This window comes from Puma concolor, chromosome A2 (genome assembly GCF_028749965.1).
Source record: "Puma concolor isolate L17-30 chromosome A2, mPumCon1.1.hap2, whole genome shotgun sequence".
NCBI classification, from domain to species: domain Eukaryota; kingdom Metazoa; phylum Chordata; class Mammalia; order Carnivora; family Felidae; genus Puma; species Puma concolor.
In genome coordinates, this window is record NC_141668.1 from 167,265,045 (window position 1) to 167,392,182 (window position 127,138).

Consider the following 127,138-nt stretch of genomic DNA (forward strand, 5'->3'; position numbering starts at 1 on the left):
TCATGTCCACTGCCCCTCTGCACCTTGCCTCCCTGTGACCAACTTCCAACATCCCCCAACTCCGGATGTTGGGTATGCAGTTTCACCTCTGTATCCTAACATGTCAAATGAGGTTCCCATGAGGCCACTGAGTATCACACATGTGATAATGGTGTGAGTGGCTCAGCACAGCCTAACCTTTCGTGGGCTGCCCTGAACCTTGAAGAGGGCACTGCACCTGTGCACCCACATGGGCAGCTCCAGAGATGTCATTGTCTCCCCTGTCCCAAACCCCCTTTCAGCCAGAGTGCCTACAGCCCCTTTTGGAGCTCAGCAGACAGTTCTCAGTGGGGGCCACACCCCACCCCACAGGCATGGGATGACAGGTAGAGAATCAGGCAGGGGTCAAGGCTTCCTGCAAACAGAAACAAGTATAACGGGGCCCAGATGAATAAATGGCCCAGCCAGACAAGGAAGTGAGGAGGCATTGCAGACTGAGCAAGTTATATGAGCACGCGGAGAAGCCCAGAATAGCCTGCCAGTCCCCCTGCAGGGCTGGCTGATGCCGAGAGGGGGGGGCAGGGAGGGTGGGGGAGCAGCTGGCAGAAGCCTCAAGACAACAGTTGGACTTCGTGCTAATGCCTGTGGGAGCCAAGAAGGTTACAGCAGGGAAGGACGTGACCATCAAAGTCGGTGCTTTACTCCATGTGCGTGCAGGGGTGCGCAGAATCAAGGCTCCCAAAGAAGTCCCCGTCCTGATCCCCAGAACCTGCGAGGATGTCACATGAAGCGGCAAAGGGCACTTTGCAGATGTGACTGAGATGGGAGGTGATCCTGGATGACCCAGTGTCATCACCAGGGTCCTTATGAGAGGGAGGCATCAGGGTCCCAGTCAGACAAGGAGAGCCACGAGGAAACACGTATAAGGGATGTGCTGTGAGGTTCAGCTGGCCCCCTGAGCCAAGGGGTGCAATGGGCTCTAGAAGCCCAAAAGGGCAGGAAGTGGATTCCCAGTTCCCCCAGTTGGAGCCCCCCTAAGGAACACAGCCCTGCCCACACCTTGACTTCAGACTTCAGCCCTCCAGCCCTGCAAGATAATACATAGGTATTATTTTAAGCCACCAAGTGTGTGGTCATTTGTTACAACAGCAGTCAGAGACTCCTACAGCTTAGGAGCCTGAAGTCTGGACCCCGGCTGCCTGGGTTCAAATCCCAGCTCCTCCCACCTAGAGGATCTGGGCAAGTGTTCAAAGCCCTCAGTCTCTTGGTCTGCAAACCAGGGATGCAGAAGAAACAAGTTTCATGAAATAAAGTGCTGTGTCTGAGTCTCATGGAGACCAACTCACTAGCGTGCATTCACGTATTCCACACCATAATTTTGCAGGGTCACAAAGCTGTGTTTTTACACCAAGTCCCCCGTTGCTGTAGAGTAGATGAGCTGAAAGGAGTGATTCTGCAGCAGGGAGGCCACAGACCACAGGGGTGCAGACAACAGACAGATGGACTGGGACAGTGAGTGCAGGGGAGAGGGAGGACGATGGGGGACGGCTTGGAGGATGGGCAGGGCTGTCAACGAAACAAAGTGAGGAAGAGAAGCAGGTGTTGGAAATAATAAACATACAGTCCACGTGCAATGGGGTCTCACCACGTGCGGGGCACCAGGCTGAGCCTCTGCCTGCCCCATGCCACTGGCTTGTCACCCAATGCTCAGAGGGACATTCATGGCTGTGAATGTCCAGCCTGCCCCTGCACCCTCCAGGGTGGGGGTCCCTGATGCTCAGGCCCCTCCTGAGCTTGAGTCAGGGGTGCGGGGGAGCGGGGGAAGCAGCCATGGGGCAGATCAGATCCAGCCGGACCAAGTTTACCTTCCAGTTAATGAGTAATGAGTAGGGGGAGAAGGGGAGGCCTGGGCTGCATGGTGGGGGAGGTGCCCTGGCCGTGGGTCATGGGGGGAAAATCTCAGAAAGCAGTGTAGCAAGGACCCCATCCTGGAAGTGGGGGGCCAGGAGGGGAGGGGCAGTCCCCGCTGTTCCCAGGCCTGGCACCGACTCAAGGGTGAGGGTGGGGGTGCAGCAGGGAAATCACTGCACTCAAGGGGGTGGGGGGGAGAGGGGTGCCCGGACTCCCCCCGCCCAGAAATCCTCCCCCTTCCTTCCCCTTCCTCTCCTTCCTCCAGCTGGGGTGCCAGACGAAACTCAGGACACCAGTTCAACTGGAATCGGGGACACACAGCCAATACTGTGTTGGGGTTAAGTGCCTTCCAGAGACCCCACTTAGCCTCAACCCAGGCAGCCTGGCCCTCCGGCTGTCCAACCTGGAATGTTGGGCAGGGCACGCCAGCTAACGGGAATCCCATCAGCCAGGCCTCCTCCTCTCTCTCCCCTGCTGGCTTATCTTGCCTGCCATCCCTCTCCCACACTTCCGGGCACAAATGCACATTCCCCAGGATGAAGCTTCCAAGAATCCCCTCCTTCTCCCAGGCCCACCTCTGCTTCTGCCTTCACCCCTCTGGTCACTTCCTGGAGGTCGGGGCAAGGACCCTCCGCAGACCTCCACCACCATAGGCGTGAACCTTCCCTCCAAGCCCAGCGCTCTGAAGCATCTCAGCACCTTTGTCGAAACAGCAGGAACTATCATCAATCCCATTGTTCAGATGGATTAACTGAGGCTCTGAGAAAGCCAGAACCAAGCCTTGCTGGGAGGCACAGGCCAGCAGGAATGCCTTCCCAAGACCGTCAAAGCAGAAACCCTGACTGTTTAGGGCTATAATGCAACCAGGAAATGGGGTGGGGGAGGGAAATGGGAGTAATTGAGGTTTGGGGGATCCTAGGAGGTACCCCAACCTCTGTTTCAGAAGTTGAATCTCAGTTCTGGACAGTAAGCAGGTGCTTGCACCCTCCCTCTCCCAAAGAAGGGGTGACGCAATCAAGCAGACAGGGTCCAGGTTTGTTCTGTGTCTGCACACCTCCCCCAACTCCAGGCATGCAGCCTGGGCCAGGAAAGGCACATGGATTACAGGAAATCAGAGCTGGGTTCCCCATTAACCCCTTCCTTGGGACTTTGGAAACCAGGCCTTCAGAGATCAGGATCCCCCACCCACATACCTGTTGCCTCCCGTGCCCTGGACTTCACACACCCCTTCCCCCAGATGCACAACCTTGCTGGGAATCCAACAGGCACACATCAAATGACACCGAGGCAAAAACGCAAAGCTTCGCCAACATGCTGTCGTGGTGAGACAGTGGGGAAATCCAGCAATTTCCTGCAAGGCCAGCAAGGATGTAAATCAATACAATCATGGAGGGAAATACAGCCATATCTTGCAGGATTATTAATGCAAGTAGCTCTTGGTCCAGGGTCATGTCCTTTCATGGCAATGACAACTGTGACGTGAGTGCTATTACAACCTCATCTGACGGGGGAAACTGAGGCTCAGCGTGGCTATTAATCAAGCGCCAAAGTATACCTCTAAGTGTCAGAGCTGGAAAGCGATGCAGGTCAAGACCACTCACTGTATCCAGGGAAGTCTGTCCACGCGGAAGAGGCTGGTCGCTTTCACACAATGTAAAAGGAGGCAGTTGCCTCTAACACCAAGGAAGCTCTCTGGGCACTGATATTAAACGATCTCTGAGGGATACTGTTTACGAAGAAGGCAAGGCGTAACCCAGGGAGACCAGGAAGAATAGCAGGCAGAGAAGACTGGGAATTTGTTTTTAAAACTTGCCAGCATTCAAAATGCATATCTCTGGAAGGAAACAAGGGATTTGGTTTCACTGTGGCATCTGAGACCTGGATGGTTGGGAACGGGAACAGGAGGCAAATTGCCTTTTCCCTGTACATCTACGTGGGCCCTTTAGGTGTTGAACCATATGAAGATATTAGCTATTCATAAAGAATTAAATACAGATGGAATAATAATAATTTTAATAATATTAACGATAATATTGTAACATTAAGACAGAAAAAAAAGCTAGCAATGGGAAATTGCCTCACTGATGAGGAAAGTTTTTCTTTTTAACCATTATAGTCTCTCAGGCATCCTGACAAGGGTACATGAAGGGAGCTCCAGGTTCCACTTATATTAAAATATATGCTCACTGAGAGAGTGAACTTCTACACATACAGCAAAGCCCAGCTGAAATGTCCCCTCCTCTGAGAATTTTTACCTGACCTTCTACAAAGCAGGGTTCTTCTCCACTGGGAAGACACACCATGGGGCCGGGAGTGTCTGTGCTGGACCTCATCCCTCAGTCTGACCCCAGCATAGAAGAGGGACTCCAGCCACCAGCATAGAGATAGACCCATACGAAGGCATTGGTTAACAAACGCATGGCCAAAAGAAGACAGGGCGCCAGGCCCAGATACCTGGGGTGGGGAGCTCTCTGGCCCTCAGTGTTCCTCCACCACTAAGTAGGTGCAACAGGGAAAGGACCCTGTTTGCCAACTGACCTTGACCCTGAGGGAGACCTTGGCAGGGGGAAGGTGTGTCTATGTTGCTGGAGGACATGCCCTTGGGTTAGTTACCCCAGGACACACTGGCCCCAGGGATTGAAAAACTTAGGAAACGGTATTGAGCAATCTGGGGCAGCTCCAGGAAGGGGGAAGCCACGGGAGCTGCGGGCTGGGCTGAGGTTGCAGGGGGAGGCGGGAGCCAGATAAAAGGCAGCCTCCAGCAGCCTCTGCTCATTCCCTCCCAGTCCGCTTCCTCCGTCCCTCTGTCCCTCCAGCGTCCCTGCACCATGGGGCCTGCCTCGGGCCCCAGCCTGCTGCTGCTGCTGCTGCTTCCCATCCTGCCCCTGGCACCGGGGGACCCCATGTGAGTGGTCATGACCCTTCTCCAAACCGGGCTACTTGTGAGGTGGGGGTGGGGTTCAGGTCCTAGTAGAGTCCAGGGCGCACGTGGGTGTCTGTGGAGGCAGGGGTCAGCGGGTTGGGATGTGAATGGACTTGGGCTGCCTGGGAGCTCATGATTTCATGAGCTGGGGGTTCATGGCACTCGGGTTACAATGGGAGGCGGATGTTTCTAGAAGCAGGGGTCTGCGGGTTTGGGTGCCTGTGGTGTGTTCAGTGATTCTGTGGCTGCAGAATCACTTGGAGGCCTCGAGATCTGACTTCACAGGATTTGGGGGCTTCGTGATATGTCGGTGAGGGTTGGAACCGTGGTCCCTAGAACGGCAGCTCCATCCCGTGTTCCACCTGACCTGCAGGTTCTCCATGATCACCCCCAACATCCTGCGGCTGGGAAACGAGGAGAAGGTGCTGCTTGAGGCCCATGACTATGGAGGGAACCTTGCAGTCACAGTCAACGTCTACGATTTCCCAGCGAAGAAGCAAAGGATGTTCAGCGAGACCATTGCTCTGATCAGGGAGACCGACCACATGGGCACAGTCAACATCAATGTGTGTGCACCTGCTGGAGCCCCTCCCACCTGTCTGAGTCTCCGCCCTGTTTTGAGCAGTTCCCACTTTGGAGCCCCTCCCCTCTCTGAGAATTCTCCTTCAATTAGCTTCTTCTATCCTGAGCCCTTAGCTTTGATCCCCTCTCCTAAGTGACGTCCTCTGAGCCCCTTGTCTGATTCCCCCTACTCATCCCCCTTTCTGATCCCTACCCATCTTAGACCCTTGCTCCCCACCCCCACTACCCCTCCGCTCCCAGCCTGGGCACACCAGGGAGACCCGGAGTGGTGGACAGGTGCTATTGGCAGGAAGGGCAGACAGGTGTGGACCCCTCTGAAAGCCTGGAGCTGAATGCGGGCAAGGGGCCGGGAGGCAGCATCTCAATGATTCTCTGGCTATGCCTAGATCCCAGCCAACCAGGAATTAATATCCGGGAAGGAGAAAAAATTCGTGACTATCCAGGCGGACTTTGGGAGCACCGTAGTGGAGAAGGTGGTGCTGGTCAGCTTTCAGAGCGGGTACATCTTCATCCAGACGGACAAGCCCATCTACACCCCAGGCTCCACGGGTAAGGGGCTGGGCAGCAGCTGAGGACCCAGGGGCCAGATTGTGGGGAGGGGCGTGGCCTCACTTACCACCTCCTTTCTTTCCCACCATCTTCCAGTCCTCTATCGGATCTTCACGGTCAACAATGACCTACTGCCTGTGGGCCGGGCCGTTGTCATCAGCATCCAGGTACCAGCCAGCTGGGGACCAAGACACACCCCAGGCAAGACTCAGGGAGAGAGAAAGAGATTGAGACAGAGAAAGAGACTCTGGAAAGGGCAAGACTGCAGAGGCTGAAAGGCAAAGAAATGTGTAGAGCCTTGAACACAGAAAGAGTCCTGGACACAGGGCAGAGATCCGGGGATACCAGGCACAGTGATGCTTCTGCCCGTGGATTCCGTCTCCAGACAAATCTCTGGGGACCGTGTCACTCGGGACAGGTCACTTCACCCTCCTGGGCCTTGGTTTTCTCAGCTGAAGATTGAGATGACAGATAAAAACTCTCTGTAGCCCAATCCGCCTCCTGCTGCCAGGGGGCAGCCTCGAGCATCCAACTCCTGTCCCACCCTCCTCCACCCAGAGCCCTCCAGGAGCTCCCACCTCCTTGGGGCAAAAGCCTAAGTCCTCCCAGCACTCCCCAAGGCCCTGCAAGACTTGCCCTGTCCCCTACCTGTCCTCCTCTCCTCCTCTCCTCCCCCTCTTCCCCTCACTCACTCTGCTCCAGCCACATGGGCCTTATTGCTGTCCCTCCAACTGCCATAAAGAGCCAGCCCTAGGACCTTTGCACAGGCTGTTCCCCCACTACTCACAAAACGCTCTCCCTCCAAATACCCACATAGCTTGCCCCATCACGTCATTCAAGTCTCTGCTCAAATGTCACCGATGGCACAATTTTACAGAGAAGCCTGAGGACCTGTAAAATTGCAGACACCCTCTCCCAACTCATACACCCACGCACACCCACGCACACACACACACACACACACACACACACACACTCCACTGGTCTCCCTTCCTGTCATCTCCTTTAGGCACCCTATAAATTGAATGTATTCATTTGCTAATTGCCCATTCCCTAGACCTCCACAGAACCTAAATTCCAGACAGGATGGGTGCTTGGCATACAGTAATTTCATTACAATTTACTGGGCTAAGGCAGGAAAGGGGTGGGGGGGAGGGGGAATGGAAGGAGGAAGTGAAGGACAGAGGGAAGAGGTAGGTCGTTCTCAGAGGATCATCATGAGTACTTCTTGCAATCATGCAAAGTTAACAGGGACCAGGTCCTGACAGCCACAAGCTGACTGTGGGGATCGGTGGGATTTGTGGGGAACGGAGAACACACACCTCTAACGGTAGAGCCTCTGCCCAGTTCCAGTCAAATGTCGCCATGTGCCAACAGGAACCCGTATCCACGGTTATACCAATTTCCAAGAGAAGCCAGAAAGCCAGATTTTTACATGATGTCTCCTGGTGTTTAGTTATTTGCAACGAATGACATACTGTGTGTTAGGTTGAACCACACGACTTTGTATTCTTGTAGGTCAAAGAGTCGAAGGTAGGCAATGCTGTGTGACTTAGCGCCCATAGGATGCTTACCACAGGGTCCCGCACAAAGTAGGTGATAAATGCTAGTTACTATCAGTGTTCAGACAGCCTCCGACGAGAGTGAGCTCCAGCTTACATGAATCATGTGCCAAGCCAGTGAGGGAGGGGCTATGTTCCTCTCCTTTTTCTAGCTGGGCACATTGAGCACAGAGACATCAAGTAATTTGCCCAAGGTGACACAGCGCGTAAGTGGGAGAGTGGGCATTTGAACCCAGGCTGACTGACTCAAGTCCATGTTCATAACCACTGCCCCAGTAGTCATGACACACAGAGAGTGTCCAGACACAGAGAGGAGGAAGAGAGCCTAGGGGCTAAGCCAGGTCTCTGAAGAGACACGCCCTCCCTGTCTCCACAGACCCCCGACAATATTCTCATCAAGAAGGACTCCCTATCTTCTCAGAACCAGGTTGGCATCTTGTCCCTGTCTTGGAACATCCCGGAGCTGGTCAAGTATGTCAGGCCCTCCTAGAGGGGGTTCCCTATGCCAAGGGAGGGCGTCTGGCTGGCTCACTCACCTGCCTTCCCCACAGTACAGGGCAGTGGAAGATAGAAGCCCACTATGAAGATGCCCCACAGCAGGTATTCTCTGCTGAGTTCGAGGTGAAGGAGTACGGTAAGAGGAGGAAGGAGTCAGGGTGGGGGCCCCAAGTGCCAGGCCCAGTGCTGACAGCCTACTGGTGCCGTCTCGACCCCAGTGCTGCCCAGTTTTGAGGTCCAAGTGGAGCCTACAGAGAAATTCTACTACATTGATGACCCACAGGGCCTGGAGGTCACCATCACGGCCAGGTGAGGGGCTAGGAATGGGGCCAGGCGGGAGGGGAGGGGATGGGGGCCAGGTGAGGGCTAGATGACAGGCCAGGTTGGCAGCTAGGGGTGGAGCCAGGTAGGGGCCGGGTAAGGGAACCCGGGTGCAGTGTGGCCAGGTGTGGGACCAGGTGGGCGCTGAGTGAAGAACCAGATACTGGCCAGGTAAGCACCAGGCGCGGGACCAGGGGTCCGTGGAAGTTTGCAGGCAGCCTCACCCTTCAGGAGAGGAGCATCTGAGACCCTCTTGCCTCTCAGGTTCTTGTATGGGAAGAATGTGGATGGAATAGCCTTCGTCATCTTTGGGGTCCAGGATGGTGAACAGAGGATTTCGCTGCCCCAGTCCCTCACCCGTGTTCAGGTGCTCTGCCCCTCTGAGCCTCCTCCACTTTGGACTTCCCCCTCCCTCACCTGCGCCCCTCCCCCTCTCTGAGCCTTCCTTCCTCCCCCAGATCGATGATGGCAGTGGGGAGGCCAGGCTGGAACGAAAGGTCCTGCTGAGCGGGGTGGAACCCTCCGGAGCAGATGCCCTGGTGGGGAAGTCGTTGTACGTGTCTGTCACCGTTATCCTGCACTCAGGTGAGGCCTGGTCTGAGGAAAGGGACCCAAATGAGGGGGGAGGCCCAGTGTGAGGGCAGAGGCCCAGAATGGATGTGGAATGCAGTGTGACAGGGGAGAACCAGTCTGAGGGCAAAGGCCAAGTGTAAGAGAGGATATCCAGAGGAAAGTGATACCCAGTGAGACAAAGGAGGCCCATTCTGAGGGTGGGGGGAGCCCCAGAATGAAAGTGGGATCCAGTCTGATAGAGGTGGCCCATTTTGAGTGGGGGAGGTCCAGAATGAAAGTAAGATCCAGTCTGTAGAGGAGGCCCAGTCTGAGGGGGGAGGCCCAGTATGATTGTGGGATCCAGTCTGATAGCAGAGGCCCAATCTGATGGGGGGAGGCCAGAATGAAGGTGGGATCCAGTCTGATAGAGAAGCCCAGTCTGATGGGGGAGGCCAGTATGAAGGTGGGATCCAGTCTGATAGTGAAGCCTAGTCTGATGGGGGAGGCCAGTATGAAGGTGGGATGCAGTCAGACAGAGGAGGCCCAGTGAGGGGGGAACCCAGAATAAAGGTGGGATCCAGTCTGATACAGGAGGCCCAATCTGAGGTGGGGAGGCCCAGAATGAATGTGGGATCCAGTCTGATAGAGGTGGCCCATTCTGAGGCAGGGAGGTCCAGAATGAAAGTGAGGTCCAGTCTGTAGAGGAGGCCCAGTCTGAGGGGGAGGCCAGAATGAAGGTGGGATCCAGTCTGATAGAGGAGGCCCAGTCTGAGGGGGGAGGCCCACTATGAAGGTGGGATCCAGTCTGTAGACGAGGCCCAGTCTGATGGGGGAGACCCAGTATGAAAGTGGGATCCAATCTGATAGAGGAGGCCCAGTCTGAGAGGGGAGGCCCAGTATGAAGGTGGGAAGCTGTCTGACAGAGGAGACCCAGTCTGATGGGGGAGGAACAGAATGAAGGTTCCAGCCAGTCTGATGGAGAAGGCCCAGTCTGAGGGAGGCCCAGTGTAAGGTGTGGTCCAACCTGGAGGGGTGGCCCAGGAACCTGCCCTCACAGCTGGCCCCCTCAGGCAGCGACATGGTGGAGGCGGAGCGTAGCGGGATCCCCATCGTGACCTCCCCCTACCAGATCCACTTCACCAAGACGTCCAAGTTCTTCAAACCAGGCATGCCCTTTGACCTCATGGTGAGACCCGGGGTGGGGCTGCCTCCCCCACCCTTCCCCTGAGCATCAGCCACGCCTCTGGGTCGACCTGAACGCCCTCCACCTGCCCCTGCGCTGCACCCGCAGGTGTTTGTGACGAACCCCGACGGCTCCCCAGCACGCAACGTCCCCGTGGTGACCCAGTACTCCAAATCACGCTCCTTCACCCAGGAAGACGGCATGGCCAAGCTGATCATCAACACACACAAAACCTTTAGGTCCCTGCCCATCACCGTGAGTCCTCACCCTCCTCTAGCCCCACTTCTGGGAAATAGGGGACTGTATTTGCAGGGAGGAACTCTGTCCTCTGCCACGGTCATCCTGCCACGTGAGGAGTGGGGTCCTTTTATTGTATCAGGGCATCCTGCCATTCACATAGAGGGTTTTCATCTGCATAGAGGGGATCTTATCTGCACCAGCAGTCTGGCCATCTGCATAGGTATATTATAAGGATCCGGTGATTACATTTGACCCACCTGGATAATCCAAAACAGACTCCCCATCCTCAGACCCTTAACTTAATCTCATTTGTAAAGTCCCTCTGGCCAGGGAAGGTACCGTATTCCCAGGTCCCAGGGATTAGGATGTGGACATCTTTGGGGGGCCAGAATTCATCCCCCTTTCCTCACCCAGGTAAGCACTAGGAAGGATGGTATCCCAGAGTCACGACAGACCAACAGGACTATGAACGCCCAACCCTACAGCACCATGAGTAATAACTACCTGCACATCTCTGTGCCTCGCGTGGAGCTCAAGCCAGGGGAAGATCTCAACGTCAACTTCCACCTGCGAATTGACCCCACCACCACCCAGGAGAACAACATCCGCTACTTCACCTACCTGGTCCGTGCCCTCCTAGGATCCCAGACCCCTCCTCCTTACTTCTGCAGCACCCCCAGTCCAGGGCCACCCCCCTCCACCTTGCTGATTCTTCCTTATGCCAACCTGTCTCCCCCAGATCATGAACAAAGGGAAGCTGTTGAAGGCGGAGCGTCAGACGCGGGAGCCCGGCCAGGACATGTACGCGATGCCCCTGACCATCACTGAGGACTTCATTCCTTCCTTCCGCCTGGTGGCTTATTACACCTTCATTAACAACAATGGCCAGAGGGAGGTGGTGGCCGATTCCGTGTGGGTGGATGTCAAGGACTCCTGTGTGGGCAAGGTAAGCTTCCGGAGCCTTCCTCTGCACCCATCTTGGCACTCCCCGCCTGGCCAGTGCTCGCTCCGTCTCTGCCTCTCTCCAGCCTTCTGGGTGGGTTCCCCAACCGAGACCCATCTTCTCCTTTTCCAGCTCCTTCTCTCCCCACCTCTGTTTCAGCCTCAGTATCTCCCTCCCTGCTGGCCTTTCCACCTTCAGTCTGTCTGTCTCCACCGTTGCCCCTTCCTGACCAGCACAGCACGGACACTGCCCTGGGCTGACTGCTGATGGAGACCCAGCCTGGCAGGGCTGACCCCTCACTCCTACCTCTGTGCACAGCCCCCCCCCCCAACAGCTGGTGGTGAAAGGTGGCAGGAAGGAAGAGAGGGTTTACCTACCTGGCCAGCAGATGACCCTCAAGATCGAGGGGGACCACGGGGCCCGAGTGGGGCTCGTGGTGGTGGACAAGGGCGTGTTCGTGCTGAACAAGAAGAATAAGTTAACTCAAAGCAAGGTGCGCCCCGTACCGCTGGGGTGTGGCGGAAGCAAAGGGGTGGCGTGGGGCTGAGGCGCGGGTGGCGCTCAGAAGGGAACCGGAAGTGGGGTTAGGCGTGGGCGGGACGGAGGCTGGGACGGACACAGACGTGGCACGGAAGTGAAGGCCGCGGGTGGGAACGTAGATGGAGGAGTCCGCGCTGGGGGTGGTTGGCGGGGGCTGTGCACGCAGCTCTGAGAGGGGTCTGGGACCAGAACGCAGGGGCGGTCGGACATGTCAGCCTGGTGACCCCTGCCCTCCCGCAGATCTGGAACGTGGTAGAGAAGGCTGACATCGGCTGCACCGCAGGCAGCGGGAAGGATTATGCCGGCGTCTTCACGGACGCAGGGCTGGCATTCCAGACCAACACAAACCTGCAGACCCCGGATAGGACAGGTGAGGGCCCGGGAGGTGTGGGGCCTCCACCCCAGATGCTGAGAGCAGGTGGAGGGCACTGTTCTGAGGTCCTCAGATGCTGAGAACAGGTGGGGGCCCTGGGTTCAAGTCCTGCCCCAGCCCCCACCTAGTGAATCATTGCCTACTGAGCCTCAGTTTCCTCATCTGTCAAATGGGAACAACAACTCATGGCTCCCTCACGGCTACTGAGAGGAGTACATCGGGGACCCTCCGTTGACGCTTAACCCATCTTGTTCGCGTGTGCCCTCCCCTCAGATCCCCAGTGCCCCAAACCAGCTACCCGGCGCCGCCGCTCGGTGATGCTCATGGAGAAGAGGATGGACAAAGGTGGGGGCCCCCCACCTCCCCCCAAACCCTGTCCCTCCGGGATCCAGCCCAGGAGGGAGCAGGGCAGGGCCCGGCCCTGGGGACGTCCTACCCTTGGTCCGCCCTGAGCTCCTCCTGCTTTGAGGTCCCGGCTGAGGCCCTGACCGGTGTCATGTCCCCACAGTGGGTCAGTACCCAAGGCAGCTGCGCAAGTGCTGTGAACATGGCATGCGGGAGAACCCCATGAAGTTCTCGTGCCAGCGCAGGGCCCGGTTCATCCAGCACGAGGCCTCGTGCGTGAAGGCCTTCCTGGACTGTTGCAACTACATCACCCAGCTGAGGCTCAACCATACCCGTAGTGCCCACCTGGGATTGGCCCGGAGTGAGTCCACTTGCCTGTGGCTGGCCAGAGCGGGGAGGGCCTGGACTGAAGGGAGTAGGCTCGGTCAGAGGGGGGCAGGCCTGGTTTGAAGGAGGAGGCCAGCCAGAGTGGGGAAGCTCTGTGAGAGTGGGGATGGCCTGGTCTGAGGGAAGAGGCCCAGGCCAGAGTGGGAAAGCTTGATCAGAGGGGGTAGGGCCTGATCTGAGGGAGGAGGGCAGCCAGAGTGGGGAGACTGGGTGAGAGCAGCCAGGACCTGTCTGAGTGAGAAGAACCTATCTGAATGGGGGAAGGTGCCTGTTTGGGTGGAAGGATGCCTGTGTCTGAGGGGGGAGGAGGGCCTGTCTGAAGGGGGAGGATGCTTCTGTCTGAGATGCGTTTTTAGCCTGCCTTTACCAAAGAAAACTCATTTATGTTGCTTTCCAAAGAGGTGCCTAACTCAATGCCTAACAACATCTGTTGATTTGTTTTCATTCATTCATTCCCTCCCTCCCTCATTCATTCACTCACTCATTCATTCATTCACTCATTCATTCACTCATTCATTCATTCAGTTCTGGATAAGACAAAGCATGTGCACACTTGAAACTTTACATCTCAGGCCAAATAAATCTTAAGCCAAGAGAAATTTCTCTTCCAAGAAGCCCATTGAAAGCAGAACCAGAGTGGTCCCCACCACAAGGCGGCCCTGACAGAACTGGTGGGAATCCTACCTGCCATTTGCTCAGAGCCTTTGAGCCCAGTGAGGCCTGATGTCTGCTTTTTAAAAATGCTTTTTGATGTGTCTTATGCAGAGAAAGGCCTTTCTGCTAGGATGGGTGCAGTGGAAACCAAGCCCACAGAGAGCCCCCCCCGCACCACGGGCAGCATGGCCCCTGTCGTGAGGGTCCCCCTGGCAGATTCCCTCTCGGCCCGCCCTGTCCAGATTGCTCTTTTTAACCCCTGTGGGCAGAGTGGTGCTTGCTGCACTGACCCTTCTCACTGGCCCTTTGAACACTTCTTTTGCACATCCCATCGTTTTCATGGGGGACCAGAAATTGTGTTGTCCAAATTGGGTTCTGAGAACAAAGGCCAGTGTGAGCAGCTCTTAAAACCGAGGGAAGTTACCTTATCGACCACAGGATGAAAAGTCACGAAACAGAACCCCTTTGCTTAAAAACTAAGGAAGATGGGGAAACGCCATAAGTGGCAGTCTGCCCGATCCAAGCAAACATAATCATTTTTTTAAAAAATCTTTAGACTCAAGCAGAAAAAGGAGAAATGGGCATAAAAACCTTTTATCCCTCTGAATCATTTGAGGCCACACCATTGAGGCCCCTAATTAGCTCCGTGTGGAATTTCTAGAAGCAAAGATATTCTCCCACAAAACCACAGCACAGGCATCAATATTAGGACATTAATGTTGACTTGTTACCACCACCAAAACCTCCAGCCCCGTTCAGGCTGGCCAGTGGTTTCCCTTTGGTTTGGTCTGGTCTGGTTTGGCTTGGATCCTTTATAGGAAAAGGATCTGTGCAGGAACAGACGTCGTGTTTACTGGTGGGGTCTCCTTAGTGTCCTTGGATCTGCTCAACCCCTGGCAGCACAGCCGTCTTGAGTGACTTTCACGTCCGGCTATTTGGGGGGCTGTCCCACGGTTTGGGTTGGCTCCATGCTTCCTCGTAATGACATCCAGGTTTTGCATTTGGGGGCAGCACTGTCACAGGAGAGACACTATGGATTCTCAGTGCATCATGTCGGGAGCCCAAAGACATCGATTTGTCCCATTGTTGGTGCTGTGAGTCTTGATCACGTGATTAAGGCGCTGTCTGCTGGGTCTCTCCACTGTAAAGTTCCTCCTTAGTCCTGGATAGTCCATTTCTAAACCTCTTTCTGCTATCAGATCAGGGCAAAATTTAAGCCAAGGGAAAATTTCCTCCAAATCAATTTTTATGTAGCCTTTATGACAGCAGGTATGGATCCTTATATGGTAACACATACTTTTCATGTACACTCATATTTTTATTTTTTATTTTATTTATTTATTTATTTATTTATTTAATTTATTTATTTTTGCTTAGAAATGTGCAGTCACCTCCTAAAGGCAGACATTGCCAAAGGCGACGCATATTTCTGAATTCTTTTAGCTGGAAGGCTAGCACGCCCTCCACCATCACCCCCCAAAAAACACACAAAGATTCCCAACACACATGAGCCAAGGGCTGAATCTTCAGTCTGTGCAAATTATTCTAATCTAGGCTTGGTGCCTTCTGCTCCAGCGACCTACAGACTTTCTTTCTCAAAGAGGAAAATTAGACAAAATATCTGATCTACTGGGATATGGCTTACACACACTCAGGTGTTTTCTCCCCCAGCCTTGTGTAATTTCTTTCTTTCTTTTTTTTTTTTTTTAAATTTATTGCCAATGCGTGTAGTCTTGGCTTCAGGAGCGCATTCCTATGATTCATCACTTACATACAACCCCAGTGCTCATCCCAAGTGTCCTCCTCAATGCCCATCATCCATTTTCCCCACTCCCCCATATCCTATTCCCATCAACCCTCAGTCTGTTCTCTATGTTTAAGAGTCTCTTATGGTTTGTCTCCCTCTCTCTTCGTATCTAATTTTTCCTTCCCTCCCACTATGGTCTTCTGTTAAGTTTCTCAAATTCCACATATGAGTGACATCATATGATATCTGCTTTTCTCTGACTGACTTATTTCACTTAGCATAATACCCTCCAGATCCATCCACGTTGTTGCAAATGGTCAACTTTCCTTCTTTTCATCACCAAGTAGTACTCCATTCTCTGTATATATATAGCCATTCATCAGTTGATGGACATTTGAGCTCTTTCCATGATTTGGCTATTGTTGAAATGCTACTATAACCACTGGAGTACATGTGCCCCTACGAATCAGCACCCGTGTGCCCTTTAGGATAAATTTCTAGTAGTGCTATTGCTGGGCCATAGGGTAAATCTAATTTTGATTTTTTGAGGGACCTCCACACTGTTTTCCAGAGTGGCTACACCAGTTTGTATCCCACCGACAGTGCAAGAGGGTTCCCCTTTCTCCACATCCTCACCAACATCTGTTGTTTCCTGAGTTGTTACTTTTAGCCACTCTGACCAGTGTGAGGGGGTATCTCAATGTGTTTTTGGTTTGTATTTCCCTGATGATGAGCGATGTTGAGCATCTTGTCATGTGTCTGTTTACCATCTGGATGTCTTCTTTGGAAAAGTGTCTATGCATGTTTTCTGCCCATTTCTTCACTGGATTATTTGTTTTCTGGGTGTTGAGTTTGGTAAGTTGTTTATAGATTTTGTATACTAACTAACCCTTTATCCATTATGTCATTTGCAAATATCTTCTCCCAGTCCATCAGTTGCCTTTTAGTTTTGTCGATTGTTTCCTATGCTATGCAGGAGCTTTTTATCCTGATGAGGTCCCAAACAGTTCATTTTTCCTTTATTTCCCTTGCCTTTGGAGACATGTTAAGTAAGAAGTTCCTGCAGGTGAAGACAAAGAGGTTGTTGCCTGTTTTCTCCTGTAGGATCTTGATGGTTTCCTGTCTCACACTTAGGTCTTTCATCCATTTTCAATTTATTTTTGTGTATGGTGTAAGAAAGTGGTCCAGGTTCATTCTTCTGCATGTTGCTGTCCAGTTTTTCCCAGCATCACTTGCTGAAAGGACTGTCTTTTTTCCATTGCATACTCTTTCCTGCTTTATTGAAGATTAGTTGGCCATACATTTGTGGGTCCATTTTTGGGTTCTTTATTCTGTTCCATTGGTCTATGTGTCTGTTTTTGTGCCAATACCATACTGTCTTGATGATTACAGCTTTGTAATACAGACTAAAGTCCGGGATTGTGATGCCTCCAGCTTTGGTTTTCTTTTCAACATTACTTTGGCTATCTGGGGTCTTTTGTGGTTTCATAAAAATCTTAAGATCGTTTGTTCTAGCTCTGTGAAGAATGCTGGTGCTGTTTTCATTGGGATTGCAGTGAATGTGTAGATCACTTTGGGTAGTATCGACATTTTAACAATACTTATTCTTCCAATCCATGAGCATGGAATGTTTTTCCATTTCTTTGTGTCTTCTTCTGTTTCTTTCATAAACTTTCTATAGTTTTCAATGTACAGATCTTTTACCTCCTTGGTTAGGTTTATTCCTAGGTATTTGGTGGTTCTTTGTGCAATTGTAAATGGGATTGATTACTTGATATAGTTTTCTGTTTCTTCATTATTTGTGTCTAGAAATGCAACCGACTTCTGTACAATGATTTTGTATCCTGCGACCTTGCTGAATTCATGGATCAGTTCCAGCAGTTTTTGGTGGAGTCTTTTGGGTTTCCAAGTAGAGTATCCTTTCATCTGTGAAGAGTGAAAGTTTGACACTTCTCTCAATTTTGGTGCCTTTTATTTTGTTTTGTTGTCTGATTGCTGAGGTTAGTACTTCCAGTGACACCAGTGGTAAAAGGGGACAACCCTGTCGTGTTCCTGATCTCAGTGGCAAAGCTCTCGGTTTTTCCCCATTGATGATGACATTAGTTGTGGCCTTTCATATATGGCTTTGATGATGTTAAGGCATGTCCCTTCTATCCTGACTTTCTTGAGGGTTTTTTAAAGAAAGGATGCTGTTTTTGTCAAATGCTTTTTTTTCTGCATCTATTGACAGGATCCTATGGTTTTTATCCGTTCTTCTATTAATGTGATGTATCATGTTGATTGATTTGCAAATGTTGAACCAGCCCTGCAGTCCAGGAATGAATCCCACTTGATCATGTTGAGGAATTCTTTTAATATACTGTTGAATTCGATTTGCTAATATCTTGTTGAGAATTTTTACATCCATTTTCATCAGGTATATTGGCCTGTAATTCTCCTTTTTAGTGGGGTCTTTGGTTTGTGATCAAGGTAATGCTGGCGTCAAAGAATGAGTGTGTGGGGCGCCTGGCTGGCTCAGTCGGTTAAGCGTCCAACTTCAACTCAGGTCACGATCTCACGGTCTGTGAGTTCGAGCCCTGCGTCGGGCTCTGGGCTGATGGCTCAGAGCCTCGAGCCTGCTTCGGATTCTGTGTCTCCCTCTCTCTCTGACCCTCCCCCGTTCATGCTCTGTCTCTCTCTGTGTCAAAAATAAATAAACGTTAAAAAAAATTTAAAAAAAAAAAGAGTGAGCGTGGAAGCTTTCCTTCCATTTCTATCTTTTTGGAGCAGCTTGTGAATGATAGGTATTAACTCTGCTTTAAATGTCTGGTAGAATTCTCCTGGGAAGTCATCTGGCCCAGGACTCTTATTTGTTGGGAGATTTTTGATAACTGATTCAATTTCTTCACTGGTTATGGGTCTGTTCAAATTTTCTATTTCTTCCCTTTGGAGTTTATGTAGTGCGTGGGTGTCTAGGAATTTGTCCATTTCTTACAGGTTGTCCAGTTTGTTGGCATATAATTTTTCATTGTATTCTCAAATAATTTTTGTATTTCAGCGGTGTTTGCTGTGATCGCTCCTCTTTTCTTTGTGATTTTATTTGTTCCCAACCAGATTTTCTCTTTGAGAAATCTGGCTAGGAGGTTATCAGTTTTGTTTATTCTTTCAAAATACCAGCTCTTAGATTCATTTATCTGTTCTGTTTTTTGGATTCTATATTGTTTATTTCTGCTCTAATCTTTATTAATTCTCTTCTTCTGGCTTTGGGCTTGTTGTTTGTTTTTTTTTTTTTTTCTCTTTTTCTTTTTGCTGCTGTCTTTCTAGTTCCTTTGGTTGTGAGGGTAGATTCTGTATTTGGAATCTTTCTTGCTTCTTGAGAAAGGCCTGAAATCCAATGTATTGTCCTCTTAGAACTACCTTTGCTGCACCTCAGAGGGTTTTGACTTTCATGTTTTCATTTTCATTCCCTTCCATACATTTTTATATTCCTCCTTTAATTTCCTGAATTACCCATTCATTCTTTACTAGGGTTTTATTTAACCTCCATGTATTTGGGGGCTTTCCGAATTTTTCTTGTGGTTGATTTCAAGTTTCATAGCATTGTGATCTGAAAATATGCATGGTATGATTTCAGTCTCTTCATACTTGTTGAGGGCTGATTTGTGTCCCAGTAAGTGATCTCTTCTGGAGAAAGTTCCATGTGCCCTCAAGAAGAATGTGTATTCTGCTACTTTTGGATGAAAAGTTCTGAATACATCTGTTAAGTCCATCTGTCATTCAGAGCCATTGTTTCCTTATTGATTTTCTGATTATATGATCTGTCCATTGCGGTAAATGGAGTATTAAAGTACCCTATAATCACAGTATTATTGTGTATACATTCATTTATGTTTGTGATTGATTTATATATTTGGGTGCTACACACTGGGGGCTTAAACATTTATAATTATTAACTCTTCTTGATGGATACGCCTCTCAATTATGATATAATGCCCTTCTTCATCTCTTGTTATAGACTTTGTTTTAAAATCTAGTTTGTCTGGTATAAATATGGCTACTCCAGCTATCTTTTGATGTCCAATAGCATGATAGATGGTTCTCCATCCCCTCACTCTCAATCTGCAGGTGTTCTCAGGTCTAAAATGAGTTTCTTGTAGGCAACATATAGATGGATCTTATTTTTTTTTTTATCCATTCTGATACCCTGTGTCTTTTGATTGGGGCATTTAGTCCATTTATATTGAGAGTGATTATTGAAAGGTATGGATTTACTGCCATTGTGTTATCTGCAGGTTTTGTGCTTATGGTGATGTCTCTGGTCCCTTGTAGTCATTGCTGCCTTCCACTCACAGAGTCCCCCTTACGCTCTCCTGCAGGGCTGGTTTAGTGGTCACAAACTCCTTCAGTTTTTGTTTGTCTGGGAAAGCCTTTATCTCTCCTTCTATTCTGAATGGCAGCCTTCCTGGATGAAGGATTCTTGGCTGCCTAGTTTTGCTCTTCAGCACGTTGAATGTTTCCTGCCACTCGCTTCTGGCCTGCCAAGTTTCAGTGGACAGGTCTGCTACTACCCTTATGTGTCTACCCTTGTAGGTTAAGGCCCGTTTTCCCCTAGCTGCTTTCATAATTCTCTCTTTATCTTTGTATTTTGCAGTTTCACTATGATATGTCATTTTTTGTTGATTTTGAAGGGAGTTCTCTGTGCCTCTAGCATTTGGATGCCTGTTTCCTTCCCCAGATGAGGGAAGTTCTCAGCTATAATTTGTTCACATAAACCTTCTGCCCCTTTCCTTCTCTCTTCTTCTTCCAGAACTCCTATGATACAGTTATTATTTCATTTCACAGAATCACTTAGGTCTCTAAATCTCCCCTTATGGTCTAGTAATTTCCTTGCCCTCCTTTTTTCAGCTTCATCGTTTTCCATAATTTTGTCTTCTATTTCACTTATTCTCTCTTCGACTTCTTCCATCCTTGCTGTCACTGCAGCTGGGTTATTTTGCATCTCATTTACAACATTTCTTAATTCTTCTTGATTATTTCATAGGTCTTTGATCTCTTCAGCAATAGATTCTTTGCTGTCTTCTATACTTTTTTCAAGCCCAGCTATCAGTCTTATGATGGTTTTTCTAAATTATTGTTCAGATATATTGTTTAGATCTGTTTTGAGAAGTTCTCTGGCTGTCATTTCATCCTGGAATTTCTTTTGAGGAGAATTCTTCCATTTCATCATTTTGGCTAGGTTTCTGATTTTTACACATTTTAATAGCTTGTTATGTGTCCTGCACCTGTGAGTCCTACTATATTAAGAATAGGTCATACACTGCCCAGGTCCTGGGACTTCCAGAAGTGTTTCTGGAGTGTGATCATGCACTCTGTTGCATATTTGGCTGTTCTATCCAACTGCTCATAGTGGTGATGGTTTGGACCTTCCACCAAGTATGTTTTCATTTGTTCATTGAAGGAACCTTGGAAAAAGGAAAGGTGAGAGGAGCCTGATTCCCATACAAAGAGAAAAATGAAAGGGGCATTTAAAAAAGGTCAGGAAGAAAATCAAATAAACTACAAAGTTTATTAACTATAAAGTTAATCCAGAGATGTGTAGAGATACGTATCTCTGGGAACAGTGGAGAAATGGGTCTGTTCTCAACCCAGATTTGTCTCCTCCTCACCCGTGCCTCCCAGGTGACTTGGATGAGGATATAATCCCGGAAGAGGAAATCATTTCCCGAAGCCAGTTCCCTGAGAGCTGGCTGTGGCGCATAGAGGAACTCAGTGAACCTGAGAAAGATGGGTAAGGCTGAGACACCCCCTCACCTTAACCCCCCACCCCCAGGCCAGCTGCTATAGCGGCCCCATCTGGACCACTTCGTTTGCATGCACCCCATGCCTCTCTTTTCTGGAATCACTGGGCAACCCCACAACCCAGCCTAGAAAAAAAATCAAGAGTCAGGCTCCCTCCGTGTGCCCAGCCCCCACTCCTCCCTCCAACCTGCCCCTTGGGGCCCCTCCACACCAGCTCTCCCCCCAGGCCCCTGACACCTGCCTCTTTTTAATACCCCCACGTCTCCTCCATCCAGAATCTCCACAAAGATCATGAATATATTTTTGAAAGACTCCATCACCACCTGGGAGATTCTGGCGGTGAGCTTGTCGAACAAGAAAGGTGAGAGAAGGTGGTGGCCCCATGCTCACGAGTCAGGGATCCCAGGGCCATTGGGCATTTTCTCATCCCATCCAGAGATCCCCTGTTTCTTGGTGGCTGACACACTGCTCCCAGGTGACAAGTGGGGGTGTCAGATCCTGCTCTGTGGGTGACGAGTCAGCGCCTTTTGTAAATAGATTTTCTTTCGAGAGCAGTTTTAGGTTGACAGCAAAATTGAGGGGAAGGTACAGAGAGTTCCCACATACATCCAGTCTACCCACCCCCGACGCACACAGTCTCCCTCGCGCAGACATGCACTATCAGCATCCCTCACCAGCATGGCGTATTCGTGACACTGACACGCCTATCGTCACCCCAAGTTCATCATTGACATGAGCGTTCACTCTCAGTGTTGTACGATCTACAGGTTTGGACACAGATATAAGGACATATGTCTACCATTGTACTATCATACAGAATAATTTGCAACAACAAACACGCTTAAGGGGTGGTGTTGACAGGGTGATGGGTAAAGCGATTAAGAAAATATAAAAGAGGAAGCAGGATGAAATGTATGATTGGAACATCGGTGGTCAGATTGTGAAACCTGGCAAAAAAAAGAAAAAAGAAAAAAAGAAAGGTAACCAGGAGGCTGGGGACCTGACACAGGGAGCTGGGAGGCCCTGGCCTAATAGGGGTGGTCTCGGGCAGGCCTGGGAGCAGAGTGAGGAGAGGGAGGCAATAACTTTAAGCCCAGATGAATAATATGTTCTTGCAATCATTTTGAAAACAAAATGTGAATGCAAAAAAATATATATATAATAATCCATGATGAACAAAATGTCTCCATTGTAAATAGAAGCCACTGGGGCGCCTGGGTGGCTTACATGGGTTAAGTGTCTGACTTCGGCTCAGGTCATGATCTTGCAGTTTGTGAATTTAAGCCCCGCATCGGGCTCTCTGCTGACAGCTCAGAGCCTGGAGCGTGCTTCAGAGTCTGTGTCTTCCTCTCACTCTGCTCCTCCCCTGTTCGCGCTTGGTCTCTCTCTCTCTCTCTCTCTCAAAAATAAATAATCATTAAAACAAAAATTAATACCATAAGGTAAAAATACAAAGGAGGTATGTTAAAACTCACGAAGGGAAGTATGAATATCTCTTTCATGCCACACCAACGTGTTTAATAATTTTGTTTTGTTACTATTTATAATACATTACACATTATTATCACTTCCCTTTCCTGGCTTCGAAATGTTCAAAACCTGCGTCTTTGCTTGTCTTTTTTAACTGAGGGAACTGAAACGGGCAGTTTCTCCTGACCGAGGGAGGGTGGTGCATGCATTCATGGGGCGCATACTTTTCCTTTCGTCTGGAGCTCCAGTAACAGCTCAGCACACTTCTGGTCGGTGGCCCCCGCCCGCGTTTCAGATCAGAGCATCTTCCTATCTCCTCGTTGTCCCTGTTCGCATATGGAGGGCCTGCGTGAGGTTTCCTTGAAATAAGAAAGGTTCTTGCAGCTTGAAAAGAGAAACTTGAAAGGCACAGTTTAGATCCCTGAATCACTAGCCTGCTCCCTGAATCACTAGCAATCTGGCAAAGGTGCTTTCCCTGGGGGTTTGTAGAAATTCAGAATCTTGGGGCGCCTGGGTGGTGCAGTCGGTTAAGCATCCGACTTCAGCCAGGTCACGATCTCACGGTCCGTGAGTTCGAGCCCCGCGTTGGGCTCTGGGCTGATGGCTCAGAGCCTGGAGCCTGTTTCCGATTCTGTGTCTCCCTCTCTCTCTGCCCCTCCCCCGTTCATGCTCTGTCTCTCTCTGTCCCAAAAATAAATAAACGTTGAAACAAAAAATTTTTTAGAAATTCAGAATCTTGGACCCCACTCCTGACCTGCTGAATCAGAACCTGCATTTAACATGACCCACGGGGCGGGGAGTGGGGGGTTGTGTGTGTCTGGAGGTTGGGGAAGGCCTGTCCTGCACCAGGGTCTCTGCACCTCATCACTGATGTTGTTCAGGGCTGGGTGGTTCTCTGTGGAAGGTTCTCTGTGCAATATCGGATGTTGAGCAGCATTCGCGGCCTCTACCTAAAGACTCCAGGAGCACCCCCACCCCCAGTTGTAACATATCCCCAAAATATCCCCAGAAGTTGCCCAATGCCCCCTGGGAGTGATGGGGTCAGCATCTTAAAGGGCCCTATGGTTTTTCTATTCTGCTCTCTGTACCCTTGTGACATCTTCTCAATACTGTTGTCTTACCAGGTACGATTATATTTTTAAGCTTATTTATTTATTTTGAGAGAGAGAGAGGCAGTATGTTTGAGGGAGGGGAAGATAGAGGCAGAGAGAGAGAATCCCAAGCAGGCTGTGCACTGTCGGCTGTACAGGGCCCAATGCAGGGCTCGAACTCATGAACCATGAGATCATGACCTTGAGCTGAGAACAAGAGTCAGATGTGTAACCGACTGAACCACTCAGGTGCCCTGGTTGATATTTTTTTAATTAATGGGTTTTCTTAATTTTTTTAAATATTTATTTGTTTTTGAGACAGAGACAGAGACAGAGTGCGAGCGGGGGTGGCGCGGGGCAGAGAGAAGGAGACACAGAACCTGAAGCAGGCTCCAGGCTCTAAGCTGTCAGCACAGAGCCCGACATGGGGCTCAAACCCACAAACTGTGAGATCGTGACCTGAGCCGAAGTTGGACGCCCAACCAACTGAGCCACCCAGGGGCCCCTAATTTATGGGTTTTCTTAAACAATTTAGGTTTACAGAAACAACTGAGAATTACCACTCACTTCTCAATTCCCCCCAATTCCCATCTCTAACCCTTTTTTGCATTAGGTGGTACCTTTGCCAAAATCCCTGGGACAACACTGATACATTATCATCAGGTGCAGTCAAAAGCTCGGGTCCCCTTTCAGTGATGTACCTTCCATGGGTTTGGACCAACATGCGGTGACATGTAGCTGTCCTTCCAGGGTCACGGAGAGTAGGCATTTCTCTGCCTCAAACATAACACGGATGGTGTGTCAGAAGTCATTCCATGTGTGGTTCTCTCTCGCTCCTTCCAGCTTGTTCAAGGGAAAAGCGAAGTCTGGTGCAAGGATGTCCTCATCTCCTCTGTAGGTCTTGACTGAGTTGGATTAGCAAGGAGAGAGCAGGTCTGCGTTCTGCAGGCACAATGTGAGCTGGCCAGTATTTAACAAAACAAAACTGTTTTGTTTCCCTGGAGGTAGCCTCCTGTTTGTGGTGCAAAAGCTGATTTTTCACCCACCAGAGTAAATTAAATCTGGCTTTAAGAATGTGAAAACAGAGGGGCGCCTGGGTGGCGCAGTCGGTTAAAAATCCGACTTCAGCCAGGTCACGATCTCGCGGTCTGGGAGTTCGAGCCCCGCGTCAGGCTCTGGGCTGATGGCTCGGAGCCTGGAGCCTGTTTCCGATTCTGTGTCTCCCTCTCTCTCTGCCCCTCCCCCGTTCATGCTCTGTCTCTCTCTGTCCCAAAAATAAATAAAAACGTTGAAAAAAAAAAAAAAAAAAAGAATGTGAAAACAGGGGCTGCTGGCTGGCTCAGTTGGAAAAGCCTGTGACTCCTGATCTTGGGATTGTGAGTTCAAGCCCCACATTGGGTGTAGAGATGACCAAAGATAAATAATAAAAATGTAAAAACGAGGGGCACCTGGGTGGTTCAGTCGGTTAAATGTCCGACTTTGGCTCAAGTCATGATCTTGTGGTTCATGAGTTCAGGCTCTGCATCGGGCTCTGTGCCGACAACTCAGAGCCTGGAAGCTGCTTCAGATTCTGTGTCTCCCCCTCTCTCTGCCCCTCCCCCGCTTGCACTCTGTCTCTGTCTCTCAAAAATAAACTTTAAAAAAATGTAAAAACGAATAGTAGATAAGAAATGGTAAATAGCTCCCATGAGTATAACAGATCCCCCGAGGATGGGGGGTTAAGGATGATTAATAACGACCCAAGGTTAGGAAATAATGATTTTGTTCAAGCCTCTATTCTTCCTCACTTCTGAAAAATAACCAAAAAATATATATATTAAATATTAAGATTTCTTTTTTTAATTAACTCTGTTCAATTGTTTACTTATTTTAGAGAAAGAGAGAGTGAGAGAGAGAGGGAGAAAGAGAATCCCAAGCACACTCCCTGCCATCAGCTCAGAGCCTGACACCAGGCTCAAATTCAGGAACGGAGAGATTATGACCCAAGCAGATATCAAGCATCAGACAATTAACTGACTGAGACACACAGTTCCCCAGATTTTAATCATTTCTTGGTGTAACATTATTTTTATTTATTTCTTTAGTGTAACACTTTTAATATGATAATGCTTTTGCAAATTCTGTTTGCATCAACCCTTTGCTTGAATATAACCTAGTAGCTGTTGAATCACAAATTTACCATCGCTTTTGCAGTCATTTTTACTCTTGTAGATCAGCACTGTCCACCAGAAATACGATGCATGTCATTTTAAATCTTTTGGTAGCCCCATTGGAGGTGAAATCAATTTTATCATACATTTTTCTGTAACCAAATATCTCCACAATGTTATTCTTGCAACTTGTGGTAAATACGTTGAAAAAATATGCTGAAAAATATGTTAAAAAAACCCACCATCATGCTAATGATAATGTTATAATAATCATCTATTGATATTTAAGAGTAACCTATTAATATCTCGAAATTGTGAAAGATGCATTTTGCTTTTGTTTGTACTAAGCCTTTGAAATCTCGTACATATTTATGTCTGCAGAGCATCTCAAGGAGGGTGCTCATCTTTTTTTTTTAAAGATGTTAATTTTATTTGTAAGTCATCTCCACACCCCACGTGAGCTTGAACTCATGGCCCCAGATCAAGCATCACACCCACCACTGACTGAGCCAGTCAGTGGAAAGGCGCCCCTAGCCTTTCATTGGAAATACTTTGATCTGTATTGTAGGATTTGCAAAATGTACAGCTGAAAAGGTAGGTTGGCATATGCAAATTGTTCCAAACATGTGTTAAAGAGTTTTCTGAGCTAGCCACATTCCAAGTGACCAGGGACCAGAGAGGGCTCAGGCTACCATTTTGGAGGGCCCAGGTATGGACCCTTCGGGTGTGCTCGAGCCCTTCCCCCTGCACACCTACCTATGAGTAAAACTACAAGAAGAAAATGGAAACCGTACATGACAGTGACTCCCAGCTGCCACCACTATCGCTAATGTGTCACCTGTGCAATTGTTTAGCCCCTGGGCTTGCACAAACACAGGCTGAGCCTGACACAGCTCCCGCAGTGAGGGGTAAGCACTGAGAGCCTGTCCACCTCCTTCCCTTGACACTCCACTCCTGGGCAGGGATCTGCGTGGCTGACCCCTATGAGGTCACGGTGATGCAAGACTTCTTCATCGACCTGCGGCTACCCTACTCTGTCGTGCGCAACGAGCAAGTGGAGATCCGAGCCGTGCTCTACAATTACCAGGATGTTGGGGAGCTCAAGGTGGGTTCCCGGGGGGGTGGGGGCAGAGGTATGATGGAGAGCTTGGATGGTTGGGGGAGGTGGCCGTGGCACCTGCCCCCCTGACTGATACTCTCTCTCTGGCAGGTGCGGGTGGAATTGATCTACAACCCAGCCTTCTGCAGCCTGGCCACCGCCAAGAAGCGCTACCAGCAGATTCTGAATATCCCAGCCAAGTCCTCAATGGCTGTGCCTTTTGTTGTCGTGCCTCTGAAGGTCGGTCTACATGAGGTGGAGGTCAAGGCTGCGGTCTACAATCGTTTCATCATGGATGGTGTCAAGAAGCCCTTGAAGGTCGTGGTGAGTCCTTGGGGTACCTGCAGTCCCTTGTCCTTTGGGAGAGGCTCCTGTCTCCCCATGCTGTCAACCCAGGTTGGAGACACTGACTCTGAGACACCAAGAGTGTCCAGTGTCCAGCTTAGGATGCTTGGGAGTCCTGCAAGTTCGGAAGCAAGGCCAGGATTAGGGTGAGTAAGTGCGAAACACTTACATTTTCACTCTTTCCTAGTGATGAACATTCTCAAATATGATAGGAGATCAAGTCTTCAATAAAAAGAAAGCCTCATATCATCTTTCCTTAATATTTTCAAGCAAAATGTGAGATCATAAGAGCAACAGTGTTTTAATGCAATATTGTAAGGAATCAAAATTAATGCCAAAAAATCCATGATACACAAAAGATCAAAATTTTTTTTTGAACTTTTTTTTTTTTAATATATGAAATTTATTGTCAAATTGGTTTCCATACAACACCCAGTGCTCATCCCAAAAGGTGCCCTCCTCAATACCCATCACCCACCCTCTCCTCCCTCCCACCCCCCATCAACCCTCAGTTTGTTCTCAGTTTTGTTTTTTGTTTTTTTTTAATTTTCTTTTTTTTTTGAACGTTTATTTATTTTTGGGACAGAGAGAGACAGAGCATGAACGGGGGAGGGGCAGAGAGAGAGGGAGACACAGAATCAGAAACAGGCTCCAGGCTCTGAGCCATCAGCCCAGAGCCCGACGCGGGGCTCGAACTCACGGACCGCGAGATTGTGACCTGGCTGAAGTCGGACGCTTAACCGACTGCGCCACCCAGGCGCCCCTGTTCTCAGTTTTTAACAGTCTCTTATGCTTTGGCTCTCTCCCACTCTAACCTCTTTTTTTTTTTTTTCCCTTCCCCTCCCCCATGGGTTCCCGTTAAGTTTCTCAGGATCCACATAAGAGTGAAACCATATGGTATCTGTCTTTCTCTGTATGGCTTATTTCACTTAGCGTCACACTCTCCAGTTCCATCCACGTTGCTACAAAAGGCCATATTTCATTCTTTCTCATTGCCACGTAGTATTCCATTGTGTACATAAACCACAATTTCTTTATCCATTCATCAGTTGATGGACATTTAGGCTCTTTCCATAATTTGGCTATTGTTGAGAGTGCTGCTATGAACATTGGGGTACAAGTGCCCCTATGCATCAGTACTCCTGTATCCCTTGGATAAATTCCTAGCAGTGCTATTGCTGGGTCATAGGATAGGTCTATTTTTAATTTTCTGAGGAACCTCCACACTGCTTTCCAGAGCGGCTGCACCAATTTGCATTCCCACCAACAGTGCAAGAGGGTTCCCGTTTCTCCACATCCTCTCCAGCATCTATAGTCTCCTGATTTGTTCATTTTGGCCACTCTGACTGGCGTGAGGTGATACCTGAGTGTGGTTTTGATTTGTATTTCCCTGATAAGGAGCGTCGCTGAACATCTTTTCATGTGCCTGTTGGAAGATCAAAATTTTAAATAGAGACAGTGCCAAGTCAAACCACAATAGGAGCCTGAAGCTAAAGGACAAATGAAGGCCCCCATCTACATGTCTTTTTTAATGGTTGAAATTGTTTAGTGGTTAATTTTCCCCCAAAATGTTAAAGTCATTGAAAAAATATTGAAATGCTGAAAAGCAAATGCTTTAAAACTGACGTTGTTATTTTACAGTGACACGTCTTATTTATACCCAAGCCAGAATTTATTATATTTTTCTTTCCTGACTTTAATGGAACCAAACTCATATTTTTTAGAGTCTATTTTCTTAAAAAAATTTGTTTATGCGTATTTATTTTTGAGAAAGACAGAGCATGAGCAGGAGAGGGGGAGAAAGAGAAGGAGACAAAGGATCTGAAGCCAGATCCAGGCTCTAAGCTCTGAGCTGTCACCACTGAGCCCGATGCAAGGCTCAGACTCACCAACCATGAAATCATGATCTTAAGGCAGAGACTTAACCAACTAAGCCACCCAGGCGACCCAAGATTTTATTTTTAAGTAATCCGATGTGGGACTTGAACTTACAACCCCAAGATCAAGAGTCCCATGCTTTTCCACCGAGCCGCACAGGCACCCCCAGGAGCACAATCTTAATTATCCCTTTAACAGGGGTCCCAGTGTGGCAACATGGGAAGAAACCCAAGAGGGCGCTGGAGCCTGCACAAGGCTCCCCAGAGCCAGTGTGTCCACAACTCCCAACTCTGCACCCTCTGATGCTGGTAGCTTGAAATCTACCGTGGCAGGGATGTTCGCAGGATGGAAACTGCCAGTGCCACAAATCAGGATCTTTTCTTCCTGGAGAGATGGCTAACAAATGTTTACCAGCATGCCATGGAGGAGACTGGGTCTCCAAAGGAAAATGTGTGCATTAGTACCAGCTTCAAGGAGAATGTGTGATGGAAGGGCACAAACAGCAGCAGTCCAGCATGGAAGGAGAGCTTCACTTGGGACATTGATAATAAGATAGCCCCTAGTTTAACTGAGCGCTTACTAAGTGCCAGGCATTGTACTCAGCACTTTATGCACATTCTTTTATTTTAAGGACATTTGAGAGGCAGTGGGGTAAACTGACTCCCAGTCACAGAACTAGGATGGGTGATGCCATCGTGCCCATGCCCTGCTGATCAGCTGTGTCTGTTCTTTCATTCACCTGACTTCCCCCTCCCCCATCCCATCCCAACACTGTTCAGCCTGAAGGGATCAGAGTCGACAAAACTGTGGCCGTTCACACACTGGATCCAGAAAACCGGGGCCAAAGTGAGTCAGCCACAGCAGAAGGGTTGAGACCTGGGGGTGGGGGGTAGGGGGTGAGGCAGGGCCTTGTGGGAGAGGGTGACGCCACGGGTCCCTCCCACTCCACTGGCAGACGGAGTGCAGCGAGAGGAGGTCCACGCCGCAGACCTCAGTGACCAGGTACCAGACACAGATTCAGAGACCAGGATCCTCCTGCAAGGTGAGCTGCCACTGACCCTCGCCCAGGAAGGCACAGCTCTGGAGAAGGGGGCCTAATTTCTCCGAATTCTGGGTGTATATGCTACCGTGCATCCCCTGCCTCCACTACAGCTAGAACAGCAGGCCACCTCCCTGATCTGTTTTATAGAGGGTTCCAGGCAGTATTTAGTTCAGCAAATAGCCTTTGATGATAGAGAAGCTTAAATGAGCAACAGTATAGTTCAAGAGCAGGAAATTCTGGAACTAATTGCCTGAGTTGGACGACTGGAGCCAGAAGGGAAAAGAAGTTCCTGGGAAAGCACCTTGTAACCTGTAAGCTGTAAGGTTTTGGGGAGAGACCCTTGGTTTTCTCATCTGTGATGGGGTGAATAATAGTACCTATATCAAAGGCTTGTTGAGAGGATTAAATGAGATACTGTATGATGTTTCTCTAGAACAGCGCCTGGCAACAGCATGAAGCATGATCTAAGTATTGGTGACGATTGCTCTGGAATTAATTTGCCACTTGTAACAAGAGGCTCAGGGAGCAGATTTCTGTGAAGCATAAGACCCCCTTCCCTACAAATGTAGACGCCCTCCCCACTCCCCTACCCCCGCCTCCTACCTCCTACCATCACGTCCCCTCAGCCCCCAACTGCCCCTGACCTCTTTGGCACTGGCTGCCTGGAGCCTGGGATCGCTGGGGACAGCCCTGACCCTTCTCACCCCACCCCATGGTGGGTGAGTTGCTTGAGCCCTGTCCTCCCGCCCGGTTGCAGGGACCCCGGTGGCTCAGTTGACTGAGGATGCCATTGATGCGGAGCGACTGAAGCACCTCATCGTGACCCCCTCGGGCTGTGGGGAGCAGAACATGATAGGAATGACACCCACAGTCATCGCAGTCCATTACCTGGACCAAACGGAGCAGTGGGAGAAGTTCGGCCTGGAAAAGAGGCAGGATTCCTTGCAGCTCATCGAAAAGGGTGGGTCTGCCTGGGAGACCCTCTCTGCTCTAGCCACCTCCAGAGCAGGGACACGCCCTTCCTCTAAGTTCCTCCCCTTTCAGGATCCCTTCTTTTCAAAGACCTCCCTTGACCTTTGCCCTCTGAGACCCTGGGTCCCTCTGAGCCCTCTAGAACTCCCTCTCTCCCTGAGGCCCCCTTGCCTCTCTGAACCCCTCTCCTCTGAGAACTCCTTCCCCTTTTAGAAGCCCCTTCCGCTCTTCTAGCAGACTTCCCTGCTCAGCCCTGAGGCCCCTCATTCTTCACTGATCCCCTGTCTCGCTCCTCAGAGAATCCTTGTCCCCTGAGCCCCTCCACTCAGCCCCTGCTCCTCTGGAGACACTTCTGGCTTTCCTGCAGGGTACTCCCAGCAGCTGGCCTTCAGACAAGACAACTCGGCTTTTGCGGCCTTCCAGAACCGGAAAGCCAGCACCTGGTGAGTGGTCTGGCACCCCACTGAGCAAGGCTGCCTTGGGTGGTCCTACCAGGTCTCGCCCGAAAGGGCCCTATGCTATGGACCCTCAGCCCACACAGATGAACCGCCCACCTTGAGCTGCCACGTGGCCTGCGAACATTAAGTGCCCCCTGTGGCTAGGCTGGTGCCTAACTTGGGTGGGGAAGCTGGGCCAGCCTCTAGGCCCCTAGGCCCCGCCCCTCTCTGCTCATTGGTTTTCTGGAATGGCAGTCTCTGGATCCCGGAGGCGATTGGCTGACGCTTTGTGCCGCCCACAGGCTGACAGCCTACGTGGTCAAGGTCTTCTCTCTGGCAGCCAATCTCATCGCCATCAACTCCCAGGTCCTCTGCGGGGCTGTCAAATGGCTGATCCTGGAGAAGCAGAAGCCTGACGGGGTCTTCCAGGAAGATGGGCCCGTAATTCATCAAGAAATGACTGTAAGAAGCAGGACTTATGGGCATGCTGGGGGAAGGGCGCCTGGAGTAACAGGATAGACATGAAAGGCTACCCCTTCAGCTGAGAGTGTCACTTTCCCATTGCGAAGACCAGAGACCTTCAGAGGCTAGTGCAACACCAACCCCCCCCCCCCCCCCGCTTTGCTCTGAAAATATAGAACCCTTCCCAGCTGTGGTTCTCCAAATGTGGTCCCCAGGCCAGTAGCTGCATAATCACCTTCAAACTTGTTATAAAAGTATGTTCTCAATCTAGACTTGAGATGCAGGAATCAGAAAATTCAGGAGGAGGGCCTAGGATTCACAGTTGCTACAACCTCCGCTTCCCCTGCCATGAGTTGCCTATGCATGCATAAGGTGGAGAATCACTGCCTTAGCCTGACTTTTCAGACTTCCAGTCTCACACCGTCCCCCTATCCCCATCCACATGCCATTGGCACTGAAAGGAGCCTTGCTCTACCCAGCCACAGGGCCTTTGCACATGCTGTTCTCACTGTCTGGCATGCCAACCCTGGTCATCCTGTAAGGAAATCTTTCCTGATCTCCCCAACTGAGTCACACTCCCACTTTCCAATCTCACTGCCACATCCACTTCTCCTCCTGCACTGCACTCACCAATTTGTTACGATATGTCTACTGGTGAGCCAATTGGTTCATGTCTGTCTCCCCTACTAGATGGGGAGTACTGTGGGGGTGGGACTGGTGTTGGGTTCTTACCTACCATCTTTTCCACAGCATGAGCAACAATTGCTGAATGAGTGAATATTGAAGAGTGTGGCCCACCTAGGGAGACACTGAGGAGAGACTCACCCGTGCCTTGACATGCTCACCCTACAAGGAGATTGGTCAGCATGTGGGGACATACTAGTGACCCTATCCTTATTTCCCGCTTCCCATTCTAGGGTGGCTTCCGGGAGAACGAGGAGAAGGATGTGGCCCTCACAGCTTTTGTTCTCATTGCGCTGCAAGAGGCTAAAGAGTTTTGCAATGATCAGGTCAACGTAAGTGTCCGCCCACCCTCTCCTCCTCTCACCTACCCAGGGCACATCACCTTGGTGGGTGGGCTGTTGCATTCAGGTGATTCCCAGTCCTCCCAGTGCAATAGCAGCCACCACAGCAGCCATAATACCCATAAAACCATAATAATTCCCAGCATTTTTGAGCAGCTAACTAAGATGCTCATCTAAGTGCTGCACATGCTAAGTCCTGTAATCCTTCTGAGAGTCCGAGACGTAGGCTACTCTTCTTATCCCCAGGTTACAGAGGAGAAAACTAAGACAGAAAGAGATCAAAGAATGGGTCCTTTCTGCCTGCTTTACCCTGTCCAGAGAGTGTCAGTCAATTTCAACAAAAGCCCCCTCAGCCTGCTTTCCCCATCCCTGCTACATGATCAGTGCAGCATACCTTGCTGCTTCCCTGAAGAAAAGGCACAACCCAGACCCAAGCACACATCAAGGCTACTCTCTTAGTTCAGGAGATCTTTTAGGAAATTTTCCAAGGGGCCCATGACCCCAAAAAGGAAGTGATTACAAATATTGGCTCACGGCTGTCTCTTTTTCCTCTGGTTTTGGTTCTGAAGCATAGAAGCTTAGAAAGGTGGACTCCCGAGAGTCTCTGCAATTACTCCCTCTGCTTTGTCCTGGGGTTTGAGAGTGGTTTGTTTGACCTTAGCTTGCCAAGGTGGAGAGCCCAGGATTTTACCTCAGGCAGCTGCCCCTCCCTTCATCGGACTCAAGATAGAGGGGACAGGGCTGTTGACTTGAGGGGCTCAGAGGGACCCAGGCCGTTCTGGGCCCAATAATTCCTCTCTCCCTGCCACCCAGCCTGCCCGGCAGAACTTGGCTGCCTTCCTTGGGGAAATAGCCAGACCAAACCTAGAGCTTTCAGATTCCCAAAGGGGAAATTCTGATTGGCCCACCCGGGGTCAGGTGGTCATACCTGGACCAATCAGCTGAGGCCAGGAAGTAGGTCTTACTGAGCAAATATGGCTGCTTCCACTGTGGCCGAGTGAATGAAAGACCGAAGTTTCTGCAAAAGTCAAGAGTAGATGGAGGACAGGCAGCTGGCAGGGAAAGGATTAGTTTCTGCTGCAAGGCACCAACATTTTCTTCTACAAAATGGCAACACTATGCCTGAGTATAGCATAGGCTGTAGACCCAGATTACTGGGATGCAGATGAAGAGTGTGCTGGGATCAGTCTGTGAAAGCCAACTGTTAAACTTCCAGGACTTTCACAAGCTAGTTGTTAAACACAATCATTCTTTTCAAGCAAATTATGTAAACTGACTTTAGACTAAACACTAAGCATTAAAAGCAAAGGTAAGAAACACTCAAAACTCATCACTTCCTGATTGTTTTATTACTTTCCCTCATTATCTATGACAAATCTATCCATCTCGAGGTTATGTACCTATAAGGTGGAAATGCTATCTAATTCTGTGCTACTGCCCCCCTCCCCCCAACTCTGCATTCACTGACTCCACATAGTTTGAAATTGGCCACGGTAATATTTACACCAAGAAAGTTCACGAACGCTGCACATCATGTCTTCCTCCTTCCATCATCTCTCTGGGTCTCAATCTTGTCATTCGTGCAGTAGAGATGATGATGAAAATAATGCCAACCCCATAGGATCCTGAAGTTCAGCGATTGCCTGTGTGACTGCCATATAGTAAGTGTTAGCTGTGAAGCTGATGATTAGAGAAGAGGTTTCCCAGTGGGGTGCTGAAGCTGGGTCATGCTAGGTCATGAGTGTCTATCTGCGACACATATTCTCCCCTTTATGTTCAGGGCCATTACGTTGGTAGCTTGAAATTGCCCACAGTGGGAGCATTTACACCACAGTAATTGGCAAGCGATAAAACAGACCCCTGGCCCCCATACACACTCCGGAGAGCTGGTGCTTAAACTGTTACCAGTACACCACTGGGTATATAAACTCTCCCAGGCACATCAAGTTCACGGTGACTAAAATGTCTGGAAAATCCAAAAAAGAAAAAAGAAATAAAAGATCCAAAACAAATATGTCCCAAGGACAGAAACCATCCTGGTACCCAGGAAGTGGCACTTGTGTGATCCTTACCAGCTCTTTGTGGCAGCAATATGCACCTTACCAGAGAACCCAATCCTCTTTTTCACAGAGCCTGGAGCGCAGCATCACTAAGGCTGGAGATTATATTGAATTCCACTATAGGAACCTGCGGAGACCATATTCTGTGGCCATTGCAGGCTACGCCCTGGCCCAGTCAGGCAGGCTGGAGAAAGACCTCCTTGAAAAATTTCTGAGCACAGCCAAAGGTGAGTGGCAGCCTGGTGAGGTAAAGAGGCATGCATGGCCAGGGTTTGGGGGTGGTCATCTTGAGCTGGCATGTGTGGCTCTAAGCTATGCTACGATGGGCAGCTTCAAGTTGAGCTGGAGTGGATGGTGCTAAGTCCTGCTTGGTGAATGGCTCTGAGGTGTGAGAAATCCTTACTGTAAGCTACACAAGAACGTGGCATCATTCATTCAACAAGTGTGTGTTGAGCACTTGCTATGACACAGGAGAAAAGATGTGGGCTCCGACATCAGACAGACCCGAATTCAAATCCCCCTCTGCCACATTCTCACTGTGAGACTCTGTAAAAGTCACTGACCCTCCCTGGACCTCATCTGAAGAAGATAACTTACATCATAGGTGGTTGACAAGATTGAAGGAGTAATGTAGGTAGAAGGTCTAGCATACAGTGAGAGCTCTATTCCGATGTTGTTGTCGTCATTATCTCAAGGGTAATTAGGATTAGATAAGATAATGCCATAGGGAATTTAGCACAGTGCCCAGCACACAGTGAGCACTTAATCATTGGTCAGGTAATATACTGCATCAGGTTTGCACTCACTGATGTAACATATGTCAGTACATATACTGAGGTGGTTTAGCACAATGGAAGCTTGTTGTTGGTGGACAGCTCTCTTCCAGACAGTCATGTGGAGATCTGGGCCTCTATCTTTTCATGACTTTGCCACCACGGGGTGCTTGGGATCCACTCCATCTAAGCATAAGGGGAAATGGTCAGGTGGATTGTTTAAGGGAGGTAGACCAGGCATGGAAGGGGCCCCTAACATTGCCAGTGTCCATTCCATCATACAGAGCTCGGTCGTGTGTCCATACCTGCCTACAAAGACTTTTGGGAGATGTAGTCCAACTGTCTGCCCAGGAAATGAGGGAACAGGTTTTTTTTTTAATGTTCATTTATTTTTGAACAAGAGAGTGCAAGCATGGGAGGGGCAGAGAGAGAAGGAGACAGAGCGCGCAAAGCTGGCTCTGTGCTGACAGCAGACAGCCTGATGAGGCACTCAAACTCATGAACCTTGAGATTGTGACCTGAGCCAAAGTTGGACACTCAACCAACTGAGCCATCCAGGCACCCCACAGGAGTGAATGCTTCTTACTGACAATCTCTGCCACAAGTGCTTTCTTGGGCACTTGGGACATCACAGTGAATACAGCACAGCTCCTGCCATCATGGCTCGCACTCCAGTTGAGGAAAGAAATGAGTTAATAGATGGATATAGAACATCATAGTTCTGGGACAGGACAGCACAGGATGTTTTGAGAGACAGAAGGGAGGACCTCACCTACTCTTGGGGTGCCATTGAAGCTGAATTGTGCAGGATGGGATTAAGCAGGAATGGGTGGAGAAAAGGTGCTCCAATAGAGGGTACAGAATACGAAAAGGCCCAGGAAGTAAGAATGAGCATGGAAAATTTAGGGAATCTGTAAATCAGTGGGGCTGCAGATGAGAATTTCAACGGAGGAGTGAAGGTTAATGAAGGAAAAGAGTAGGCAGGAGCCAGCTAGTGAGTGCCTTGGGTGTCAGTCAGGACATGTGAACAAGAAGTTCTAGTGTGAGTCTAGCGTGAGTCTTTTCCGACTTTTCTCTGAGCCATCTCCTTGCTGGACAGTGCAATCAGCATGGGGGTGGGGCTTCTCTCTACAGAGAGGACAAGGTGGGAGGAGCCTGGCAAGAAGCTCTACAGTGTGGAGGCCACATCCTATGCCCTCTTGGCCCTGCTGGTGCTCAAAGACTTTGACTTTGTACGCCCCGTCGCATCCTGGCTCAATGAGCAGAGATACTACGGAGGGGGCTACGGCTCCACCCAGGCAAGTGACCCCATATCCCCCAGGCACCTACATGCCTACCTCCTCTGGCTTCCCACTGGCCTCCCAGAGAAGATGTTAAGACTCAGAGGGGCAGCCCTTCTGTCCACAAGCCAGAGTGGCTGGAGTGGATTTTTAGCTGTGAATGCACTGGTGGAGTCTACACTACATGCTGAATGCCCAAACTGTGTTCCGAACCTCCTAAGATCTAGACCGTGTTCTCAGTTCCGCCAGGTTCCCAGTGTTAGCTCATATCTTCCTGTGAGCTCTAGACCATGTTTCAGTTCTACTAGGCTCCCAGTGTTAGTTCATCTTACTGTGGGTTCCAGACCATGTTCTCGGCTATTCTAGGACATCATCCAAGCCTCTCTGACCCTGGTTGGTGGGATCTAGAACATGGATTTTCATAACCTCAGGCTCCAGTTTGACCCCCTTTCTTTATGGTGAGCTGTCAGTCACATTCTCAGTGTCCCTTTTGGATTCTAGGTCATATGGTCAGTATCTCCAGACTCAACTTCATTTTTTTTTTTTTTTTTTTACAACTAAGTTCTAAACACATTCTCAGTGACTCCAAACCCTTGTCTTAGACTCTCCTGTGGATGAGGCTAGGCCATATTCTCAGTGTTGCTAGAGTTTCACTTTGATGCCTGCAATTTCTGGTGAGTTCTAGACCCCTTCTCAGTCTGCCAAGCTCTTGTCTAAGTCTCTGTCTCTTGGAGAATCTAGGACATGTCTTCAGTGTATAATAACCCCTAATCTTATCCTCACTTTCTCTAGGGCAGGGGTTCCTAGGCTAAAGTGTCAGTATCCCCCACCCTCTGACATGACTCTCTTCCTTCTCCAGTGGGTTTTAACCCCTTTCTCAGTCTCCTGGCTCACCCTCATTCTTTCTCATGGGCTCTAGGCCACCTTCATGGTGTTCCAAGCCTTGGCCCAATACCAGAAGGATGCCCCTGACCACAAGGACCTGAACCTGGAAGTATCCATTGAACTGCCCAGCCGCAACTCTCTCATCAAGCACACCATCCTCTGGGAATCTGCTAGCCTCCTGCGGTCAGAAGAGGTACAGCTGCTTAGCCAAACCCTTGCTGTCCCCCTCCATACCAGCCAGGGTTTGCCAGAGGCAAGAGATAGGGCAGTTGCAGCTAGGGGAAGGCTTGGTACCAACACCCTCTCTCCTCTCTCCTTTCTCCCTGCAGACCAAGAAAAATGAGGATTTCGTAGTAACAGCTAAAGGGAAGGGACAAGGCACCTTGTCGGTAAGGAACAGGAACACACACCAGCTTGGCCCGCCTTCTCTCAGCCCCTCTGGCCCCAAGGGACCCTCTTCTCAACTCAAGTGGGCTGACACTGCATTGCCCTGTGATCTCACCAGGTGGTGACAATGTACCATGCCAAGCTCAAAAGCAAACACACCTGCAAGAAGTTTGACCTCAGGGTTGATATACGACGAGCTCCTGAAGATGGTAAAAGAGTTAAGACCCTACCTGTTACCCTTCCCCCGCCCTCATTCTAATGTCTGCCTCCTTCCTGAGTTGGGACCCAGGGACACCGCCCTCCCATTTTTCTGTCTGTGTTTCTAGTCAAGAGGCCTCAGGAAGCCCTGAACACCATGATCCTTGACATCTGTACCAAGTAAGTGATGGGTCACTGGGGGTCATCTTGGCCATTCCTCTGTCTATAGCAAGACTTCTCCTTTCCATGACCTAATCCTTTCTAAGAGCATATTGTGCATCTGGTATTGTCTGAAGTACCTGCCAGGAGGTGGGTACCCCAGGCAGTCCTCACCTTGCATTGGCAGTCCAACACGAGCGATGGCCCCATAACCTGAAATTATTCAAGCAGTGTCAACAAATCAGTGGGGGAAGTTGCCATTGTTGCATGACCTTTAAAGCATTTTATCACAGCTTCAGAACTCTCAAACTGCCAGTTAGGAAGGTACAGAGAAATGGAAATTACAGTAACATGAGAATTTGTTTAGCATGCTGTAAACTACAACATTAGAACATGGAGATAACAAGCAATTCTTGTTCTCCTTTGTAAAACACTTACCAAAAGTGCTGTGGGTCTTCCTTCTGTTGTGTCACTTGGGGTAGGGATTGAGCAGGCATCTTTCCTATGACATAGTGAATTGTCACGCTCCCTTCTAAGTTAGGTCAGCTTCCAACTCTAATCTTTTGAGCAGCCGATGTCACAAGACAGCTGGTCGGTCCCTCCAATGGCAGCAAGGGTGATATTCGCACAGTCTGCTGTTCCTTCTCTAACTCCGTTTCTGTGCTTTCAAATTTTACCTCCAGTGTCTTCATTTCTCTGCTGCCTTTCATCTTGGCTGGCAGATCCCTCTGCCAGTTGACCAGTTTTGTGAAACGTCATGCGGTTTATCCCTGGGAGATAAGGAAGTACCACAACCACAGGCCTTGCTGTCTGTGCATGAACTGCTCAGTGACCCATCACAGACAGACTTCGAAAGGAATGACGTGATTGGTCACTGACCGTGATGCGTGTCTGTGATTTGCACAATGATTGGTGGACTCGAGATCCAGAGACAAGATTTGTATTCGTACTTTATGCAATTACGACTACTGTACCCTGGTGCTGGGGGCCTGGCGTTATTGAGCTAGGCCATGGTAACATTTTCTCGTCTGCATTTTCTGGACGAATTGAGGCATGGAGAGGTCAAGTGACTCATCAAATGTCATATGGAGCTGGGATTTGAACCCGTGCAAAGGGGCTCCAGAGCCTGAGCTTTTAGTCACCTTGACCATGACACTGCCTTTCCTTTATTCCATTTGGGGAGTGTTTCCCACAATCTAATATCCTTCTGTGCTGCTGTGTGGGAACCAGTAACCCCAGTCTCTGACCAGACCCCCTTGTGCAGACACTGTGCCCCAGGGCTGACCCTACCCTGGGACCCAAGTGCCCTCTCCCTGCCCTATTCAGGTACCTGGGAGACCAGGATGCTACCATGTCGATCCTGGATATATCCATGATGACTGGCTTTTCTCCTGACACTGGTGACCTTGACCTGGTATGAAGGGCTTGGGCTTGGGGGCTGGCATCAGTGGACAAAGGCTTGAGGGCAGTTTTCACAAGTCTTACCCTTCCGCAGCTGAGCAACGGCGTTGACAGATACATCTCTAAGTATGAGCTTAACAAGGCCTTCTCCAATAAGAACACCCTCATCATCTACCTGGACAAGGTAAGGCTTCCGATGGGGATCTGACCTCCAACAGACTGGCCTGCATCTGGGTCACATGAGGCCCAAGCAGGGGCCCAAGCACAGACTGCTGCTGCTAGGTGGTGGAGGGAAGGGGCATATAAAGTAAGGTGGACAACCCAGGTCATCTCATCTTTTCTAAGCAGGTTAACTTCTGACCAGTCTCATTCCAACCTCATTTTACACTTGCTTCCTCCAACTTCTTCTCATCATAGTCCTAAACAACTTTTGAAGGGAGCCACTTGGGTTTAAAAAATAAATTGCTCAGTGCTAAAAAGCATTCCCCTTGCTCCGCTCCCCCTGGGTTTTCTCTCTCCGTGTTTGCTCTCCATTGGACTTTCTGTCACTGCCTTCCTATCTAACATTGACTTGAACTTCCTCCTCTCCCCTACTTACATCTTCCCGTTTCCCTATCTTCACATGCCCCCTGCTAACTTCCAAAATTCCCAAAGTCCCCTCACCCCATATTAGTCAGCATAAGTAACACTAGCTGCTGTCATAAGCCTCTCAAGAATATGAGGGTCCCAACACAAGAGTCTTGTGCCTCCCACTCAGGTAAAGTCCAGTTGTGAGGCTAAGGGAAGGGTTTTCTGCTCCACACACTAAGTCAGGGATCTGCTCACATTCCTTCTTGGGGCTCTGCAATCCCTAGGATCTTAGAGTCCTCTGCTGGACCCCTCCTCCCTGGAAGAAAAGAGGATTGTGCATGAGCTAGTGGTTGACGTTTTCTTGTACTGGAGTTTTTGTGCACTTAAATTTTTATAGGATTCCAAACTTACAGGGAAATTGCACAGCAGTAAACACAGTTCCATATACACTGTATGCAAATTCACTAACTGTTAGCCTGTTCCTCCAAATACACCTGTCACATATACGTACCTATGCATATCTATTTCTGTTTCTGTCTCTCTCTCTGTCTTTATTTTTTCAGCTTGAATGAGAGGTCACTGACATATAAAATTGTGTAAGTTTAAAGTGCATAACATAATGATTTGATGTATGTGTATATTGGGAAATGATCACCACCATAAGTTTACTTAACACATCTATTACTTCACATAGTTTTAATGCGTGTGTGTGTGTGTGTGTGTGTGTGTGTGATGAGAACTTTTAAGATCTACCCTCTCAATAAGTTTTTCTTTTCAGTTTTCTAATGTTTATTTATTTTGAGAGAGACAGAGAGAGAACACAAGCAGGGGAAGGGCAGAGAGAAGTAAAGACAGAATCCCAAGAAGGCTCTGTGCTGTCAGAGCAGAGCCCAATGTGGGGCTCAAAGTCAAACCCATGAGATCATGACCTGACCTGAGATAAAGAGTCGGATATTTAACCGACTATGCCCTCCTGGTGCCATCCCATAACAACTTTTAAATATAGCATTCAGTACCATTAACCATGGATGTTTTCATGGGCAGAGACAGCAGTCCAGTGGCCAGAACGGATCAATCACATGGCCACACTGAACTAGGAAAGGAAGCTGGCAGGGATAATGTAGCCTCAAGCCTTGGATAAGTGGAAAATGGCTGTGTTGAAGTGCTCCTCAGTCTTTTGGTGGAGACTCCTGCTCCCTCACTTTCTCCACCACTGTCTCAACCCCCAGGACCCTATGCTGGGCTCCGTTCCGTGTGGCCCCACTGACCAGCCTCCTCCTTCCCCCCAGATCTCACACGACCTGTCGCCCCACTGACCAGCCTCCTCCTTCCCCCCAGATCTTACATGACCTCTCGCCCTACTGACCAGCCTCCTCCTCCCCCCCAGATCTCACACGACCTGTCGCCCCACTGACCAGCCTCCTCCTTGCCCCCCAGATCTCACATGACCTGTCGCCCCACTGACCAGCCTCCTTCTTCCCCCCAGATCTCACATGACCAGGAGGACTGTCTGACCTTCAAGGTGCACCAGTACTTCAACGTGGGGCTTATCCAGCCTGGGTCGGTCAAGGTGTATTCCTATTACAACCTGGGTGAGCAGCCCACCTAGGGTCTGGGGGGCTGGGAGGCCTGAGGGTCCAAGGGATCCGTGCGAGGTGGGGGCCTGAGGGTCCCAGGGTTGGGGACCTGGCCTCTCCAGGTCTGAGGGACTGGAGTTGGGAATCCAAGCCCCTGGGTCTCTGGGCTGGAGGCCCTAGCCCTCTGACACCTCCCTGCCACTCTGCCCACAGATGAGAATTGCATCCGGTTTTACCACCCAGACAAAGAAGATGGGTTGCTGAGCAAGCTCTGTCACAAAGACATGTGCCGCTGTGCTGAGGGTGGGTGCAGAGAAGCATGGAAGGGTGGACACACACCCCCGGATCCTCCTTCCATGGGGGTGGCCCAAGGGGGCTCTGAAAGCCCACACCCAGTGGACACCCACACGGACCCAGGGGCGGGGGGCCCTGGACAACGCGTGTAATACAACCATGTCCCCCACTCATCCATCACACAGAGAACTGCTTCATGCACCCGATGGATGAAAAGATCACCCTGGATGAGCGTCTGGACAAGGCCTGTGAACCAGGAGTAGACTACGGTGAGTGGGCACGTGCATGTGGGTGCCTGGGTGCGCGACACTGTGTGGCCATGGCTGTGTGTGTGACTGGCTGTGAGTGCCCCTGGCTGCATATGGCTATACGTCAGCCTGTGGTTGCAGCCGATGTGTGTGTGGGTGTAAATGTGTTATGAGGGGCCATGAGTGCATGGGGAGCCACGCTAATGAGTCGGCCGGGTGTGCAGCCAGTGTGAGAGCGGATATGGTCGTCTGCCCGTTGTGTGTGTGACATTGTAGTCGTGCCAAGCCATGGAGATGAGAGACAGTGCTTGTGGGGGATAGTGGATGGGAGGTTATGCATAGGACTCCACTGTGGTGAGTGTAATTGTGCACATGGCCGTGTGTGGCTGTGTGACGTGGTGGTTGTGGGAACACATGTGGCAGGTGTGTTACTGGGGGGCAGGGACTGTTGCACGTGTGGCTGTGACCTTGCATGTGTCTGCTTGGGGACGCCATATGCCCAGGTGCACCTGCAGCTGAGGGTCCCCGCAGCCCCCCTTGCCCGTGACCCCACCGTCCTTCCCCTCCTCCCCCATCAGTGTACAAGACCAGGCTTCTCAAGAAGGAGCTGTCAGAAGACTTTGATGATTACGTAATGGTCGTCGAGCAGATCATCAAATCAGGTCAGCCCTGCAGTCTGTGCTCTGTCTTTCCACTTCCTTCTTGCTGGTTCCCTGCCCTCCCCCACTCAGCGTCCCTGTCCGTCCCTTCCAGGCTCTGATGAGGTGCAGGTTGGACAGGAGCGCAGGTTCATCAGCCACATCAAGTGCAGAGAAGCCCTGAAGCTGCAGGAGGGGAAACACTACCTCATGTGGGGCATGTCCGCCGACCTGTGGGGAGAGAAACCCAAGTGAGTGTCAGCCCTGTGCATGCCCCACACCCCGCAGTGAGTCACCCCTTCCCATGCTTTCCCTGCCCTGATCCTGACCTGCCGTCCTCCCCGCAGCATCAGCTACATCATCGGGAAGGACACCTGGCTGGAAGGGTGGCCAGAGGCTGATGAATGCCAGGATGAGGAGAATGAGAAGCTGTGTCAAGACCTGGCCAACTTCACTGAGAACATGGTTGTCTTTGGCTGTCCCAACTGACCCCTGCCCACAGTCCCCACAATAAAGCTTCTCTGAGAGTTCATGTGTCTCCCAAAGTCGGAAGGTCTCGGAGAGGGAGGAAGAGGCAGCTGTGATCCCCTGCTTCCTCCCCTGCAACTCCTTCCTCCCTGTGGATCACCTGCACGTTTGCTTCCTCCCCCGGGGAGCCCGTGCCCACATGCACCTGCACTGCACCTGCACGTAGTCTGAAGTGAGCCTGCGTTTGCGCCAAGTGCTCACCTACTTGCTTTCTTTCCACCTGCATCGTGACCTGTGTGTCCTCTGCCTCCTCCTCTGGGTCCTCACCAGTATCTTCACCTACATCCTTCTCTCATCCACTGTGTGGGTACCGGTATCCTCACCTGCTTTACCCCAGCCCTCACGAGCATCATTATGCACGAGGGCTCCACAGTCCTCTGCCTCCTCACTTTCCTCCCACCTGGATCCTCCGCCTCCTCATCGTCCTGCCCACCTGGATCCTCCACCTCCTCACCTTCCTCCCACCTGGATCCTCTGCCTCCTCACCATCCTCCCACCTGGAACCTCCCCCTCCTCATCATCCTCCCCACCTGGATCCTCCCCCACCTCACCTTCCTCCCCACCTGGGTCCTCCACCTCCTCACCTTCTTCCCACCTGGATCCTCTGCCTCCTCACTTTCCTCCCACCTGGATCCTCCCCCTCCTCATCATCCTCCCCACCTGGATCCTCCCCCCTCCTCACCATCTTCCCACCTGGATCCTCCCCCTCTTCACCTTCCTCCCATCTGGATCCTTCCCCTCCTCCCCCTCCTCCCACCTGGATGCTCTGCCTCCTCACCTTCCTCCTACCTGGAACCTCCCCCTCCTCATCATCCTCCCCACCTGCATCCTCCCCCACCTCACCTTCCTCCCCACCTGGGTCCTCCACCTCCTCACCTTCCTACCACCTGGATCCTCTGCCTCTTTATCTTCCTCCCACTTGGATCCTCCCCTCCTCTTCTTCCTCCCACCTGGATCCTCCCCTCCTCACCTTCCTCTCACTAGGATCCTCCACCTCCTCAGCGTCCTCCCCACCTGTAATCTCACCCTCCTCACCTTCTTCCCCACCTGTATCCTCACCCTCCTCTTCTTCCTCCCACCTGGATCCTCCCCCTCCTCACCTTCTTCCCACCTGGATCCTCCGCCTCCTCACCTTCCTCCCCCCTGGATCCTCCGCCTCCTCACTATCCTCCCCACCTGGATCCTCCCCCTATTCACCGTCCTCCCACCTGCATCCTCCACCTCCTCACCTTCCTCGCACCTGGATCCTCCCCCCCTCACCTTCTTCCAACCTGGATCCTCCACCTCCTCACCTTCCTCCTACCTGGATCCTCCACCTCCTCACCTTCCTCCCACCTGGATGCTCCGCCTCCTCACCATCCTTCGCACCTGGATCCTCCCCTCCTCAACTTCCTCCAACCTGGATCCTCCCCTCCTCAACTTCCTCCCACCTGGACCCTCCGCCTCCTCACCTTCCTTCCCACCGGGATCCTCCTGCTCCTCTCCTTCTTCCCACCTGGATTCTCTGCCTCCTCACCTTCCTCCCCACCCAGATCCTCCACCTCCTCACCTTCTTCCCCACCTGTTCTCACCTTCTTTCCATTTGCCCATCATCTCTAGGGTGTGTGCAACTCCATTCACTACTTTGCCTGCATTCCTCCTGGCTGTTCCCAGGCGGCGGCAATAAGGGGCAGGGCTGGCAAGGTTCACCGGATATTTGAGTGACCCAGGGAGGGGAAGGCATGAGTCCATTTTCAAGAGCAGACTGCAGGGGTGGGGGGGAGGTGGGCATTGTAGTCAAAGCATCACCTGAGCTGCGCGGGGGGCAGCAGTCACAGGCAAATCATTTCACTGGCTGTTGTTGGAACCTGGGCCCCTGGATGCCTCTTCTGATTAATAACACCACTAGTAAGTCTTGGTCTATGGATGGTGGGATCCAGTTCCTGGCTGTAGATGAGGTCATCATGAGAAAAGTCCTGAGACTGGCAGTTACCCATTTCCCCTAAGACCTCGAGTGCCTGTAAGCCCCACCACCCAATTCCAGGAATATGGGAGAAATATATTCGCAGTCACCCTGCTACTTCCATTCTTGGTTGTCAGGCACCCCTGTCAAGGGGAGACTCAAAAATTCTCACCACTCACTAGGTGTCCCAGCCTCACTAGGTGACATCTGACCAGACGTCTGCCCACCCGCCTTTATGTCCTTCTTGTCATGTTTTTCATGCCAATTTCTCCCTTTCTTCTGCCCTAGGATTAATTTTCTTCCTTTTTTTTTTAATACATTGGTATTTTTTTGTTTGAGCACCTGTGGTTCCACACTGTGACAACACAGCTATGATCTTTGAAACTCACATTCTAAAGACAGCGTGGAGTTGATGTGTTCCATTGATATTCACTTGATGAACCTGATAGTCACATGAGCCATTTCCTCAAAATAAATTGTGTGTGTGTGTGTATGCGTGTGTGCATGCAGATCATCGATAGATACACAGATACATACATGCATACATACATACATAGACAATACATATAAATCGTTAAGTGGTGGATAGATAGATAACAGAGATAGATGATAGATAGTAGGCAATAGATGAATGGATGTATGGATGGGTAGATGAAGAGATGAATGAATATATAAATGGATGGATGGATGGATGGATGGATGGATGAATGCATGGTCAAATGGATGGATGGATGGATGGATAAATGGGCGAATGGACAGATGGATGGATGGATGGATGGATGGATGGATGGATGGAAAAATGGATGGTTGGATGGATGGATGGATGGATGGATGGAAGGATGAACCAATGGATGGATTTATGGTTGGGCGGGTAGATGGATGGATGCATGGATGAACAGACAAATGGATGAATAGATGAATGGATGGATGGATGGGTGTATTGCAAAATGGGTGGTTGGATAGATGGATGGATAAATGGACGGAGGGACAGATGGATGGATGGATGGATGGACGGACAGATGGATGGATGGATGGGTGGGTGGGTGGATGGACAGATAGAGATATTACTGGTTCTTTCTCTGGAGAGCCCTGACTAATGTAGATGGTCAGGGAATACAGGGATAGCTTCTGTCAGGAGGGAATTATTTTTTTTTTATTTTTTATTTAAAAAAATTTTTTTTTTCAACGTTTATTTATTTTTGGGACAGAGAGAGACAGAGCATGAACAGGGGAGGGGCAGAGAGAGAGGGAGACACAGAATCGGAAACAGGCTCCAGGCTCCGAGCCATCAGCCCAGAGCCCGACGCGGGGCTCGAACTCATGGACCGCGAGATCGTGACCTGGCTGAAGTCGGACGCTTAACCGACTGCGCCACCCAGGCGCCCCATGTCAGGAGGGAATTCATGAGCCAAGACAGAGATGACAAGGAGGAGCCAGCCATGGAGAATCTGGAAAAGAACATTCCAGATGAAGGAAACAGTATGTACAAAGTCCTCAAGATGCCTGAGGCCAAGTGAGCACAGGGTATGGACTTCAAGATAGTGAAGATCATTTTGTGTCTACTCTAAGCTCAGGGGAAGGCCAAGCTTTTTCTATAAAGGGCCAGATAGTAAATATCTTAAGGTTTGAGGGCCAAGATAAAATCAAGGAGATCATGAAGGTACTTGTAAAACAAGAGAGGAAACTTGTGTCCCGCCATGCCTTCTTCACCTGGGATGGGCCATCCTGGGTGGGGGGCATCCTCTATGCCCAGCAACCAGAGCTGTTCTCTCCATGATAAGGGATTCACCCAAAGGGGAGCAGTTTGGAGATCCAGAAAGGTGGAAGCAGTAGGAGGTGACCCCAAGGTCCGTTTCTCTCTGATCCAGTGATACCCAGATCCCAGCCAACCTTTCCATCCCAAGGTCTACTTTCTCTTCTGGATGAGCTTGTCAAAGGCAAGGCAACTTGCTGAGCCACCAACCCCCAGGATGAGATTCATTCACTCAGTGCCCTGTAGTTACCAACACAGGATTCTCCAACATGTAGGTGGCGGCCAGTATGACCAGCACAGGGCGTGGACGTGGTGAGATGTTGGCTGTGAGTCAGGGAGGTGGGCACTGGGAGCAGAGTGGGGAACAGGCAGAGAGGGAAGCCCCTGGTGGGTATCTGCAGCTCACTAAAGTGAGCCACTCCCGTACACACAGAGGGGGATGGCTGGATTTGGGCCACGAGGCATAATGTGCTAGCCCCTGAGGCCTCCGTGGGAAGCCACTGCAATATTTTAAGCAGGGAAGACATGAAGGCTGACTTATGTGTTTGGAAAGCTGATGGTAGCAATTCCAATCCTAGCTATGTGCCCAAAGACTTGGAAGCTGGTACCCAGACAAATATACGTGCGAGCATGCTCATAGCAGCACTTCGCCCGTAGCCCAAAGGTGGAACGACTGAAGCATCCCTCAGCGCGTGAATGGGCAAGAAAATGGGGATGTGTCCATGCACTAGAACATTCCTCAGCCCTAACAAGCAAGGACCTGGCTGGGACTTGAAAACATTATACTCAGTGAAGGAAGCCAGACACAAAAGACCACAGGTTGAGTATTTCCACTTTTCTGAAATACCTGAACTATTCAGGACAGGTAACTCCATAGAGCAGGAAAGCTGGCTAGTGGTTGGCAGGGGCTGGGAGGCCTGGGGGATGGGGACTGCTTTATGGGTATGGGCTTACCTTCCGAGGCGCTGAAAACGTCTGGGGACCAGACAGAGTTGTCCGACTGTGGAAATGCCCTAAATACCGTTGAACTGCTCACTTTAAAATGGTTGCTTTACATTTTGTGAATTTCACCTCTAAAATAAAAGAAAATAGTAAATTAAATTAAACCATATAAATTAAAGGAAACAAATACACAAGTTCACACTTGTAGAGGGCAGAGAATGAATTAGGAGGTGGCAAGAGGCAGAGAGAACGTCCAGCTGGAAACCACTGCAAGGGTCAGGCCAGAAATGACGGATGCCCTAGTGTGTTAGTGCAGTCTGGCGGCTGTAACAAGATGCCCTACACCGGGCGCCTCAAACGGCAGACATGCATCTCTCAGGGTTCCGGAGGCTGGAAGTCTGAGACACAGGTGCCAGCTTGGTCGGGCTCTGGTGAGGGCTCTGTTCCCGGCTTGTAGACAGTGGCCCTCTCACTGGGTCCTCAAACGTCTTCAAATGGCAGAGACAGAGAGGGAGGGAGAGAGTCTCCCGTCAGGGGCACTCATCCCATTCAGGAAGACTCCACCCTCCTGACCTAACCGCCTCCCCAGGGCCCCACCTACAGAGGCCATCAGGTAGGTGATCAGGACATCCCCAAATGAACGGGGGAGGGGCACAGACACTCAGCCCACAGCACTTAGCAAAGGCAGCAGCAGTGGGTCTGGAAACAGGCGGCTGGGTTCACATCAGATGTTGAGACTGAAGGGCCAGGGCTTGCGAAAAGGTGGAATGTGGGGGAGAAGAGAAAGAGGGCTACTCAGGCCAGTTCGAGGTGCCCCCGGGACGACTCCCAGGCCTTGGATACAGCCTAGTTAACCTAGCGGCTGGTGGGTACACCACCTGTCCGTGAGTTCCAATTTGAACTTGCATCCATGCATGCACGCATGCACACACACACTCACAGGCACACTCATGCACATGTACACACACCCACACATGCAGGCGTATGTGTGTCTGCTCCTGCACACACCCGTGCACGTGAACACTCATGCACATCGGACACGCACACGCACCTACATGCACACACCTACACACACCCGCATGTGTGCATAGATGCACCAACATGCATGCCTGCACCTGCACTCATCTCCATGCACACATACACACAGCATACACACGCACACACGCGCGCACACACACACAAACCACTCTTGTATTTTGCACTTCCTTAACCACCATCTCAAACACTATATAGTATTTTCTTCTTTACGAGGCTCATTGTCTCTCACCCCAACAATGGTAGCTCCTTAACACCAGGGACTTATGTCTGTCTTGTTCACAGCTGTGGCCTCAAACCTAGAACAGTGCCTGGCACACACGTATCCAGAAATATTTGATCGAGGAGTGACCAAAGGCTGAACCCAGGTACCCATAGGCGCCTGTCTGCAGCGCGTGAAGCCCAGGACCATTGGGCAATTGTGGTTTCTTCCCTGCCCTCAGGGACCCAGCCATGCTAGCCCTGCCCTGAGGTGACTCAGGACCTCATCTGCTCAGGCATGGGGAGACAGTTCTATGGCCCTCAGTATATATGGTGGATGGACAGACAGACATCCCATTCACGAGGCTGGGGCGCAGCCACAGGTGAAGACAGCCCTGCAGTGCGTGCCAGCTGAGCCTGGGCCTCCTGCTGCTGCTGCTGGCTGCTGGGGGAGATGGCCACACCCCTGCTGGTGAGTAGGGACTCAGGGCTTGTGGCAGGTGGGTGTCCTGTGTCACTGTGCATGTCTCTGTGCACGTGTGTGCAGGACAGGAGACAGATTAAGTGTAGCCCATTGCAAGTCAATTCACTTCTCTGAACCTCAGTTTCCTCATCTGTAAAATGGGTGTGATAATAAGCGTGCCCACTTCACAGGGAATGAAATACGATATTGTGTGTGTACATGAGCTGGAAGAAGTGATTCTGCAGCCGTGAGGCCACAGACCACAGGGGTGCAGACAACAGACAGATGGACTGGGACAGTGAGTGCAGGGGAGAGGGAGGACGATGGGGGACGGCTTGGAGGACGGGCAGGGCTGTCAACGAAACAAGGTGAGGAAGAGAAGCAGGTGTTGGAAACAGTAAACATACAGTCCACGTGCAGTGGGGTCTCACCACGTGCGGGGCACCAGGCTGAGCCTCTGCCTGCCCCATGCCACTGGCTTGTCACCCAATGCTCAGAGGGACATTCATGGCTGTGAATGTCCAGCCTGCCCCTGCACCCTCCAGGGTGGGGGTCCCTGACGCTCAGGCCCCTCCTGAGCTTGAGTCAGGGGTGCGGGGGAGCGGGGGAAGCAGCCATGGGGCAGATCAGATCCAGCCGGGCCAAGTTTACCTTCCAGTTAATGAGTAATGAGTAGGGGGAGAAGGGGAGGCCTGGGCTGCATGGTGGGGGAGGTGCCCTGGCCGTGGGTCCTGGGGGGAAAATCTCAGAAAGCAGTGTAGCAAGGACCCCATCCTGGAAGTGGGGGGCCAGGAGGGGAGGGGCAGTCCCCGCTGTTCCCAGGCCTGGCACCAACTCAAGGGTGAGGGTGGGGGGTGCAGCAGGGAAATCACTGCACTCAAGGGGGTGGGGGGGAGAGGGGTGCCCGGGCTCCCCCCGCCCAGAAATCCTCCCCCTTCCTTCCCCTTCTTCTCCTTCCTCCAGCTGGGGTGCCAGACGAAACTCAGGACACCAGTTCAACTGGAATCGGGGACACGCAGCCAATACTGTGTTGGGGTTAAGTGCCTTCCAGAGACCCCACTTAGCCTCAACCCAGGCAGCCTGGCCCTCCGGCTGTCCGACCTGGAATGTTGGGCAGGGCACGCCAGCTAACGGGAATCCCATCAGCCAGGCCTCCTCCTCTCTCTCCCCTGCTGGCTTATCTTGCCTGCCATCCCTCTCCCACACTTCCAGGCACAATGGGCATAGAGATGAACCCATAGGAAGGCATTGGTTAACAAACGCATGGCCAGAAACTGACTGGGCGCCAGGCCCCGATACCTGGGGTGAGGAGCTCTCTGGCCCTCAGTGTTCCTCCGCCGCTAAGTAGGTGCAACAGGGAAAGGTCCCTGTTTGCCAACTGACCTTGACCCTGAGGGAGACCTTGGCAGGGGGAAGGTGTGTCCATGTTGCTGGAGGACATGCCCTTGGGTTACTTACCCCAGGACACACTGGCCCCAGGGATTGAAAAACTTAGGAAACGGTATTGAGCAATCTGGGGCAGCTCCAGGAAGGGGGAAGCCACGGGAGCTACGGGAGCTACGGGCTGGGCTGAGGTTGCAGGGGGAGGCGGGAGCCAGATAAAAGGCAGCCTCCAGCAGCCTCTGCTCATTCCCTCCCAGTCCGCTTCCTCCGTCCCTCTGTCCCTCCACCGTCCCTGCACCATGGGGCCTGCCTCGGGCCCCAGCCTGCTGCTGCTGCTGCTGCTTCCCATCCTGCCCCTGGCACCGGGGGACCCCATGTGAGTGGTCATGACCCTTCTCCAAACCGGGCTACTTGTGAGGTGGGGGTGGGGTTCAGGTCCTAGTAGAATCCAGGGCGCACGTGGGTGTCTGTGGAGGCAGGGGTCAGCGGGTTGGGATGTGAATGGACTTGGGCTGCCTGGGAGCTCATGATTTCATGAGCTGGGGGTTCATGGCACTTGGGTTACAATGGGAGGCGGATGTTTCTAGAAGCAGGGGTCTGCGGGTTTGGGTGCCTGTGGTGTGTTCAGTGATTCCGTGGCTGCAGAATCACTTGGAGGCCTCGAGATCTGACTTCACAGGATTTGGGGGCTTCGTGATATGTCGGTGAGGGTTGGAACCGTGGTCCCTACAACGGCAGCTCCATCCCGTGTTCCACCCGACCTGCAGGTTCTCCATGATCACCCCCAACATCCTGCGGCTGGAGAATGAGGAGAAGGTGCTGCTGGAGGCCCATGACTATGGAGGCAACATTGCTGTCACAGTCAGCGTCAACGACTTTCCAGACAGGAAGCTAAGTTTGTCCAGAGGAAACACTTATCTGACCAAGGATAATGACCACATAAGCACAGTCAACATCAAGGTGCGTGCACCTGCTGGCGCCCCTCCCCGCTCTGAGTCTCCTCCATGTTTTGAACCCATCCTACTTGGAAGCCCCTCCCCATTATGACCAGGTGCCACTTGGAAGCCCCTCCCCTCTCTGAGACTCCTCCTTCAATTAGCTTCTCCTATCCTGAGCCCCTAGCTTTGAGCCCCTCTCCTAAGAGAGGTCCTCTGAGCCCCTTGTCTGATTCCCCCTACTCATCCCCCTTTCTGATCCCTACCCATCTTAGACCCTTGCTCCCCCCCTCCACTACCCCTCTGCTCCCAACCTGGGCACACCAGGGAGATCCGGAGTGGTGGACAGGTGCTATTGGCAGGAAGGGCAGACAGGTGTGGACCCCTCTGAAAGCCTGGAGCTGAATGCGGGCAAGGGGCCGGGAGGCAGCATCTCAATGATTCTCTGGCTATGCCTAGATCCCAGCCAACCGGGAATTAACATCAGGGAAGGGGAAAAAATTCGTGACTGTCCAGGCGGACTTCGGGGGCACTGTGGTGGAGAAGGTGGTGCTGGTCAGCTTTCAGAGCGGGTACCTCTTCATCCAGACGGACAAGCCCATCTATACCCCAGGCTCCACGGGTAAGGGGCTGGGCGGTGGCTGGAGAGAGGGCTGGGGGGGACTGTGGGGAGGGGCAGGGCCTCACTCACCGCCCCCTTTCTCTAACATCATCTCCCAGTCCTCTATCGGATCTTTACCGTGGACAACGACCTACTGCCCGTGGGCCGGATCATTATTTTCAGCATCCAGGTACCAGCAGCGGGGTACCCAGACAATGACTCCCCCTGGGCAGAGACTCGGGGAGAGACAAAGATTTAGAGACAGAGAAGAGATTCCGGAAAAGGCAGGACTGCAGAGGCCTAAAGGCAAAGAGACCTGTAGAGCCACGAACACAGAAAGAGCCCTGGACACAGGGCAGAGATCCAGGGATACCAGGCACAGTGATGCTTCTGCCCGTGGATTCCGGCTCCAGACAAACCTCTGGGGACCGTGTCACTCTGGACAGGTCACTTCACCCTCCTGGGCCTTGGTTTTCTCAGCTGAAGATTGAGATGACAGATAAAAACTCTCTGTAGCCCAATCCGCCTCCTGCTGCCAGGGGGCAGCCTCGAGCACCCAACTCCTGTCCCACCCTCCTCTACCCAGAGCCCTCCAGGAGCTCCCACCTCCTTGGGGTAAAAGCCTAGGTCCTCCCAGCACTCCCCAAGGCCCTGCAAGACTTGCCCTGTCCCCTACCTGTCCTCCTCTCCTCCTCTCCTCCCCCTCTTCCCCTCACTCACTCTGCTCCAGCCACATGGGCCTTATTGCTGTCCCTCCAACTGCCATAAAGAGCCAGCCCTAGGACCTTTGCACAGGCTGTTCCCCCACTACTCACAAAACGCTCTTCCTCCAAATACCCACATAGCTTGCCCCATCACGTCATTCAAGTCTCTGCTCAAATGTCACCGATGGCACAATTTTACAGAGAAGCCTGAGGACCTGTAAAATTGCAGACACCCTCTCCCAACTCATACACCCACGCACACACACACACACACACACACACACACACTCCACTGGTCTCCCTTCCTGTCATCTCCTTTAGGCACCCTATAAATTGAATGTATTCATTTGCTAATTGCCCGTTCCCTAGACCTCCACAGAACCTAAATTCCAGACAGGATGGGTGCTTGGCATACAGTAATTTCATTACAATTTACTGGGCTAAGGCAGGAAAGGGGTGGGGGGGGAGGGGGAATGGAAGGAGGAAGTGAAGGACAGAGGGAAGAGGTAGGTGGTTCTCAGAGGATCATCATGAGTACTTCTTGCAATCATGCAAAGTTAACAGGGACCAGGTCCTGACAGCCACAAGGTGACTGTGGGGATCGGTGGGATTTGTGGGGAACGGAGAACACACACCTCTAACGGTAGAGCCTCTGCCCAGTTCCAGTCAAATGTCGCTATGTGCCAACAGGAACCCGTATCCATGGTTATCCCAATTTCCAAGAGAAGCCAGAAAGCCAGATTTTTCATGATGTCTCCTGGTGTTTAGTTATTTGCAACGAATGACATACTGTGTGTTAGGTTGAACCACACGACTTTGTATTCTTGTAGGTCAAAGAGTCGAAGGTAGGCAATGCTGTGTGACTTAGCGCCCATAGGATGCTTACCACAGGGTCCCGCACAAAGTAGGTGATAAATGCTAATTACTATCAGTATTCAGACAGCTGCCGACGAGAGTGAGCTCCAGCTTACATGAATCATGTGCCAAGCCAGTGAGGGAGGGGCTATGTTCCTCTCCTTCTTCTAGCTGGGCACATTGAGCACAGAGACATCAAGTAATTTGCCCAAGGTGACACAGCGCGTAAATGGGAGAGTGGGCATTTGAACCCAGGCTGACTGACTCAAGTCCATGTTCATAACCACTGCCCCAGTAGTCATGACACACAGAGAGTGTCCAGACACAGAGAGGAGGAAGAGAGCCTAGGGGCTAAGCCAGGTCTCTGAAGAGACACACCCTCCCTGTCAGACCCCCGACGGTGTTCCCATCAAGAGGGACTTCTTGTCTTCTGGGAGGCTGTTTGGCATCTCGTCCCTGTCTTGGAACATCCCGGAGCAGGTCAAGTATGTCAGGCCCTCCTAGAGGGGGTTCCCTATGCCAAGGGAGGGCGTCTGGCTGGCTCACTCACCTGCCTTCCCCACAGTACAGGGCAGTGGAAGATAGAAGCCCACTATGAAGATGCCCCACAGCAGGTATTCTCTGCTGAGTTCGAGGTGAAGGAGTACGGTAAGAGGAGGAAGGAGTCAGGGTGGGGGCCCCAGGTGCCAGGCCCAGTGCTGACAGCCTACTGGTGCCGTCTCGACCCCAGCGCTGCCCAGTTTTGAGGTCCAAGTGGAGCCTACAGAGAAATTCTACTACATTGATGACCCACAGGGCCTGGAGGTCACCATCACGGCCAGGTGAGGGGCTAGGAATGGGGCCAGGCGGGAGGGGAGGGGAGGGGGGCCAGGTGAGGGCTAGATGACGGGCCAGGTTGGCAGCTAGGGGTGGAGCCAGGTAGGGGCCGGGTAAGGGAACCCGGGTGCAGTGTGGCCAGGTGTGGGACCAGGTGGGCGCTGAGTGAAGAACCAGATACTGGCCAGGTAAGCACCAGGCGCGGGACCAGGGGTCCGTGGAAGTTTGCAGGCAGCCTCACCCTTCAGGAGAGGAGCATCTGAGACCCTCTTGCCTCTCAGGTTCTTGTATGGGAAGAATGTGGATGGAATAGCCTTCGTCATCTTTGGGGTCCAGGATGGTGAACAGAGGATTTCGCTGCCCCAGTCCCTCACCCGTGTTCAGGTGCTCTGCCCCTCTGAGCCTCCTCCACTTTGGACTTCCCCCTCCCTCACCTGCGCCCCTCCCCCTCTCTGAGCCTTCCTTCCTCCCCCAGATCGATGATGGCAGTGGGGAGGCCAGGCTGGAACGAAAGGTCCTGCTGAGCGGGGTGGAACCCTCCGGAGCAGATGCCCTGGTGGGGAAGTCGTTGTACGTGTCTGTCACCGTTATCCTGCACTCAGGTGAGGCCTGGTCTGAGGAAAGGGACCCAAATGAGGGGGGAGGCCCAGTGTGAGGGCAGAGGCCCAGAATGGATGTGGAATGCAGTGTGACAGGGGAGAACCAGTCTGAGGGCAAAGGCCAAGTGTAAGAGAGGATATCCAGAGGAAAGTGATACCCAGTGAGACAAAGGAGGCCCATTCTGAGGGTGGGGGGAGCCCCAGAATGAAAGTGGGATCCAGTCTGATAGAGGAGGCCCAGTCTGAGGGGGGAGGGAGCCCCAGAATGAATGTGGGATCCAGTCTGACATGGGAGGCCCAGTCTGAGGGGGGAAGGAGCCCCAGAATGAAAGTGGGATCCAATCTGATAGAGGAGGCCCAGTCCGAGGGGGAGGCCCACTATGAAGGTGGGATCCAGTCTGATAGATGAGGCCCAGTCTGAGGGGGGGAGGCCCAGTATGAAAGTGGGATCCATCTGATAGAGAAGGCCCAATCTGAGGGGGGAAGGAGCCCCAGAATGAAAGTGGGACCGAGTCTCATAGAGGAGGGCCAATCTGAGGGTAGGCCCACTATGAAGGTGGGATCCAGTCTGAGGGGGGAGGCCTAGTCTGAGGGGGAGGCGCAGTATGAATGTGGGATCCAGTCTGATAGAGGAGGCCCAGTCTGAGGGGGGAGGGAGCCCCAGAATGAATGTGGGATCCAGTCTGACATGGGAGGCCCAGTCTGAGGGCGGAAGGAGCCCCAGAATGAATGTGGGATCCAGTCTGATAGAGGTGGCCCATTCTGAGTAGGGGAGGTCCAGAATGAAAATGAGATCCAGTCTGTAGAGGAGGCCCAGTCTGAGGGGGTAGGTTCAGTATGAAGGTGTGATCCAGTCTGATAGAGGAGGTCCAGTCTGAGGGGGAGGCCAGAATGAAGGTGGGATCCAGTCTGACAGGGCAGGCCCAGTCTGAGGGGGAAGGCCCAAATGAATGTGGGATCCAGTCTGATAGAGGAGGCCCAGTCTGAGGGGGGAGGTCGAGTATGAATGTGGGATCCAGTCCGAGCGGAGGCCCAATCTGATGGGGGGGAGGCCAGAATGAAGGTGGGATCCAGTCTGACAGGGCAGGCCCAGTCTGAGGGGGAAGGCCCAAATGAATGTGGGATCCAGTCTGATAGAGGAGGCCCAGTCTGAGGGGGGAGGTCGAGTATGAATGTGGGATCCAGTCCGAGCGGAGGCCCAATCTGATGGGGGGGAGGCCAGAATGAAGGTGGGATCCAGTCTGACAGGGCAGGCCCAGTCTGAGGGGGAAGGCCCAAATGAATGTGGGATCCAGTCTGATAGAGGAGGCCCAGTCTGAGGGGGGAGGTCGAGTATGAAGGTGGGATCCAGTCCGAGCGGAGGCCCAATCTGATGGGGGGGAGGCCAGAATGAAGGTCGGATCCAGTCTGACAGGGCAGGCCCAGTCTGAGGGGGAAGGCCCAAATGAATGTGGGATCCAGTCTGATAGAGGAGGCCCAGTCTGAGGGGGGAGGTCGAGTATGAAGGTGGGATCCAGTCTGATAGTGAAGCCCAGTCTGATAGGGGAGGCTAGTATTAAGGTGGGATCCAGTTTGACAGAAGAGCCCCAGTGAGGGGGAGCCCAGAATGAAGGTGGGATCCAGTCTGATACAGGAGGCCCAGTCTGAGGGGGCGAGGCCCAGTATGAATGTGGGATCCACTCTGATAGAGGAGGCCCAATCTCATGGGGGGACGCCAGAATCAAGGTGGGAACCAGTCTGATACAGGAGGCCCAGTGAGGGTACAGGCCAGAATGAAGGTGGGATCCAGTCTGACAGAGGAGACCCAGTCTGAGGGCAGAGGCCCAGTATGAAGGTGGGATCCAGTCTGATAGAGGAAGCCCAGTCTGAGTGGGGATGCCCACTATGAAGGTGGGATCCAGTCTGATAGACAAGGGCCAGTCTGAGTGGGGAGGCCCAGTATGAAAGTGGGATCCAGTCTGATAGAGAAGCCCAGTCTGAGAGGGGAGGCCAGAATGAAGGTGTTATTTTGTCCAACAGAGGAGGCCCAGTGAGGGGGGAGCTCAGAATGAAGGTGAAATCCAGTCTGATAGAGGAGGCCCAGTCTGAAGGGGGGAGGCCAGAATGAAGGTGGGATGCAGTCTGATAGAGGTGGCTGAGTCTGAGGGGGGAGGCCCAGAATAAAATTGGGATGTAGTCTGTCAGGTGAGGCCAAGTCTGAGAGGGGAGGCCCAGTATGAATATGGGAACCAGTCTGATAGAGGAGGCCCATTCTGAGGGGGGGAGCTCCAGAATGAAGGGGGGATCCAGTCTGATATAGGAGGCCCAGTATGAAGGTGGGAGCCAGTCTGATAGAGGAGGCCCAGTCTGACGGGGGGAGGCCAGAATGAAGGTGGGATCCAGTCTGACACAGGAGGCCCAGTCTGAGGGGGGAGGCCCAGTATGAATGCGTGATCCAGTCTGACAAAAGAGGCCAAGTCTGAAGGTGGCAGCCAGTGACAGGTAAGCCATAGTCTGAGGAATGAAGGTGCCTGCCAGTTTCTCAGAGGAGGCCTGGTCTGAGGGAGGCCCACTATGAAGGTGGGAAGTTGTCTGACAGAGGAGGCCTGGTCTGAGGGGGGAGGTCCAGAATAAAAGTGAGATCCAGTCTGATAGAGGAGGCCCAGTCTCAGGAGGGCAGCCCAAAATGAAATTGGGATCCAGTCTTACAGAATGGACCCAGTCTGAAAACAGGCCCAGTGAGGTTGGGGGCCAGTCTGACAGAGGAGGTCCCATCCTAGTGGGGAGGCCAGAATGAAGGTGGGCAACAGTCTGACAGAGGAAGTCTGATCACAGAAGGCCAGTATGAAGATTGGATCCTGTCTGATGGATGATGTCCAGTCTGAGGAGGGAGGCCCAGCATGAAGGTGGGATCCAGTCTGACAGAGGAGTCCCAGTGATGGGGGAGGAACACAATGAAGGTTCTAGCCAGTCTGATGGGGGAGGAACAGAATGAAGGTTCCAGCCAGTCTGATGCAGGAGGCCCAGTCTGAGGGAGGCCCAGTATAAGGTGTGGTCCAACCTGGAGGGGTGGCCCAGGAGCCTGCCCTCACGGCTGGCCCCCTCAGGCAGCGACATGGTGGAGGCGGAGCGCAGCAGGATCCCCATCGTGACCTCCCCCTACCAGATCCACTTCACCAAGACTTCCAAGTTCTTCAAACCAGGCATGCCCTTTGACCTCATGGTGAGACCCGGGGTGGGGCTGCCTCCCCCACCCTTCCCCTGAGCATCAGCCACGCCTCTGGGTCGACCTGAACGCCCTCCACCTGCCCCTGCACTGCACCCGCAGGTGTTCGTGACGAACCCCGACGGCTCCCCAGCACCCAACGTCCCCGTGGTGACCCAGTACTCCAAAGGGTCCTCCTTCACCCAGGAAGACGGCGTGGCCAAGCTGATCATCAACACACACAAAACCTTTAGGTCCCTGCCCATCACCGTGAGTCCTCACCCTCCTCTAGCCCCACTTCTGGGAGATAGGGGACTGTATTTGCATGGAGGAACTCTGTCCTCTGCCACGGTCATCCTGCCACGTGAGGAGTGGGGTCCTTTTATTGTATCAGGGCTTCCTGCCATTCACATAGAGGGTTTTCATCTGTATAGAGGGGATCTTATCTGCACTAGCAGTCTGGCCATCTGCATAGGTATATTATAAAGATCCGGTGATTACATTTGACCCACCTGGATAATCCAAAACAGACTCCCCATCCTCAGACCCTTAATCCCATTTGCAAACTCCCTCGGCCAGGGAAGGTACCGTATTCCCAGGTCCCAGGGATTAGGATGTGGACATCTTTGGGGGGCCAGAATTCATCCCCCTTTCCTCACCCAGGTAAGCACTAGGAAGGATGGTATCCCAGAGTCACGACAGACCAACAGGACTATGAACGCCCAACCCTACAGCACCATGAGTAATAACTACCTGCACATCTCTGTGCCTCGCGTGGAGCTCAAGCCAGGGGAAGATCTCAACGTCAACTTCCACCTGCGAATTGACCCCACCACCACCCAGGAGAACAACATCCGCTACTTCACCTACCTGGTCCATGCCCTCCTAGGATCCCAGACCCCTCCTCCTTACTTCTGCAGCACCCCCAGTCCAGGGCCAACCCCTCCACCTTGCTGATTCTTCCTTACGCCAACCTGTCTCCCCCAGATCATGAACAAAGGGAAGCTGTTGAAGGCGGAGCGTCAGACGCGGGAGCCCGGCCAGGACACGTACGCGATGCCCCTGACCATCACTGAGGACTTCATTCCTTCCTTCCGCCTGGTGGCTTATTACACCTTCATTAACAACAATGGCCAGAGGGAGGTGGTGGCCGATTCCGTGTGGGTGGATGTCAAGGACTCCTGTGTGGGCAAGGTAAGCTTCCGGAGCCTTCCTCTGCACCCATCTTGGCACTCCCCGCCTGGCCAGTGCTCGCTCCGTCTCTGCCTCTCTCCAGCCTTCTGGGTGGGTTCCCCAACCGAGACCCATCTTCTCCTTTTCCAGCTCCTTCTCTCCCCACCTCTGTTTCAGCCTCAGTATCTCCCTCCCTGCTGGCCTTTCCACCTTCAGTCTGTCTGTCTCCACCGTTGCCCCTTCCTGACCAGCACAGCACGGACACTGCCCTGGGCTGACTGCTGATGGAGACCCAGCCTGGCAGGGCTGACCCCTCACTCCTACCTCTGTGTGTCCCCCATCCCCGCCAACAGCTGGTGGTGAAAGGTGGCAAGAAGGAAGAGAAGGTGTACCCACCTGGGCAGCTTTTGACCATCAAGATCGAGGGTGACCGGGGGTCCCGAGTGGGGCTCGTGGCAGTGGACAAGGGCGCGTTCGTGATGAACAGGAATAGGTTAACTCAGAGCAAGGTGCGCCCCGTACCGCTGGGGTGTGGCAGAAGCAAAGGGGTGGTGTGGGCCTGAGGCTCAGGTGGCGCTCAGAAGGGAACCGGAAGTGGGGTTAGGCGTGGGCGGGACAGAGGCTGGGAGGGACACAGACGTGGCGCGGAAGTGAAGGCCGCGGGTGGGAACGTAGATGGAGGAGTCCGCGCTGGGGGTGGTTGGCAGGGGCTGTGCACGCAGCTCTGAGAGGGGTCTGGGACCAGAACGGAGGGGATGTCGGACATGTCAGCCTGGTGACCCCTGCCCTCCCGCAGATCTGGAACACGGTGGAGAAGGCTGACATCGGCTGCACTCCAGGTAGCGGGAAGGACTATGCCGGCGTCTTCACGGACGCAGGGCTGGCCTTCCAGACCAACAAAAACCTGCAGACCCCGGATAGGACAGGTGAGGGCCGGGGAGGGGTGGGGCCTCCACCCCCGATGCTGAGAGCAGATGGAGGGCACTGTTCTGAGGTCCTCAGATGCTGAGAGCAGGTGGGGGCCCTGGGTTCAAGTCCTGCCCCAGCCCCCACCTAGTGAATCACTGCCCGCTGAGCCTCAGTTTCCTCATCTGTCAAATGGGAGCAGCAACACCCCTCCTTCACGGCTACTGAGAGGAGTACATCGGGGACCCTCAGTTGACGCTTAACCCACCTTGTTCGCGTGTGCCCTCCCCTCAGATCCCGAGTGCCCCAAACCTGATGCCTGGCGCCGCCGCTCGGTGATGCTCACAGAGAAGAGGATGGACAAAGGTGGGGGCCCCCACCCTTCCTCCAAACCCTGCCCATCTGGGATCCAGCCCAGGAGGGAGGAGGGCAGGGCCGGGCCCTGGGGACGTCCTACCCTTGGTCCGCCCTGAGCTCCTCCTGCTTTGAGGTCCCGGCTGAGGCCCTGACCGGTGTCGTGTCCACACAGCGGGTCAGTACCCAAAGCAGCTGCGCAAGTGCTGTGAACATGGCATGCGGGAGAACCCCACGAAGTTCTCGTGCGAGCGCAGGGCCGGGTTCGTCCAGCACGAGGCCTCGTGCGTGAAGGCCTTCCTGGACTGTTGCAACCGCATCGGCAGTACCCACAGTGCCCCCCTGGGCCTGACCCAGAGTGAGTCCACCTGCCTGTGGGCCAGCCAGAGGGGGGAAGCTCGGTCAGAGCGAGGAGGGCCTGGTCTGATGGGAGAGGGCTTGCTCCGAGGGAGGAGGGCATGGTCTGAGCAGGGAGGCTGGCCAGAATGGGGAGGCTCAATCAAGCCTCGATCAGGCTTGAGGGGTGAGGGGATGGTCTGAGTGGGGAGGCTCCCTTAAAGGGGAGAGGGCCTGGTCTGAGGGAGGAGGCCCAGGTCAGAGTGTTGAGGCTCAGTGAGAAGGAGGAGGGCCTGTTTGAGGGAGGAGAACCTATCTGAGGGGGGAAGGGGCCTGTTTGGGTGGAAGGATGCTTGTGTCTGAGGGGGGAGGAGGGCCTGTCTGAAGGGGAGGGCCTATCTAAGGGGAGAGGGTCCACCTGTCTGAGAGGGGCATGTGTACCCTTCTGTGGAGGAAGGAGGGACTGTCTGAGGGGGGAAGTTGTTTCTGTCTGAGATGAGTTTTTAGCCTGCCTTTACCAAAGAAAACTCATTTACGTTGCTTTCCAAAGAGGTGCCTAACTCAATGCCTAACAACATCTGTTAATTTGTTTTCATTCATTCATTCCCTGCCTCCCTCATTCATTCATTCATTCATTCATTCATTCAGTTCTGGATAAGACAAAACATGTGCACACTTGAAACTTTACATCTCGGGCCAAATAAATCTTAAGCCAAGAGAAATTTCTCTTCCAAGAAGCCCATTGAAAGCAGAACCAGAGTGGTCCCCACCACAAGGCGGCCCTGACAGAACTGGTGGGAATCCTACCTGCCATTTGCTCAGAGCCTTTGAGCCCAGTGAGGCCTGATGTCTGCTTTTTAAAAATGCTTTTTGATGTGTCTTATGCAGAGAAAGGCCTTTCTGCTAGGATGGGTGCAGTGGAAACCAAGCCCACAGAGAGCCCCCCCCGCACCACGGGCAGCATGGCCCCTGTCGTGAGGGTCCCCCTGGCAGATTCCCTCTCGGCCCGCCCTGTCCAGATTGCTCTTTCTTTCTTTCTTTCTTTCTTTCTTTCTTTCTTTCTTTCTTTCTTTCTTTTTCTTTTATTTTTTTTTTTAATTTACATCCAAATTAGTTAGCATATAGTGCAACAATGATTTCAGGAGTAGATTCCTTAATGCCTCTTACCCATTTAGCCCATCCTCCCTCCCACAACCCCTCCAGTAACTCTCAGTTTGTTCTCCATATTTAAGAGTCTCTATGGTTTGTCCCCCTCCCTGGTTTTATATTATTTTTCTTCCCTTCCCTTATGTTCATCTGTTCTGTGTCTTAAAGTCTTCATGTGCGTGAAGTGATATTTGTTTTTCTCTAACTTCGCTTAGCATAATACCCTTTAGTTCCCTCCACATAGTTGCAAATGGCAAGATTTCATATTTTTGATTGCCGAGTAATACTCCATTTTATATATATATATATATATATATATATATATATATACACATACATATACATATATATACATATATACACTCATATATATACATATACATATATATATACATATATATGTATATACATGCATACCACGTTTTCTTTATCCATTCATCCATCAATGGACATTTGGGCTGTTTCCATATTCTGGCTATTGTTGATAGTGCTGCTATAAACATTGGGATGCATGTGTCCCTTCGAAACAGCACACCTCTATCCCTTGGATAAATGCCTAGTAATGCAATTGCTGGGTTGTAGGGTAGTTCTGTTTTTAGTTTTTTGAGGAACCTCCATACTGTTTTCCAGAGTGGCTGCACCAGCTTGCAATCCCACCAACAATGCAAAAGAGATCCTCTTTCTCCGCATCCTTGCCAACATCTGTTGTTGCCAGAGTTGTTAATGTTAGCCGTTCTGACAGGTGTAAGATGATATCTCATTGTGGTTTTTGATTTGTATTTCCCTGATGATGAGTGATGTTGAGCATCTTTTCATGGGTGGGTTGGCCATCTGTCTTCTTTGGAGAAGTGTCTATTCATGTCTTTTGCCCATTTCTTCACTGGATTATTTGTTTTTTGGATATTGAGTTTGAGAAGTTCTTTGTAGATTTTGGATACTAACCCTTTATCTGATATGTCATTTGCAAATATCTTCTCCCATTCTGTTGGTTGCCTTTTAGTTTTGCTGATTGTTTCCTTCGCTGTGCAGAAGCTTTTTATAATAGTAGTTCATTTTTGCTTTTGTTTCCCTTGCCTCTAGAGACGTGTTGAGTAAGAAGTTGCTGCAGCTGAGGTCAAAGAGGTTTTTGCCTGCTTTCTCCTCTAGGATTTGATGCCTTCCTGTCTTATTTAGGTCTTTCACCCATTTTGAGTTTATTTTTGTGTGTGGTGTAAGAAAGTGGTCGAGGTTCATTTTTCTGGTTGTTGCTGTCCAGTCTTCCCAGCACCACTTGCTGAAGAGACTGTCTTTATTCCACTGGATATTCTTTCCTGCTTTGTCAAAGATTAGTTGGCCATACATTTGTGGGTCCATTTCTGGGTTCTCTATTCTGTTCCATTGATCTGAGTGTCTGTTCTTGTGCCAGTACCATACTGTCTTAATGATTACAGCTTTGTAGTATAGCTTGAAGTCTGGGATTGTGATGCCTCCTGCTTTGGTTTTCTTTTTCAAGATCGCTTGGGCTATTCGGGGTCTTTTCTGGTTCCATACAAATTTTAGGATTATTTGTTCTAGCTCTGTGAAAAATGCTGGTGTTATTTTGATAGGGACTGCATTCAATATGAAGATTGCTTTGGGTAGTATTGACATTTTAACAATATTTATTCTTTCTATCCAGGAGCATGGAATCTTTTTTCCATTTTTTTTGTGTCTTCTTCAATTTCTTTCATAAGTTTTCTATAGTTTTCAGTGTATAGATTTTTCACCTCTTTGGTTAGATTTATTCCTAGGTATTTTATGGTTTTTTGTGCAACTGTAAATGGGATTGATTCCCTGATTTCTCTTTCTGTCACTTCATTGCTCTTTTTAACCACTGTGTGCAGAGTGGTGGTTGCTGCACTGACCCTTCTCACTGGCCATTTGAACACTTCTTTTGCACATCCCATCGTTTTCATGGGGGACCAGAAATTGTGTTGTCCAAATTGGGTTCTGAGAACAAAGGCCAGTGTGAGTGGCTCTTGAAACCGAGGGAAGTTATCTTATCAATCACAGGATGAAAAGTCACAAAACAGAACCCCTTTGCTTAAAAACTAAGGAAGATGGGGAAATGCCATAAGCGGCAGTCTGCCCGACCCAAGCAAACATAATCATTTTTTTTTAAATCTTTAGACTCAAGCAGAAAAAGGAGAAATGGGCATAAAAACCTTTTATCCCTCTGAATCATTTGAGGCCGCACCATTGAAGCCCCTAATTAGCTCCGTGTGGAATTTCTAGAAGCAAAGATATTCTCCCACAAAACCACAGCACAGGCATCAATATTAGGACGTTAATGTTGACTTGTTACCACCACCAAAACCTCCAGCCCCGTTCAGGCTGGCCAGTGGTTTCCCTTTAGTTTGGTCTGGTCTGGTTTGGCTTGGATCCTTTATAGGAAAAGGATCTGTGCAGGAACAGACGTCGTGTTTACTGGTGGGGTCTCCTTAGTGTCCTTGGATCTGCTCAACCCCTGGCAGCACAGCCGTCTTGAGTGACTTTCACGTCCGGCTATTTGGGGGGCTGTCCCACGGTTTGGGTTGGCTCCATGCTTCCTCGTAATGACATCCAGGTTTTGCATTTGGGGGCAGCACTGTCACAGGAGAGACACTATGGATTCTCAGTGCATCATGTCGGGAGCCCAAAGACATCGATTTGTCCCATTGTTGGTGCTGTGAGTCTTGATCACGTGATTAAGGCGCTGTCTGCTGGGTCTCTCCACTGTAAAGTTCCTCCTTAGTCCTGGATAGTCCATTTCTAAACCTCTTTCTGCTATCAGATCAGGGCAAAATTAAAGCCAAGGGAAAATTTCCCCCAAATCAATTTTTATGTAGCCTGTATGACAGCAGGTATGGATCCTTATATGGTAACACATACTTTTCATGTACACTCATATTTTTATTTTTATTTTTATTTTATTTATTTAATTTAATTTAATTTAATTTAATTAATTTATTTATTTTTTGCTTAGAAATGTGCAGTCACCTATTAAAGGCAGACATCGCCAAAGGGGACACATATTTCTGAATTCTTTTAGCTGGAAGGCTAGCACGCCCTCCACCATCACCCCCCAAAAAACACACAAAATCTAATTTTGATTTTTTGAGGGACCTCCACACTGTTTTCCAGAGTGGCTACACCAGTTTGTATTCCCACCAACAGTGCAAGAGGGTTCCCCTTTCTCCACATCCTCACCAACATCTGTTGTTTCCTGAGTTGTTACTTTTAGCCACTCTGACCAGTGTGAGGGGGTATCTCAATGTGTTTTTGGTTTGTATTTCCCTGATGATGAGTGATGTCGAGCATCTTGTCATGTGTCTGTTTACCATCTGGATGTCTTCTTTGGAAAAGTGTCTATGCATGTTTTCTGCCCATTTCTTCACTGGATTATTTGTTTTCTGGGTGTTGAGTTTGGTAAGTTGTTTATAGATTTTGTATACTAACTAACCCTTTATCCGTTATGTCATTTGCAAATATCTTCTCCCAGTCCATCAGTTGCCTTTTAGTTTTGTCGATTGTTTCCTATGCTATGCAGGAGCTTTTTATCCTGATGAGGTCCCAAACAGTTCATTTTTCCTTTATTTCCCTTGCCTTTGGAGACATGTTAAGTAAGAAGTTCCTGCAGGTGAAGACAAAGAGGTTGTTGCCTGTTTTCTCCTGTAGGATCTTGATGGTTTCCTGTCTCACACTTAGGTCTTTCATCCATTTTCAATTTATTTTTGTGTATGGTGTAAGAAAGTGGTCCAGGTTCATTCTTCTGCATGTTGCTGTCCAGTTCTCCCAGCACCATTTGCTAAAGAGACTGTCTTTTTTCCATTGGATACTCTTTCCTGTTGTCAAATATTAGTTGGCTATATACTTGTGGGTGCATTTCTGGGCTCTCTATTCTGTTCCATTGGTCTATGTGTTTTTGTGCCAATACCATACTGTCTTGATGATTACAACTTTGTAATATAGGCTAAAATCCAGGATGGTGATGCCTCCAGCTTTGGTTCTCTTTTTCAACATTGCTTTAGTATTTGGGTTCTTTTGTGGTTTCATAAAAATTTTAGGGGCGCCTGGGTGGCTTGGTCGGTTAAGCGTCCAACTTCGGCTCAGGTCATGATCTCACAGTCCGTGAGTTCGAGCCCCGCATCGGGCTCTGTGCTGACAGCTTAGAGCCTGGAGCCTGTTTCAGATTCTGTGTCTCCCTCTCTCTCTGCCCCTCCCTTGTTCATGCTCTGTCTCTCTCTGTCTCATAAATAAACGTTAAAAGAAAAATTTTTTTTTAAATTTTAGGATTGTTTGTTCTAGCTCTGTGAAGAATGCTGGTGCTATTTTCATTGGGATTGCAGTGAATGTGTAGATTACTTTGGGTAGTATCAACGTTTTAACAATACTTACTCCTCCAATCCATGAGCATGGAATGTTTTTCCATTTCTTTGTGTCTTTTTCTAGTTCTTTCATAAGATTTCTATGGTTTTCAGTGTGCAGATCTTTTACATCTTTGGTTAGGTTTGTTTCTATGTATTTTATAATTCTAGGTGCAATTGTAAATGGAATATATTCCTTGATTCTTCTTTCTGTTACTTCATTATTTGTGTATAGAAATGCAACCGATTTCTATACGTTGATTTTGTATCCTGTGACTTTCCTGAATTCATGTATCAGTTCCAGCAGTTTTAGGTGGACTCTTCGGTAGAGTTTCTTGTCATTTGTGAAGAGTGAAAGTTTGACTTCTTCTTGTCAATTTGGATGCCTTTTATTTCGTTTTGTTGCCTGATTGCTGAGGCTCGGACTTCCAACACTATGTTAAATAACAGTGTGAGAGTGGACAGCCCTGTCATGTTCCCGATCTCAGAGGGAAAGTTCTGTTTTTCCCCATTGAGAATGACATTAGCTGTGGGCTTTTCATTTATGGCTTTTATGATGTTAAGGTATATTCCTAATATCCCGACTTTCTTGAGGGTTTTTATTAAGAAAGGATGTTGTATTTTGTCAAATGTTTTTTTCTGCACCTATTGACAGGATCCTATGGTTCTTATCCTTTCTTCTATTAATGTGATATATCACATTGATTGATTTGCAAATATTGAGCCAGCCCTGCAGCCCAGGAATGAATTCCACTTGATCATGGTGAAGAATTCTATTAATATACTATTGAATTCGATTTGTTAGTATCTGGTTGAGAATTTTTGCATCCATGTTCATCAAGGATGGTTGCCTGTAATTCTCTTTTTTAGTGGGGTCTTTGTCTGGTTTTGTAATCAAGGTAATTTTGGCTTCATAGAACGAGTCTGGAAACTTTCCTTCTGTTTATATTTTTTGGAACATCCTGAGAAGAATAGGTATGAATGCTACTTTAAATGTCTGGTAGAATTCCCCTGGGAAGGCATCTGGCCCAGGACTCTTACTTGTTGAGAGATTTTTGATAACGGATTCAATTTCTTCATTGGTTATGGGTCCGTTCAAATTTTCTATTTCTTCCCTTTTGAATTTTGGTAGTGTGTGGGTGTCTGGGAATTTGTCCAATTCTTCCAGGGTGTCCAGTTTGTTTGCACATAATTTTTCATCATAGTCTCAAAAAATTGTATGTATTTCTGTGGTGTTTGTTTTGATCTCTCCTCTTTCATTTGTGATTTTATCTATTTTGGTCCTCTATTTTCTTTTTGAGAAGTCTGGTTAGGGGTTATCAACATTCTTTATTCTTTCCAAAAACCATCTCTCAGATTCTTCTGGGTTTTTAAAATTCTTTATTGTTTATTTCTGCTCTAATCTTTATTATTTCTATTCTGCTGCTGACCTTGGGCTTTCTTTTTTTTTTTTTTTTAATTTTTTTTTCAACGTTTATTTATTTTTGGGACAGAGAGAGACAGAGCATGAACGGGGGAGGGGCAGAGAGAGAGGGAGACACAGAATCGGAAACAGGCTCCAGTCTCTGAGCCATCAGCCCAGAGCCTGACACGGGGCTCGAACTCCCGGACCGCGAGATCGTGACCTGGCTGAAGTCGGACGCTCAACCGACTGCGCCACCCAGGCGCCCCTGACCTTGGGCTTTCTTTGCTGCTGCCCTTCTAGTTCCTTTAGATGTGAGGTTAGGTTATATATTGGGGACCTTTCTTGCTTCTTGAGACAGGCCTGAATTGCAATGTATTGTCCTTTTAGAACTGCCTTTGCTGAATCCCAAAGGCTTTGGACTGCTGTGTGTTCATTTTCATTTGCTTCCATACATGTTTTGATTTCTTCTTTAATTTCATGGTTGACCCATTCATGCTTTAGTAGGATGTTCTTTAATATGCATGTATTAAGGGGATTTCCAAATTTTTTCTTGTGGTTGATACCAAGTTTCATAGTGTTGTGATCTGAAAATAGGCATGGTATGATCTCAATCCTTTTATACTTGTTGAGGGCTGTTTTGTGACCCAGTATGTGATCTATTTTCAAGAATGTTCCATATGCCCTCAAGAAGAATGTGTATTCTGCTGTTTTGGATGAAAACTTCTGAATATACGTTAAGTCCATCTGGTCCAATGTGTCATTCAGAGCCATTGTGTCCTTATTGATTTTCTGACTAGATGGTCTGTCCATTGCAGCAAGTGGAGTATTAAAGTCCCCTGCAATCACGGTATTATTATCTATACATTTATTTATATTTGTGATTAGTTGATTTATATATTTGGGTGCTCTCATGTTGGGGGCATAAATATTTACAATTGTTAGCTCTTCTTGATGATGGACCCCTCAGTTATGATATAATGGCTTTCTTCATCTCTTGTTACAGTCTTTGTGTTAAAATCTAGTTCGTCTGGTATAAATATGGCTACTCCAGCTATCTTTTGATGTCCAATAGCATGATAGATGGTTCTCCATCCCCTCACTCTCAATCTGCAGGTGTTCTCAGGTCTAAAATGAGTTTCTTGTAGGCAACATATAGATGGATCTTATTTTTTTTTTTATCCATTCTGATACCCTGTGTCTTTTGATTGGGGCATTTAGTCCATTTACATTGAGAGTGATTATTGAAAGGTATGGATTTACTGCCATTGTGTTATCTGCAGGTTTTGTGCTTATGGTGATGTCTCTGGTCCCTTGTAGTCATTGCTGCTTTCCACTCACAGAGTCCCCCTTACGCTCTCCTGCAAGGCTGGTTTAGTGGTCACAAACTCCTTCAGTTTTTGTTTGTCTGGGAAAGCCTTTATCTCTCCTTCTATTCTGAATGGCAGCCTTCCTGGATGAAGGATTCTTGGCTGCCTAGTTTTGCTCTTCAGCACATTGAATGTTTCCTGCCACTCGCTTCTGGCCTGCCAAGTTTCAGTGGACAGGTCTGCCACTACCCTTATGTGTCTACCCTTGTAGGTTAAGGCCCGTTTTCCCCTAGCTGCTTTCATAATTCTCTCTTTATCTTTGTATTTTGCAGTTTCACTATGATATGTCATTTTTTGTTGATTTTGAAGGGAGTTCTCTGTGCCTCTAGCACTTGGATGCCTGTTTCCTTCCCCAGATGAGGGAAGTTCTCAGCTATAATTTGTTCACATAAACCTTCTGCCCCTTTCCTTCTCTCTTCTTCTTCCAGAACTCCTATGATACAGTTATTATTTCATTTCACAGAATCACTTAGGTCTCTAAATCTCCCCTTATGGTCTAGTAATTTCCTTGCCCTCCTTTTTTCAGCTTCATCATTTTCCATTAATTTTGTCTTCTATTTCACTTATTCTCTCTTCGACTTCTTCCATCCTTGCTGTCACTGCAGCTGGGTTATTTTGCATCTCATTTACAACATTTCTTAATTCTTCTTGATTATTTCATAGGTCTTTTATCTCTGCAACAATAGATTCCCTGGTGTCTCCTATGCTTTTTTCAAGCCCAGCTATCAGTCTCATGACTGTTATTCTAAATTCTTGTTCAGATATATTGTTTATATCTTTTTTGAGCAGTTATCTGCCTGTCATTTATTCCTGGAATTTCTCATGAGGAGAGGTCTTCCATTTCATCATTTTGGCTAGGTTTCTGATTTTTGCACGTTTTAATAGCTTGTTATGTGTCCTGCACCTGCAAGTCGTACTATATTAAGAATAGGTCCTGGGACTTCCAGAAGTGTTTGTGGATTGTGATCATGCACTCTGTTGCATATTTGGCTGTTCTGTCCCACTGCTCATAGTGGTGATGGTTTGGACCTTCCACCAGGGGTGTTTTGATTTGTTCACTGAAGGAGCCCTGGAAAAAGGAAAGGTGAGGGAAGCCTGATTCCCATACAAATAAAAAAATGAAAGGGTCAGAAAAAAAAGACCAGGCAGAGAATCAAAGAAACTATATGGCTTAACCCAGAGAGAGAGGGGGGAAATTAATAAGGAGATACAGAAAAGGTGTAAAAACAATAGAGAAAAATGCCTGACTAAACAAACAAACAAACAAACAAACAGAATGGAGAATGAAACTAGGTGGGGTGTATATATATATATATATAGAGAGAGAGAGAGAGAGAGAGAGACTTGACCAAAAGTCAAATCAGAAAATATGATCATGATTCCAAAGGAAATAAAAAGAGGAAGGTAAAAAGAAGGGAAAAGAGAAAAAATGAAAGAAAAGAAAAGAGAAAAAGAAAAACAAAACAAAATGGACTAACATAGAAAACTGCAGGACAGCTGCCTGTTGGTGCTCAGGACCGCTGGCTGTGCTGGTCTGGAGGAGAGGCTGTCTGGCCTGGTCAGGGTCAGTCCTGCTCCAGTATTTAAGCTGTTACCAGGCATGGAGGGGCGGGGTTTGTTGTAAACCGGTCCTGCCTCCACTGGGGGCTGCTGTCCTGTTCCCTGAAGCCCCACCATGTTGGTGATGGGGAGAAAAGTGTCTCAAACCATGCTGTTCAGACTGTCCTCATAGAGGAGTGCAGGGAGAGTGGGGGCCAGCTTGTCCTGTTCCACAGTCTCCTGCACCTCCTAGATGCTCAGATGGGATTCAAAACAAGATGCCTTAAAGAATCCCATACCTCACAGACTCGGTTCTGGGGTAGCACCATTCTGCCCAGCCTACACGGCTGATGCCTGCAGGGTCTTTTTTCCTTGGGGTGGCACTAAACCCTCTTCCCACAGTACTCCAGGGTGGGGACTGCTCTCTCCCAGTCACCCCTGAGATCGCTACTGGGCCCCGGGGCTGGCTCCCTCTCCACGAGGCATGTGCACACTGCAAGCTGCAAGAGAAAGTCTTGCACCCCTGAAAACTCTAATCTTCAACTCCTGAGACTTTGCAAAGTACAAACTGGCACTCTCCATATTTCTCATTCCCCCTCCATGGTCCAGAGATGTTTTTCTCTCGTCCGAACACAATGCCATACTCTTACAGCCTCTTTCTCTCCCTTTTGTGTCTCCACAGAAGGGGTCCCCTCCCCTCCATGCCTATGCTGCCCGTTTTATCTCTCCCAATCCACATACATGCACCTCAGTCCTGCCAAGCTGTCTCCTTCCACCTGTGGAGATGTTTCTATCACTCCCCAGACCTATTTCCTGGGTGTTCCAAGTGTTCTGACCTCAATACAGCTGTGTTTGAGGGACCAGGAAAATCCTTGTCCCACTACTTCTCTGCCATCTTGACTCCAGTCTTTTCTGTTTTAATGTGTTTTTTTGAGAGAGAGAGAAAGTGTGTGTGCATGCGAGCAGGGAAGGGGCAGAGAGAGGGGGACAGAGGATCCCAAGCAGGCTCATAGTGACAGCAGCAAGCCTGGTGAAAGTCTCAAACTCACCAACCATGAGATCATGACCAGAGCAGAAGTCGCACACTCAACTGACTGAGCCACCCAGGTGCCCCAAATTGTGTAATTTCTTTAGCCGATTGGGGGTGATACAGAGAGTTGCTTGCATGTTTGTATCTGACATGCACTTTGTTGGATTATTCCAGAATATGGGTGAATTTAGGCATCAGTCGATTTCACCTACTTTGTTATTAGGCAGACCCAGAGCCACGTTACAACCTGCCCCTCATGTTTTGAGCAAAGCCCAGACAGGGTTGAACCATATTCTGGCCCCATTTGGTCTACTTGCTGATGGCGTCAGGCTTGCTCAAAAGGCCACTCCATTGCCCGGGGTCACCAACAGGTCTGGGGAGTCTCTCGAGCCACCTGTTTGCTTGGGGGCCATAACCATCAGATGTAGCAGGAGTGGAGCCTGGGAGCCACTATGCTTACTTAGATGCTCACACAAATGCTTCGTTTCTATGAAAATCAGAGCAGGGAGAAATAGTCCTAGCCTGGACTATTTCTGCCCCTATACCGACACAGTTGTAAAATGTCATTTTTAATGGTATTTTTGGGGAGAAAGGAGCAATAAAGACAAACATGACTGCCCCCCTCCCCAGGCCATCATGGAACTATGGGTGTGTTTTTCTGGTAGGAACCTCTTCAGCCATTTAGAGATAAGTATCTCTGGGGACAGTGGAGAAATGGGTCTGTCCTCAACCCAGATTTGTCTCCTCCTCACCCGTGCCTCCCAGGTGACTTGGATGAGGATATAATCCTGGAAGAGGAAATCATTTCCCGAAGCCAGTTCCCTGAGAGCTGGCTGTGGCGCATAGAGGAACTCAGTGAACCTGAGAAAGATGGGTAAGGCTGAGACACCCCCTCACCTTAACCCCCCACCCCCAGGCCAGCTGCTATAGCGGCCCCATCTGGACCACTTCGTTTGCATGCACCCCATGCCTCTCTTTTCTGGAATCACTGGGCAACCCCACAACCCAGCCTAGAAAAAAAATCAAGAGTCAGGCTCCCTCTGTGTGCCCAGCCCCCACTCCTCCCTCCAACCTGCCCCTTGGGGCCCCTCCACACCAGCTCTCCCCCCAGGCCCCTGACACCTGCCTCTTTTTAATATCCCCACTTCTCCTCCATCCAGAATCTCCACAAAGATCATGAATATATTTTTGAAAGACTCCATCACCACCTGGGAGATTCTGGCGGTGGGCTTGTCGAACAAGAAAGGTGAGAGAAGGTGGTGGCCCCATGCTCACGAGTCAGGGATCCCAGGGCCATTGGGCATTTTCTCATCCCATCCAGAGAGATCCCCTGTTTCTTGGTGGCTGACACACTGCTCCCAGGTGACAAGTGGGGGTGTCAGATCCTGCTCTGTGGGTGACGAGTCAGCACCTTTTGTAAATAGATTTTCTTTCGAGAGCAGTTTTAGGTTGACAGCAAAATTGAGGGGAAGGTACAGAGAGTTCCCACATACATCCAGTCTACCCACCCCCGACGCACACAGTCTCCCTCGCGCAGACATGCACTATCAGCATCCCTCACCAGCATGGCGTATTCGTGACACTGACACGCCTATCGTCACCCCAAGTTCATCATTGACATGAGCGTTCACTCTCAGTGTTGTACGATCTACAGGTTTGGACACAGATATAAGGACATATGTCTACCATTGTACTATCATACAGAATAATTTGCAACAACAAACACGCTTAAGGGGTGGTGTTGACAGGGTGATGGGTGAATCCATTAAAATATGAAGGAGGTAGCAGGATGAAATGTATGATTGGCACATTGGCGGCCAGATTGTGAAACTTGGCAAAAAAAAAAAAAAGGTAACCAGGGGGTAGGAGGCCCACCACAGGGAGCTGGGGAGCCCTGGCCTAATGGGGGTGGTCTCAGGCAGGCCTTGGAGCAGGGTGAGGAGAGGGAGGCACTAATTTTAAGGCAGATGTGTGATACTTTCATGTGATCATTTTGAAAAAATCAACGTGAATGCAAAAAAAAAAAAAAAAAAAAAAAACCATGATGAACAAAATATCTCCATTGTAAATAGAAGCCAGCACTGAGCTGAGCCATCACGGAGTTTGAGGCAAGACGGAAAATGTGTGTGCCCCTCCCCCCCCCCATGCCTGATTTAGGTACATTTTAAAGGTTAATTTTTTCGCTGAGCATTAAAGTAGGTGAAAAAATATTGAAACATTAAAAGGGAGGTATGTTAGGGGGCTGGGGTTGCTCTGTCTGTTAAGTGTCTGAACTAGGCTCCAATCATGATCTCACGGTTCATGAGTTTGAGCCTCATGTTGGACGCTGTGTTTTACCAGGTACAATTTTTTTTTTAAGTTTATTTATTTATTTTAAGAGAGAGATACAGCGTGAATAGGGAAGGGGCAGAGAGACGGGGAGAGAGAGAGAATCCCAAGTAGGCTCTGAGCTACCGGCCAATGCAGGGCTCGAACTCACGAGACCCCGAGATCATGACCTGAGCCGAAACTAAGAGTCAGATGCTTATTGACTGAGCCACCCAGACGCCCTTTACCTGGTACCATTTTTGACTCCCAACACATTATCTCATTCAGTGCTCACAAGAACCCTCTGAGGTTGGTACATTTATTCTCCGACAAATGAGGATACTGAAGCTAGGGAAGGCAGGTCACTTGCCCAAGATCACCAGGGGATGAACCTTTAAGGAACGCCATCTTAGAGGTTCAGAATTTATATTTTAGGATGGTTACCAGTGGAACTTGGAAATTTTAGACTCCTGAGATACCATGAATGCAAAGAGTCAGCAGAGTTACAAGCAGGGAGCTTCTCAAGCTTAAATGCCTGGATTCAAATCCCAGGTCGTCCGCTAGGCAGCTGTGTGGCCTGAGTCAAGTTACTCACCCTCTCTGTGTGCATCCATAAAACAGGCATAATACAAATAGTAGCCACTCAAAGTGTTGTGCGGAGAGTTTTTTGAGTTAATAAGTGTGGAGCCCTTAAAATGGTGCCTGGCACATTACAGATGTTCGATGAGTGTGAGTCATTATTGAAGCCAAACATATTTTATTTTTGTAAATTTTTTTTTTGAGAGAGAGAGAGATCTCGAGCAGGTGAGGGGCAGAGAGAGGGAAACACAGAACCTGAAGCAAGCTCCAGGCTCTGAGCTGTCAGCACAGAGCCAGATGTGGGGCTCGAACTCACAAAACATAAGATCAGACATGAGCTGAAGTTGGACGCTTAACTGACTGAACCACCCAGGCACCCTGGTTGATTTTTTTTTTAATTAATGGGTTTTCTTAAAAATTTTTTTAATGTTTATTTATTTTTGAGGGAGACAGAGACAGAGCATGAGTGGGGAGAGGCAGGGAGAGGGAGACACAGAATCTGAAGCAGGCTCCAGGCTCCAAGCTGTCAGCACAGAGCCTGACGCGGGACTCAAACTCATGAACTGTGAGATCATGACCTGAGCCGAAGTTGGACGCCCAACCGACTGAGCCACCCAGGGGCCCCTAATTAATGGGTTTTCTTAAACAATTTAGGTCTACAGAAACAACTGAGAATTACCACTCACTCCTCAATTCCCCCCCAATTCCCATCTCTACCCCTTTTTTGCATTAGGTGGTACCTTTGCCAAAATCCCTGGGACAACACTGATACATTATCATCAACTGTAGTCAAAAGCTAGGGTTCCCTTTCAGTGATGTACCTTCCATGGGTTTGGACCAACATGCGGTGACATGTAGCTGTCCTTCCAGGGTCACGGAGAGTAGGCGTTTCTCTGCCTCAAACATAACACGGATGGTGTGTCAGAAGTCACTCTGTGTGTGGTTCTCTCTCGCTCCTTCCAGCTTGTTCAAGGGAAAAGCGAAGTCTGGTGCAAGGATGTCCTCATCTCCTCTGTAGGTCTTGACTGAGTTGGATTAGCAAGGAGAGAGCAGGTCTGCTTTCTGCAGGCACAACGTGAGCTGGCCAGTATTTAACAAAACAAAACTGTTTTGTTTCCCTGGAGGTAGCCTCCTGTTTGTGGTGCAAAAGCTGGTTTTTCACCCACCAGAGTAAATTAAATCTGGCTTTAAGAATGTGAAAACATGGGGCGCCTGGGTGGCTCAGTCGGTTGAGCATTTGACTTCAGCTCAGGTCATGATCTCATGGTCCATGGGTTCGAGCCCTGCATCGGGCTCTGTGCTGACAGCTTAGACCCTGGAGCCTGCTTCAGATTCTGTGTCCCCCTCTCTCTGCCCCTCCCCCGTTCCAGCTCTGCCTCTCAAAAATAAATAAACATTAAAAAAATGTAAAAATGAATAGTAGATAAGAAATGATAACTACGTCCCATGACTATAACAGACCCCCCGAGAATGATGAATAATGACTGTAGGTTAGCAAATAAGGATTTTGTTCAAGTCTCTATTTTTTTCAACACTGAAGAATAGACACACAAAACTTATTAAATTATAATATATTTCTTTTTTAACTGCATTTTAAAAATATTTACTTATTTTTGAGAGACTGAGAGAGAGTGGGGGGGGGGGCAGAGAGAGAGGGAGAAAGAGAATCCAAAGCAGTCTCCACACCATCACCTCAGAGCCTGAGGCCAGGCTCCGACTCAGGAACCTGGAGATCATGACCTGAGCTGAAATCAGGAGTCAGATGCTTAACCACCTGAGCCAACCAGGTGCTCCAAATTTTTCTTTTTTTAATTTTTTTTTCAACGTTTATTTATTTTGGGGACAGAGAGAGACAGAGCATGAACGGGGGAGGAGCAGAGAGAGAGGGAGACACAGAATCGGAAACAGGCTCCAGGCTCTGAGCCATCAGCCCAGAGCCTGATGCGGGGCTCGAACTCACCGACCGCGAGATCGTGACCTGAGCTGAAGTCGGACGCTCAACCGACTGAGCCACCCAGGCGCCCCCAGGTGCTCCAAATTTTAATACACTTCTTGGTGCAACACTATTTTTATTTATTTTTTTAGTGTAACATTTTTTTTAACGTTTATTTATGTTTGAGACAGAGAGAGACAGAGCATGAACGGGGGAGGGGCAGAGAGAGAGGGAGACACAGAATCTGAAATGGGCTCCAGGCTCTGAGCTGTCAGCACAGAGCCCGACGCGGGGCTCGAACTCACGGACCGCGAGATCGTGACCTGAGCTGAAGTCGGACGTTTAACCGACTGAGCCACCCAGGCGCCCCAAATTTTAATACACCTTTGGTGCAACATTATTTTTATTTATTTTTTTAGTGTAACATTTCAATATGATAATGCTTTTGCAAATTCTGTTTGCATCAACCCTTTGCTTGAATATAACCTAGTAGCTGTTGAATCACAAATTAACCATCGCTTTTGCAGTCATTTTTACTCCTGTAGATCAGCACTGTCCACCAGAAATATGATGCATGTAATTTTAAATCTTCTGGTAGCCCCATAAAAAAAGAGGCGGTGACATCAATTTTATTGTACATTTTTTTAACCAGATGTCTCCAAAACATTATTCTTTCAACATGTGGTAAATATGTTAAAAAATATGTTGAAAAATATGTTGAAAAAAGCATCATCAGACTCATAATAATGTTATAACCATCTGTTCATATTTGAGAATAACCTATTAATACCTCAAAATTATGAAAGATGCATTTACTTGATCATCTAAGCCTCTGATGTATCATATATTTTATACTTGCAGAACGTTTCAATGAGGGTGCTACGATTTTTCTTTTTTAAGATTTTAATTTTATTTGTAAGTCATCTCCACACCCCACGTGAGCTTGAACTCATGGCCCCAGATCAAGCATCACACCCACCACTGACTGAGCCAGTCAGTGGAAAGGCGCCCCTAGCCTTTCATTGGAAATACTTTGATCTGTATTGTAGGATTTGCAAAATGTACAGCTGAAAAGGTAGGTTGGCGTATGCAAATTGTTCCAAACATGTGTTAAAGAGTTTTCTGAGCTAGCCACATTCCAAGTGACCAGGGACCAGAGAGGGCTCAGGCTACCATTTTGGAGGGCCCAGGTATGGACCCTTCGGGTGTGCTCGAGCCCTTCCCCCTGCACACCTACCTATGAGTAAAACTACAAGAAGAAAATGGAAACCGTACATGACAGTGACTCCCAGCTGCCACCACTATCGCTAATGTGTCACCTGTGCAATTGTTTAGCCCCTGGGCTTGCACAAACACAGGCTGAGCTTGACACAGCTCCCGCAGTGAGGGGTAAGCACTGAGAGCCTGTCCACCTCCTTCCCTTGACACTCCACTCCTGGGCAGGGATCTGCGTGGCTGACCCCTATGAGGTCACGGTGATGCAAGACTTCTTCATCGACCTGCGGCTACCCTACTCCGTCGTGCGCAACGAGCAAGTGGAGATCCAGGCCGTGCTCTACAATTACCAGGATGTTGGGGAGCTCAAGGTGGGTTCCCGCGGGGGCAGAGGTATGGTGGAGAGCTTGGAAGATGGCAGGTGTGGGGGGGAACCATGGCACATGCCCCTTGACTGATACTCTTTCCCTGGCAGGCGAGGGTGACCCTGCTCTACAACCCAGCCTTCTGCAGCCTGGCCACCGCCAAGAAACCATATCAGCAGATTCTGAACATCCCAGCCAAGTCTTCAATAGCTGTGCCTTTTCTCATCGTGCCTCTGAAGGTCGGCCTACATAACGTGGAGGTCAAGGCTGCTGTCGACAATCGTTTCCTCATGGATGGTGTCAAGAAACTCTTGAAGGTCGTGGTGAGTCCTTGGGGCACCTGCAGTGCCTTGTCCTTTGGGAGAGGCTCCTGTCTCCCCATGCTGTCAACCCAGGTTGGAGACACTGACTCTGAGACACCAAGAGTGTCCAGTGTCCAGCTTAGGATGTTTGAGAGTCCTGCAAGATTGGAAGCAAGGCCAGGATTAGGGTGAGTAAGTGAGGAACAGTTACATTTCTACACTTTCTTAGTGATGAACATTCTCAAAAATAATACTAGATCAAGTCATAAATAAAAATAAAGCCTGCAGGTGACTGGGGTGCCTGGGTGGCTCAGTCAGTTAAGCATCTGACTTCAGGTCATGGTCTCACAGCTCATGAGTTTGAGCCCTGTGTTGGGCTCTGCACTGAGTGGGGAGCGCAGAGCCTGCTTTGGGTTCTGTGTCTCCCTCTCTCTGTGCCCCTCCCCTGCCCCCACTCACACTCTGTCTCTTTCTCTCTCAAAAATAAACATCAAAAATTTTTTTAAAAAAATAAAAAATAAAAGCCTCCTATCATCTTTATTAATATTTTCAAGCAAAACGTGAGGTCATGAGGGTAACAATCTTTTAACGCAATATTGTAAGGAATCAAAATTAATGCCAAAAAACCTGTGATGAACAAAAGATCAAATTTTAAATACAGACAGTGCCAAGTCAAACCATAATCGGAGCCTGAAGCTAATGGAAAAATGAAGGCTCCCATCCACGTGTCTTTTTTTTAATGGTTGAAATTGTTTGGTGGTTAATTTTCCCCCGAAACCTTAAAGTAATTGAAAAAATATTGAAACATTGAAAAGCAAATGCTTTAAAACTCACAGTGTTATTTTACAGTGAAATGTCTTATTTATACTCATACCAGAATTTACCATAATATTTCTTTTCTGACTTTAATAGAACCAAACTCGAATTTTTTAAACAGATTTTATTTATTTTTAATTTTTTTTTAACGATTATTCATCTTTGAGAGACAGAGAGAGACACAGAGCATGAGCAGGGAAGGGGCAGAGAGAGGGACACAGAATCGGAAGCAGGCTCCAGGCTCCAAGCTGTCAGCACAGAACCTGATGCGGGGCTTGAACCCACGAACTGCAAGATCATGACCTGAACCAAAGTCGGATGCTCAACCGACTGAGCCACACAGGCACCCCTATTTTTTTCTATTTTAAAAAATATTTACATATTTTGAAAGAGACAACAGAGTGCAAGCAGGGAAGGGGCTAAGAGAGAAGGAGACAGAGAATCTGAAGCAGGCTCCAGGCTCTAAGCTCTGAGCTGTCATCACAGAGCCCAACATGAGGCTCAAACTCATGAACTGTGAGATCATAACCTCAGCTGAAATCAGACGCTTAACTAAGCCACCCAGGCGACCCAAGATTTTATTTTTAAGTAATCTCCACGCCCGATGTGGGACTTGAACTTACAACCCCAAGATCAAGAGTCCCATGCTTTTCCACCGAGCCGCACAGGCACCCCCAGGAGCACAATCTTAATTATCCCTTTAACAGGGGTCCCAGTGTGGCAACATGGGAAGAAACCCAAGAGGGCGCTGGAGCCTGCACAAGGCTCCCCAGAGCCAGTGTGTCCACAACTCCCAACTCTGCACCCTCTGATGCTGGTAGCTTGAAATCTACCGTGGCAGGGATATTCGCAGGATGGAAACTGCCAGTGCCACAAATCAGGATCTTTTCTTCCTGGAGAGGTGGCTATCAAATGTTTACCAGCATGCCATGGAGGAGACTGGGTCTCCAAAGGAAAATGTGTGCATTAGTACCAGCTTCAAGGAGAATGTGTGATGGAAGGGCACAAACAGCAGCAGTCCAGCATGGAAGGAGAGCTTCACTTGGGACATTGATAATAAGATAGCCCCTAGTTTAACTGAGCGCTACTAAGTGCCAGGCATTATACTCAGCACTTTATGACATTCTTTTATTTTAAGGACATTTGAGAGGCAGTGGGGTAAACTGACTCCCAGTCACAGAACTAGGATGGGTGATGCCATCGTGCCCATGCCCTGCTGATCAGCTGTGTCTGTTCTTTTATTCACCTGACTTCCCCCTCCCCCATCCCATCCCAACACTGTTCAGCCTGAAGGAATCAAAGTCAAAAAAATTGTGGCCGTTCACACACTGGATCCAGAAAACCGGGGCAGAAGTGAGTCAGCCACAGCAGAAGGGTTGAGACCTGGGGGTGTGGGGTAGGGGGTGAGGCAGGGCCTTGTGGGAGAGGGTGAAGCCACGGGTCCTTCCAATCCACTGGCAGACGGAGTGCAGCGAGCAGAGATCCACGCCACAAACCTCCGTGACCAGGTACCAGACACAGATTCAGAGACCAGGATCCTCCTGCAAGGTGAGCTGCCACTGACCCTCGCCCAGGAAGGCACAGCTCTGGAGAAGGGGGCCTAATTTCTCCGAATTCTGGGTGTATATGCTACCGTGCATCCCCTGCCTCCACTACAGCTAGAACAGCAGGCCACCTCCCTGATCTGTTTTATACAGGGTTCCAGGCAGTATTTAGTTCAGCAAATAGCCTTTGATGATAGAGAAGCTTAAATGAGCAACAGTATAGTTCAAGAGCAGGAAATTCTGGAACTAATTGCCTGAGTTGGACGACTGGAGCCAGAAGGGAAAAGAAGTTCCTGGAAAAGCACCTTGTAACCTGTAAGCTGTAAGGTTTTGGGGAGAGACCCTTGGTTTTCTCATCTGTGATGGGGTGAATAATAGTACCTATATCAAAGGCTTGTTGAGAGGATTAAATGAGATACTGTATGATGTTTCTCTAGAACAGCGCCTGGCAACAGCATGAAGCATGATCTAAGTATTGGTGACGATTGCTCTGGAATTAATTTGCCACTTGTAACGAGAGGCTCAGGGAGCAGATTTCTGTGAAGCATAAGACCCCCTTCCCTACAAATGTAGACACCCTCCCCACTCCCCTACCCCCGCCTCCTACCTCCTACCATCACGTCCCCTCAGCCCCCAACTGCCCCTGACCTCTTTGGCACTGGCTGCCTGGAGCCTGGGATCGCTGGGGACAGCCCTGACCCTTCTCACCCCACCCCATGGTGGGTGAGTTGCTTGAGCCCTGTCCTCCCGCCCGGTTGCAGGGACCCCGGTGGCTCAGTTGACTGAGGATGCCATTGACGCGGAGCGACTGAAAAACCTCATCGTGACCCCCACGGGCTCCGGGGAGCAGAACATGAAAAGCATGACGCCCACGGTCATTGCCGTCCATTACCTGGACCAAACGGAGCAGTGGGACAAGTTGGGACCCACAAAGCGAAAGGAAGCTTTACAGCTCATCAAAAAGGGTGGGTCTGCCTGGGAGACCCTCTCTGCTCCAGCTACTTCCAGAGCAGGGTCCTCCCTGAGACCCAGGCCCCTTTCCAGGCCATGCCCTTCCCCTAAGCTCCTCCCCTTTCAGGATCCCTTCTTTTCAAAGACCTCCCTTGACCTTTGCCCTCTCTGAGACCCTGGGCCCCTCTGAGCCCTCTAGAACTCCCTCTCTCCCTGAGGCCCCCTTGCCCTGAACCCCCTTGAGATCCTTCGCCTCTCTGAACCCCTCTCCTCTGAGAACTCCTTCCCCTTTTAGAAGCCCCTTCCGCTCTTCTAGCAGACTTCCCTGCTCAGCCCTGAGCCCCCTCATTCCTCCCTGAACCCCTGTCTAACCCCTCAGAGAATCCTTGTCCCCTGAGCCCCTCCACTCAGCCCCTGCTCCTCTGGAGACACTTCTGGCTTCCCTGCAGGGTACTCCCAGCAGCTGGCCTTCAGACAAGACAACTCGGCTTTTGCGGCCTTCCAGAACCGGAAAGCCAGCACCTGGTGAGTGGTCTGGCACCCCACTGAGCAAGGCGGCCTTGGGTGGTCCCACCAGGTCTCGCCCCAAGGGCCCTATGCTATGGACCCTCAGCCCACACCAATGAGCCGCCCACCTTGAGGTGCCACGTGGCCTGTGGACATCAAGCGCCCCCTGTGGCTAGGCTGGCCCCTGCCTTGGGTGGGGAAGCTGGGCCAGCCTGTAGGCCCCGCCCCTCTCTGCTCATTGGTTTCCTGGAATGGCAGTCTCTGGGTCCCGGAGGCGATTGGCTGACGCTTTGTGCCGCCCACAGGCTGACAGCCTACGTGGTCAAGGTCTTCTCTCTGGCAGCCAATCTCATTGTCATTCAGGCCGATGTCATCTGCGGAGCTGTCAGATGGCTGATCCTGCAGAGGCAGAAACCCGACGGGGTCTTCCAGGAAGATTCGCCCGTAATTGACCAAGAAATGACTGTAAGAGGCAAGGGTTTAGGGCAGGCTGGGGGGAGGGGTGGCTGTAGTCACAGGATAGACAGGAGAAAGGCTAGCCCTTTGGATGAGAGTGTCACTATTCCATCTGAAAGACTAGAGGCCTTCAGAATCTAGTGCAAAACAGAAGTCCCTCCCCCTTCATTCAGAAAATATAGAACAACTCACAGCTGTGGGTCTCTAAATGTGGTCTCCAGGGCAGCAGTATCAGCATCACCTTCTAATTAGTTAGAAATGTATTTTCTCAAAGCTGGACTCGAGATTCAGGAATCAGACACTTCAGGAGGAGGGCCTAGGAATCAGTTGCTACAAGCCCCCCACCCCCCGCCATATGATGCTGATGCATGCATAAGGTGGAGAATCACTGCCTTAGCCTGACTTTTCAGACTTCCAGTCTCACACCGTCCCCCTACCCCCATCCACATGCCATCTGCACTGAAAGGAGCCTTGCTCTACCCAGCCACGGGGCCTTTGCACATGCTGTTCTCACTGTCTGGCATGCCAACCCTGGTCATCCTGTAAGGAAATCTTTCCTGATCTCCCCAACTGAGTCACACTCCCACTTTCCAATCTCACTGCCACATCCACTTCTCCTCCTGCACTGCACTCACCAATTTGTTACGATATGTCTACTGGTGAGCCAATTGGTTCATGTCTGTCTCCCCTACTAGATGGGGAGCACTGTGGGGGTGGGACTGGTGTTGGGTTCTTACCCACCATCTTTTCCACAGCATGAGCAACAATTGCTGAATGAGTGAATATTGAAGAGTGTGGCCCACCTAGGGAGAGACACTGAGGAGATTCTCACCCCTGCCTTGACCTGCTGACCCTACAAGAGGTTTGGTCAGCATGTGGGGACATAGTGGTGATACTATCCTTATTTCCTGCTTCCCATTCTAGGGTGGCTACCAGGAGAATAAGGAGAAGGATGTGTCCCTCACAGCCTTTGTTCTCATTGCATTGGAAGAGGCTAAAGATATTTGCAATGATCAGTTCAATGTAAGTGTCCACCCACCTTCTCCTTCTCGCCTCCCTACCCATGGCACATCCACCTTGGAGGGTGAGGTGTTGCATTAGGGTGATTCCCGATCCTCCCAGTGCAATAGCAGCCACCACAGCAGCCATAATGCCCATAAAACCATAATAATTCCCAGCATTTTTGAGCAGCTAACTAAGATGCTCATCTAAGTGCTGCACATGCTAAGTCCTGTAATCCTTCTAAGAGTCCGAGACGTAGGCTACTCTTCTTATCCCCAGGTTACAGAGGAGAAAACTAAGACAGAAAGAGATCAAAGAATGGGTCCTTTCTGCCTGCTTTACCCTGTCCAGAGAGTGTCAGCCAATTTCAACAAAAGTCCCCTCAGCCTGCTTTCCCCATCCCTGCTACATGATCAGTGCAGCATACCTTGCTGCTTCCCTGAAGAAAAGGCACAACCCAGACCCAAGAACACATCAAGGCTACTCTCTTAGTTCAGGAGATCTTTTAGGAAATTTTCCAAGGGGCCCATGACCCCAAAAAGGAAGTGATTACAAATATTGGCTCACGGCTGTCTCTTTTTCCTCTGGTTTTGGTTCTGAAGCATAGAAGCTTAGAAAGGTGGACTCCCGAGAGTCTCTGCAATTACTCCCTCTGCTTTGTCCTGGGGTTTGAGAGTGGTTTGTTTGACCTTAGCTTGACAAGGTGGAGAGCCCAGGATTTTACCTCAGGCAGCTGCCCCTCCCTTCATCGGACTCAAGATAGAGGGGACAGGGCTGTTGACTTGAGGGGCTCAGAGGGACCCAGGCCGTTCTGGGCCCAATAATTCCTCTCTCCCTGCCATCCAGCCTGCCCGGCAGAACTCGGCTGCCTTCCTTGGGGAAATAGCCAGACCAAACCTAGAGCTTTCAGATACCCATAGGGGAAATTCTGATTGGCCCACCCCGGGTCAGGTGGTCATACCTGGTCCAATCAGCTGAGGGCAGGAAGTAGGTCTTACTGAGCAAATATGGCTGCTTCCACTGTGGCCGAGTGAATGAAAGACCGAAGTTTCTGCAAAAGTCAAGAGTAGATGGAGAACAGGCAGCTGGGCAGGGAAGCTGGGCAGCTGGGAAAGGATTAGTTTCTGCTGCAAGGCACCAACATTTTCTTCTACAAAATGGCAACACTGTAGCAGGATTCTTGCAGAGAGAGTCGTGACATAGAGGCTTATTTTCCAGGAAGCAACTTTATTCGTGCCAGCAGGCTCAGTTGGGTTTATACCCTAAGAGCTGAGCCCCTAACTCCAGGTGGCATAGTGTTTTACATATCTTTTACTCCTTTGTCTCCCATATATGGTAACACACAAACATGCAGTCTGATCAAGGGATCTCATGTTACAGGGTCATGAGGGATGTCAAGTACTCTTTATAGCCAGGTTGCCTGAGGTTTTGTTTTTGTTTTGCTTATTTTCCTTAGGGAGGGGCCCTACCACAACAGTATAACTGAGCATAGCATAGGCTATAGAAGCAGATTGCTGGGGTGCAGATCAGGAGTGTGCTGGAACTAGGGTGCCTTGGGTGGCTTGGTCGGTTGAGCCTCTGATGTCAGCTCAGGTCATGATCTCCCTGTTAGGGAGTTCCAGCCTGGTATTGGGCTCTGCGCTGACATCTTGCAGCTTGGAGCCTGGAGCCTGCTTCTATTCTGTCTCTGTCTATCTGCTGCTGTCCTCTCTCTCTCTCTCAAATACCAATAAACATTAAAAAAAAAAGTGTGCTGGGATCAGTCTGTGAAAGCCAACCGTTAAACTTCCAGGACTTTCACAAGCTAGTTGTTAAACACAATCATTCTTTTCAAGCAAATTATGTAAACTGACTTTAGACTAAACACTAAGCATTAAAAGCAAAGGTAAGAAACACTCAAAACTCATCACTTCCTGATTGTTTTATTACTTTCCCTCATTATCTATGACAAATCTATCCATCTCGAGGTTATGTACCTATAAGGTGGAAATGCTATCTACTTCTGTGCTACTGCCCCCCTCCCCCCAACTCTGCATTCACTGACTCCACATAGTTTGAAATTGGCCACGGTAATATTTACACCAAGAAAGTTCACGGACGCTGCACATCATGTCTTCCTCCTTCCATCATCTCTCTGGGTCTCAATCTTGTCATTCGTGCAGTAGAGATGATGATGAAAATAATGCCAACCCCATAGGATCCTGAAGTTCAGCGATTGCCTGTGTGACTGCCATACAGTAAGTGTTAGCTGTGAAGCTGATGATTAGAGAAGAGGTTTCCCAGTGGGGTGCTGAAGCTGGGTCATGCTAGGTCATGAGTGTCTATCTGCATACATATTCTCCCCTTTATGTTCAGGGCCATTACGTTCGTAGCTTGAAATTGCCCACAGTGGGAGCATTTACACCACAGTAATTGGCAGGCGATAAAACAGACCCCTGGCCCCCATACACACTCCGGAGAGCTGGTGCTTAACTGTTACCAAAACACCACTGGATATATAAACTGTCCCAGGCACATCAGAGTTACTCAGAAACAAGGCAGTTCATGCATACTAAAATGTCTGGAAACCTGCCCCCCCCCCAAAAAAGAAAAAAAAAAACATCCTAAACAAATATGTACCAGGGACAGAAACCATCTTCGCACCCAGAAATTGACATTTGTGTGATCCTTACCAGCTCTTTGTGGCAGCAATATCCACCTTACCAGGGAAACCAATCCTGTTTCTTTTTTTTTTTTTTATTTTTTAATTTTTTTTTTCAACGTTTATTTATTTTTGGGACAGAGAGAGACAGAGCATGAACGGGGGAGGGGCAGAGAGAGAGGGAGACACAGAATCGGAAACAGGCTCCAGGCTCTGAGCCATCAGCCCAGAGCCCGACGCGGGGCTCGAACTCACGGACCGCGAGATCATGACCTGGCTGAAGTCGGCCGCTTAACCGACTGCGCCACCCAGGCGCCCCACCAATCCTGTTTCTTATAGAGCCTGGAGCGAAGCATGGATAAAGCAGGAGATTATCTTGAAGCCCACTACAGGAACCTGCGGAGACCGTATTCTGTGGCCATTGCAGGCTATGCCTTGGCCCAATTAGGAAGACTGGAGAAAGACCTCCTCAAAAAATTTCTGAGCACAGCCAAAGGTGAGTGGCAGCCTGGTGAGGTAAAGAGGCATGCATGGCCAGGGTTTGGGGGTGGTCATCTTGAGCTGGCATGTGTGGCTCTAAGCTATGCTACGACGGGCAGCTTCTGGTTGAGCTGGAGTGGATGGTGCTAAGCCCTGCTGGCTGAATGGGTCTGAGGTGTGAGAAATCCTCACTGTAAGCTACACAAGAACGTGGCATCATTCATTCAACAAGTGTGTGTTGAGCACTTGCTATGACACAGGAGAAAAGATGTGAGCTCTGAGGTCAGACAGACCCAAATTCAAATCCCCCTCTGCCACATTCTCACTGTGCGACTCTGTAAAAGTCACTGACCCTCCCTGGACCTCATCTGAAGAAGATAACTTACATCATAGGTGGTTGACAAGATTGAAGGAGTAAGGCAGGTAGAAGGTCTAGCATACAGTGAGAGCTCTATTCCGATGTTGTTGTCGTCATTATCTCAAGGGTAATTAGGATTAGATAAGATAATGCCATAGGGAATTTAGCACAGTGCCCAGCACATAGTGAGCACTTAATCATTGGCTCAGGTAATATACTGCATCAGGTTTGCACTCACTGATGTAACATATGTCAGTACATATACTGAGGTGGTTTAGCACAATGGAAGCTTGTTGTTGGTGGACAGCTCTCTTCCAGACAGTCGTGTGGAGATCTGGGCCTCTATCTTTTCATGACTTTGCCACCACGGGGTGCTTGGGATCCACTCCATCTAAGCATAAGGGGAAATGGTCAGGTGGATTGTTTAAGGGAGGTAGACCAGGCATGGAAGGGGCCCCTAACATTGCCAGTGTCCATTCCATCATCCAGAGTTCAGTCATGTGGCTGCACCTGCCTGCAAAGACATATGGGAGATGCATTGCAACTGTGTGCCCAGGAGGAGGGAGCAGTGTTTTTGTTTTTTTTTTTAATGTTCATTTATTTTGAAAGAGAGGGCATGAGCAGGGGAGAGGCAGAGACAGTGGGAGACAGAGAGTGCAAAGCTGGCTCTGTGCTGACAGCAGACATCCTGATGTGGGTCTTGAACTCCTGAACCGTGAGATCATGACCTGAACCAAAGTTGGAAGCTCCACCGACTGAGCCACCCAGGTGTCCCTGAGGAGGGAATGCTTTTTAATGATGATCTCTGCCACAAGTGCTTTCGTGGGCACTTGGGACATCGCAGTGAATACAGCACAGCCCCTGCCAACATGGTTCACACTCCAGTTGAGGAAACAAATGAGTAAATAGATTGCTATAGAGCATCACAGTGCTAGGACAGGACAGCACATGATGTTTTAAGAGACAGAGGGAGGGCCTCACAAACTCTTGGGGTGCCATTGAAGCTGAATTGTGCAGGATGGGATTAACCAGGAATACATAGAGGGTACAGAATATGAAAAGGCCCAGCAAGTAAGAATGACCATGGAAAGTTTAGGGAATCTCCTGTAGATCAGTGGGGCTGCAGTTGAGAATTGAAATGGAAGAGTGAAGGTTAATGAAAGAAGAGAGTGAGGCAGGAGCCAGCACATTGAGGGCCTTGGATGTCAGTCAGGACACCTGAACACCAAGAAGTCTATTGTGAGTCTTTTTCTGAGTTTTCTTTGAGCCATCCCAAGACTGGACAGCGCAGTGAGCATGGGGGACTGGGGGGTTTCTCTGCAGAGAAGACACAGTGGGAGGAGCCTGACAAGAAGCTCTACAGCATGGAGGCCACATCCTATGCCCTCTTGGCCCTGCTGGTGCTCAAAGAATTTGACTCTGTGCTTCCCGTCGCAAACTGGCTCAAAGAGCAGAGAGAATACGGAGGTATTCTCCACAGATATGGCTCCACCCAGGCAAGTGACCTCATATCCCCCATGCACCTGAATGCCTACTTCCTCTGGCTTCCCACTGGCTTTTCAGAGAAGATGTTAAGACCAAGAGGGGCCGTCCTTCTGTCCCGCAACCATAGTGGCTGGAATGGATTTGAGAGATCAGGCTTTTTTTGTTGTGATCCCACTGGCATATTCTAGACTACACTCTGAATGCTCAAGCTCTGATCTGAGGCTCCTCATATCCTGACCATGTTCTCAGTTCCACCAGGCTCCCAGTGTTACCTCCTAACTTCCTGTGTGTTCTAGACTATGTTCTCAGTTCGACAAGGCTCCAAGTGTTAGCTCATATATTCCAGTGTGTTCTAGACCAGTTTCTCAGTCCTACCAGGCTCTCAGTGTTAGCGCACATCTTTCTGTGGGTTGTAGACCATGTTCTCAGTTGCATCTGGCTCCCAGTGTTAGCTCAATCTTCCTGTGAGTTATAGGCCAGCTTCTCCAGTCTACCAGTCTCCCAGTATTAGCTCATGGGTTCTAGACCATATTCTCAGTTCCAACTGGCTCCAAGTGTTAGCTCATATCTTCCTATGTGTTCAAGATCATGTTGTCAGATCCAGGATGCTCCCAGTGTTAGCCCATATCTTCCTCTGGGTTCTAGACCAGGTTCTCAGTTCCAACAGACTCCTAGAGTTAGCCCATATCTTCCGGTGGCTTCTAGAAAAGGATCTCAGTTGTACCTGGCTCCCAGTGTTAGCTCATATCTTCCTTGGGCTCTAGACCATTTTTTCAGTTCCACCAGGATCCTAGTGTTAATTCGTCTTACTCTGGATTCTAGCCCATGTTCTTGGCTATTCTAGCACATCATCCAATCTCTCCATCTGGAAGGTGGGTTCTAGGATATGGGCTTCCGGCTCCAGTTTGAACCCCTTTCTTTCTGGAGGGCTATCAGTCACATTCTCAGTATCCCTTTTGGATTCTAGACCATATGTTCAGTGTTCCCAAGCTCCAACTTCATTCTTCTGACACAAACAGATTCTATATACATTCTCAGTGACTCCAAACCCTTGTCTTAGACTCTCCTCTGGATGGGCCTGGGCACACTCTCAGTTTCAATTTCAGTCTTATGCCTGCAATTTATGGTGGATTCTAGACTTGTTCTCAGTGTTTCCAGGATCTTGTCTAAACCCGTGTCCCTTGGAGAATCAAGAACATGTCGTCAGTGTCTAACAACCCCTAATCTTATCCTCACCTTCTCTGGGGCAGGGGGTCCTAAGCTATAGTCCCAGTAGCCCCCTCCCTCTGATCTGAGTCTCTTTCTTCCCCAGTGGGTTCTAACCACTTTCTCAGTCTCCTGGCTCACCCTCTTTCTTTCTCATGGGTTCTAGGCCACCTACATGGTGTTCCAAGCCTTGGCCCAATTCCAGAAGGATGTCCCTGACCACAAGGATCTGAATCTGGATGTGTCCATCCAACTGCCCAGCCACAGCTCTGTCATCAAGTACAGAATCTTGTGGGAATCTGCTAGCCTCCAGCGGTCAGCAGAGGTACAACTGCCTAGCCAAACCCTTGCCGTCCCCCTCCACAACAAGCAGTGTTTGCCACAGGCAAGAAATAGGGCATATGACTGTAGCAACCAGGGGAAGGCTTGGTTCCCAAATCCTCTCTCTTCTCTCCCTGCTCCCTGCAGACCAAGAAAAATGAGGATTTTGTAGTAACAGCTAAAGGGAAAGGACAAGGCACCTTGTCGGTAAGGAACAGGAACACACACCAGCTTGGCCCGCCTTCTCTCAGCCCCTCTGGCCCCAAGGGACCCTCTTCTCAACTCAAGTGGGCTGACACTGCATTGCCCTGTGATCTCACCAGGTGGTGACAATGTACCATGCCAAGCTCAAAAGCAACCACACCTGCAAGAAGTTTGACCTCAGGGTTGATGTACGACGAGCTCCTGAAGATGGTAAAAGAGTTAAGACCCTACCTGTTACCCTTCCCCTGCCCTCATTCTAATGTCTGCCTCCTTCCTGAGTTGGGACCCAGGGACACCCCCCTCCCATTTTTCTGTCTGTGTTTCTAGTCAAGAGGCCTCAGGAAGCCCTGGACACCATGATCCTTGACATCTGTACCAGGTAAGTGATGGGTCACTGGGGGTCATCTTGGCCATTCCTCTGTCTATAGCAAGACTTCTCCTTTCCATGGCCTAATCCTTTCTAAGAGCATATTGTGCATCTGGTATTGTCTGAAGTACCTGCCAGGAGGTGGGTACCCCAGGCAGTCCTCACTTTGCATTGGCAGTCCAACACGAGCGATGGCCCCATAACCTGAAATTATTCAAGCAGTGTCAACAAATCAGTGGGGGAAGTTGCCATTGTTGCATGACCTTTAAAGCATTTTATCACAGCTTCAGAACTCTCAAACTGCCAGTTAGGAAGGTACAGAGAAATGGAAATTACAGTAACATGAGAATTTGTTTAGCATGCTGTAAACTACAACATTAGAACATGGAGATAACAAGCAATTCTTGTTCTCCTTTGTAAAACACTTACCAAAAGTCCTGTGGGTCTTCCTTCTGTTGTGTCACTTGGGGTAGGGATTGAGCAGGCATCTTTCCTATGACATAGTGAACTGTCACGCTCCCTTCTAACTTAGGTCACCTTCCAACTCTAATCTTTTGAGCGGCCGATGTCACAAGACAGCTGGTCGGTCCCTCCAATGGCAGCAAGGGTGACATTCCCACAGTCTGCTGTTCCTTCTCTAACTCCGTTTCTGTGCTTTCAAATTTTACCTCCAGTGTCTTCATTTCTCTGCTGCCTTTCATCTTGGCTGGCAGATCCCTCTGCCAGTTGACCAGTTTTGTGAAACGTCATGCGGCTTATCCCTGGGAGATAAGGAAGTACCACAACCACAGGCCTTGCTGTCTGTGTATGAACTGCTCAGTGACCCATCACAGACAGACTTCGAAAGGAATGACGTGATTGGTCACTGACCGTGATGCGTGTCTGTGATTTGCACAATGATTGGTGGACTCGAGATCCAGAGACAAGATTTGTATTCGTACTTTATGCAATTACGACTGCTGTACCCTGGTGCTGGGGGCCTGGTGTTATTGAGCTAGGCCATGGTAACATTTTCTCGTCTGCATTTTCTGGACGAATTGAGGCATGGAGAGGTCAAGTGACTCATCAAATGTCATATGGAGCTGGGATTTGAACCCGTGCAAAGGGGCTCCAGAGCCTAAGATTTTAGTCACCTTGACCATGACACTGCCTTTCCTTTATTCCATTTGGGGAGTGTTTCCCACAATCTAATATCCTTCTGTGCTGCTGTGTGGGAACCAGTAACCCCAGTCTCTGACCAGACCCCCTTGTGCAGACACTGTGCCCCAGGGCTGACCCTACCCTGGGACCCAAGTGCCCTCTCCCTGCCCTATTCAGGTACCTGGGAGACCAGGATGCTACCATGTCGATCCTGGATGTATCCATGATGACTGGCTTTTCTCCTGACACTGGTGATCTCCACCAGGTGTGAAGGGCTTGGGCTTGGGGGCTGGCATCAGTGGGCAGGGGTTTGAGGACGATTTCACAAATCTTACCTTTCCCCAGTTGAGCAACATCATTGGAAGATACCTCTCTTTGTGTGACATGAACAATAAGAACACCGTCACCATCTACCTGGACAAGGTAAGGCTTCCAATGGGGATCTGACATCTACCAGGCAGGCCTCCTTCTGGGCCACACCAGGCCCAGTCTAGAAAGTGAGGGGTCTGTGCTGCTGGGTGATGGACGGAAGGGGCATAAAAAGAAGGTGGACAACCCAGGTCCTCTCATCTTTTCTAAGCAGCTTACCTTCTGACCAGTCTCATCCCAACCTCATTTTACACTTGCTTCCTCCAACTTCTCATCGTAGTCCTAAACAACTTTTGAAAGGAGCCACTTGGGTTTAAAAAATAAAGTGCTCAGTGCTGAAAAGCATCCTGCTTGCTCCGCACCCCCTGGGTTTTCTCTCTCCGTGTTTGCTCTCCATCTGACTTTCTGTCACTGCCTTCCTCTCTAACATTGACTTGAGCTTCCTCCTCTCCCCTACTTACATCTTTCCGTTTCCCTATCCTCACATGCCCCTGCTAACTTCCAAAATTCCCAAAGTCCCCTCACCCCATATTAGTCAGCATAAGTAACACTAGCTGCTGTAATAAGCCTCTCAAGAATATGAGGGTCCCAACACAAGAGTCTTGTGCCTCCCACTCAGGTAAAGTCCAGTTGTGAGGCTAAGGGAAGGGTTTTCTGCTCCACACACTAAGTCAGGGATCTGCTCACATTCCTTCTTGGGGCTCTGCAATTCCTAGGATCTTAGAGTCCTCTGCTGGACCCCTCCTCCCTGGAAGAAAAGAGGATTGTGCATGAGCTAGTGGTTGACGTTTTCTTGTACTGGAGTTTTTGTGCACTTAAATTTTTATAGGATTCCAACCTTACAGGGAAATTGCACAGCAGTAAAACACAGTTCCATATACTCTCTACCCAACTTCATTAAGTGCTAGCCTGTTCCTCCAAGTACACCTGTCTATGCATATCTATTTCTGTTTCTCTCTCTCTCCCTTTCTTTGTCTTTATTTTTTCAGCTTGAATGGGGTATCATTGACATATAAAATTGTGTAAGTTTAAGGTGCATAACATAATGATTTGATGTATGTGTATATTGGGAAATGATCACCACCATAAGTTTACTTAACACATTTATTACTTCACATAGTTTTAATGCATGCGCGCGCACGCGTGTGTGTGTGTGTGTGTGTGTGTGTGTGTGTGTGTGTGTGATGAGAACTTTTAAGATCTACCCTCTCAATAAGTTTTTCTTTTCAATTTTCTAATGTTTATTTATTTTGAGAGAGACAGAGAACACAAGCAGGGGAGGGGCAGAGAGAAGTAAAGACAGAATCCCAAGAAGGCTCTGTGCTGTCAGAGCAGAGCCCAATGTGGGGCTCAAAGTCACAAACCCATGAGATCATGACCTGACCTGAGATAAAGAGTCGGATATTTAACCGACTATGCCCTCCTGGTGCCACCCCAACAACTACTTTTAAATATCGCATTCAGTACCATTAACCGTGGATGTTTTTATGGGCAGAGACAGCAGTCTGGTGGCCAGAACTCAATCACATGGCCACACTGGACTAGGAAAGGAAGCTGACAGGGATAATGTAGCTTCAAGCCTTGGATAAGTGGAAAATGGCTGTGTTGAAGTGCTCATCGGTCTTTTGGTGGAGACTCCTGCTCCCTCACTTTCTCCACCACTGTCTCAACCCCCAGGACCCTATGCTGGGCTCCGTTCCATGTGGCCCCACTGACCAGCCTCCTCCTTCCCCCCAGATCTCACACGACCTGTCGCCCCACTGACCAGCCTCTTCCTCCCCCCAGATCTCACACGACCTTTGCCCCACTGACCAGCCTCCTCCTTCCCCCCAGATCTCACATGACCAGGAGGACTGTCTGACCTTCAAGGTGCACCAGTACTTCAACGTGGGGCTTATCCAGCCTGGGTCGGTCAAGGTGTACTCCTATTACAACCTGGGTGAGCAGCCCACCTAGGGCCTGGGGGGCCTGGGGGGCCTGAGGGTCCAAGGGATCCGTGCAAGGTGGGGGCCTGAGGGTCCCAGGGTTGGGGACCTGGCCTCTCCAGGTCTGAGGCACTGGAGTTGGGAATCCAAGCCCCTGGGTCTCTGGGCTGGAGGCCCTAGCCCTCTGACACCTCCCTGCCACTCTGCCCACAGATGAGAATTGCATCCGGTTCTACCACCCAGACAAAAAAGATGGATTGCGGAGCAAGCACTGTCACACAGACGTGTGCCGATGTGGTGAGGGTGGACACAAAATTTTCAGGAAGTGTTGGCCCCACACCCAGTGGACACTCACACGGACCCAGGGGCGGGGGGCCCTGGACATCGCGTGTAATACAACCATGTCCCCCACTCATCCACCACACAGAGAACTGCTTCATGCACCCAATGGATGAAAAGATCACCCTGGATGAGCGTCTAGACAAGGCCTGTGAACCAGGAGTAGGCTACGGTGAGTGGGCACGTGCACGTGGGTGCCTGGGTGAGCGACACTGTGTGGCCATGGCTGTGTGTGTGACTGGCTGTGAGTGCCCCTGGCTGCATATGGCTATACGTCAGGCTGTGGTTGCAGCCGATGTGTGTGTGGGTGTAAATGTGTTATGAGGGGCCATGAGTGCATGGGGAGCCACGCTAATGAGTCGGCCGGGTGTGCAGCCAGTGTGAGTGCGGATATGGTTGTCTGCCCGTTGTGTGTGTGACATTGTAGTCGTGCCAAGCCATGGAGATGAGAGACAGTGCTTGTGGGGGATAGTGGATGGGAGGTTATGCATAGGACTCCACTGTGGTGAGTGTAATTGTGCACATGGCCCTGTGTGGCTGTGTGACGTGGTTGTTGTGGGAAGACATGTGGCAGGTGTGTTACTGGGGGGCAGGGACTGTTGCACGTGTGGCTGTGACCCTGCATGTGTCTGCTTGGGGACGCCATACGCCCAGGTGCGCCTGCAGCTGAGGGTCCCCGCAGCCCCCCTTGCCCGTGACCCCACCGTCCTTCCCCTCCTCCCCCATCAGTGTACAAGACCAGGCTTCTCAAGAAGGAGCTGTCAGAAGACTTTGATGATTACGTAATGGTCATCGAGCAGATCATCAAATCAGGTCAGCCCTGCGGTCTGTGCTCTGTCTTTCCACTTCCTTCTTGCTGGTTCCCTGCCCTCCCCCACTCAGCGTCCCTCTCTGTCCCTTCCAGGCTCTGATAAGGTGCGGGTTGGACAGGAGCGCAGGTTCATCAGCCACATCAAGTGCAGAGAAGCCCTGAAGCTGCAGGAGGGGAAACACTACCTCATGTGGGGCATGTCCGCCGACCTGTGGGGAGAGAAACCCAAGTGAGTGTCAGCCCTGTGCATGCCCCACACCCCGCAGTGAGTCGCCCCTTCCCATGCTTTCCCTGCCCTGATCCTGACCTGCCGTCCTCCCCGCAGCATCAGCTACATCATCAGGAAGGACACCTGGGTGGAGCTGTGGCCAGAGTCTGATGAATGCCAGGATGAGGAGAATGAGAAGCTGTGTCAAGACCTGGCCAACTTCGCTGAGAACATGGTTGTCTTTGGCTGTCCCAACTGACCCCTGCCCACAGTCCCCACAATAAAGCTTCTCTGAGAGTTCATGTGTCTCCCAAAGTCGGAAGGTCTCGGAGAGGGAGGAAGAGGCAGCTGTGATCCCCTGCTTCCTCCCCTGCAACTCCTTCCTCCCTGTGGATCACCTGCACGTTTGCTTCCTCCCCCGGGGAGCCCGTGCCCACATGCACCTGCACTGCACCTGCACGTAGTCTGAAGTGAGCCTGCGTTTGCGCCAAGTGCTCACCTACTTGCTTTCTTTCCACCTGCATCGTGACCTGTGTGTCCTCTGCCTCTTTTTCAGGGTCCTCACCAGTATCTTCACCTACATCCTTCTCTCATCCACTGTGTGGGTACCAGTATCCTCACCTGCTTTACCCCAGCCCTCACGAGCATCTTATGCACGAGGGCTCCACAGTCCTCTGCCTCCTCACCTTCATCCCCACCTGGATCCTCCCCCTCCTCATCTTCATCCCCACCTGGATCCTTCCCTTCCTCACTTTCCTCCCACCTGGATTCTCCGCCTCCTCATCTTCCTCCCACCTGTACCCTCTGCCTCCTCACCTTCCTCCCACCTGGATCCTCCGCTTCCTCACCTTCCTCCCACATGGATCCTCTGCCCTCTCACCTTCCTCCCACCTGGATCTTCCCCCTCCTCACCTTCTTCCCACCTCGTCCTCCACCTCCTCACCTTCATCCCCACCTGGATCCTGTCTCCTCACCTGCCTCCCCACCTGGTTCTCAGCCTCCTCACCTTCCTCCCACCTGGATCCTCTGCCTCCTCACCTTTCTCCCCACCTGTACTCACCTTCTCCCCACTTGCCCCTCATCTGCAGCTCGCTTACAACTCCATTCACTACTTTGTGTGCATTCCACATGGCTTTGCCCAGGAGGTGATGATACAAGGCAGAACAGGCGAGTTTCCACTGTCGATCAGTGAGCCAGGGAGGGGAAGGCATGAGTCAGCAATCAAGGGCTGAAGGTGGGGGGGTGGTTCAGGGGATATTGTGGTCGCAGCATCACCTGAGCTGCATGGGGGCAGCAGCCACAGGCAAATGGTTTCACTGTCTGCTGATCGGAACTGGGCCCCTGGATGCCTCTTCTGATTAATAACACCACTAGTAAGTCTTGGTCTATAGAGGGTGGGATCCAGTTCCTGACTCTAGATGAGGTCATCACGGGAAAATCCCTGAGCCTGCCAGTCACCCCTTCTCAGCCCATTTCCCCTAAGACCCCAGGACCTGTGGTCCCCACCTCCCCATTCCCTGAATATAGGGGAAATAGATTCACAGCACCCCTGCTCCTTCCAGCATGTCAGGCACCCCTGTCAAGGGGAGACTCAAAAATTCTCACCACTCACTAGGTGTCCCAGCCTCACTAGGTGACCTCTGACCAGACGCCCGCCCACCCGCCTTCATGTCCTTCTTGTCATGTTTTTCATGCCAATTTCTCCCTTTCTTCTGCCCTGGGATTAATTTCCTTCCTTTTGTTTTTAATACATTGATATTTTTTTGTTTGAGCACCTGTGGTTCCAGACTGTGACAACACAGACATGATCTTTGAAACTCACATGCTAAAGATAGCATGGAGTTGATGTGTCCCATCAATATTGGACTTGCTGAACCTGATAGTCACATGAGCCAATTCCTCAAAATAAATTGTGTGTGTGTGTGTGTGTGTGTATGCGCGTGTGCACACAGATCATTGATAGATAGATACATGCATACATACATACATACATAGATAATACATATAAATAGTTAAATGATAGAGATAGATAGATGATAGATAGTAGGCAATAGATGAATGGATGTATGGTTTGTTGGTGAAGGGATGAATGAATATATAAATGGATGAATGGATGGATGGATGGATGGAAGGATGAACAGATGGATGAATTTATGGTTGGGCAGGTAGATGGATGGATGCATGGATGATCAGACAAATGGATGGATGGATGAATGGATGGATGGATGGGTGGGTGGATTGCAAAATTGGTGGTTGGATGGATGGATGGATAAATGGACGGATGGACAGATGAATGGATGGATGGATGGGTGGATTTATGGATGGATGGTCAGACAGATGGATGGATGGATGGATGGATGGATGGATGGATGGATAAATGGATGAATGGATGGATGGATGGGTGGATGGATGGATGGACAGATAGAGATATTACTGGTTTTTTCTCTGGAGAGCCGTGACTAATGCAGATGGTCAGGGAAGACAGGGATATCTCCTGTGAGGAGAGAATTCTTGAGCCAAGACAGAGATGACAAGGAGGAGCCAGCCATGGAGAATCTGGAAAAGAACATTCCAGATGAAGGAAACAGTATGTACAAAGTCCTCAAGATGCCTGAGGCCAAGTGAGCACAGGGTATGGACTTCAAGATAGTGAAGATCACTTTGTGTCTACTCTAAGCTCAGGGGAAGGCCAAGCTTTTTCTATAAAGGGCCAGATAGTAAATATCTTAAGGTTTGAGGGCCAAGATAAAATCAAGGAGATCATGAAGGTACTTGTAAAACAAGAGAGGAAACTTGTGTCCCGCCATGCCTTCTTCACCTGGGATGGGCCATCCTGGGTGGGGGGCATCCTCTATGCCCAGCAACCAGAGCTGTTCTCTCCATGATAAGGGATTCACCCAAGGGGGAGCAGTTTGGAGATCCAGAAAGGTGGAAGCAGTAGGAGGTGACCCCAAGGTCCGTTTCTCTCTGATCCAGTGATACCCAGATCCCAGCCAACCTTTCCATCCCAAGGTCTACTTTCTCTTCTGGATGAGCTTGTCAAAGGCAAGGCAACTTGCTGAGTCACCAACTCCCAAGATGAGATTCATTCACTCAGTGCCCTGTAGTTACCAACACAGGATTCTCCAACATGTAGGTGGCGGCCAGTATGACCAGCACAGGGCGTGGACGTGGTGAGATGTTGGCTGTGAGTCAGGGAGGTGGGCACTGGGAGCAGAGTGGGGAACAGGCAGAGAGGGAAGCCCCTGGTGGGTATCTGCAGCTCACTAAAGTGAGCCACTCCCGTACACACAGAGGGGGATGGCTGGATTTGGGCCACGAGGCATAATGTGCTAGCCCCTGAGGCCTCCGTGGGAAGCCACTGCAATATTTTAAGCAGGGAAGACATGAAGCCTGACTTATGTGTTTGGAAAGCTTATGGTAGCAATTCCAATCCTAGCTATGTGCCCAAAGACTTGGAAGCTGGTACCCAGACAAATATACGTGCGAGCATGCTCATAGCAGCACTTCGCCCAGTAGCCCAAAGGTGGAACGACTGAAGCATCCCTCAGTGCGTGAATGGGCAAGAAAATGGGGATGTGTCCATGCACTAGAACATTCCTCAGCCCTAACAAGCAAGGACCTGGCTGAGACTTGAAAACATTATACTCAGTGAAGGAAGCCAGACACAAAAGACCACAGGTTGAGTATTTCCACTTTTCTGAAATACCTGAACTATTCAGGACAGGTAACTCCATAGAGCAGGAAAGCTGACTAGTGGTTGGCAGGGGCTGGGAGGCCTGGGGGATGGGGACTGCTTTATGGGTATGGGCTTACCTTCCGAGGCGCTGAAAACGTCTGGGGACCAGAGTTGTCCGACTGTGGAAATGCCCTAAATACCGCTGAACTGCTCACTTTGAAATGGTTGCTTTACGTTTTGTGAATTTCACCTCTAAAATAAAAGAAAATAGTAAATTAAATTAAACCATATAAATTAAAGGAAACAAATACACAAGTTCACACTTGTAGAGGGCAGAGAATGAATTAGGAGGTGGCAAGAGGCAGAGAGAACGTCCAGCTGGAAACCACTGCAAGGGTCAGGCCAGAAATGACGATGCCCTAGTGTGTTAGTGCAGTCTGGCGGCTGTAACAAGATGCCCTACACCGGGCGCCTCAAACGGCAGACATGCATCTCTCAGGGTTCCGGAGGCTGGAAGTCTGAGACACAGGTGCCAGCTTGGTCGGGCTCTGGTGAGGGCTCTGTTCCTGGCTTGTAGACAGTGGCCCTCTCACTGGGTCCTCAAACGTCTTCAAATGGCAGAGACAGAGAGGGAGGGAGAGAGTCTCCCGTCAGGGGCACTCATCCCATTCAGGAAGACTCCACCCTCCTGACCTAACCGCCTCCCCAGGGCCCCACCTACAGAGGCCATCATGTAGGTGATCAGGACATCCCCAAATGAACGGGGGAGGGGCACAGACAGCCCACAGCACTTAGCAAAGGCAGCAGCAGTGGGTCTGGAAACAGGCGGCTGGGTTCACATCAGACGTTGAGACTGAATGGCCAGGGCTTGCGAAAAGGTGGGATGTGGGGGAAAAGAGAAAGAGGGCTACTCAGGCCAGTTCGAGGTGCCCCCGGGACGACTCCCAGGCCTTGGATTCAGCCTAGTTAACCTAGCGGCTGGTGGTCACACCGCCTGTCCGTGAGTTCCAATTTGAACTTGCATCCATGCATGCACGCATGCACACACACACTCACAGGCACACTCATGCACATGTACACACATCCACACATGCAGGCGTATGTGTGTCTGCGCCTGCACACACTTGCATGCACGTACACTCATGCACACCTCACATGCACACTCACCTACATGCACACCCCTGCTTGCATGCACACTCATGCACATCCACATGCACACGCACCTACATGCACACCCCCACTTGCATGCACACTCATGCACACCACACATGCACACGCACCTACATGCACACACACGTGCATGCATAGTCATGCACACCACACATGCACATGCACCTACATGCACACCCCTGCTTGCATGCACACTCATGCACACCACACATGCACACACTTATGCACGTGCACACACATTTGCACATGCACCTACATGCACACCCCCACTTGCATGCACACTCATGCACACCACAATGCACACACACCTACATGCACACACACGTGCATGCATAGTCATGCACACCACACATGCACATGCACCTACATGCACCCACATGCATGCACACTCATACACCCCACACATACACACACACCTGCATACACACACCTGCACACACCCACATGTGTGCATGGGTGCACATACACACATGCCTGCCCCTGCACTCATCTCCATGCACACATACACACAGCATACACACGCACACATGCACTGGACCCAATATACACACCTGGACACACTCACACACACAAAAAGCACTCTTGTAGTTTGCACTTCCCTAACCACCATCTCAAACACTCTAGTATTTTCTTCTTTACTAGGCTCATTGTCTCTCACCCCAAAATGGGAGCTCCTTAAGACCGGGGACTTTTGTCTCTCTTTTTCATGTTGTGCCCTCAAACTTCGAACAATGCCTGGCACACAGGAGATGCTCTATAAATATTTGGTCACGAGGGAATGAAGCAGCCACAGGGAAAAACTGTGGCCTCTCTCCTCCATCCCTACCTGAGTCACATCTTTAGATGCCCCTGGAATGTGTGAGAGTCTGTATGACTTAGATTGAGATAGAGCCAGCCTGGGGGTGAGAGGACAGGAAGAAGAGGAGGGCCAGTGGGGAAAGGAGAGGGGCGAACCCCAGGACCCATGGGTGCCTGTCTGCAGCATGTGAAGCCCAGGACTATTGAGCAATTGTGATTTCCTCCCTACCCTCAGGGACCCAAGCGTGCAACCCAGCCCTGAAGTGTCTCAGGACCTTGTCTGCTCAGGCCTGGAGGAGATGGTTTGCGGTCCTCTGTGTTCATGGAGGATGGACAGACATCCCATTCACGAGGCTGGGGCACAGCCACAGGTGAAGACAGCCCTGCAGTGCATGCCAGCTGGGCCTGGGCCTCCTGCTGCTGCTGCTGGCTGCTGGGGGAGATGGTCACACCCCTGCTGGTGAGTAGGGGCTCATGGCTTGTGGCAGGTGGGTCTCATGTGTCACTGTGCATGTCTCTGTGCACGTGTGTGCAGGACAGAAGACAGATTAAGTGTAGCCCATTGCAAGTCAATTCACTTCTCTGAACCTCAGTTTCCTCATCTGTAAAATGGGTGTGATAATACAAGTACCTACCTCACAGGGAATGAAATACGATATTGTGTGTGTACATGGGCTGGAAGAAGTGATTCTGCAGCAGGGAGGCCACAGACCACAGGGGTTCAGACAACAGACAGACTGGGATGGTGAGTGCACAGGAGAGGTAGAAAATGGGGGACCCTGGCTTGGAGGCCTAGTGGGACAGTCCCCAAAACAAGGTAAGGAGGAGAAGGAGTAGGTGTTGGAAACAATAAACATACAGTCCATGTGCAGTGAGGCCTCACCACGTGCAGGGCACCAGCCTGAGCCTTCTGCCTGCCCCATGCCACTGGCTGGTCACCCAATGCTCAGAGGGACATTCATGGCTGTGAATGTCCAGTCTGCCCCTGCATCCTCCAGGGTGGGAGTCCCTGATGCTCAGGTCTCTCCTGAGCTTGAGTCAGGGGTGCAGGGGAGTGGGGGAAGGAGCCATGGGGCAGATCAGACCCAACAGGGCCAAGTTTTCCTTCCAGTTAATGAGTAATGAGTAGGGGGAGAAGGGGAGGCCTGGGCTGCATGGTGGGGGAGGTGCCCTGGCCGTGGGTCATGGGGGGAAAATCTCAGAAAGCAGTGTAGCAAGGACCCCATCCTGGAAGTGGGGGGCCAGGAGGGGAGGGGCAGTCCCTGCTGTTCCCAGGCCTGACACTGACTCTGAAGGGTGAGGGTGGGGGGTGCAGCAGGGAAATCACTGCAGTCAGTGTGAGAACTAAGCCCACTGAGCCAATCAAAGGAGGCACACAGAGACTCAGAGCACAGTGAGGCGAGGTTTTAACCAACGTTCTTGCAAGAGCAGGTGTGCAGCAGACAATTTATCTCCCAGCGTGCTAGTCCCTCCCCTGATTCCTCATTGGCTGAATACCGCAGAGGTCACAGCCTTACCTAGAAGTCACCTATGTCCACGTAAGGCAAAAAGTAGTCTGTTGGAACAAACGTGCATTTCCTGTGGTGACGCAGAAACTTCCAGTCCCCTCCTTTGTTCTTTGGCACATGCTCTTTGCAAAGACTGTGAAAATAAGCCCGCAAAACGGAGGGGAAGATCCAGAAAGTGGAGTGTTTAATGGTTTGGGACTCCACTGGGGAGGGGGAGAGGTGCGTACCTATTTCTAATAGGTTGCAAACCTGTTGTTAGTTAGATAGCACAGCTTTTATTAGTATTTCTGAACATGAATCATGTCCCTTCTCACAATCCCTTCTCTTCTAAGCTGATTCCATTTTCATTTATATGTCCTTAATTTTTGAGGTCTCGCAAACATATTCAGCAAATGTTGGCCCTCATCTTCACAGTCAGATTTATCTTTCAAAAATAATAAGTTATTTTTGGCCCAAGACACAGACATTTGTTTCTTAAGAGGAACCTTACACCCTAGGAGGTTTGCTGTGGTCAGACACTCCCAGCATTGTTCCAAACTACGTGTGGGATTTTTTTTTTCCACCCAGGGAGCTCAGGTCCTAACCTTTCCCTCTCTGCCTACTGAATCCTGTCTTTTCCTATCACATGCCCCTCTTTGAACACGTGACTCCTGCCATTTGGAATTGGAATAATGACTGATCTTAACTGCTTCCTGTTGAAAGGGGGCAATGATGGGGTATGGCAGTCAGGGCAGTTCAGAGGTCGATCCAGAGGTCTGAAACAATGGGAGGGTATTTGGAACATCTGGGCTAGCAAAATTTTCTTGGATGTCTTCTTTTTCTGGCATATGCGACAGCTTCTACAAATGACCTATAGACAGAATATTAGACCAACAGGCATTCACATTCCAAATGCAATGCTTCCTAGGAAGGAGGTCACACCATGGGAAGTAAAGAGGCATTGTAGCCATCCAAAATCCCTGACATGTCTACTCATTTTTTTAAAATTTATAGTTTTTCCTCCTTCTTCCAAATTTATTTCGATCTTGTGTTATTGTCAGTTAGAAGAATTAAGCATTTGAACTAGCTTGTGGTTCTCAATCCTCAAATCTTCCTTTGGCCATCCAGTTTCCTTAGGAACAACTCCATGAGGTGTTCTTAATTTTACCTCAAGGAAAAACTGATCTTGGATATCCAGATTACTATAAATTTAGGTCATTGTTAATCTGTCCTGGAGCTCATAGCACTATAATACCTAATTCAGTCATAATGTCTCCTTCTCGCAAGGGAGTGGGGCTCTCTGGCATCATCAGAAAAGAACGTGAAAAAAAAATTTCCCCATATGCACCCCATTGGCTCAGAGAAAAATTTCATCCTAAGTTTTCTGGAGACGCCTGTAATTGTCACGCTGCATTTGGATGGTTGGCCGGGAGTGGGAAGAGGGCAGAAAAGGTGGCTCCAGCGTCAAGAAGGAACTCAACGCATTTTCCTTCTGTTTCCAGCTACCTGAGGCTCTGGGTTTCCAATTTTCAGTTGGTTCAGGGGAGACAACATGAAGAGCCACAGGTCCCATCCATTCCTTTCAGGGACACTAGTCTTTGAGGTCCCCAAGAGCATTCAGACTTTCCAGTGACTGTCTCCACACAAGGGGCATGGCTTATGGGGTTTTGACTTCTGTTGTCCCCTCTGAGGACATTCTCATCTTCTGTGCCCTGAACGGCCGCATAAATGGCACTTGGTGCCAGGACCTGCAGAATGTCTGTTATGACATTGTAAGGCTGTGACTAAGGCCTTAGATTTTTTTTTAAAGACTCCTTTCCTGTTCCCTACTTTCCTCTTGATCTCAGTCATAATATACCCAACTGGCAGCTCATAAGAGCTCCTCCAAGGTTCCTCCAGGCTGACAGCCAATCTTTGCAGCTTCCTTTGAATATCTGGGGCCAATTGAGTGACAAGCTTGTCCTTTAGAATCACCTTAGGTTCAGGGAGTATCCGGGGAGATAGCCGTGGATTTAACCTTAACCTTTCCAGGAAGGCCACCAGGCTCTCATCCTGTGTCTGTCAAATAGTGACTAATTTAGCATAATTTAAGGGCTTAACCTTACACCTCCTTCATTTCTCCAAAACACAAGCTTGAAAGTGGCAGCGACACCATTCCCCAATGGGATTATCATAGTCCCAACTAGGATCTTGGGGAGGAACTGCCCAAATCCCAGTAGGGAACTGGGAGATCCTTATAGGACCTCCAGTCCCATGATAATTAAGGAGTTGTTCATTCCCCTATCTTTCAGCCACTGCCAGAACACCAGGTTTCTGTCTCATTAAGAGTCTGATTCAACAAAAGCATTGTATCAAAAACATACCTAAAATTCTGAAAAGCCTCTAAATTTTCTGATGATCCAGATAATTTACCTATGCTTTTACCTGTCTTAAATTTACCTAATTCTTTTACCTGTCTTAAATCTTGCAATGCGGGGCGCCTGGGTGGCGCAGTCGGTTAAGCGTCCGACTTCAGCCAGGTCACGATCTCGCCGTCCGGGAGTTCGAGCCCCGCGTCGGGCTCTGGGCTGATGGCTCAGAGCCTGGAGCCTGTTTCCGATTCTGTGTCTCCCTCTCTCTCTGCCCCTCCCCCGTTCATGCTCTGTCTCTCTCTGTCCCAAAAATAAATAAACATTGAAAAAAAAAATTAAAAAAAAAATCTTGCAATGAAAAGGGTACTTGAAGTCTTATCATGGTGGTTCCTCCCTGCGTTTCTCTTTCCAGAACTCTAGCTTCTTGTAGGGGAAACACACCTGCTGCATTACGGGGAGGGTCTGGATAAGGTGGGCAGCGGGGAGCAGAACTGCACGTTTTTAAGTCTGGATATTTAGATCCAGGACCCAAGGAGGAGGCTGTTGAGGTTAAAGACCCCTTCCTCCTTCTCTAGGTCTGCTTTGGGTACAGCAAGGGGCTCTTAGTTCCCTCCCTTCATCATTGTGAACATTTGGAAAGGGTTGCCAATAGGCCAGGATCAACCTTACACATATCTCGATTTTCTCTTAAGTCCCCAAAACAGTGAATACAGGGGATTTCTCCCCGTTTCCCCTCACGTTTACAAAACAAGTCAAACTGTAGGATAGCATTATAATTGGTATTTCCCTCTGGCGGTCAGGTTTCCTCCTCCAATTCCTATTGGGGCCAGGCCTTGGTGCAAAAGAAAATGAGTCGCTTTTTCTTTGTGGTTTGTGGATCAGAATCATCCCAGTTTTTCAGAATGCATCCCAAAGGAATATTAGCCTTGTGTGGGGAATTGCCCATCTATAGGAAAAAGGAGGGAAAGGCATCCTTCTTCTCAATTTCCTATAGCTGGCCAGGAGAAACCTTACCTCTGGACGCTGATTGTTGGCCAGCAGAAGCCACATCTCTTGGCCCCGTGTTTTGGCTGGCTATGAGACCAGCAGCCAAAAGCCCTGTCAGTCTTGTGAGGTGCTGGGTGTAGTTGCTCTCACCCAGGCTGAGAGCTGAGCCGTCTTCCCCGGTTTCTCCTACCCCTCCGTTTCCTGCCTGCTGGACTTTGGAGTTATTGACTGTCACCAACCAAGACTGCTTTTTTTTTTTTTTTTTTTGTCAAGGGATGCATTAATTTTATGTTGGCCCAACAGTAATTTATGTATTGAATATAATAAAACTGTTCCTCTTTACAAATATATTTTATCATTTTTTAAAAGTTTATTTATTTTGAGAGAGGGAGAAAGGGAAAGAAAGAGGGGAAGAGGCAGAAAGGAGGGGGAGAGAGAATCCCAAGCCCAATGTGGGGCTCGAGCTCACAGACCATGAGATCATGACCTGAACCAAAACCAAGAGCCGGAGGCTGAACGAACTGAGCCACCCAGGTGCCCCTACAAATAAACCTTAAAAGGCCAGTGAAAACCATTTCCCACCCCCACCAAGGATAAAATCAGCCTTGAAGGGGGTAAAAGGGTCAAAGCTGAGGTCTATTCCCCTGCCTTTTTTTTTTTTCCAGCAATGCAAACACAAATATGTTCCAGCCATGTGGGGTGTCCATTTTAAGGTCACTAGATTGGTACAAGTCAGCACCCACTGGGCTAAGTGTAGCAAAATGACTCACCGGTGTACTTTTAAAATCCATTCATTCTAGCCTTAGTCCGTCCTGACCACACATAAAATTCCTTTCCAAAGATTTCCCTTCACAAACGTTCTAAAACATTCCTTTGCATTTAGACTTTGTCCCAAGCCATTCCTCTCCAAACTACCAGTCTCATTTAGGACAAATTATTTTCTTTTACCTCCAAAAAAAGTGTATTTGAATTTTTTAATTTTAATTTTTATTTATTTATAAAAGTTTATTTATTATTTATTTTCAGAGAGTGAGAACACACGAAAGAGGGAGGAGGCAGGGGGGTGGGGAGAGAGAATCTCAAGAAGGCTCCACACTGTCAGTGCATTGCCCAATGCGGGGCTCGAACTCATGAACCGTGAGATCATTACCTGAGCCCAAATCAAGAGTCAAACTCTCAACCAACTGAGCCACCCAGGCACTCCCATTTCCATTTTTTTTAAATACTTTTTACACATCTACTTTTACATACAGAGTTGCTTTCCTTATTTCCATCAATCTTAATGACATTCAGCAGAATTTTAACTCTTAGAAGAATTTTATCTCTTAGAAACCTTTGTCTTCAGTGAAAACCAAGTAGTTACCAGTTGTGAACTGTTACATTAGAATTCTTTAGATGGCAAATTTATGAGTTTATTAAGTACAAAGCATGTTACCAACAAACCCAAATAGCCTTCGTTTCTCTACAATAAGAAATTAAAAGCAAACCTATGTTTAGTAATCAATGCTTTAGCATTTTATCTCATTAGATATCCAATGAATTTAATCCCATTTATTGTGCAAGCAAAACTTTAAGGTTTCAGGCTATCAAAGACTTTGAAAGCTATCTTAACAATTATCTACCCACGAAACTTTTGAGACAGAATTAGCCATCATTTTAAGTGTTATTTTTGCTAACCAATTGCAACGGAGATAACACAAGCTTATTTGACCTTCAGTAAACCTACGTAATAAAACAAAAACATTAAGGCATTAAGGCAGCCATGAGTTGGAGGAACGTCATGTCCTGCATGTTTCAGGTGTCTGTCAGTGGGCTGAAAGCTGTAAGGAGATTTATTTAAGCTATATTCCTCTTGCCTTTGATTCCTCATCATTTCCATCCCAGGGGTCCTCTGTTTCCCCCTTTCCTTTCAAACATCTTCTCCACAGTAGTTACCATAATCTTTGCTTTCTGTTTTTGTCTCTCTTCATTCCTCTTTACAGATAAATATCTTTTGTGCCTCCCTGTGCAGTTCTTCTATCTACTTCTCATTCCCTCCATCCACCTTCTGTAACTTTCTGGCAATACCAGGCCAACTGCTAGTGAAAAATTAACCTTCAGGAGACCCTGCCACATTGGGTCTTCTGGATCTAGGCCTGAGTATTTCCTCATTTGATCCCTAAGTCTCTTAAGAAAGCACTTGGGGGGGCGCCTGGGTGGCGCAGTCGGTTAAGCGTCCGACTTCAGCCAGGTCACGATCTCGCGTTCTGTGAGTTCGAGCCCCGCGTCAGGCTCTGGGCTGATGGCTCAGAGCCTGGAGCCTGTTTCCGATTCTGTGTCTCCCTCTCTCTCTGACCCTCCCCCGTTCATGCTCTGTCTCTCTCTGTCCCAAAAATAAAAATAAAACGTTGAAAAAAAAATTAAAAAAAAAGAAAGCACTTGGGGTTTTCCTCCTTCTCTTCTTGCATCCCAAAAGCCTTCCTGGCATTCTGATATCTTGGAGCTGATTGCCTGATTGCTTTGATCATTAGCTCTCTTAAATCCTGCATCTTAACCCTGTTACCAGGATCATTATTGTCTTAATCAGGGTCTACATTGGGAAAATTTTGTTCAATTGGCTGAACACCCTGGCCAGGAGAATAAGTTTCATATTTAATGCTGATAAGTCTAAATACATATCTATCTTAATTAAAACAATAAACTTAAATAAGTTTAAACATTGAATGTGTTCCGCCTGTGTCCACTTAAAAGTGAATCACTTGTTCCCAGTTGTCAGTTTTCACCTGGGACACCAGTGGGGGAATCTGAAGTGGGCGTCCAAGCGGGTGCTCTTTGCTTCTTGACATCAAAGGTGGTGGGGAGGAGCCAATGGTGCTGGAGGCACTGAGGAGGGTATGGAATCAGTCATGCAGGCCACGCCCTACGTGGTGCAGAAACAGGAGGGAGAGAAGAAGGCAGAAGAGGTAAGGTGCTCGCAGAAGGCAGAGAAAGAAGATTCATGGTTCTAAACTTTGTCAGCTCAGAGAGAGGAGCAGACGCCATGGTTTTGATCTTTGTTCCCTCCCACCACCACCAAAGTGGAAATATGAAGTCTGTGTCAGGCCAGAGAAAACAGGGAATTTCCCTGAAACAAAAGAAAGACATTTCGGCAGCTGCTTGGGAATATTCCTTAAAGTCTCCCTCCTGAGGTAGACTAACCACAGACAATTGGCGCCAATTATTATAGTCATTAATCCAGGAAATGAATGACGGAGAAGCCCCCACATACAGCTTTTCCAGAAACCTGGGTTTATCTTGAAGAGGCCTGTTTACGTATCCAATATATCAAGAGGGAGGTTACTAGCCAAAATTCAGTTGGGCAAACACATTCTGCAAGGGACCTTCAGTTCTAGAGCCTGGTTTAGGCCCATGAAAGCCTGGAAAAGCCCGGACACAGGGTACCTCAGTCCATTTGCCCTGTTTCTTACAGAAGAGTTCTGTATTAAACTTTAGTGTCCCATTAATGAGCCATTTTCCTCATCTCCTAAGGAGTATTGAGCCCAGTATTACAAAACAGATCAGGTTTTGTTTTGTTTTTAGATCTTGCAATCTGACTTGATTCCAGTGGTTAAAAGGCATCCCAAGGGGGAGTCCTTGGCGACTGAAGAAGATCTCATGTTTCCTCAGTCTTAAAGAGTATAATCCCTTTCCTCCAGTGCACTAGAACTTTTGTCATCCACATAAAAAATTAGGGCCTGATAGACTCAGTCTTCCTCTTAGACAGAAAACAGATGGCCTTCTAATTGAGTCCTTAGTACAAACAAAACAACAGAATTTGATAATTTTATGTTTGTCCTTATTCCTTGTGCAAGGAGCATCCTCCCAGTACCCTAACATTTGCCCCAACGGACTATCTGGGGGAATCTGTAGAGACCCCACCTCTTTCTAGGTGTCTCTTCCCTTACCCCTAGGGCTAGAATTTTTGTTTCCCATCCTTGACCAGGCTACTTTCTGCTCCTGAGTTTCCCTGGGGTGCTCAACCTCCCTTAATGGAGGTTTCTTGCACTCTCCAGAACCCACTTCATCTGTCTCTAGCTATTTCCTTGCAGGAGAACAGGACAACGGATCAAGTCTCCCCATTCGCTTCATGTCTAGGATACGTCTTAGTCACACATACTCAGGTTCTGAGGATTTCCCAATCCCCAAGGCAGTACTTAGAGTCCAATTTTCCTACCTTGGTCCTTGCACAAAGTTATCAGGTCTCCATGGTGCCTCTCTTTTACTCTTTCCCCAGCGTCACTTCTTCTGTCTCCAAAGGAAAAAGTCTGAAACTCAACAGATCCTGCAGGGGCCCTCCCATGGAAAGGCCACACAAACTGGAGTGGGATGTGTCTCCCATCTCATAGGACCTGGACCCCACAGGTCAAGATCAATCCCGGACGAGCCCCCAAATGTGAGCAATAAGTTCACTGATCCAATCGAGGAGGGACACAGAGACTTGGAGCACAGTGAAGCGAGGTTCTAATCAACGTTCTTGCAAGAGCAGGTGTCTGATAGGCACACTCGGGGCAGTTACAGCAGGCAATTTATCTCCTAGCATGCAAGTCCCTCCCCTGGTTCCTCACTGGCTAAGTACTACAGATGTTACAGTCTTATCCAGATGTCGCCTATGCCCATGTAAGGCAAAAGGTAGTCTGACTGGAACAAATAAACATTCTTTGAGGTGCCACAGAAACATCAGTTCTTTGGTGCATGCTCATTGCAACGCCCACCAAAATAAGCCCACAAAATGGAGAGGGAGAGAAGAACCAGGAAGTGAAGCGTCTAAGGGTTTGGGACTCCATTGTGTGTGTGGTGGGGGGAGGGGTGCGAACATATTTCCAATATGTTGTAAAGCTATTGTTAACGACACAGCACAGCTTTTATTTGGTACTTTTGAAAATGAATCATCTCCCTTGCTTCTCACACTCAAGAGGGTGTGTGGTGGGAGAGGGGGTGCCTCGGTTCCCCCCACCCAGAAATCATCCCCACTTCCTTCCCCTTCTCATCTTTCCCTCCAGCCAGGGTAACCAGACAAAACACCGGACACCCAGTTCAATTTGAATTGCAGATAAATGGCAAATATTTTGTTAGTGTTAAGTGCGGGAGGTCTGGAGGTAGGGTGGGCAGGACCAGGGCTCTGGGGCGGGGTCAGGCAGTTCTAGGGATGTATTTGATAGGCACCAGGGGGGCCGGAGCCTAGTCCCCCTCAACTCCTGAGTCAGCTCCTTGTTATCTGCCTCTAGAATGACCAATTCTGGGTTCCCAAAAGGCCTGTCCAAAATCAACAAAACAGCCAGTGGGTGGGAACTATTGTGATCATCCCAGCATCTGGGATGTCCTCCATTCCCGCCTGCTCCCACCCCCTCCACACACACATTCTTCACTCTGGCAGGCTCCCAAAGCACCAGTAGGGGGAGGAGGAGGGTGCCTGGGGTGCGTACCACACCCAGCTCCCTGAGCCTTTGAGCCCCCCTCTTCCCCCCAAGTATTGGGCAATCCTGTCCCCACCCTGGAGCCATTTCCCACTTGCAGCTGCACAATAATGACCGATCTGTTTTGCTAGCCTGGTTTCTTGCCTTTCTGGGTGTTGAGATCTAACACAGAGGTTGTGCTTACAGTTGATAAACCTGTATTCATGGGGGGTGGGGGAAGTTTCAGTCTCCATTGCCCCCCACATTCAGTAAATGTCATTCGAGCAACTGCTACATGTCAGGCCTTGAACCCGGTGCTGAGGACAGAACAGTGACCAAGAACTACCCAGGCTCAACCCTCAAGGGGATCAGTTGGGTGTGGAGGGCAGGCAGGGACAAGGATGAGTCACAAGACACTTCCATCACAGGGCCCTGACCCAGCCTGGGAAGCTGGGGGAAGGTGATCAGAGAAGCAGGGGAAGGACGGCAGGCCCAGGGGAGGGACAGCGTGTACAGAGGCTGGAGGTGAGGAAAACTTGCTGGTTGGTAGGCCCACAAGTAGTGGGCACTGAAGTGTCTAACTGTGGCTAACGCTGAACGCCACACCCTCTTCGAAGGCTTCCATTGACCCTGACTCCTATTAAGAAGCCTGTGAGACACAGAGAGGCTAAGTAACTTGCCCAATGTTACACAGCTGATGGGAGACTCAGGACTCAAAATGCCAGGAGTCTGGTTTCAGAGCTGCACTTTACCACTGAGTTTGATGATGTTGTGGATTGGTGGTGGGGGTTTGGAACTGATGGCCAAGAAAGTATTCTTGAAGACGTCTTTGGTACAAAAGAGATGATTATATTAAAGCATGGAGTCAGAAACCATGGGTAGAAAGGGCTGCACTGAGGTTGTGAATTGTGACTGATTATATACCTTCAGGTTGGAAAGGGGTTAGGGACAGTGTAAGTCTCTAAGGAATTTTGGATGCAAGGTTTCCAGGACCTTGAAGTGCTAGCTGCTGTTAGGAAACGTCATATATTACCGTTTCGTCAAACCTCAGTCATGAGACCCTTCAGATGTATGTCAGGGGCCATATGTTTGGAGTATAATTTCCAGCATATACTTCAGAGTTAAAGATAAAGAAGGTTTGCAAAGTAATGTTTAGGTGTTTAAGGAGATTCACAGGATCCTGGGGTGCAGGTGGGGGGGTCAAGATAAGGTTAAGCCAAGATTCTCTTTTGCCCCTAGCAAAGTGTCATAATGGAGCTCCTAGAGGGAGGTCACTCTGCCTGTTTCAAGGACTTGTCAATGTAAGCAATAAGGAAATTTCATTTTTCATTTCCCTTTGTTTCTCACATCACCATGACAAGCACCTAAATGCCTTTACATCTTGAAGAGGGTGATATTAGAGCTCTAGGAAAACGGAGTCTATAGTCTTCTGGAGATGAGGCTATGGATAAGATTGCCTTTTCCTTGCAGTTTACTAAGTCATCCATAAACTGAAGGGGACTCCTGTCCCGCATGACTATGAGGTCTACCAGTCAACCATTTGATTTTTTCCTTTCCTTTGTTCTTGGGCAGCCAGGAGTGTCCGAGGAATATCACACATATCCCACCTGGGGGGAGGGAGTGGAGTTAGCTTGTCCTTTGCCCTCAGCTTGCTTTATGCTCCCTCATCATATGCCCTTTGGACAATTTTTTTAATGTCTTTATTTTTATTTTTGAGAGAGAGAAAGAGACAAAGTGTGAGCAGGGGAGGGGCAGAGAGAGAGGGAGACACAGAATCCGAAGCAGGCTCCAGGCTCTGAGCTGTCAGCACAGAACCCGACGCGGGGCTCGAAGTCACGAACCACAAGATCATGACCTGAGCAGAAGTCAGATGCCCAACCGACTGAGCCACCCAGGCGCCCCACCCCCACCCCCCCGCCGAACAATTTTGACCCTTAAACCTTTAAGGTTGTTGAAAGTGGACGGTCTCATCTTCTATAGCTTCTTCCTGCTGAGTAGGGTGGAGAGACTTCCCTACCTATAGGTCAATATTGGTTAGTTAGGGAACATATAAGAGAGTTAAGGTGGAGGCAGCTGAATCTAAGGTGGACAACGCATATGAACCTTCTTGAGTAGAAAGGATCGTCTGTTGGCACGAAGTTATTGTAGTAATGGAGTCTTGGCACCAGGCAGAGACAGGGGAGAAAACAGCAAAACGTAATTAGAATAATAAGAAAGCAAAGTCCAAATGAATGTCTTTGGTAACTGACAAAAATCCTCCAGTCTAGATATTCAAACAACCATTAAGGAAAGACAGAGATTATTTAAGGCACCAATTAGAGTATTCATGTCAGTTAGAAACCCAGAAATGTTTTGGGGGTAATCTGGAATGTATACTCCGGATTTTATTTTTATGAGAGTCATTTAAGGCCGTAACTGGGTAACACGTGGTGTTTAGCCATCATATAGACTCTTTTATTTAGTAAACAATCAGATAATTAATAAGAGGTACTTTTTAAAACTTAAAAAAAAATTTTTATATTTATTTATTTTTGAGAGAGACAAAGTGTGAGCAGGGGAGGGGCAGAGAGAGAGACACACAGAATCTGAAGCAGGCTCCAGGCTCTGAGTTGTCAGCACAGAGCCTGATAAGGGGCTCGAACTCACAGTGAGATCACTTCCTGAGCTAAAGTCGGACGCTTAACCGACTGAGCCACCCAGGTGACCCTTAAAAAGGTATTTAATGTTTATTTTTTGAGAGAGAGACAGAGACAGAGTGTGAGTGGGGGAGGGGCAAAAAGAGAGACACACACTGAATTCAAAGCAGGCTCCAGGCTCTGAACTGTCAGCACAGAGCCCAACGCAGGGATGGAACCCATCAAACACGAGATCATGACCTGAACAAAAGTCAAACACTTAACTGGCTGAGCCACTCCAGTGCCCCAAGAGGTAGTCTTATAGAAACAAGAAAAATATAGGTTAATGGTTACAGCAAATTATAAACCCAGTGTCTACCATTGAGAAGATTATTAGATGTCAGTCTTGAGCCATCCTCTGATAGAGTAGGAACAGGCAGGAATCACACGGATTTTTCTGGTTTATAATTCAAATGTCTGTGGTTATCTTTTTGAATGCCCCATTATAAGAAGAAATTGTTAGTATAAATTGGAAAAAGGAGAATGTAAAAGAAAGACACAACTATTATTTTCATCTGAAGAGAAGTTTGAGGTCTTCTACAGGTTTATAGGAATAAGAAGGTACATTAGTTTGCTCATTGGTTTCCTGTGAACAATGAAAAGGATTGATTCTAGATATGAGCCCATGAAGAGTGCCCCTCTAATTTTACTGCAGGGTAGTATGTCATATGACCCGATATGGACCCCTTCCATTTTATAGTTAAATCCCCTGTTGTTTTGGACTTTTTATCCTTTAAATAAACCAGGTCACCTGGATTTATATGGGGTGGGTTTCTAGTAACTGTCAGATCAGGTTTAGGAAGGATATGGTTTGCATATTTAGAGATTTATGAATTAACCTGGACTCAAGGGAATAATTTAATAAAGTAGTATAGTCTTTATCTATTGATAGGTCTAGAGTGAGAAAAGGCTTTTTTATATACCATTGTTGGGGGAATCTATCCCATTTTCCAACTGTTTAAATAATCATATGCCATGGGGTCTTATTATTCCCAACAGAATAAGAAGCAAAAAGATTCTTCATACCTGTGCTATTGTGACAATTTTTCTGACGTTTACCTCAAGCTGTCTACTTTAGCCAAACAACATTTAACAACAATCAGAACTAGAATTTAACATCCATAAAGGTGCATTATTGAAACATAGTTTTTCTCTCTAAAAACCCTTATTTTCAGAGATAGCCAAATGAAGACTAGCTCCCTTGTAAAACAAGTCTAATTTTAATAAACCTGGGCTATTTACATAAGTTCAGCAAGAACAGCGATTGGTTATATATATCTTTTAAATTTGCTTTGCTGGAACTTTTTATGAGGAATCTCTAGATTGAACTTTTAGTAGCTTCTCCAGGCCAGAAGTCAAGCCAAATACTTGCCATCAGACATACCTGCAATGCCTGTAGAATTGGGTGAATTTCTATTCACAAGGTCCCCAAGATATCCTGAGGTTCCTGTACCTGCCAAGAAGTGACAGTCTTTACTTGCCTGGTAAGGCTGCTGGGAACTTAGTAAGCAAGGTATCGGGCCAACATTTCTAGGGGGCTTTATGACTCCATGTTTCATAAGGTCAATTTAGTTCCTTAAAGCTGTATACAGTCATATCAGAGTCTATGTATGTCAGTCTCAAATATGACATTCTAGTCAAAGCCTTGGTAAAATGACCAGTATTTCCAATGGTGTCTTGTCACAAAGAGAGCAGATTCTTATGGAACTTATGCAAATAACTGAAATTGCCATGAAAGAAAGAATACTCACTGAGAGTTTTTAATTTCAGAGGGTATCAGTAAATAGAAAAGTTAAATGCCCCAGTTTGTTTATAAATGAATACTTTATCACATTTCTGTATGTCATAGATATCTTGAAAGAAAGTTCCCTCACAGCCACTCTGGAAAACAGTGTGGAGGTTCCTCAGAAAATTAAAAATAGAACTACCCCATGACCCAGCAATAGCACTGCTAGGAATTTACCCAAGGGATACTGGAGTGTAATGCATAGGGGCACATGTACCCCAATGTTTATAGCAGCGCTTTCAACAATAGCCAAATGATGGAAAGAGCCTAAATGTCCATCGACTGATGAATGGATAAAGAAGATGTGGTTTATATATACAATGAAATACTACTTGGCAATAAGAAAGAATGAAATAATGCCATCTGCAGCAATGTAGATGGAACTGGAAGGTATTATGCTGAGTGAAATAAGTCAGTCAGAGAAGGACAGATATCATGTTTTCACTCATATGTGGATCTTGAGAAACTTAACAGAAGTCCATGAGGGAGGGGGAGGGGAAAAAATAGTTACAAACAGAGAGGGAGGGAGGCAAACCATGATAGATTCTTAAATACAGAGAACAAACTGAGGGTTGGGGGGGGCGGGGGAGAGGGGAAAATGGGTGATGGACATTGAGGAGGGCACTTGGGATGAGCACTGGGTGTTGTATGGAAACCAACTTGACAATAAATAATATTTTTTATTCCAACGTTTTTTTTTTTTGTTTTTTTTTTTTTTTGGGACAGAGAGAGACAGAGCATGAACGGGGGAGGGGCAGAGTGAGAGGGAGACACAGAATCGGAAACAGGCTCCAGGCTCCGAGCCATCAGCCCAGAGCCGGACGCGGGGCTCGAACTCACGGACCGCGAGATCGCGACCTGGCTGAAGTCGGACGCTTAACCGACTGCGCCACCCAGGCGCCCCTAAATAATATTTTTTAAAAAAGAAAGTTTCCTGGGGCGCCTGGGTGGCGCAGTCGGTTAAGCGTCCGACTTCAGCCAGGTCACGATCTCGCCGTCCGGGAGTTCGAGCCCAGCGTCGGGCTCTGGGCTGATGGCTCAGAGCCTGGAGCCTGTTTCCGATTCTGTGTCTCCCTCTCACTCTGCCCCTCCCCCGTTCATGCTCTGTCTCTCTCTGTCCCAAAAATAAATAAACGTTGAAAAAAAAAATTAAAAAAAAAATAAAAAAGAAAGTTCCCTTAATCTGGAAAAGCCAACATTAAAAAACCAGCAATACTTCAAAACAACAGTTACAAACCTATAACCATCTTCTTCAGTTCATTTAATCCCATATTACTAATTCTTGGTCAGTTTGAATTAGCTTTTTAGTTCTGGAAATTCTTACCTATTTTAGTATTAATCTTAAAGATGTCAAATACCTGTATTTTCCCTAAAACTCCTTTTTATAACTCTCATTGAAGAAGAAACACATTTTGTAAAAGCATCAGAACAATAACTATAAATGACAAAATCTCAGAAATGGACATTGTTAAAGATTTGTTGAGAGTTCATTACGACGCACTTGACAAAGAAATTGTGTTATTTCTGTGACAAATAACACTTCAACAATCAGAATATTAAGTCATGACCTTATTACCAAAACATATTAAAACTTTAGGAATTATATATGTATTTGACCAGTTATAGGATTTACCCAGTACAACTTAAGGTTTACCATTATTTGACAGTTCTTTCCAAGTAACTTAGTATACCAAATGAAAAGGCCTAAATGGTCAAAAAGACTTCATTTACAATTTAAATCTTGGAAAGTTTGTAAAAACCTTAGAAAGTTGTAAAGCACGTCCTAAATAGGATTACAGGTCATTATAAACCTTAAAACTTTAAATTATTTATTTAACCAAGGTGGCAATAAGAGATTCCAAAGGCACTTATGTAGCGTTCTCTAGTTGTTAGCAAAACTTAGCTCCTTTAACATGGAGAAGGCTTAACTTTATGTCATCAAAGATTTGATATGGACAAATCGTAACCTTTGGTTTTCCTGGTAGACAAAAGACAAAATAACCTTTGTTTACATTTTCTTATCAAGAGCAGACCAACAATCCAAGAAAACTTTGCCTTTTGAACAGAGAGAAAAACAGAATTTTAATTTTATACTAGCATACTTTTAAAATCCATTCATTTCAACCCTAGTCCACCCTGAACACACATAAAATTCTTTTCCAAAGGTTTCCCTTCACAAACCTTCTACATCTTTCCTTTTCATTCAGATTTTGTCCCAAGCCATCTCTCTCCAAACAACCAGTCTCATTTAGGACAAAATTACTTTCTTTTACCTCCAACAAAAATGTATTTGCATTCCCTATATCTTTCTCCCATATCTCCTACTTTTCTGCTTACAAAACTGCTTTCCTTATTTCCAACAGTTTTAACTACACTTATAGAATTTTAACTCTTAGAAACCAGTGAAAACTAAGTAGTAACCAACTGTGAACTGTCTGTTACATCAGAATTCCTTAGATGGCAAACTTACGAATCAGTTAAGCACAAAACATGTTTTCTAACAGACCCAAATATCCTTAGTTTTTCTGCAGTAAGTCAAAAGCACGAACCTATGTTCAGAATGTAATGCTTCAACATTGCAACCTATTTGGAAAAGGCCTAAATGTCCCATGAATTTAATCAAGCATATCATCAAGCAAAACCTTAAAGCTGTATGTTACCCTTAAAGCTACCTTAACAAATACCCATGAAAACTTTGAGCCAGACAAAATGAACTATCGCTTCAACTCACCTTTTTGCTGAAAAATTGCAACAGAGCTAACATGAGCTTATTTGACCTTTAGTAAACCTAAGTAGAAAAAATTTTATATTTAATGCTAACTCTAAAGACACGCCTATCTTAATTAAACCAAAAAACTTAAATTAGTTTAAGCAAATATGTTCCACTTGGGTCCACTTAAAAGACAATCTGTTCCCCATTTTCAGATTTTACCTGGGACACCAGTGGCGAAATCTGAAGTGGCGGGGGGGGGGGGGGCGCAAGTGGGTGCTCTTCACTCCTTGTTGTTCAGGGTGACAGGAGGAGCCAACAGTGCCTGGGAGCACCCAAGACGGGGTAGACACCAGTTAGGTAGGTCTCACTCAAGGTGGTGCAGAAACGGGGGGGGGGGGGGAGGGGAAAGCAGAAGAGGTGAGGTGCCAGAAGGCAGAGAAGGAACCTGAACCTTGTCAGTTTGGACAGAGGATCAGATGCCATGTGTATTTGTTTGTTTGTTTGTTTTCCACCAAAGTGGAAATATGGAGTTTATGTCAGGCCAGAGAAGACATGGAATTTCCCTGAAACAAAGAGAGTATCAGCTGCTGCTTGGGAATACTCCTTAAAGTCTCTGTCCTCAGGTAGACTAACCACAGTTGGTTTCAACTATGATAGCCATTAACCTGAAAAATAAATGAGGGAGAAGGCTTCGCATCTATTAGGAGGAGGAACAGAGAGAAAGAGTCATCGTCCCCTTTGTCAGGGATGGCCTGGGTTTCCTCCAGTGTCCTGGATTTATTTAGAGGAGGCCTATTTAGGCATCTACTATGTTAGGAGGGAGTTTATTGGGGAAAACACATTTGGGCAAACACGTTCTGAAAGAGGTCTTTTGGTCCAGGTCCTGATTTAGACCCATGAAGGCCTGGACCTAGGATACCTCTGTCCAATTGTCCTGTTTACCAAGGCCATGCAGTGTCACAGCAGATCAGTCCTTTTCTAAATTTTGCAATCCAAATTGTTTCCAGTGGGTTAAAAAGGCATCCCAAGGGAGGGTCCTTGGAGACTGAAGAGAAGCTCCCAGGTTCCTCCTAGAGAGAGATACAAGGTCCATTACCACGAAAATCCCCACCAATTCCAGCTTGGCATCCCACGCCCAAGATATGTCAGAGGTTCCAGAGGTGTCAAAGTGACCTGAGGTGTCCCTCCAATGAAACTGTTATGGGCAAGCTGCTAAGAGCCCCTGTAGGAGGGATGCTAGAGTCCCCCCAGTTCCCCCATTATATCCTAGTCTACAAATGGGTGCTGGCATATGGACCAAGTTTGCCTTGCTGAGAAGGCTGCAAAGAAAGCACCATTTTTAGCCCATGGAAAATACTGGAAATTTTTTACAAGGGGGCATTACCCAATTTTGTAATTTAGTTCGTAGAGGACATTGACTGAAAACAGTAAATTCTTCATGACCTAAGGGACATTCCAACATTTATAGTCTTTACAGCCAATTTCCTAGGAAACAGTCCCCAACTGGCTTTTAATTCCATCGTAGTGGTTTCAGCCAGCTCCCAGTGGAGGTCTCATGGCTAGAAGCGGCTAGACCAGAGATGTGGAGTGGATCACATTAGACCAATGAGGAGGAAACCTCACATGTGAGTCTTAAGTTTGGCACCCATCCTGGGGACTTAGGTGGCTGTCCTGTGCCCAGATAGACAACTTTGTATAAGGACAGGAATAAAGAGAGGACATCAAGTTTCTGAGTCTTATTAGCCAGAAGGAGGTTTCTCCTCTCCATAGAGTAGCCACAGGCTAGAGGATTGCAACCTGATCAATTGACGTCAAATTGTTCCAGTAACACCATACTTCTCGAAAAGCCCCTGAAATGAGAGAAAAGGAAGAAGAGAGAAAGTACTCATCAAGGTTACACCGGCTCAAAGTCCAGATGAAAAGACTTGAAGCCCCACAATGGGCACCAAATGATGGTATGTTGGAGTTGTGGTGGGGATTTGGAGCCAATGGCCAAGAAAGAATTCTTGAAGACGTCTTTGGTGCAAAAAGAAAATGTGATTTTACTGAAACACAGGGACAGGAACCGTGGACAGAAAGAGCTGCACTGGGATTGTGAGGAGTGACAGAATTATATACCTTCAGATTGGGAGGGGGTTAGGGACAGCATAAGTCTCTAAGGAATTTTGGAAGCCAAAATTGAGGGGCTAGCTGCTGTTAGGAAAATTCATTTATTACCATTTAGTAAAACATCAGTCAAGAGACCCTTCAGATGTATATTGAGGGCCAAATGCTTGGAATAAAATTACCTATATACTGGGGGTTTCAAGATAAAGGAGGTTTGCAAATTAATTTTTATGTGTTTAAGAAGACTTACAGGATCCTGGGGGTTCAGGATAAGGTTAAGCCAAGATACCCTTTTGCCCTTAGCAAAGTGTCACCATCAAGGCAGCTGAGCTCCTAGAGGGAGGTCACTCTGCCGGTTTCGAGGACTTACCAACGGACTGTAGGCAGTAAGGGAATTTATATTTCATTTCTCTTTGTTTCCCACATCACCATGGCAAGCATTTAATGCCCTTACATCTTGATGAGGGTGATATTAGGTCTCCAGGAAATGGAGTCTATAGGTTTCTAGAGATTAGGCTATGGATAAGATTGCCTTTTTCTTGCAGTTTACTAAATTATCTGTAAACTGAAGAAGACTCCTTTACTGCATGACTGTGATCTCTATCAGTCAACCTTTAGTTTCATTCCTTTGTTCTTGGGCAGCCAGGAGTGTCCGAGGAATGTCACACATATCCCACCTGGGATGGATGTAGGTGTTCTAGCTTGTACTTTGCCCTCCACTAGCCTTATGCTCCCTCATCATGTCCACTGCCCCTCTGCACCTTGCCTCCCTGTGACCAACTTCCAACATCCCCCAACTCCGGATGTTGGGTATGCAGTTTCACCTCTGTATCCTAACATGTCAAATGAGGTTCCCATGAGGCCACTGAGTATCACACATGTGATAATGGTGTGAGTGGCTCAGCACAGCCTAACCTTTCGTGGGCTGCCCTGAACCTTGAAGAGGGCACTGCACCTGTGCACCCACATGGGCAGCTCCAGAGATGTCATTGTCTCCCCTGTCCCAAACCCCCTTTCAGCCAGAGTGCCTACAGCCCCTTTTGGAGCTCAGCAGACAGTTCTCAGTGGGGGCCACACCCCACCCCACAGGCATGGGATGACAGGTAGAGAATCAGGCAGGGGTCAAGGCTTCCTGCAAACAGAAACAAGTATAATGGGGCCCAGATGAATAAATGGCCCAGCCAGACAAGGAAGTGAGGAGGCATTGCAGACTGAGCAAGTTATATGAGCACGCGGAGAAGCCCAGAATAGCCTGCCAGTCCCCCTGCAGGGCTGGCTGATGCCGAGAGGGGGGGGCAGGGAGGGTGGGGGAGCAGCTGGCAGAAGCCTCAAGACAACAGTTGGACTTCGTGCTAATGCCTGTGGGAGCCAAGAAGGTTACAGCAGGGAAGGACATGACCATCAAAGTCGGTGCTTTACTCCATGTGCGTGCAGGGGTGCGCAGAATCAAGGCTCCCAAAGAAGTCCCCGTCCTGATCCCCAGAACCTGCGAGGATGTCACATGAAGCGGCAAAGGGCACTTTGCAGATGTGACTGAGATGGGAGGTGATCCTGGATGACCCAGTGTCATCACCAGGGTCCTTATGAGAGGGAGGCATCAGGGTCCCAGTCAGACAAGGAGAGCCACGAGGAAACACGTATAAGGGATGTGCTGTGAGGTTCAGCTGGCCCCCTGAGCCAAGGGGTGCAATGGGCTCTAGAAGCCCAAAAGGGCAGGAAGTGGATTCCCAGTTCCCCCGGTTGGAGCCCCCCTAAGGAACACAGCCCTGCCCACACCTTGACTTCAGACTTCAGCCCTCCAGCCCTGCAAGATAATACATAGGTATTATTTTAAGCCACCAAGTGTGTGGTCATTTGTTACAACAGCAGTCAGAGACTCCTACAGCTTAGGAGCCTGAAGTCTGGACCCCGGCTGCCTGGGTTCAAATCCCAGCTCCTCCCACCTAGAGGATCTGGGCAAGTGTTCAAAGCCCTCAGTCTCTTGGTCTGCAAACCAGGGATGCAGAAGAAACAAGTTTCATGAAATAAAGTGCTGTGTCTGAGTCTCATGGAGACCAACTCACTAGCGTGCATTCACGTATTCCACACCATAATTTTGCAGGGTCACAAAGCTGTGTTTTTACACCAAGTCCCCCGTTGCTGTAGAGTAGATGAGCTGAAAGGAGTGATTCTGCAGCAGGGAGGCCACAGACCACAGGGGTGCAGACAACAGACAGATGGACTGGGACAGTGAGTGCAGGGGAGAGGGAGGACAATGGGGGACGGCTTGGAGGATGGGCAGGGCTGTCAACGAAACAAAGTGAGGAAGAGAAGCAGGTGTTGGAAATAATAAACATACAGTCCACGTGCAGTGGGGTCTCACCACGTGCGGGGCACCAGGATGAGCCTCTGCCTGCCCCATGCCACTGGCTTGTCACCCAATGCTCAGAGGGACATTCATGGCTGTGAATGTCCAGCCTGCCCCTGCACCCTCCAGGGTGGGGGTCTCTGACGCTCAGGCCCCTCCTGAGCTTGAGTCAGGGGTGCGGGGGAGCGGGGGAAGCAGCCATGGGGCAGATCAGATCCAGCCGGGCCAAGTTTACCTTCCAGTTAATGAGTAATGAGTAGGGGGAGAAGGGGAGGCCTGGGCTGCATGGTGGGGGAGGTGCCCTGGCCGTGGGTCCTGGGGGGAAAATCTCAGAAAGCAGTGTAGCAAGGACCCCATCCTGGAAGTGGGGGGCCAGGAGGGAGGGGCAGTCCCCGCTGTTCCCAGGCCTGGCACCGACTCAAGGGTGAGGGTGGGGGGTGCAGCAGGGAAATCACTGCACTCAAGGGGGTGGGGGGGAGAGGGGTGCCCGGGCTCCCCCCGCCCAGAAATCCTCCCCCTTCCTTCCCCTTCCTCTCCTTCCTCCAGCTGGGGTGCCAGACGAAACTCAGGACACCAGTTCAACTGGAATCGGGGACACACAGCCAATACTGTGTTGGGGTTAAGTGCCTTCCAGAGACCCCACTTGGCCTCAACCCAGGCAGCCTGGCCCTCCGGCTGTCCAACCTGGAATGTTGGGCAGGGCACGCCAGCTAACGGGAATCCCATCCGCCAGGCCTCCTCCTCTCTCTCCCCTGCTGGCTTATCTTGCCTGCCATCCCTCTCCCACACTTCCGGGCACAAATGCACATTCCCCAGGATGAAGCTTCCAAGAATCCCCTCCTTCTCCCAGGCCCACCTCTGCTTCTGCCTTCACCCCTCTGGTCACTTCCTGGAGGTCGGGGCAAGGACCTTCCGCAGACCTCCACCACCATAGGCGTGAACCTTCCCTCCAAGCCCAGCGCTCTGAAGCATCTCAGCACCTTTGTCGAAACAGCAGGAACTATCATCAATCCCACTGTTCAGATGGATTAACTGAGGCTCTGAGAAAGCCAGAACCAAGCCTTGCTGGGAGGCACAGGCCAGCAGGAATGCCTTCCCAAGACCGTCAAAGCAGAAACCCTGACTGTTTAGGGCTATAATGCAACCAGGAAATGGGGTGGGGGAGGGAAATGGGAGTAATTGAGGTTTGGGGGATCCTAGGAGGTACCCCAACCTCTGTTTCAGAAGTTGAATCTCAGTTCTGGACAGTAAGCAGGTGCTTGCACCCTCCCTCTCCCAAAGAAGGGGTGACGCAATCAAGCAGACAGGGTCCAGGTTTGTTCTGTGTCTGCACACCTCCCCCAACTCCAGGCATGCAGCCTGGGCCAGGAAAGGCACATGGATTACAGGAAATCAGAGCTGGGTTCCCCATTAACCCCTTCCTTGGGACTTTGGAAACCAGGCCTTCAGAGATCAGGATCCCCCACCCACATACCTGTTGCCTCCCGTGCCCTGGACTTCACACACCCCTTCCCCCAGATGCACAACCTTGCTGGGAATCCAACAGGCACACATCAAATGACACCGAGGCAAAAACGCAAAGCTTCGCCAACATGCTGTCGTGGTGAGACAGTGGGGAAATCCAGCAATTTCCTGCAAGGCCAGCAAGGATGTAAATCAATACAATCATGGAGGGAAATACAGCCACATCTTGCAGGATTATTAATGCAAGTAGCTCTTGGTCCAGGGTCATGTCCTTTCATGGCAATGACAACTGTGACGTGAGTGCTATTACAACCTCATCTGACGGGGGAAACTGAGGCTCAGCGTGGCTATTAATCAAGCGCCAAAGTATACCTCTAAGTGTCAGAGCTGGAAAGCGATGCAGGTCAAGACCACTCACTGTATCCAGGGAAGTCTGTCCACGCGGAAGAGGCTGGTCGCTTTCACACAATGTAAAAGGAGGCAGTTGCCTCTAACACCAAGGAAGCTCTCTGGGCACTGATATTAAACGATCTCTGAGGGATACTGTTTACGAAGAAGGCAAGGCGTAACCCAGGGAGACCAGGAAGAATAGCAGGCAGAGAAGACTGGGAATTTGTTTTTAAAACTTGCCAGCATTCAAAATGCATATCTCTGGAAGGAAACAAGGGATTTGGTTTCACTGTGGCATCTGAGACCTGAATGGTTGGGAACGGGAACAGGAGGCAAATTGCCTTTTCCCTGTACATCTACGTGGACCCTTTAGGTGTTGAACCATATGAAGATATTAGCTATTCATAAAGAATTAAATACAGATGGAATAATAATAATTTTAATAATATTAACGATAATATTATAACATTAAGACAGAAAAAAAAGCTAGCAATGGGAAATTGCCTCACTGATGAGGAAAGTTTTTCTTTTTAACCATTATAGTCTCTCAGGCATCCTGACAAGGGTACATGAAGGGAGCTCCAGGTTCCACTTATATTAAAATATATGCTCACTGAGAGAGTGAACTTCTACACATACAGCAAAGCCCAGCTGAAATGTCCCCTCCTCTGAGAATTTTTACCTGACCTTCTACAAAGCAGGGTTCTTCTCCACTGGGAAGACACACCATGGGGCCGGGAGTGTCTGTGCTGGACCTCATCCCTCAGTCTGACCCCAGCATAGAAGAGGGACTCCAGCCACCAGCATAGAGATAGACCCATACGAAGGCATTGGTTAACAAACGCATGGCCAAAAGAAGACAGGGCGCCAGGCC

The 127,138-nt window shown here is 49.3% G+C and overlaps 2 protein-coding genes across 2 annotated transcripts; both read left to right on the plus strand.

The window, feature by feature from the left end:
- Positions 1-4,656: 4,656 nt before the first annotated feature.
- On the plus strand, positions 4,657-44,038 carry LOC147583828 (complement C3-like). The gene is made up of 41 exons (XM_086699296.1): positions 4,657-4,795; positions 5,187-5,379; positions 5,782-5,944; positions 6,041-6,111; positions 7,883-7,977; positions 8,058-8,140; positions 8,223-8,313; positions 8,590-8,692; positions 8,784-8,910; positions 9,948-10,063; positions 10,169-10,315; positions 10,715-10,924; positions 11,040-11,246; positions 11,578-11,736; positions 12,024-12,153; positions 12,430-12,501; positions 12,665-12,862; positions 20,948-21,056; positions 21,343-21,428; positions 26,741-26,883; positions 26,989-27,201; positions 29,880-29,946; positions 30,056-30,142; positions 30,900-31,103; positions 31,482-31,557; positions 31,854-32,013; positions 32,931-33,029; positions 35,169-35,325; positions 37,006-37,169; positions 38,071-38,229; positions 38,366-38,425; positions 38,542-38,632; positions 38,750-38,801; positions 40,107-40,194; positions 40,276-40,365; positions 42,238-42,343; positions 42,542-42,631; positions 42,808-42,891; positions 43,449-43,532; positions 43,624-43,759; positions 43,856-44,038. The coding sequence occupies exons 1-41, from the start codon at positions 4,719-4,721 to the stop codon at positions 43,995-43,997; spliced, it is 4,989 nt and encodes a 1,662-aa protein (XP_086555422.1). The 5' UTR covers positions 4,657-4,718; the 3' UTR covers positions 43,998-44,038.
- A 7,909-nt stretch (positions 44,039-51,947) lies between these two features.
- On the plus strand, positions 51,948-97,200 carry LOC147583829 (complement C3-like). The gene is made up of 41 exons (XM_086699303.1): positions 51,948-52,131; positions 52,523-52,715; positions 53,150-53,312; positions 53,411-53,481; positions 55,241-55,335; positions 55,416-55,498; positions 55,581-55,671; positions 55,948-56,050; positions 56,142-56,268; positions 59,352-59,467; positions 59,573-59,719; positions 60,113-60,322; positions 60,437-60,643; positions 60,976-61,131; positions 61,419-61,548; positions 61,823-61,894; positions 62,058-62,240; positions 73,835-73,943; positions 74,230-74,315; positions 79,332-79,474; positions 79,579-79,791; positions 81,873-81,939; positions 82,048-82,134; positions 82,892-83,095; positions 83,531-83,606; positions 83,894-84,053; positions 84,969-85,067; positions 88,027-88,183; positions 89,849-90,021; positions 91,383-91,541; positions 91,685-91,744; positions 91,861-91,951; positions 92,069-92,120; positions 93,426-93,513; positions 93,594-93,671; positions 95,451-95,556; positions 95,756-95,839; positions 95,970-96,053; positions 96,611-96,694; positions 96,786-96,921; positions 97,018-97,200. Exons 1-41 carry the CDS (start codon positions 52,055-52,057, stop codon positions 97,157-97,159), a joined length of 4,962 nt encoding a protein of 1,653 aa, XP_086555429.1. The 5' UTR covers positions 51,948-52,054; the 3' UTR covers positions 97,160-97,200.
- The last annotated feature ends 29,938 nt before the right edge of the window (positions 97,201-127,138 follow it).

What these genes read in the sequence shown, in the direction of transcription:
- LOC147583828 (XM_086699296.1), top strand. Translation starts at nt 4,719, where the DNA reads ATGGGGCCTGCCTCGGGCCCCAGCCTGCTGCTGCTGCTGCTGCTTCCC. An exon ending in TAATTCATCAAGAAATGACT is followed by an intron (nt 32,014 to 32,930) that starts GTAAGAAGCAGG and finishes TTCCCATTCTAG; the next exon opens with GGTGGCTTCCGGGAGAACGA. An exon ending in AGGGACAAGGCACCTTGTCG is followed by an intron (nt 38,426 to 38,541) that starts GTAAGGAACAGG and finishes TGATCTCACCAG; the next exon opens with GTGGTGACAATGTACCATGC.
- LOC147583829 (XM_086699303.1), top strand. Translation starts at nt 52,055, where the DNA reads ATGGGGCCTGCCTCGGGCCCCAGCCTGCTGCTGCTGCTGCTGCTTCCC. An exon ending in ATAGGTTAACTCAGAGCAAG is followed by an intron (nt 61,132 to 61,418) that starts GTGCGCCCCGTA and finishes GCCCTCCCGCAG; the next exon opens with ATCTGGAACACGGTGGAGAA. An exon ending in TCACCATCTACCTGGACAAG is followed by an intron (nt 93,672 to 95,450) that starts GTAAGGCTTCCA and finishes CCTTCCCCCCAG; the next exon opens with ATCTCACATGACCAGGAGGA.